The 144,179-nt window shown below is 51.7% G+C and overlaps 2 protein-coding genes across 4 annotated transcripts; one reads left to right on the top strand and one right to left on the bottom strand.

The window, feature by feature from the left end:
* Positions 1-28,857: 28,857 nt before the first annotated feature.
* On the top strand, positions 28,858-61,738 carry noc2l (NOC2-like nucleolar associated transcriptional repressor). Of its 2 annotated transcripts, none has more exons than XM_088937903.1 (19): positions 28,858-28,906; positions 30,282-30,392; positions 31,216-31,399; positions 32,007-32,123; positions 33,176-33,290; positions 33,963-34,053; positions 35,801-35,879; positions 36,007-36,117; positions 36,775-36,888; positions 37,475-37,663; positions 38,992-39,131; positions 39,704-39,815; positions 43,439-43,552; positions 44,334-44,435; positions 48,924-49,067; positions 53,823-53,936; positions 54,696-54,831; positions 60,607-60,771; positions 61,318-61,738. In XM_088937903.1, the coding sequence occupies exons 1-19, from the start codon at positions 28,887-28,889 to the stop codon at positions 61,458-61,460; spliced, it is 2,301 nt and encodes a 766-aa protein (XP_088794029.1). In that variant the 5' UTR covers positions 28,858-28,886; the 3' UTR covers positions 61,461-61,738. The 2 variants fall into 2 exon arrangements, with proteins under 2 accessions (XP_088794029.1, XP_088794028.1); XM_088937902.1 differs by having other exon boundaries at positions 30,282-30,425.
* Positions 61,739-62,677: 939 nt separating this feature from the next.
* samd11 (sterile alpha motif domain containing 11) lies at positions 62,678-143,331 on the bottom strand. 2 transcript variants are annotated; one of them, XM_088937900.1, is made up of 13 exons: positions 142,352-143,331; positions 140,336-140,427; positions 120,740-120,915; positions 101,346-101,470; positions 91,650-91,742; positions 86,108-86,269; positions 77,011-77,155; positions 71,426-71,541; positions 69,880-69,958; positions 68,187-68,905; positions 66,002-66,126; positions 65,070-65,180; positions 62,678-64,282 (listed from the first exon to the last, which is right to left on the bottom strand). In XM_088937900.1, exons 1-13 carry the CDS (start codon positions 143,118-143,120, stop codon positions 64,043-64,045), a joined length of 2,952 nt encoding a protein of 983 aa, XP_088794026.1. In that variant the 5' UTR covers positions 143,121-143,331; the 3' UTR covers positions 62,678-64,042. The 2 variants fall into 2 exon arrangements, with proteins under 2 accessions (XP_088794026.1, XP_088794027.1); XM_088937901.1 differs by having other exon boundaries at positions 140,387-140,427; positions 142,352-143,186.
* Positions 143,332-144,179: the final 848 nt, after the last annotated feature.

Here is a 144,179-nt window from a genome sequence, read left to right as displayed (position 1 = left end):
ACCACACACCCCACAGCCCCCACACACCGCCCAACGCCCCCACACCCCCAAGAACCCCCACACACCGCCCAACGCCCACACACCCCCGAGAACCCCCACACACCGCCCAAACGCCCACACACCCCCCAAAACCCCCACACGCCTCCCAACGACCACACACCCCACAGCCCCCACACACCGCCCAACGCCCACACACCCCCAAGAACCCCCACACACCGCCCAACGCCCACACACCCCCCAGAACCCCCACACACCGCCCAACGCCCACAGCACCCAGAACCCCCACACACCGCCCAACGCCCACAAACCCCACAGCCCCCAAAACCCCCACACACCGCCCAACGCATACAAACCCCACAGCCCCCAAAACCCCCACACACCGCCCAACGCCCACACACCCCCCAGAACCCCCATACACCGCCCAACGCCCACAACCCACAGCCCCCAAAACCCCCACACACCACCCAATGCCCACACACCCCCGAGAACCCCCACACACCGCCCAACGCCCACAAACCCCACAAACCCCAAAACCTCCACACACCGCCCAACGCCCACAAAACCCCAGAACCCCCACACACCGCCCAACGCCCACACACCCCCGAGAACCCCCACACATCGCCCAACACCCACACACCCCCGAGAACCCATACACACCGCCCAACGCCCACAAACCCCCAGAACCCCCACACACCGCCCAACGCCCACACGCCCCCCAAAACCCCCACACACCGCCCAACGCCCACAAACCCCACAGCCCCCAAAACCCTGACACACCGCCCAATGCCCACAAACCCCCAGAACCCCCACACACTGCCCAACGCCCACACCCCCCAGAGCCCCCACACACCGCCCAACGCCCACACACCCACCACACACCCCCACAGCCCCATCCGCACACACCCCATTCTGGTAAGACCCGGCCCGGACTTGACTGCTGAGGAACTGGAGCCCAGTAGGCCCCGGCGCTGCTCAGAATCTGGTAAAGGAATTTCTTCACGATCGATCAGGAAGAGAGAATCCAACCACATCATTGCAGCACTGAGGCAAAGACAGAGGTGCCAGCCCCCTGCACAGCGCCAGACCACAGTCCGAACCCGCTGGGCCAGACCACAGTCCGAACCCGCCGGGGCAGACCACAGCCCAGACCCGCCGGGCAGACCACAGTCCGAACCCGCTGGGCCAGACCGGAGCCCAAACCCGCCGGGCCAGACCACAGCCCACACCCGCCGGGCCGGACCGCAGTCCGAACCCGCCGGGCCAGACCACAGTCCGAACCCACCGGGGCAGACCACAGCCCACACCCGCCGGGCCAGACCGAGCCAAGACCCGCCGGGTCAGACCACAGCCCACACCCGCCGGGCCAGACCACAGCCCAAACCCGCCGGGACAGACCACAGTCCGAACCAGCCGTGAAAAACCACAGCCTGAAGCCGTCCCACCAGGCCAGACCACAGACAGTACCCGCCGGGCCGGGCCAGACCAGAGCCCCATCCGCACACCCCAACTCCCACACACACAACACCACACACCGCCCAACGCCGACACACCCCCCAGAACCCCCACACACCCCCCAGAAACCCCACACACCGCCCAACGCCCACACACCCCCCAGAACCCCCACACACCGCCCAACGCCCACACACCCCCCAGAACCCCCACGTACCGCCCAACGCCGACACACCCCCCAGAACCCCCGCACACCGTCCAAACGCCCACACACCCCCCAGAAACCCCACACATCGCCCAACGCCCACACACCCCCCGAACCCCCACAAACCGCCCAACGCTCACAGCCCCCAGAACCCCCACACACCGCCCAACGCCCACAGCCCCCAGAACCCCCACACACCGCCCAACGCCCACACACCCCCCAGAACCCCCATGTACCGACCAATGCCCAAACACCCCCCAGAACCCCCACGTACCGCCCAACGCCCAAACACCCCCCAGAACCCCCACGTACCGCCCAACGCCCACAAACCCCCCAGAACCCCCACACACCGCCCAATGCCCACACACCCCCCAGAACCCCCACACACCCCACAGCCCCCAAACACCGCCCAATGGCCACACACCCCACAGCCCCTAGAACCCCCACACACTACCCAACGCCCACAGCAGCCAGAACTCCCGCACACCCCACAGCCCCCACAAACCCATCACACACCCCCAAAGTCCACAAACCCCCACAAACCCATCCGTACACACCCTCACTGCCACACAGCCAACGCACCTCCCACGCCCAGCCACCACTGCGTCACACAGTTGCCGGCACACCTCGCCGTGCCCGGCCACCACTGTGTCACACCCCGCAGCTGCCAGCGCACCTCACTGTGCCCGGCCACAACTGCGTCACACCTCGCCAGGCCCGGCCACCACTGCGTCACACCCTGCAGCTGCCGGCGCACCACACTGCGCCCGGCCACCACTGCGTCACACCCTGCAGCTGCCAGTGCACCACACTGCACCCGGCCACCACTGCGTCACACCCTGCAGCTGCCAGCGCACCACACTGCACCCGGCCACCACTGCGTTACACCCTGCAGCTGCCAGCGCACCACACTGCACCCGGCCACCACTGCGTCACACCCTGCAGCTGCCGGCGCACCTCACCGTGCCCGGCCACAACTGCGTCACACCTCGCCAGGCCCAGCCACCACTCCGTCACACCCTGCAGCTGCCGGCGCACCTCACTGCGCCCGGCCACCACTGCGTCACACCCTGCAGCTGCCAGCGCACCTCACCGTGCCCGGCCACAACTGCGTCACACCCTGCAGCTGCCAGCGCACCTCACTGTGCCCGGCCACAACTGCGTCACACCTCGCCAGGCCCAGCCACCACTGCGTCACACCCTGCAGCTGCCGGCGCACCTCACTGCGCCCGGCCACCACTGCGTCACACCCTGCAGCTGCCGGCGCACCTCACCGCGCCCGGCCACAACTGCGTCACACCCTGCAGCTGCCAGCGCACCTCACTGTGCCTGGCCACAACTGCGTCACACCTCGCCAGGCCCGGCCACAACTGCGTCACACCCTGCAGCTGCCGGCGCACCTCACTGCGCCCGGCCACCACTGCGTCACACCCTGCAGCTGCCGGCGCACCTCACCGTGCCCGGCCACAACTGCGTCACACCTCACCAGGCCCGGCCACAACTGCGTCAGAGAGCCCCCCAGAACCCTGACACACCGCCAAAGCCCACACACCCCCCAGAACCCCCATACGCCGCCCAACGCCCACACACACCCCAGAACCCCCACACACCGCCAAATATCCACAAACCCCCCAGAACCCCCACACACCGCCCAACGCCCACACACCCCCAAGAACCCCCACACACCGCCCAACGCCCACAACCCCCAAAACCCCCACACAACGCCCAACACCCACACACCCCCAGAACCCCCAAACACCCCCCAGAACCCCCACACACCGCCCAACGCCGACACCCCACAGCCCCCACACACCACACACCGCCCAACACCCACAAACTCCACAGCCCCCAAAACCCCCACACACCCCCCAACGCCCACACACCCCCCAGAACCCCCACACACCGCCCAATGCCCACAAACTCCACAGCCCCCAAAACCCCCACACACCCCCCAGAACCCCCACACACCGCCCAACGCCCACACCCCACAGCCCCCAAAACCCCCACACACCGCCCAAAGCCCACACACCCCCCAGAACCCCCACACACCGCCCAACGCCCACACACCCCCCTGAACCCCCACACACCGCCCAACGCCCAGAAACCCCACAGCCCCCAAAACCCCCACACACCGCCCAACGCATACAAACCCCATAGCCCGCAAAACCGCCACACACTGCCCAACGCCCACAAACCCCACAGCCACCAAAACCCCCACACACCGCCCAACGCCCACAGCCCCCAGAACCCCCACACACCGCCCAACGCCCACACACCCCCCAGAACCCCCACATACCGCCCACACACCCCCCAGAACCCCCACGTACCGCCCAACGCCCACACACCCCCCAGAACCCCCACACACCGCCCAAACGCCCACACACCCCCCAAAACCCCCACACGCCTCCCAACAACCACACACCCCACAGCCCCCACACACCGCCCAACGCCCACACACCCCCCAGAACTCCCACACACCGCCCAACGCCCACACACCCCCGAGAACCCCCACACACCGCCCAACGCCCACAAACCCCACAGCCCCCAAAACACCCACACACCACCCAACGCATACAAACCCCACAACCCCCAAAACCCCCACACACCGCCCAACGCCCACACACCCCCCAGAACCCCCACACACCGCCCAACGCCCACACACCCCCCTGAACCCCCACACACCGCCCAACACCCACACACCCCCGAGAACCCCCACACACCGCCCAACGCCCACAAACCCCACAGCCCCCAAAACCCCCACACACCGCCCAACGCATACAACCCCACAGCCCCCAAAACCCCCACACACCGCCCAACGCCCACACACCCCCGAGAACCCCCACACACCGCCCAACGACCACAAACCCCACAGCCCCCAAAACCCCCACACACCGCCCAACGCCCACACACCCCCGAGAACCCCCACACACCGCCCAACGCCCACAAACCCCACAGCCCCCAAAACCCCCACACACCGCCCAACGCCCACACACCCCCGAGAACCCCCACACACCGCCCAACCTCCACAAACCCCACAGCCCCCAGAACCCCCACACACCCCCCAAAACCCCCACACACCGCCCAACGCCCACACCCCACAGCCCCCAAAACCCCCACACACCACCCAACGCCCACACACCCCCCAGAACACCCACACACCGCCCAACGCCCACACACCCCCGAGAACCCCCACACACTGCCCAACGCCCAAAAACCCCACAGCCCCCAAAACCCCCACACACCACCCAACGCCCACACCCCACAGCCCCAAAAACCCCCACACACCGCCCAACGCCCACACACCCCCCAGAACCCCTACACACCGCCCAACGCCCACACACCCCCAAGAACACCCACACACCCCCAAGAACACCCACACACCGCCCAACGCCCACACACCCGCCAGAACCCTCACACACCGCCCAGCGCCCACACACCCCCGAGAACCCCCACACACCGCCCAACGCCCACAAACCCCACAGCCCCCAAAACCGCTCAACGCCCACACTCCCCCCAGAACCCTCACACACCGCCCAGCGCCCACACACCCCCGAGAACCCCCACACACCGCCCAACGCCCACAAACCCCACAGCCCCCAAAACCCCCACACACTGCCCAACGCCCACACACCCCCCAGAACCCCCACACACCGCCCAATGCCCACACACCCCCGAGAACCCCCATACACCGCCCAACGCCCACAAACCCCACAGCCCCCAGAACCCCCACACACCGCCCAAAGCCCACACACCCCTGAGAAACCCCACACACCGCCCAACGCCCACCCCCCCCCTGAACCCCCACACACCGCCCAACGCCCACAGCACCCAGAACCCCCACACACCGCCCAACGCCCACAAACCCCACAGCATCCAGAACCCCCACACACCGCCCAACGCCCACCCCACCCCTGAACCCCCACACACCGCCCAACGCCCACAGCACCCAGAACCCCCACACACCGCCCAACGCCCACACACCCCCCAGAACCCCAACACACCGCCCAACGCCCACCCCCCCTGAACCCCCACACACCGCCCAACGCCCACACACCCCCGAGAACCCCCACACACCGCCCAACGCCCACAAACCCCACAGCCCCCAAAACACCCACACACCACCCAACGCATACAAACCCCACAGCCCCCAAAACCCCCACACACCGCCCAACGCCCACACACCCCCGAGAACCCCCACACACCGCCCAACGACCACAAACCCCACAGCCCCCAAAACCCCCACACACCCCCCAAAACCCCCACACCCCCGAGAACCCCACACACCGCCCAACGCCCACAAACCCCACAGCCCCCAAAACCCCCACACACCCCCCAAAACCCCCACACACCGCCCAACGCCCACACCCCACTGCCCCCAAAACCCCCACACACCGCCCAACGCCCACACACCCCCAAGAACCCCCACACACCGCCCAACGCCCACACACCCCCCAGAACCCCCACACACCGCCCAGCGCCCACACACCCCCGAGAACCCCCGCACACCGCCCAACGCCCACAAACCCCACAGCATCCAGAACCCCCACACACCGCCCAACGCCCACCCCACCCCTGAACCCCCACACACCGCCCAACGCCCACAGCACCCAGAACCCCCACACACCGCCCAACGCCCACACACCCCCCAGAACCCCAACACACCGCCCAACGCCCACCCCCCCTGAACCCCCACACACCGCCCAACGCCCACACACCCCCGAGAACCCCCACACACCGCCCAACGCCCACAAACCCCACAGCCCCCAAAACACCCACACACCACCCAACGCATACAAACCCCACAGCCCCCAAAACCCCCACACACCGCCCAACGCCCACACACCCCCGAGAACCCCCACACACCGCCCAACGACCACAAACCCCACAGCCCCCAAAACCCCCACACACCCCCCAAAACCCCCACACCCCCGAGAACCCCACACACCGCCCAACGCCCACAAACCCCACAGCCCCCAAAACCCCCACACACCCCCGAAAACCCCCACACACCGCCCAACGCCCACACCCCACTGCCCCCAAAACCCCCACACACCGCCCAACGCCCACACACCCCCAAGAACCCCCACACACCGCCCAACGCCCACACACCCCCCAGAACCCCCACACACCGCCCAGCGCCCACACACCCCCGAGAACCCCCGCACACCGCCCAACGCCCACAAACCCCACAGCCCCAAAAACCCCCACACACCACCCAACGCCCACAAACCCCACAGCCCCCAAAACCCCCACACACCACCCAACGCCCACACATCCTCAAGAACCCCCACACACCGCCCAACGCCCACAAACCCCACAGCCCCCAAAACCCCCGCACACCCCCCAAAACCCCAACAGCCCCCAGAACCCCCACACACCGCCCAACGCCCACACACCCCCCAGAACACCCACACACCGCCCAACGCCCACACACCCCCCAGAACCCCTACACACCGCCCAACGCCCACAAACCCCACAGCCCCCAAAACCCCCACACACCACCCAACGCCCACACACCCCCGAGAACCCCCACACACCGCCCAACGCCCACACACCCCCAAGAACCCCCACACACCACCCAGCGCCCACACACTCCCGAGAACCCCCACACACCGCCCAACGCCCACAAACCCCACAGCCCCCAAAACCCCCACACACCGCCCAACGCCCACACACCCCCGAGAACCCCCACACACCGCCCAACGCCCACAGACCCGCCAGAACCCCCACACACCGCCCAACGCCCATAAACCCCACAGCCACCAAAACCCCCACACACCACCCAACGCCCACACACCCCCAAGAACACCCACACACCCCCAAGAACACCCACACACCGCCCAACGCCCACACACCCGCCAGAACCCTCACACACCGCCCAGCGCCCACACACCCCCGAGAACCCCCACACAAAGCCCAACGCCCACAAACCCCACAGCCCCCAAAACCCCCACACACCGCCCAACGCCCACAAACCCCACAGCCCCCAAAACCGCTCAACGCCCACACTCCCCCCAGAACCCTCACACACCGCCCAGCGCCCACACACCCCCGAGAACCCCCACACACCGCCCAACGCCCACAAACCCCACAGCCCCCAAAACCCCCACACACCGCCCAACGCCCACACACCCCCCAGAACCCCCACACACCGCCCAACGCCCACACACCCCCGAGAACCCCCATACACCGCCCAACGCCCACAAACCCCACAGCCCCCAGAACCCCCACACACCGCCCAAAGCCCACAAACCCCTGAGAAACCCCACACACCGCCCAACGCCCACCCCCCCCCTGAACCCCCACACACCGCCCAACGCCCACAGCACCCAGAACCCCCACACACCGCCCAACGCCCACAAACCCCACAGCATCCAGAACCCCCACACACCGCCCAACGCCCACCCCACCCCTGAACCCCCACACACCGCCCAACGCCCACAGCACCCAGAACCCCCACACACCGCCCAACGCCCACACACCCCCCAGAACCCCAACACACCGCCCAACGCCCACCCCCCTGAACCCCCACACACCGCCCAACGCCCACACACCCCCGAGAACCCCCACACACCGCCCAACGCCCACAAACCCCACAGCCCCCAAAACACCCACACACCACCCAACGCATACAAACCCCACAGCCCCCAAAACCCCCACACACCGCCCAACGCCCACACACCCCCGAGAACCCCCACACACCGCCCAACGACCACAAACCCCACAGCCCCCAAAACCCCCACACACCCCCCAAAACCCCCACACCCCCGAGAACCCCACACACCGCCCAACGCCCACAAACCCCACAGCCCCCAAAACCCCCACACACCCCCCAAAACCCCCACACACCGCCCAACGCCCACACCCCACTGCCCCCAAAACCCCCACACACCGCCCAACGCCCACACACCCCCAAGAACCCCCACACACCGCCCAACGCCCACACACCCCCCAGAACCCCCACACACCGCCCAGCGCCCACACACCCCCGAGAACCCCCGCACACCGCCCAACGCCCACAAACCCCACAGCCCCAAAAACCCCCACACACCACCCAACGCCCACAAACCCCACAGCCCCCAAAACCCCCACACACCACCCAATGCCCACACATCCTCAAGAACCCCCACACACCGCCCAACGCCCACAAACCCCACAGCCCCCAAAACCCCCGCACACCCCCCAAAACCCCAACAGCCCCCAGAACCCCCACACACCGCCCAACGCCCACACACCCCCCAGAACACCCACACACCGCCCAACGCCCACACACCCCCCAGAACCCCTACACACCGCCCAACGCCCACAAACCCCACAGCCCCCAAAACCCCCACACACCACCCAACGCCCACACACCCCCGAGAACCCCCACACACCGCCCAACGCCCACACACCCCCAAGAACCCCCACACACCGCCCAGCGCCCACACACTCCCGAGAACCCCCACACACCGCCCAACGCCCACAAACCCCACAGCCCCCAAAACCCCCACACACCGCCCAACGCCCACACACCCCCGAGAACCCCCACACACCGCCCAACGCCCACAGACCCGCCAGAACCCCCACACACCGCCCAACGCCCATAAACCCCACAGCCACCAAAACCCCCACACACCACCCAACGCCCACACACCCCCAAGAACCCCCACACACCGCCCAACGCCCACAAACCCCACAGCCCCCAAAACCCCCACACACCGCCCAACGCCCACAAACCCCACAGCTCCCAAAACCGCCCAACGCCCATACACCCCCCAGAACCCCCACACACCGCCCAGCGCCCACACACCCCCGAGAACCCCCACACACCGCCCAACGCCCACAAACCCCACAGCCCCCAAAACCCCCACACACCGCCCAACGCCCACACAACCCCGAGAACCCCCACACACCGCCCAACGCCCACAAACCCCACAGCCCCCAAAACCCCCACACACCGCCCAACGCCCACAGCCCCCAGAACCCCCACATACCGCCCAACGCCCACACACCCCCCAAAACCCCCACACACCGCCCAACGCCCACACAACCCCGAGAACCCCCACACACCGCCCAACGCCCACAAACCCCACAGCCCCCAAAACCCCCACACACCGCCCAACGCCCACAGCCCCCAGAACCCCCACATACCGCCGAACCCCACACACCCCCCAGAACCCCCACAAACCGCCCAATGCCCACACACCCCCGAGAACCCCCATACACCACCCAGCGCCCACACACCCCCGAGAACCCCCACACACCGCCCAACGCCCACAAACCCCACAGCCCCCAAAACCCCCACACACCGCCCAACGCCCACAAACCCCACAGCCCCCAAAACCGCCCAACGCCCACACACCCCCCAGAACCCCCACACACCACCCAACGCCCACACACCCCCGAGAACCCCCATACACCGCCCAACGCCCACAAACCCCACAGCCTCCAGAACCCCCACACACCGCCCAACGCCCACAAACCCCACAGCCCCCAAAACCCCCACACACCGCCCAACGCCCACAAACCCCACAGCCCCCAAAACCGCCCAACGCCAACACACCCCCCAGAACCCCCACACACCGCCCAGCGCCCACACACCCCCGAGAACCCCCACACACCGCCCAACGCCCACAAATCCCACAGCCCCCAAAACCCCCACACACCGCCCAACGCCCACACACCCCCGAGAACCCCCACACACCGCCCAACGCCCACAAACCCCACAGCCCCCAAAACCCCCACACACCGCCCAACGCCCACAGCCCCCAGAACCCCCACATACCGCCCAACGCCCACACACCCCCAAGAACCCCCACAAACCGCCCAATGCCCACACACCCCCGAGATCCCCCACACACCGCCCAACGTCCACACACCCCCAAGAACCCCCACACACCGCCCAACGCCCACACACCCCCCAGAACCCCCACACACCGCCCAATGCCCACAGCACCCAGAACCCCCACACACCGCCCAACGCCCACACACCCCCCAGAACCCCAACACACCGCCCAACTCCCACAAACCCCACAGCCCCCAAAACCCACACACACCGCCCAACGCCCACAAACCCCACAGCCCCCAAAACCGCCCAACGCCCACACACCCCCCAGAACCCCCACACACCGCCCAGCGCCAACACACCCCCGAAAACCCCCACACACCTCCCAGCGCCCACACACCCCCGAGAACCCCCACACACCGCCCAACGCCCACAAACCCCACAGCCCCCAAAACCCCCACACACCGCCCAACGCCCACACACCCCCTAGAACCCCCACACACCGCCCAACGCCCACACACCCCCGAGAAACCCCACACACCGCCCAAACGCCCACACACCCCCCAAAACCCCCACACGCCTCCCAACGACCACACACCCCACAGCCCCCACACACCGCCCAACGCCCCCACACCCCCAAGAACCCCCACACACCGCCCAACGCCCACACACCCCCGAGAACCCCCACACACCGCCCAAACGCCCACACACCCCCCAAAACCCCCACACGCCTCCCAACGACCACACACCCCACAGCCCCCACACACCGCCCAACGCCCACACACCCCCAAGAACCCCCACACACCGCCCAACGCCCACACACCCCCCAGAACCCCCACACACCGCCCAACGCCCACAGCACCCAGAACCCCCACACACCGCCCAACGCCCACAAACCCCACAGCCCCCAAAACCCCCACACACCGCCCAACGCATACAAACCCCACAGCCCCCAAAACCCCCACACACCGCCCAACGCCCACACACCCCCCAGAACCCCCATACACCGCCCAACGCCCACAACCCACAGCCCCCAAAACCCCCACACACCACCCAATGCCCACACACCCCCGAGAACCCCCACACACCGCCCAACGCCCACAAACCCCACAGCCCCCAAAACCCCCACACACCGCTCAACGCCCACAAACCCCACAGCCCCCAAAACCCCCACACACCGCCCAACGCATACAACCCCACAGCCCCCAAAACCCCCACACACCGCCCAACGCCCACAAACCCCACAGCCCCCAAAACCCCCACACACCCCCCAAAACCCCCACACACCGCCCAACGCCCACACCCCACAGCCCCCAAAACCCCCACACACCGCCCAACGCCCACACACCCCCCAGAACCCCCACACACCGCCCAATGCCTACACACCCCCAAGAACCCCCACACACCGCCCAACGCCCACACACCCCCGAGAACCCCCACACACCGCCCAACGCCCACAAACCCCACAGCCCCCAAAACCCCCACACACCCCCCAAAACCCCCACACACACCCCTGAACCCCCACACACTGCCCAACGTCCACACGCCCCCCAAAACCCCCACACACCGCCCAACGCCCACACGCCCCCCAAAACCCCCACACACCGCCCAACGCCCACAAACCCCACAGACCCCAAAACCTCCACACACCGCCCAACGCCCACAAACCCCCAGAACCCCCACACACCCCCCAATGCCCACAAACCCCCAGAACCCCCACACACCGCCCAACGCCCACACACCCCCGAGATCCCCCACACACCCCCCAACGCCCACAAACCCCCAGAACCCCCACATACCGCCCAACGCCCACACACCCCCGAGATCCCCAACACACCGCCCAACGCCCACACACCCCCCAGAACCCCCACACACCGCCCAACGCCCACACACCCCCGAGAACCCCCACACACCGCCCAACGCCCACAAACCCCACAGCCCCCAAAACCACCCAAAACCCCCACACACCGCCCAACGCCCACAAACCCCCAGAACCCCCACACACCGCCCAACACCCACACACCCCCCAGAACCCCCACACACCCCCCAACGCCCACACACCCCCGAGAACCCCCATACACCGCCCAACGCCCACAAACCCCACAGCCCCCAGAACCCCCACACACCGCCCAACGCCCACACACCCCCGAGAACCCCCACACACCGCCCAACGCCCACAAACCCCACAGCCCCCAAAATCCCCACACACCGCCCAACGCCCACAAACCCCACAGCCCCCAAAACCGCCCAACGCCCACACACCCCCCAGAACCCCCACACACCGCCCAGCGCCCACACACCCCCGAGAACCCCCACACACCGCCCAACGCCCACAAACCCCACAGCCCACAAAACCCCCACACACCGCCCAACGCCCACACACTCCCGAGAACCCCCACACACCGCCCAACGCCCACAAACCCCACAGCCCCCAAAACCCCCACACACCGCCCAACGCCCACAGCCCCCAGAACCCCCACATACCGCCCAACGCCCACACACCCCCCAGAACCCCCACACACCACCCAACGCCCACAGCCCCCAGAACCCCCACATACCGCCCAACGCCCACACACCCCCCAGAACCCCCACAAACCGCCCAATGCCCACACACCCCCGAGATCCCCCACACACCCCCGAGATCCCCCACACACGCCCAACGTCCACACACCCCCAAGAACCCCCACACACCGCCAAACGCCCACACACCCCCAAGAACCCCCACATACCGCCCAACGCCCACACACCGCCCAATGCCCACAGCACCCAGAACCCCCACACACCGCCCAATGCCCACACACCCCCCAGAACCCCAACACACCGCCCAACTCCCACAAACCCCACAGCCCCCAAAACCCACACACACCACCCAACGCCCACAAACCCCACAGCCCCCAAAACCGCCCAACGCCCACACACCCCCCAGAACCCCCACACACCTCCCAGCGCCCACACACCCCCGAGAACCCCCACACACCGCCCAACGCCCACAAACCGCACAGCCCTCAAAACCCCCACACACCGCCCAACGCCCACACACCCCCCAGAACCCCCACACACCGCCCAACGCCCACACACACCGCCCAAACGCCCACACACCCCCCAAAACCCCCACACGCCTCCCAACGACCACACACCCCACAGCCCCCACACACCGCCCAACGCCCACACACCCCCAAGAACCCCCACACACCGCCCAACGCCCACACACCCCCGAGAACCCCCACACACCGCCCAAACGCCCACACACCCCCCAAAACCCCCACACGCCTCCCAACGACCACACACCCCACAGCCCCCACACACCGCCCAACGCCCACACACCCCCATGAACCCCCACACACCGCCCAACGCCCACACACCCCCCAGAACCCCCACACACCGCCCAATGCCCACAGCACCCAGAACCCCCACACACCGCCCAACGCCCACAGCACCCAGAACCCCCACACACCGCCCAACGCCCACAAACCCCACAGCCCCCAAAACCCCCACACACCGCCCAACGCATACAAACCCCACAGCCCCCAAAACCCCCACACACCGCCCAACGCCCACACACCCCCCAGAACCCCCATACAACGCCCAACGCCCACAACCCACAGCCCCCAAAACCCCCACACACCGCCCAATGCCCACACACCCCCGAGAACCCCCACACACCGCTCAACGCCCACAAACCCCACAGCCCCCAAAACCCCCACACACCGCCCAACGCATACAACCCCACAGCCCCCAAAACCCCCACACACCGCCCAACGCCCACACCCCACAGTCCCCAAAACCCCCACACACCGCCCAACGCCCACAAACCCCACAGCCCCCAAAACCCCCACACACCCCCCAAAACCCCCACACACACCCCTGAACCCCCACACACCGCCCAACGCCCACACGCCCCCCAAAACCCCCACACACCGCCCAACGCCCACAAACCCCACAGACCCCAAAACCTCCACACACCGCCCAACGCCCACAAACCCCCAGAACCCCCACACACCGCCCAACGCCCACACACCCCCCAGAACCCCCACACACCGCCCAATGCCCACACACCCCCAAGAACCCCCACACACCGCCCAACGCCCACAAACCCCACAGTCCCCAAAACCCCCACACACCGCCCAACGCCCACAAACCCCACAGCCCCCAAAACCCCCACACACCCCCCAAAACCCCCACACACACCCCTGAACCCCCACACACCGCCCAACGCCCACACGCCCCCCAAAACCCCCACACACCGCCCAACGCCCACAGCCCCCAGAACCCCCACACAACGCCCAATGCCCACAAACCCCCAGAACCCCCACACACCGCCCAACGCCCACACGCCCCCCAAAACCCCCACACACCGCCCAACGCCCACAAACCCCACAGCTCCCAAAACCCCCACACACCGCCCAACGCCCACAGCCCCCAGAACCCCCACACAATGCCCAACGCCCACAGCCCCCAGAACCCCCACACACCGCCCAAACGCCCACACACCCCCGAGAACCCCCACACAACGCCCAACACCCACAAACCCCACAGCCCCCAAAACCCTGACACACCGCCCAATGCCCACAAACCCCCAGAACCCCCACACACCGCCCAACGCCCACATACCCCCTAGAACCCCCACACACTGCCCAACGCCCACAGCCCCCAGAGCCCCCACACACCGCCCAACGCCCACACACCCACCACACACCCCCACAGCCCCATCCGCACACACCCCATTCTGGTAAGACCCGGCCCGGACTTGACTGCTGAGGAACTGGAGCCCAGTAGGCCCCGGCGCTGCTCAGAATCTGGTAAAGGAATTTCTTCACGATCGATCAGGAAGAGAGAATCCAACCACATCATTGCAGCACTGAGGCAAAGACAGAGGTGCCAGCCCCCTGCACAGCGCCAGACCACAGTCCGAACCCGCTGGGCCAGACCACAGTCCGAACCCGCCGGGGCAGACCACAGCCCAGACCCGCCGGGCAGACCACAGTCCGAACCCGCTGGGCCAGACCGGAGCCCAAACCCGCCGGGCCAGACCGAGCCAAGACCCGCCGGGTCAGACCACAGTCCGAACCCGCTGGGCCAGACCGGAGCCCAGACCCGCCGGGTCAGACCACAGCCCACACCCGCCGGGCCAGACCACAGTCCGAACCCGCTGGGCCAGACCGGAGCCCAGACCCACCGGGGCAGACCACAGCCCACACCCGCCGGGTCAGACCACAGTCCGAACCCGCTGGGCCAGACCACAGTCCGAACCAGCCGTGAAAAACCACAGCCTGAAACCGTCCCACCAGGCCAGACCACAGACAGTACCCGCCGGGCCGGGCCAGACCAGAGCCCCATCCGCACACTCCAACTCCCACACACACAACACCACACACCGCCCAACGCCGACACACCCCCCAGAACCCCCACACACCCCCCAGAACCCCCACACACCGCCCAACGCCCACACACTCCCCAGAACCCCCACACACCGCCCAACGCCCACACACCCCCCAGAACCCCCACGTACCGCCCAACGCCGACACACCCCCCAGAACCCCCGCACACCGTCCAAACGCCCACACACCCCCCAGAACCCCCACACACCCCCCAGAAACCCCACACACCGCCCAACGCCCACACACCCCCCAGAACCCCCACACACCGCCCAACGCCCACACACCCCCCAGAACCCCCACGTACCGCCCAACGCCGACACACCCCCCAGAACCCCCGCACACCGTCCAAACGCCCACACACCCCCCAGAAACCCCACACATCGCCCAACGCCCACACACCCCCCGAACCCCCACACACCGCCCAACGCTCACAGCCCCCAGAACCCCCACACACCGCCCAACGCCCACAGCCCCCAGAACCCGCACACACCGCCCAACGCCCACAGCCCCCAGAACCCCCACATACCGCCCAACGCCCACAAACCCCCCAGAACCCCCACACACCGCCCAACGCCCACAAACCCCCCAGAACCCCCACACACCGCCCAACGCCCACAAACCCCCCAGAACCCCCACGTAGCGCCCAATGCCCACACACCCCCCAGAACCCCCACACACCCCACAGCCCCCACACACCGCCCAATGCCCACACACCCCACAGCCCCTAGAACCCCCACACACTACCCAACGCCCACAGCAGCCAGAACTCCCGCACACCCCACAGCCCCCACAAACCCATCACACACCCCCAAAGCCCACAAACCCATCCGTACACACCCTCACTGCCACACAGCCAACGCACCTCCCACGCCCAGCCACCACTGCGTCACACAGTTGCCGGCACACCTCGCCGTGCCCGGCCACCACTGTGTCACACCCCGCAGCTGCCAGCGCACCTCACTGTGCCCGGCCACAACTGCGTCACACCTCGCCAGGCCCGGCCACAACTGCGTCACACCCTGCAGCTGCCGGCGCACCACACTGCACCCGGCCACCACTGCGTCACACCCTGCAGCTGCCAGTGCACCACACTGCACCCGGCCACCACTGCGTCACACCCTGCAGCTGCCAGCGCACCACACTGTGCCCGGCCACAACTGCGTCACACCCTGCAGCTGCCGGCGCACCTCACCGTGCCCGGCCACAACTGCGTCACACCTCGCCAGGCCCGGCCACAACTGCGTCACACCCTGCAGCTGCCGGCGCACCTCATCACGCCCGGCCACCACTGCGTCACACCCTGCAGCTGCCAGCGCACCTCACTGTGCCCGGCCACCACTGTGTCACACCCCGCAGCTGCCAGCGCACCTCACCGTGCCCGGCCACAACTGCGTCACACCCTGCAGCTGCCGGCGCACCTCACTGCGCCCGGCCACCACTGCGTCACACCCTGCAGCTGCCGGCGCACCTCACCGTGCCCGGCCACAACTGCGTCACACCCTGCAGCTGCCAGCGCACCACACTGTGCCCGGCCACAACTGCGTCACACCTCGCCAGGCCCGGCCACAACTGCGTCACACCCTGCAGCTGCCGGCGCACCTCACTGCGCCCGGCCACCACTGCGTCACACCCTGCAGCTGCCGGCGCACCTCACCGTGCCCGGCCACAACTGCGTCACACCTCGCCAGGCCCGGCCACAACTGCGTCACACCCCACAGCCCCCAGAACCCCTACACACTGCCCAACGCTAACACATTCCATAGAACCCCCACACACCGCAAAAGCCCACACACCCCAGAACCCCCACACAAGTCCCAACACCCCCACAGCCCCCAGAACCACCACACACCGCCCAACGCCCACAGCCCCCAGAACCCCCACACAACGCCCAACGCCCACAGCCCCCAGAACCCCACACACCGCCCCAATGCCCACACAAACCACAGCCCCGAGAACCCTCACACACCGCCCAACGCCCACAGCCCCCAGAACCCCCACACACCGCCAAATGCCCACACATACCACAGCCCCCAGAACCCCCACACACCGCCCAACGCCCACACACACCTCAGAACCCCCACACACTGCCCAACGCCACACGCCACACAGCCCCCTGAACCCCCACATACCGCCCATCGCCCACACACTCCCCAGAACTCCCACACACCGCCCAACGCCCACAGAACCCAGGAGCCCCATACACCGCCCAACGCCCACTCACCCCCCAGAACCCCCACACACTGCCCAACGCCCACAGCACCCAGGAGCCCCACACACCGCCCAACACCCACACACCCACCACACACCCCCACAGCCCCATCCGCACACACCCCATTCTGGTAAGACCCGGCCCGGACTTGACTGCTGTGGAACTGGAGCCCAGTAGGCCCCGGCGCTGCTCAGAATCTGGTAAAGGAATTTCTTCACGATCGATCAGGAAGAGAGAATCCAACCACATCATTGCAGCACTGAGGCAAAGACCGCAGTCCGAACCCGCCGGGCCAAACCGGAGCCTGAACCCGCCGGGCCGGACTGCAGTCCGAACCCGCCGGGCCAGACCGCAGTCTGTACCCACCGGGCCGGTCCGCAGTCCGAATCCGCCGGGCCAGACCGGAGCCTGAACCCGCCGGGCCGGACCGCAGTCCGAACCCGCCGGGCCAGACCGGAGCCTGAATCCGCCGGGCCGGACCGCAGTCCGAACCCGCCGGACCGGACCGCAGTCCGAATCCGCCGGGCCAGACCGGAGCCTGAACCCGCCGGGCCGGACCGCAGTCCGAACCCGCCGGGCCGGTCCGCAGTCCGAATTCGCCGGGCCAGACCGGAGCCTGAACCCGCCGGACCAGACCGCAGTCTGAACCCGCCGGGCCGGTCCGCAGTCCGAATTCGCCGGGCCAGACCGGAGCCCGAACCCGCCGGGCCGGACCGCAGTCCGAACCCGCCGGGCCGGTCCGCAGTCCGAATTCGCCGGGCCAGACCGGAGCCTGAACCCGCCGGGCCGGACCGCAGTCCGAACCCGCCGGGCCGGACCACAGTCCGAACCCGCCGGGCCGGTCCGCAGTCCGAATCCGCCGGGCCAGACCGGAGCCTGAACCCGCCGGGCCGGACCGAAGTCCAAACCCGCCGGGCCAGACCGGAGCCTGAACCCGCCGGGCCGGACCGCAGTCCGAACCCGCCGGACCAGACCGTAGTCCGAACCCGCCGGGCCAGACCGCAGTCTGAACCCGCCGGGCCGGTCCGCAATCCGAATCCGCCGGGCCAGACCGGAGCCTGAACCCGCCGGGCCGGACCGCAGTCCGAACCCGCCGGGCCGGGCCGGAGCCCGAACCCGCCGGGCCGGACCGCAGTCCGAACCCGCCGGACCGGACCGCAGTCCGAACCCGCCGGGCCGGACCGCAGTCTGAACCCGCCGGGCCGGTCCGCAATCCGAATCCGCCGGGCCAGACCGGAGCCTGAACCCACTGGGCCGGACCGCAGTCCGAACCCGCCGGGCCAGACCGGAGCCTGTACCCGCCGGGCCGGACCGCAGTCCGAACCCGCCGGACCGGACCGCAGTCCGAACCCGCCGGGCCAGACCGCAGTCTGAACCCGCCGGGCCGGTCCGCAATCCGAATCCGCCGGGCCAGACCGGAGCCTGAACCCGCTGGGCCGGACCGCAGTCCGAACCCGCCGGGCCAGACCGGAGCCTGAACCCGCCGGGCCGGACCGCAGTCCGAACCCACCGAACCGGACCACAGTCCGAACCCGCCGGGCAGACCGCAGTCTGAACCCGCCGGGCCGGACCGCAGTCCGAACCCACCGAACCGGACCGCAGTCCGAACCCGCCGGGCCAGACCGCAGTCTGAACCCGCCTGGCCGGACCGCAGTCCGAACCCACCGAACCGGACCGCAGTCCGAACCCGCCGGGCAGACCGCAGTCTGAACCCGCCGGGCCGGACCGCAGTCCGAACCCACCGAACCGGACCGCAGTCCGAACCCGCCGGGCCAGACCGCAGTCCGAACCCGCCTGGCCGGACCGCAGTCCGAACCCGCCGAACCGGACCGCAGTCCGAACCCGCCGGGCCAGACCGCAGTCTGAACCCGCCGGGCCGGTCCGCAGTCCGAATCCGCCGGGCCGGACCGGAGCCGAACCCGCCGGACCGGACCGCAGTCCGAACCCGCCGGGCCGGACCGGAGCCAAGACCCACTAGGCCAGACCACAACCAGAGTCCTCCGGGCCAGACCAGAGTTAAGACTCGCCGATCCAGACCAGAGCCTGAACCCGCCGGGCCCCACAGTCCCATCCGCACACACCCCCACAGCCCCATCCGCACACACCCCCACAGCACCATCCGGACACACCCCCACAGCCACATCCGGATACCCCCCCACAGTCCCAACCGCACACACCCCCACAGCCCCACAGCCCCATCTGCACACCCCCCCACCCCAGGGCTCCTGCCGGCGGTGTTGGAGACGATGTCCACACAGGTCTGGGCCACGTTGAGCCAGAACAGGCCGAGGGTGCAGCGGGCACTGTCACTGTGGGTCTTGAAGGTCTCCCACATTCCTGACTGGTCCTCCTCCTTATCCTGCTGCTGCTTCGTGGGGGGGGGAGGGGGGCAAGAGTTATCGAGGCGTCACTGACTGAGGAGCCCCAGAGCACCGGAACCTGGGACGCACAATCCCAGGATCCAGCAGGATCCGGACCAATCGAGTTTAAAGGATGCTGATCACGTTTCTATCACTCCTAGCTTTCTAATTCGGCTTTTCTGTATCCCTCAGAAATTAAACTCAAACGTAAAATATATTGCTTTTGTTTACTGCCTCGTTAAACAACAATCGAGCACGTGCTGCTCCAGTGCATTGTGGGATACTTGCCTTCTCTCCCGCCGGCTGTGCTCCGCCGTCCTGGGTCTCCGCTCCCTCCTCCTCCTTCTTCGTGTCACTGTAGCAACGAGATTCGGGGGGGGGGGGTGTGAATGAGCGCTATGTACAAAGGGGGCGCCCCCTACAGGGCGGGCGGTTTCCTACAGGGAGGTGGTTTCCACGGCAACAGACAAGAGGCTTCACAGGAGGGAAAGCAGGGCAGCCAAACAGAACAGATACCCCCCCACCCTCTCGCCGTCCCGGGTCAGAGGTGCTGGCGAGTCCCACATGCAAGAAGGGACGTGAGGATCCGAACTGGGGTCCTGCCTGCGCGGGTCTTACTCACGGGTAAGCAGGTGGGTCACAGATCAGAACATCAGGAACCTCCATCTGGGGCCTCAGTGGCTTCAGCTCGTTGATCTTGATCCGGGTCATGTTGCCCTGTAGCCTGTACAGTTCCAGCAGCAGCTTCACCTGGGAGACACAGCAGGGGTCAACCGCAGCAACCTCCGTCCACAACACTGACCTGGTCACCTGCCTCGCCGGTCAGTTCCTCCTCAGTGACCTCTGCCCACTCGACACTGACCAGGTCACCCGCCCAGTGACCTCTGCCCCCCCGGCACTGACACTGACCAGCTCAGCCCCGGCACTGGCTGGGGTGACCTGCTCCTCACCTTGTTGTTCTCGTTGAGCAGTTGCAGGGAGAGTCTGGAACCGCTGAGCTGCTGGGTGTCCAGTAGGGCTCTGTAGAGGGACTGGCCAGGCTGGACAGCCCACTGGTACCTGGGACAGAGGGACAGCGTGAGCACAGGCGCACGTACATGCACATACACACACCAGAGAGCCTCACTGGGTGGTCGCAGAGACGACACTGGGGCTCTTTCTGCTGACCAGCTCAGACTGGTGTGAAGATCTCAGCAGAGGCAGGAGAATGGATGAGTTCACACTCACTTGCAGAAGGAGCTCTGCTTGCAGGTCTTGAAGTTAGTGCGATGCACAGCCTGTACCAGCTGGAGCCAGAGGGCTGAGAGAGTCAGTCCTGCCAGACAGAAACGCAGTATCCTGCAATAAAGGGAGAGAGACAGGGGACTGACCACACGGTCCCAGAGCCACATAGAGAGAGAGACAGGGGACTGACCACATGGTCCCAGAGCCACATAGAGAGAGAGACAGGGGACTGACCACACGGTCCCAGAGCCACAAAGAGAGAGAGACAGGGGACTGACCACACGGTCCCAGAGCCACACAGAGAGAGAGAGACAGGGGACTGACCACACAGTCCCAGAGCCACACAGAGAGAGAGAGACAGGGGACTGACCACACAGTCCCAGAGCCACACAGAGAGAGAGAGACAGGGGACTGACCACACAGTCCCAGAGCCACACAAAGAGAGAGAGACAGGGGACTGACCACACAGTCCCAGAGCCACACAGAGAGAGAGAGAGACAGGGGACTGACCCCACAGTCCCAGAGGCAACACTGATTGGACCCATCGGTCATGCTAATAAAGCACCTTGAACTGACGGGCGAATGCAGAAACACAGAGAGGAGATTGCTCCATATTTTAATCTATGTAAGATGACCAGGGGAAGGGTCATCCAGGACAGGTATCTACTCGATGTAGACCTGACCAAGATGGCCGCTAAGAGAAACCAGCTGACCCGCAGATGGAAAGGGCTCAGTCCGAAAAACAACAAGACACAGGTGTGTCTCATCAGGAAACAAAATATATATGCCCTGGAAACAGTGAACCAGTGCAGAAGCCAGTAGGTGAATTTGGTTGGTGTTGGTACAGATTTAAGGATAATGGATTTTTGGAAGAAATAAAGGACTACGGTTTACGGTTTGTGATTTGGATACGGCGCGGATTTGTGGAACCTTACGGACTTTGGAACTCGGACTGAATAAGGATTGAGAGAACGGATTGCGGACTGGCTTGGAAGACGGAGGAACTGGAGAAATGGAGAAAAACTCCACGAAAATTAAAGAAGAGAGTGTAGTGTGAGTACTTTTGTCTCTATTATATAAACCTTTCCCCCGGAGGCACCACATCTGGGATTAAAGCACAGCGCAGCTGGAGGCTCGGCCCTGCGTGTCCCCGGGAGACGGGTGCTGTGCTGTGCGTTTATTTTCAGCAGCCATATCACCCTGCAATTCACAGCTGGCAGCCCACTGAAGCTCAGCAGGTGTGAGCCTGGTCAGTACCAGGATGGGAGACCTCCTGGGAAAAACTAAGGTTGCTGCTGGAAATGGTGTTAGTGGGGCCAGCAGGGGGCGCTCACCCTGTGGTCCATGTGGGTCCTAATCCCCCACTAGTGATGGGGACACTATACTGTAAACAGGCACCGTTCTTCGGCTGAGATGTAAAACTGAGGTCCTGACTCGGTCCTGACACCACAGCTGATGTGTGGTGAGCGTTCTGGTGCACTGTGGCTGATGTCGCATCATCAAGTTCAAGTTTGTCATTATACTCATATACAGGTACAGTGGTGTGAAAAAGTGTTTTCCCCCTTCCTGATTTCTTATTTTTTTGCGTGTTTGTCACACTGAAATGTTTCAGATCATCAAACAAATTGAAATATTAGACAAAGAGAACACAAGTAAACACAAAATGCAGTTTTTAAATGAAGTTTTTTATTATTAAGGGAAAAAAAAATCCAAACCTACATGGCCCTGTGTGAAAAAGTGATTGCCCCCTAAACCTAATAACTGGTTGGGCCACCCTTAGCAGCAACAACTGCAATCAAGCGTTTGCGATAACTGGCAATGAGTCTTTTACAGCGCTGTGGAGGAATTTTGGCCCACTCATCTTTGCAGAATTGTTGTAATTCAGCCACATTGGAGGGTTTTCGAGCCTTAACCACTTTTTTAAGGTCATGCCACAACATCTCAATCGGATTCAGGTCAGGACTTTGACTAGGCCACTCCAAAGTCTTCATTTTGTTTTTCTTAAGCCATTCAGAGGTGGACTTGCTGGTGTGTTTTGGATCATTGTCCTGCTGTAGAACCCAAGTGCGCTTCAGCTTGAGGTCACGAACAGATGGCCGGACATTCTCCTTCAGGATTTTTTGGTAGACAGCAGAATTCATGGTTCCATTTACCACAGCAAGTCTTCCAGGTCCTGAAGCAGCAAAACAGCCCCAGACCATCACACTACCACCACCATATTTTGCTGTTGGTATGATGTTCCTTTTCTGAAATGCTGTGTTACTTTTACGCCAGATGTAATGGGACACACACCTTCCAAAAAGTTCAACTTTTGTCTCGTCAGTCCACAGAGTATTTTCCCAAAAGTCTTGGGGATCATCAAGATGTTTTCTGGCAAAACTGAGACGAGCCTTTTTGTTCTTTTTGCTCAGCAGTGGTTTTCGTCTTGGAACTCTGCCATGCAGGCCATTTTTGCCCAGTCTCTTTCTTATGGTGGAGTCATGAACACTGACCTTAACTGAGGCAAATGAAGCCTGCAGTTCTTTGGATGTTGTTGTGGGTTTTTTTGTGACCTCTTGGATGAGTCGTCGCTGCGCTCTTGGGGTAATTTTGGTCGGCCGGCCACTCCTGGGAAGGTTCACCACTGTTCCATGTTTTCGCCATTTGTGGATAATGGCTCTCACTGTGGTTCGCTGGAGTCCCAAAGCTTTAGAAATGGCTTTATAACCTTTTCCAGACTGATAAATCTCAATTACTGTTTCTCATTTGTTCGGATCGCAGCATGATGTCTAGCTTTTGAGGATCTTTTGGTCTACTTCACTTTGTCAGGCAGGTCCTATTTAAGTGATTTCTTGATTGAGAACAGGAGTGGCAGTAATCAGGCCTGGGTGTGGCTAGAGAAATTGAACTCAGCTTTCCAAAGATGTGATAAACCACAGTTGATTTATGTTTTAACAGGGGGGGCAATCACTTTTTCACACAGGGCCATGTAGGTTTGGATTTTTTTTCCCCTTAATAATAAAAACCTTCATTTAAAAACTGCATTTTGTGTTTACTTGTGTTCTCTTTGTCTAATATTTCAATTTGTTTGATGATCTGAAACATTTCAGTGTGACAAACATGCAAAAAAATAAGAAATCAGGAAGGGGGCAAACACTTTTTCACACCACTGTATATGGTAAAACAAAATGCTATTTAGCTAGCTCTCTGACAATAAGTAGTACAAAAAAAACAATTCAATTGTATAACATAAGAAAGACAGGGACAACAGGCAGTGTGCAAAACAACAAAGGTAACAGGTTATGTGCAAGAACATGCATTAACAGAATGAAATTATGGGGAGTGAGCTTTTGACATGTATGGTAGAGGTAGATTTTCAATGTGTGTTTAAGTTTTTGGTAAGAAAGAAGGTACTGTGAGGTTCAGATCATAGGTGAGAGGTGAGGTGAGAGTGAGAGAGGCTGGGAGTTTAATAGTTCGATAGTGCGGGGGTAAAAACTGTCTCTGAGTCTGGTAGTCCGGGCCCGAATGGTCCGGTATCATCCAGGTGGGGCTGCACATTGGGGGTGGTGGAGGGGAGTCCCTATTACCTGTAAAGTGCTTTAAGTGGAGTGTCCAGAAAAGCGCTATAGAAGTGTAAGCAATTATTATTTTCAGAGCCGGGAAGCCCGCCGAGACCCCGGGCTGCGTGATGCAACCAGGCCCAACCCGACCTCCCCCTCGCCGGCTGGCGTCGCATAACACTGGCCGGGCCAGCGAAACTAAACCCCTGATCTGCGGCCTAACCGCCTCCTCCATCCCCCCAGACCCGGCGCCCGGGAGCCCCTCCACCCGGCACCGCCGGCTGGGGAACCCGCAGACCTTGGAGGACAGAGAGCAGCACCGCCAGCTTCCCTGCACACTCCGTGGTCGGGCAGACCCCCAGCCGCCGCAGCCTCGTCTAATCCAGCACAGGAGGCAGGTAAACGAGCCGCCGGCGCCGCTACACCGTACCTCATAGAGTAAGTCGCCATCTTGATTCAAACCTGATCTTCGCTCTCCCGATTCCTTTTCTGTATTCCGGCTTCTCGCGAGGTTACGTCAGCCTCCCCTGATTGGCCGGCTCGCAGCCTCGGCTCATGAATATGCATGAGCAAGGCTGAGGGAGGGGGGCGCACATGGTGGGACGCGATAGGTGGTTACGCGTACAGGTGTTTGTGTTCAAGACGGATCTCTGTCTTTACTGTTGCAAGAGCGAAGCTGCCTCAGGGCGCAGGGTGGCAGTGTAGGACGTGCCGAGGAAGTGGCGTAATTCTCGCTTGTTTTTTGGTTTCACTGCGTTAAAACTTCACTATGTAGGTTGTTGATTTGTAGATTCCAAGTGCGCAGCAGTCCGATCCAGGCCAGGTGTTCCCTGCGGCAGGGGACTGTGGTCCAGTGTACTGACCCCCCTGGACACCTCAGGGCAGTGTGACCCCCAGCACTGACCCCGCTGGACACCATCTGTTAACACCTGAAGAAGGCTCCACGGTCGAAACGTAGGTTTATTCCATGCTGGGGAAAAAAGAAAGAAAACAATTACTTGTTCCTTTGCAGCCTACGCATGCTGACGCAGCTACCCACCTGAACTACCATTTGTTTGTCTGTCTTACCACAATAAGCCCCAAAACTGAGATAATCCAGCGTTGTTTGAGCACCAATGCTGACATGTGACACATCAATTTTACATTTTTTTTTGGTTACATTCTTACTTATTATGTATTAAACTGCTGAGTGCTTCACATTTGTTCATTAAAGTGAACCCAGTTTTTAATGCCATGGCTTTAACATCACAATTTTCTGAGCAACACAGAAACCCTACAGATTCAGTATCTCTGTCATTCTGTGTCATACCTACACAAAGTCAAGCCGCTCAGTGCAAGCATCGCACTCCACCTTTGTTTTTTTTTGGCTGTTGGGTGATTTAGATGCATAACGGTTTCTGCCTTTTCAAAACATTGCCAGTCATCCACTCTGTGTCTAAGAACTGTTTTTTTATTGTATGGTTACTCCGTGTCACAGCTATGGTTTTGGTCGCAATACTATGATCTTCAGTGTCAGCATTACTTTGGATGGGATCACGGTTGTTGTTGACACTTTTCCCTGCCCATCACTGCATGGTCCCAGTCTGGGAACAGCAAGTGGTCTTATAAACCCCAGCAACTTTAGCAGAGACACTTATCTGAGAAAACCATGGTGATGTACTAAATTAGCTGAGGATCTGTAGAGTAGATCTGAAATATTTTTGAAGAGGCACAAATTTTTGTTTGGCTGGGAGGGGAGTGAGACTGCTCCCTGCCCATCGCTGCACAGTCCCAGTCTGGGAATAGGAGGTGCTCTATAAACCCCAGCAGTTTTGACAGAGACACCTAGCTGCCAAAAACAAGGTGATTTACTATTAGCTGAGGGTCTGTGCAATAGATTCCATCCACCTGTGGAGAGGCACAAATTTTCCCCATCCAATTCTGCACTGCAGTTTTCTAGAGGTGATCCACCCAGACCAACAATATAAATAAAGACTTAAAACGGAATGAAGAAGGGTGATTTGCTATTGGCTGACTGTCTTAACATTGTATGTCTCACCACTTTTGATGGTGCAAAAAATGTTTTTGTCCCTGGTTATAGTTAAAAAAATCTGATGGAATTTAAATATAATAAAGGATTTGATTTAATTACAAGTTTCAGATACAGCTCCTTCAAAAGCATGTGTCTTAAAACCTTTTTCACTGAACAGAAAAAAAACATTTCTATGAAAAAAATATAGCAATGACAATTTTTCCAGGAGTATAAATGGAAGAAAGGTGCTGTAAAATTAATAAAAACTTTGAATAAGCTTAGATTTGTCAAACGTGGAGATTAATGGAGGCGATTTAAAATTTAAAAAAGGACCCTCTAAAATTTTGGCTGAATGTTCAAGGAATAAGTTAACCACGAAGAAATAACAAAGCAGGTGTTTCAGTTGCTTGTCACTTCGCTTAATGTTACTATAGTCCTCATACGCTACTGTGGTAGTTGAAAGTCTTTTATTGTGATTGAAATTCGGCTATTTACATACACTTCCGGATCATTCGTGTTGCTTAGTGCAGCTAGCTTCATGCTGCTCACCAAAACGCAGCGAGAACCTGAGAGAGACGGGAAAAGTAGAGAAGAAATGTTTGGTTTCTACTTTCCGCTCAGATGGTATTTAGCCATTTTGAGTCTTGAACAGCTAACTACATTGTATGCCTTGCAAAATCAAAACAAGAGACAAGTCATACAATGTAAAAGCGTAAGCTAACATTTCAGGCTTCCAGAAAAAAAATGTAAGAAGTATATCTACGACTAACATGTCTTGAACTATTCAGACTACGATTGCAGTCAGTCTCAGTTGTGCTGTGTTTTACAATACTAGCTGCTCTGAAAGTGCAGAAATGAACAGACCTTCTGCTAAGGTTAGTGGTAAAAATGTATTAATCTCTTTTTAATCCCATAGGACATCTCCATTCAGGGCTGTTATAATAATGAACTTTATTTTATGCAGCGTCTTTAAAAGTGTCCTCTTAAAACGCTTTACAAGAAAGGTAAAAACAATACAAGTAGCAGCACTAGTACTAGTAGATGTATTGGTATTAATAATGTTTTGTTTTGGATGTGGTTTGTATTTGACATTTGATTTCCCTGTACTTAACCACTCCAATAACATGTAAGAACATAAAAACCCAAATAAAAGGAGATAAGTAGGTAATTAATCCAGTTTTCTCATCCAGCACTTTTCCCCGAAAGAAGTCAGTATACCAGCTCCAATAGCACGGTTCTCAAAGACCCTTTGTGTAAATGGGTGACTCCCACTCTCATTTCATAATGGTTCTTGTTGTCACAGTCAATAGTTTTTTTTATAATGGCAGTGGTTATAAAATACAAGTCTAATGGGCGGAGCAGTGGCACTGTGGCTCAGGATCTGCGCCTGTGGCTGGAGGGTTGCCGGTTCGTATCCCGCAGCTGGCAGAGGAATCCTACTCCGTTGGGCCCCTGAGCAAGGCCCTTAACCCCAGCTGCTCCAGGGCACTGTACGATGGCTGACCCTGTGCTCTGAGCCCAAACCTCTCTCCCTGTCTGTGTCTCATGGAAAGCAAGCTGGGGTCTGCGAAAAGTTGAATTCCTAATGCCAGAAATTGTATATGGCCAATAAAGTGATCTTATCCATCTAGTAATGTTTTTGCACCCTCCCGCTTTGCTCCCGGACGTGCGATTGTTAAACATGAAACTAACACGTCGGCTGCATTGTGGGAAGGGGCAGGAGTCACGTTGTGTGTCTAGCATGGCGGCGGCCGGTAGAAGGTATGGTTTTACACGTTAGACGAGAGAAGCACGAAAACAAATGTCATGCGTTTAAGAAATTGCTCATGTGTCGTTTTGCTCTGTCGGTGTGGAGAAGATGGCCCCGTTAATCCGGGTTTAGCAGATATTGGGGATATTTTACTGTCGAGGTAGCGAGCCCGTGTCCATCGTGAAACCACGCGTGTCTTTCCCTCGGTTGTGGTTAGATGTGTAAATATAAAAAGCGTTGCGCTCTTCTGCCATACTAAAACAACAAAAAAAGTCTTCTCTCTTTTTCAAGTTAAGTTAAAACGAGTTTGATATTTTGTAAGCCTCTATTTCAAGAATGAAAGTAATTGTGCTGGGCTGTCGGAGAATCCTCATCTTTAAAGCCTGTTGTCGATGGTGGTACACGTTTGTCCTCTGCAGTTGTTAACTTCTCAAAGGTTTAGTCGTTCAAAACATCATTATGTCGCTAGTTTCTAGGCGTCCTTTTCTATGTGAACACGAGTTTTCAAGAGTGCTGCGTTAGTTTTCAAACGCAGCGAAATTGCTTAACATACTAGTGAAGATATCCAATATTCTCTTCTTGAGCCAGATTAAGTAGTTAAATGACAATTATAGTTTAGTAACAGTTTCTTGAAAGAGGAACGAAAACCTCGTTATTAAAAACAGAGATAAAAGATGAAAGAACACCCGAAGTTATTGAGATGCAGTCCATCGAAAGGTAATCTAAACATCTCCCAAGCATGGCGCGCAATACTCTCCTATTGACCTCTCATACATGGTCATCATTTCGGTACCAAGGAGTGTCTCTTATGGATCTTATATTGCCTGACACCAACCAGTCGAAAATAGACCACGTGCAGAGAAGCCTTTTCCCAATTAAATAATATAGTAATGAGTTAATCTATTATGCTATTAAGGTCGACTAGGGAGCCCACTAAGACTTGTCGTAAATATAATAAATCTAAATAATAAATAACCCAGGAAAGCCTCAAAGAGGCTACAAAGTTTGTTTCCGCAGTACACCGAAGTTGAACATACTGTATTTCTCTGTTCTCATGTTTTCTCTCAGCTAGTTGAACAGTTAGCTAAACAGTTCTCTCCTACAAGACACATGCGCTAGATGTTTGGATGTTTTCTCTGTGTTTGAATGGTCTTTCTCTGGGTGCTCTGGTTTTCTCCCATCTCCCCAAGACGAGCTGTCTAGTTTTACCAGGTGTTCAGGGTGTAGTATCACCGTAGACCCCGTTTAAAAAAATTGTCATATTTGTCGTAACCACCGTTTTTAAAGTGATGGGTAACGAGCACAAAATAGGCGGCACCCGTTGCTGTGGTGGCGCTCTAAGCTGGAAATGGCTGAGCCTGCAGTGTAGTTGGAACTGTGTTCCAGGAAACTGGAGGACCTGAGCGTGGACGAGTTCCTGGAGTCGGGATTCGACTTGGAGGACGATGAGGACTCCGAGGAGGAGACGGCCGCCGGGCAGGAGGGGCCGAGCAAGAGGTCTGCAGATCCCACAGCTGCCTCACAGGAGAGGTGGGCTTAGAGTTCGGTCACACCTCCTAGTACATGTCCTGTGCGTGTGCATCTTGGTGGCAGAGGCTATAATAAGTATAATAATGCAGGAGCTCCCAGGACAGGCCCTGGAGACCCACACTCCTGCTGGGTTTCATTGCGGCTGAGCTTGGATGCAACCATTTTTTCTACTACTCCCGAGATCTCATGTTAACCCATGAGAATCTGTAGTTAATTGGCACCTCCTACATAATTTCGGAAATGAAAAACGAGTGTTTGAATTAAGCCCTTTGTTTGGTCTTTTAGGGGTTCGGTTATTTTGAGTGCTCAGGTGGAACAAAAACCCGTGTTGTGGGTACACGGGACCAGTTTGGTGGGACCCCTGTAATAATGCATCTTAATTTTAAAGAAGCTTACACATTTGTAACTTGCAGCCCTTTTAAGTTCTCTTAAAGCTGTCAAGTCCCAGTAGAATTGCTGTGAAACAGTGAATGTTCAGACTAAGAAAGCCTAGCAGTAAGTGCAGAGCTTGTGGGTGCTAGGGGCGATTTCACCTGTGGATCTCATCTAGGAGCTCAGCGGAGGTGCTTCAACACCGTAGCTAGTTAGCTTGTTCCTTATTCCCGGTGCCTCCAGCTTCTGGCGAGAATTTCGCGGTTTCTTGACTGCTTACAGACCAGCAGCGCAATAGGGGTCCAAGCGCAGAGGAGGAAACGGGGAAGAGCACTTGTGCCCCGAGGTGGCTAGGCAGCGGATGGGGTTCTCTTCCTACCGTGCCGTGACGGCTCCGCGTCTTTCCTTGTGCCCCCAGGAGAGTCGGGAAGAAAGGCAAAGCCTCGGAGCATAAGGAGCAGCTGAGCCGGCTGAAGAGCAAGGATCCCGAGTTCTACAAGTTCCTGGAGGACAATGACCGGAAGCTGCTCAACTTCGACGGCTCGGACAGCTCGGAGGACGAGGAGGACGGCAAATACCACAAGCTGCCCGCCCACCTTGAGGTGCCGCCCCAGTGAGGGGAGGGGTGGGGGGGGACGGGCCCTGACCTCATTGCAGCGGCTCAAAGGGCCCGAGCGAGTGAAAACCAACAATCGCACAGAGAAGTAAATCGAAGAGGAGTCTTGACTGTAGAAACCTCTCATCTGGAGCACAAATATCTGCTCTTCAAAAACCCGCCCACCCCTGTGAAGCCCTTGATATACCAAACACAACTAATTTCAGCCATGTGGGAACGTGTCTGCTGATTCTTCTCCTAATTACCCAGTTAATTAACTAATGGTTAATCCCCTCTTTGGCTATTTACACACATTAGTTAACGTTAGAGGCCTACACAGGCTGGCTGTGATATCAGTGTGCTCCTTACCCAGCCTGCCCCAGGCTGTTACAGTTCTGAGAACTCACGGCTCCTGAAAGGAGCAGAATACTTTTTTCACTGGTCTCTGAGCCCGTCTTGTCTAGCAGCCAGAAGTGTACAGCCGAGCCACGACATTGTGGTTCTTTGTTCCCGATAATTTGTTGCAGGTTGCTGTTGTGCTGTGACTCTTTATCTCTGCCTGAAGGCATGAGGATTGCTGACACTTTGAAGACTTTAAACTTTTCCACCGACAGGAGGCCAGCTCCGATGAAGGTGATGAGGACGTAAAGCCAGCTGGAAAATCCAAAAAATCAGCTGATGTGATCAAAGTGACTGAGAAGATGGTGGAGGAGTGGAAGGCAGGCATTAAGGTATTAAATCATCTTTTTGTTCTTGCGGTTCAGTTATTTGTTCTTTTAATGCTGTTTGCTTCCCGGAGTGTTCATGCCCGCACCATCTGGATCGTCCAGGCTACCGGGACGGTGGAGGTCACACGTACACACGTGTTCTTTGCATGTTAACAACCATTGTCTTCATTGCTTTGTCCTTGTACAGCGGGAGTTTTTATATTGCAGATGATTGCTCTGTTTGGTAAAAGGAATTCGCCCTTTGCAAAATTCACAGTGGTATTCCATGTAGTATGCAAAGGAACAAGTAAACAATGTTTTGGCTGTTTCAGCCTTCTTTGGGTGTCTTTTCTTCTCTTCTCAGCAGGAGTAAACCTTTATTTGTCCCTTTGCAGCCTACGCATGCTGACGCAGCTGCCTTCCATGTAGTATGTCTGGCTTTGACTGGTTGTTTCACTTTGCTTTCTTACACATTGCTTTGCTTCTCACCATGTTACACCACGGTAAGATTTATGGAGGCTGGTGTGTGGGGACTGGGCTCTGACCTGCTCAAACCTTGCAGTGCGAACCAGCTGTGTGTGTACCGTCTGTGAGTGCCATAGCCCACTGGTGACACAGCTGCAGGGTTCTCCACCGTACTCCAGGCTCCAGGGCCCCCCGGCACTCCCAAGCCAAGTCCTTTAACGGGGAAGGCGTTTCGAATCCCGCTGCCATGATTCCTCTGTCGGCTGTGCTCCCGCTATGAATTGTTAAAGGAAGGGGGGGGGGGGGTGAATTCAGCTCGGGTGGCGTCGGGAAATCAAAATGGGAACGCTGAAGAGGTTCACTTGAGCTTGGACGTGCTCCAGATTGGATCAGTACAAAGAAACTTTAGTTGTAAGAAAGGAAGCTTGCAAAAAGCCGTGTGGTGCTCATAGGGATTGCTTAACCGGTGTGCTAGGCTAGTGCTAGTGCTCCATTCAAGAGCCCTGGCTGGCTGGTGCTTTGTGCCCCTCTGGGGGTCATGGGGAGTGGATTGGGCTCCCGTGTGGCTATTTGCACGCTCACCACCTGCGCCCCCTTGTGCCCCTACACAGAAGGAGCTCTCGCCGCGCCTGTTCCGGGAGGTCACGCAGGCCTTCAAAGCTGCCGTGGCGACGACCCAGGGAGTGGGGGGGGACCCCGGACGGTACAAGGTGGAGGACGGTTCAGGTAAGCCTACACCGTGCGGCCCACGGGGGGGGGGGGGGGCGCCCACATGGCGGGGCGTAGTGCCGAATATGAAGATGCCTCGCAAGGAAGGTCTCGCATCCTAGGTGTGATTTCCTAAAGCCTGCGTGGCTGAAGGAGTGTGTTTCTGCTGTGCTAGCGGGTTGTTTGCTTTTGGCGAGGGTGTGACTAAGAGTTTCAGTCCCACTGCACAAACCCTGAGCGTACTGCGGTGATTACAGTTGGAGAGTTACAGTATCTCTTGAGTGCCTTTATCCAAGGTAACTTCAGCGTGCACGGGCATATCCTTGGCGGCTACTTACATCAGCAACAGCAAATTGGATAGTTTAAGGGCAGTAGCCTAATGCAAATGGAAGTAAAGTGTGTGACACACACACTATCTAAATGTAACATGGAAGAACTTCACAGCGAAGTGCGATGCAGTTGTTTCTCAGTACTGGTTTCTTTTCTGAACACCCATAGTCACCTCGCACATTTTGCCTTGATTTATATTTAGTTTTACTACCCAAATCTTTATAATTCTAGTGCGGACACACCCTTAGTTACCATAAAGTGTGTGGTCTTATAGATCGATTTAATCTGTGGAAAATGGGTGGAGTTGTTCTTCACCAGTTTAACTTTAATGATGCTGACTTAAGTCTTCCTTCATTCCAGTATTCAACGCCCTTGTGTCATTCTGCATCAAGGACCTCTTCCTGCCTCTCCAGAAGATGCTCCTGCTGAAGCCAAATAAAGATAAGATGAAGTAAGAACTCCGAATAATGCCCCTTCTTCCTGTATACCAAGGCTACTCGGCATACAGCCCTTTTGGTCGATCCATTGCCAGAACTATTACACATCCAGCTCCTTTGGCTGCTAGTAGCTACTTGATCCACAAATCCCATCCGGTTTTCATCATATCCGGTTTCATCCGGGGTGTCCTCTTCGTTAGCATAGCTGTGTAGCTTGTTCCCGACTCCCACCACCCTGTGTGTGAACAGTGTTCCTCCTTGTCTCAACACGAACATACGAACGTACTTGAGTGCGGTCAGCACCTCAGTTGTTATACCGATCCTGCCAATTATCAAGTGAAGAAATAAGGATGTTTTTTTTTCCTCAAATAACCTCCAGTGGCATGGACTGGAAAGCTCATGTGTTGAGTATGCCGCTGCATACTCTTAATTTACATACATTGAATCTATAATTGACCCCAGTGTTAGCCAGCTTGAGTGAACGGCTCCCTGCTGGCTACATGCTGTAATGGTGGTAGGATTTGTGAGTGGAAATCTAAAACATTGTTTCTTAAACTGGGATATTCACCTGTTTTACACTGCGTCAGGGTAAACTGTGAAGTAAGACAGGGGTTCTCACTGCTGGTCCTGGGAACCCAGAAAGCTGCTGGCTTTTATTCCATTTGAGCACTTGTATAATTGAACCTGTTAATAGGTAAAATTTGAACTCTTTGTTTTCAGTTCCTAAACATGTAGGAGGTTTGAGTAGGAAAAAAGAAAATGTGCAAAAGTTCTAATCAAGTAACCTGTTGGTTCAGTTAAAGGCTCATTTCAATATGAAGAGCGCAGCTGCAGTGAAAACCAGTAGGTGGTGTTGACCCCAGAACCAAGACTGGGAACCCCTGAAGAAGACCCCTGCAATGCTGCTCACTACCTACTGACTCCCTGCTGTCCACTTGGGAGTCTGAGGTTGAAATCAAATAATTTGCAGAGGCCTGTTCTGCCAATGGAAACACCTCAGTTGGAAATACTGGCTGCTCTGGATATGGGGTTGCAGGAATGTGGGGAAACGCAGACCTTTTCCAGGGCTTTTGAAGAAGCAGGCACAGATCCACCCACCTCGTCAACTTAATTAGCATTTTATTAATTCGATTTAAAGGGATCAGTGAAGAAACGAGGACGGCTGCAAAAGTAGGTTACTGGTCTAAACAAACAAAGTTATGAATTACGGAGACTGTCCCAAATTTCTAAAATATTTGTTATCCGCCTGCTTGAATTGGGTGTTGAGAATCTCCCTGTTCACATAAGCATAGAGCAGTAGTGGCTCAAGAGGGGGATTGTTTCTTTGACTGTGAGGAGTTCACTCTTCTCCCTCGGAGAGCTTTTCCGGCCATGGACACCAGGGCTTTAGGCGTGTCATTGCATCTGAATTTAAATCTTCACTGAAGAAGAAAAGGACTTAGATTTTCCTCTCCCCATTTACTGATCTATTTGTTTAACAGATGTATGGCAGAAAGAGACGAAAGGCTGAAAGGTCTCGTGAGAGTGGCATTCCGAATAAGGAGTCCGTAGGGACATATTGCTTATTCGGAATACGGTTTTCCAGACAGTCGCTGGAGGTGTTCAGAAAGACCCTCTTTCTATATCGTGGGGTGCCTGATGAGAACACGTGGATTGCCACATGGGGCTGGAATCCTGCGTGCAAGAAGGACTGTCGCCAAGCCGTGATGCAAGATGAGGAGGCCGCAGGCCCTGATGTGACTATGTCGCTTCCTTCTGCAGGCTGGTGCTCCCCTCCTCCAGCCCCAGGTGGCAGAAGGCCCAAACGGACGTCAAGATGTACCTGGCAGGGCTCGTTCAGGTCCGTACCGGTCTGCTTAGCCTTCCTCTCTGGCGGCTGTTGTACTGTGTCAAAGTGGGTGACCCACACAGCGCAGGAACGAGAGGCCGGGGAGAAACACACCTGGATTTTTCATTTCTTTTCGCAGCTCCTGTCCTGTTTAACAGAAGCCTCCGTCATCAGCGCCGTTCTCAAGCACGCCAACCAGATGGTCCCGTACTACCTGTGCCTTCCCAAGCAGTGCAGGCACTTCCTGAAGGTGAGAGGGGGGAAAACGTGCTGATCCTGACAGCTCCCGTCCTGTTTGTGTTGTCACACTGAGCGCTAAATGAGAAGAGAGAGAAATGTGTTTTTTTGCAAAGCATATCATAGGACCAACTGATTTTTAGAAAGGAAATAATACGTTAATCCTGCACTCAAATCCCACAGCAATAGGCTGTATGACATTTCCAGAAATAATTTAAGTATTTATCTGACATTTTACTATTAAAGTGTTCAGCTGTATTGCGTCAGCCTTTTATTATTTTTCGGTTTCACTGTGCTTCTAGTATTTAAATGTATGTTTTCCAGCCTTACAGAGTTGTGCCTAGGCCCTTATGTTTCTTGATTACGAAGGGCTTTATCAGTGAGTAAAGATGGCTAGGTTAACTTTTAACCTTGCAGTTTATTAAATGAGTCAGTGGTATAAAAAAGGTATACTTACAGGTTTTCATCATTTTTTAATACAGTTGAAAACATTCAAAAGGGGGGGTAAATTTACTCACACTGGGTTTTATCCATTAGTAAACCTTTGTAAATCGGAGCCTCTGGGCGAACCGCAGAGCACAGTCTCTGCGGCACACTGAGACCCCTTCCCAGCCGCCCTTTAGTTTAGAGCCCTGCTTTGGGTCTTCATGCTGTGCTCATTCGCCTGCAGCAACTGATCAAGCAGTGGAGCACTGGCGAGGAGACGGTCCGGGTCCTGGCTTTCCTGGCCCTCAACAAGATCTGCAGACACAAGCAGGATGCCTATCTCTCCTCTGTGCTGAAGGTACGGTAATGGGGCGCTTCATCTGTCTCTCGCCGGTCACAGGGCTCCATTTCGTGGGCGCTGTGCCTCCTTCTTAAAGAGATCGTACAGGCGTGTGCTAAGCAGGGAGCATTTGCAGGCCTCGTTACAGACATGTGCTCTGGAGTCCACATGAAGAAATGGCTCCTTAGCTACCATCTCAAGTTAAACATTATTAAACGTTTTTTGGGGCTCAGTATTTTCTTACCTTGTTGTTTCTATTTATTGGTGTCTTGTTTGTGATGATGTAGTGTTGATGGTCCCACTCCTGTGGCATTGACTGATGTGAGAAATAAAAATTCATTAGAATTTCAAATTTGTAGGTCCAAGTGCTGATCTTACATGCTGCTGTGGTTTACAACGCAATCCAATAACAATGCAACAGGAGTTCACAGAAACAGACTTAAACTCGCAAATGTTTATTTGATAAAACATAAGAGTGTAAAAGCAAACATCTTTGTCTTGCAGATAAATCTTAATCATAAGATGATTAATTTCTCTTTTGATCGTATAGGGCTTGTGCTGATGAGTACAGTATGGAATTATTTTTACTGCTTCAATCTTCCAGCACATGTACATAGCCTACGTGAAGAACTGCAAGTTTACTTCTCCCAACGTGCTTCCAGTCATCAACTTCATGCAGAGGACGCTGACAGAAATGTACGCCCTGGACACTCAGGAGTCCTATCAGCAGGGCTTCATCTACATCAGGCAGCTGGCCATTCACCTGCGCAACGCCATGACCATGAAGAAGAAGGTACAGAGCCATCAGAGCAGCGTTTCCAGGGGCAGGAGGCACTGAGCCTCTTTCTCCGTGGGGCAGGAGGCACTGAGCCTCTTTCTCCGTGGGGCAGGAGGCACTGAGCCTCTTTCTCCATGGGGCAGGAGGCACTGAGCCTCTTTCGTTGTGTGATGCAGCTCTTTGTCTAATTTGTGAATGTAATGCTTGCTGTTTTTGACTTTTTTTCTACCCTCAGTCTTTAGTTGCACATGCTCTTAAGTGCGTTATTTCCAACAACTACAGCACACAGAACGTTATGCAGTCTCTCCTTAACTTACTAATTAGGAAGTACTCCCTTATTTCTGTCTAAGCAGCTGCATGTAGGTGATGAATTGATGGGAATGACAGTGTAGTGGTCAAGTCCCACAGTGTATTTGATTCTGCTCACATCCGGTTGGTTAGATTTCAGCTGGCACACATGAGGGCAGTCCTGAAACTCTCTAATTAGCACAGACTTCGCAACGATTAAAATTTCATTCAGGTCTTTTAAGAGCAGAAAGCAAATTTCCATAAAGATGTGAATAACCAGCAGACACAGACCAGCAGACTTCAGGACCAGGATTGAGAACCACTGATCCCGAGTTCAGAAGAAGTGTTGGTAGTACTGAACTTGTGAAACACTTGGGTGTGTGGCGCCAGCTGTTTTTAGTTCTGCACAGCCTGTGCCTGTTGCTGTTTATCAGTCTGGAGTAACTCCAAAACATGTTGGCATTGTGGGCTCTCCAAAGGTATCAACACTGGGAACGTTTCTGCCAGCCACCAGCACACATTTGCACGTAATGTACCATGTGTGGCAGGTTTTAATTATGTCCGGAAAAGAATTACACGTTTTTTCCCCCCTAGCTTCTGTAGGGTTAGGGTTGTTGTGCAACGTTTTACAGCAAAAACCTGTAAGTCTGTAAACAGTTTATATCTACTTCGGTAACTGTCTGCAGGTTTAAAAAAATCACAAGGCTCAGTAGGTGGGTCATATTGTTTGGATGACTGCAGTGTCTGTAGACTGCTCTCTTGAATATGTTATTGTAAGGAAATTGCTTAAATTCATAGGTGTGCGATTCCAGCCCCTGTGATCCAACACCCTGCATTTGTTCTCTGAAGTGTCTGTAAGCCGTCACAGCCTGGAAACCTTTGAAGAGTGTCGAATTGGTCCAGTTAGGCTCATGATGAGGTCATTGAGATAACAGCGCTGTAACTTGAGCGGTGTGTTTTTTTTCCTTGTGTTTTGTTTGGATCACAAGGTAGACGCGGAAGGACTGAATGCGGTTTCCTTTTCTCTTTTTGTTCTTTATTTGCACGCGCTACAGGAGACGTACCAGTCGGTGTACAACTGGCAGTACGTGCACTGCTTGTATCTCTGGTGCCGAGTGCTGGGCACGCTGCACCCCAGCGATGTTCTGGAGCCACTCATTTACCCACTGTGCCAGGTGATCGTGGGCTGTGTGAAGTGAGTCTCTCTCCGTCTCTCGTGTGCCATGTCTTCACAGTACAGTGCGGTCCACCTGCCCCCTTTTAGTTTTCTTCCACTGACCGCAATGTATAGTTTTACACTGGGGCCAAAGCTTGCGGATGCAGAGTCCAGTTTCACTCTTGTCTTTAACAATCATGGAGGGTTATCAAGAGACGCGTAGGTGATCGGCCTGGAAAAAAGTTTCGGGTTTTTTAAAAAAATACGCATACACACAAAACATGCTTGTTTTCATTACATTTCCAAGAGTGAGGGTATTGCAATTTTGGGCAAAAGCAAAGGCACATTAGAATTGAGGTTATACTCTAGAAGGTTGTTATGCCCATGTGCTTATATGTGTGTGACAGTAGAGTACATAGCGTAGTGCATCTAATAAGGTGCGATTATCCTCAGTGAACAAGCTGTTACATGATTGGGACAGCAGAGGGCAGTGTTGACCATTTCTTGGATTCAGCCGCCTTGGCCTTCTGTTCAGATAGGGTTTTTTATATTAAAGGCCTGATATATACTGTCTAATATTTCCTTCGTTCGCCTTCTGTGTTTCTCTCCAGGCTGGTTCCCACAATCCGGTACTACCCTCTCCGCATGCACTGTGTGCGGGCCCTGACCCTGCTGTCTGAGAGCACCAAGACCTTCGTCCCCGTCGTTCCCTTCTTGCTAGAGGTGACGTGTTGGAGCTTTTCATTGTTTGTAGGGACTGGACTCAGTCAGGCAGTTAAACTCCCCACTGCTTTGTAGCTGGCAGGGTAGCTCTCACCACTCTGTGCTCCAGAGTTGTTGCGTTATGCAGGATTAAGTTTGCGCAGACAGGCGCATGAATGTAAAGGAGTATTGTCTGCTTCACCAGTGCGATCTGCTGCAAAAAGCAGCAGCTTCTTAACTTAAGCTTCTTAATTCATTTTGTTTTTAGTTATATCTAACTCCAGCCTTCCTGAGCCCCACACACCTCCATCGCTTTCCCTCGCACATTCATGTATTCTTGTTATGTTCGGATGCAGGAGGAATCCCATGTGCAGTATTTTTTACCTCGCCTTACCTTACTTCACCTTTCCAACCCAATCCCTATATTATGTTTTGTTTTAATTCTTGTCAGTTACCATGTCCTACAACACTCTGGAACTTTAGTCTCGATTTTGTCATAAACAGTGTTCTCTTGGAGCACCGAGGTCTTTCTGGAAAGTGGAAAGAGAGCCGAGAGAGGAGTTGATCGCGGGTCAGGTTGTTGTCGGACCCCTCCATCATGCACAGCAGAGCTCATGCTGCGGCTGCTGTTTTGCAGGCTTGCAGTGTCGGGTTTGAAGGTGTAAACGTGACACCTCTCGCCCGCTTATCAGGAGATAAATCAGATTAGTCTGGCTTCTCTGAGCTCCACGGTCTGATGGGCTAGCCGAGGGGGAGCTGTAGTTAGGATGTCCGGACATTATGGTTTGTTCTTAATTGGATGTTAGAAGTACAAATCGTTTCCTGAGCAAACCTGCGAACGTACGTACGGGACAGTCAGGGTCTGGGGGAGCGGGTGTGTGTCCTCAGCCCTGTGTGTGGGGCCGTCTGTGACCACAGGCTTGTTGAGTCAACTGAAAAAGAAGCGAGAAAAAAGTCTGGAAAAAAAACATACTCGTGCTTTAAGACAACGTTCAATTTTTTTTTAAGGCCCCTATTACACGCACAACGCCTTTTTATCAGGTGAAGTGGAGGGGCACAAGCTGTCAACATTTTCCATGGCTTTCAGAGAGCACTTGCACCTCTGCCTGTCGCCTTGCTGGTATCAGATCTGCGGCCGCAGCTGCCGTGAGAACAGTACAGCCGAGACGGCAGCAGCCGAGACCACCGGAAAGCAGCAGAAACTGGGGGGGCGGGGGGGGGGGGTGAGAGCTGTTTCGCGGGAGTGGTCAGTGCCTGGGCAGAGCGCGCAGCGCAGCCCTGACCAGGCTCTGCTACGAGAGAGAGAGGGCTGCGGTCTCGGCCCCTGCTGCGAACGTTCTGCGAAGACCACATCCTCTCAGCCTGCGGGACCCGGCGCCCACGTTTCGCTATCCCCCCCCCCCCCACACACACACACACCCCTGCAGACCCTCACGCCGTGTCAGTCTGATCACTGGATTTCCTGTCTTGTTTTTTTTTTCTCTAAAAAAAAGGCAGAAGTGTAGTGGTTTTAAAATTAGACTAGCAGAAACGGCACTAGTGCTGGCGTGTGTGTGTGCGCGTTTGTGCTTGTCCCCCTTCCCCCCCCCCCGGCCGCTGCCGCCTCTGCTTGCTGGGGTTTGCGATAGTTAAGTTTCCTTCTGCTTTAATAGCCCGTGAGCGTATCAGACAGAGTCCAGACGTTACCACTATACACACCCAGCTTCCTCCTGCCTCCCGCAGCCCGACACCACATCCGCGTTCTGCACAGGCAGCACGGCCCCAGGGTGCCACGTTCACCAGCGCGCACGCCCCCCCCTCTCACACCTGGGCCCTCTCTCGCTCGGGCTCCTCTCCCGGCAGAGGCGACTCTCATCCTTGGCCAGGACTGGGATGCCCTGGGGCAGCCTGTCCCGTTCCACCCCCAAGCAGCCAGCGGTGTCCCGGCTCGTCCTCTTCCAGTCCCCGCCACCAGGTGGTGCTGTTCCCAGTGGTTCGGTGGTTTGTCATTCACTCCAGAGGTCAGCTAGACCAGGGGTCCCCCACACCTGCTGGTTTTCATTCCAGTGGAGCTTGCAGTTAACATCACTGATCTCTTGATTTAAGTGATAATAGCCTTAATCAGAGCAGTTCCTAAACAGGTTGTAGGGTTGCCTTCTGACTGACTGCATTTCAGAAGTAAGAGAACATATTCTTTTTTTGAGCAGGGAAAAGGTTAACAAAGGATGCAAAGGTTAACTCTTGGCTGACTCTCTGGCTCAGCTAAGGATTCGTTTAAGTGCTTGATTGTAACGAAACCCAGCAAGTTTGGAGGTCCCCAAGTCCAGGGTTGGGAACCCCTGAATTAATGATTTGACAGCCTTGTGACGTCAGCAAGGGTTCGATTGATATCCTGCACAGGGTGAGAGTGTCCAAGTCTAATTCAGGAAATGTGTGATGTGAGTAGGTCTGAAGTCTACCGCCCATGCAAGGCTACCTGAACTTTTAATCTTTACGTTTGTCATATATTTTTAAAATGGGGTAAATAAAAAATAAGCACCTGGAGCTAAACGACATTTATTTCATTAACAAACAACTAGTCAAAGCAGAAAGGACCATGGGTACACTTTAAGAAAGCACCAGTTTGATATGTTCAATTAGAGCTGAACTCGTTAACAGCATAGGGCAGGGCAGCTCAAATGTTCAAATGTTTGTAACTGTGGCATCTGCTTATTGTGATTCCGAGAAGAAAACATTGTTGCAGCTTGAAATTTGTACATCACCTCACAGGGGCCTTTGATTTAAATGCTGTTGTCGCCCGTGTCGTCGTATTGCTTCACTTTTCCACCTGCCCTTTTTAGTTTTCTTCCTCTGACCTTAACGTATTGATCTGAGCTCTGTTGACAGTGAAGGCATGTATCTGAGTGGCTGGGCTTGCTTATCAGTTACAGCCTGGCCGAACAAAGTCATCAGCCGAGACATTAATTTCCATTAGATAGTTGAAACAGATAGTTGCATCACCCACCCCTCCCCAAACTAAAACACTTCAAAATTAGTTTCTCAACAGACTGCACTCAGAAAAGGGCCACTTTCATAAACCGTTTTCCACCGTCCTCACTTCACAGCATTTTCGTTTGCTTTTTCGAAACGACAAGCTCCTGATCTTGCAACATCAAAAACATTTCGACCTGCCTGTAGGGACTTACCGTCCTGCGAGGGTGAACGGACAACTCCTGGAGTACATTTCTTCTTGGGGGGGAAAAAAAAAGACAGGTTTAAACGCAGCCTGTTGGTAATAAAAACTCAGGAACGGGCATTCAGGTTTGCTCATTGTAGGCTGACTACACAGATGTAGTCCAGTGCGGCATTGTTGCATAGAGATTTGTGACTTATGCCAAGATCCATCTATCTCTATAAATTACGCCATGTTTCTGGGTCAGTGGAGTATTACGTTGTCCCAGCAGGCTTTTGAAGAAAATAAAATCTTAATTTAAAATGTCTCCAATTCACCTGCTGTTGTTCCCCCCCCCCTTCTTTGACCTCCCAGGCCTTTCAGGTTAACGAAAAACAAACCTCCTTGATTTTCTTTTCTGTCCTGCACGCGCAACAGGCTCATGCGCCTCTTTCGTTTCAAGTGTGTCTTTTGTATTTTTTTTTTTGTTTGTTTCCGGGCTTGTTCCCGTCAGGTTTTCCAGCAAGTTGATTTTAACAAGAAGCCGGGCCGCGTGAGCGTGAAGCCCATTAACTTCGCTGTGATCCTCAAGCTGTCCAACACCAACATGCAGGAGAAGGCCTTCAGGGTAAGCGGAGCACACCTTCCTCCCCCCCGTGACCCCCGGGCACCGCTAATAGGATTAAGGAGATTAGAGCACGGGCGCGAGGAGCATTACCATACCTGCCTCTCCCGAGGGGATTGCTGGAGGCGCCTTGGATTAGCATCTTTCCCTTCTCGTACGAGAAGCCTTATGTATAAATATACATATGGAGGCCTTTTTCGTTGATGAGCGCCTTGTCTAGAAAAGAAATAAACGTCGTCTTTTGTGTTTGCCTGCCTCCAACAGATGCTCTATTGCTCAGGCTTTGCGTGCAGTGGAATGTGCTGTACTGCATGTGTGTTTTACTGGTAGGAGCCTGACTTTATCCAGTCTGTTTTTACTGGGGTCCCTTACTGGGGCCTGGTATTGTCCGATCTGTTTTTTAGGGTCCTTTACTGGGGTCGGTGAGCATGGCTGCATGAAGAACAGACATAAAAGGGGAATGTGAGGCAAATTAATATAAAACACCCGCCCGAAACTTGGCCTTGCATTGCTGTCCTCTGAGTCTGTGATAGCTGGCTGTGTTTGTTTTAAACGTCCAAGTATTATCTGGCAAGAGAGTACAGGGACAGCTTGGGTTTGATTTGATGGACTGCAGTGCTGCGCTGCGCTGGCCAGAGTTGCAACGAAACCCCGAGCTCGTTTCAGAGCGGGGTTCTGCGTTTAATTATTCGCCACGGTTGGATCAGGGATCACAGCTGCACAGTTTCCTTCTGCTGGGCTGCCTCTCCCTGGGCTGTTTCCGAAATGTGTGTCTGTGTTGCAGGACGGCCTCATCGAGCAGCTGTACGATCTGCTGCTGGAATACTTCCACACGCAGGCCTGCTCCATCGGCTTCCCCGAGCTGGCCCTGACCACTGTTGTTCAGGTACGTCCCCACTCGGAGCCTCTCCTCACCTGCTCTGCCTTGCAGCACTTAAGAGCATGTCCAACACACAGACTCTTGGCTGTCAGTGAAAAAAAATGACACAGCAACACTCGGAGGTTCCTTACAGTGAGGAATAGCTGTAGAAATGTATTTTGCTTTTAATGTGTCCTGAGCGTCTCTGAAAATTCCACATTTTTGTGGATCATGCCTCTGTTTTATGGGCGGTGCTGTGGTCAGCATTGCTGCCTCGCAGCGCTGGGGCCCCGGGTTCAATTCCAGATCCCAGGGGTGCTGTCTGCGTGGAGTTTGCATGTTCTCCCTGTGTTGTGTGGGTTTCCTCCAGGTGTTCCAGTTGGTTATTTGATTTTGGCCCTGGCCTCTGTTGGGCTCTTTTGTTTCTGCACTGTACTGAGTAGACAGAGTCGTGCCTGCTGGTCACAACTCCTGTGCCCTTGTTCTTCCCAAAAAAGCAGGGATCAGGCTCCTCTTGTCTCAAGGAAAAAAAAAAACATCCCCTCAAAAGATTATAACATTTAGCTTCCTGGAAGATTGGCGTTATGATTTGCAGCTTCGTTTTTTTCGTCTGTGAACAAAAAGATGAACACCGCAAACCTGGCCTTTTGATAAATGTTTCAAGAATGTGGCTGGTGGAGCTGCATTATGATTGATTTTTGATTTTGTCGCGACCTGGGGAAAAAAAACGAATTAAAAGTCAGCTTTCCCTTCCCGGTGCTTCATCTTGCCGCCTGCGCGGTGGGGAAAAGGCCGGTTCTGCAGCGCCCGCCTTGCAGGGCCTTCTTGCCGTGGGAGTGAATGTTGGGGAGAAGGACAGGACAGCGCTGCAGTGATGGGGGTGTGGGGCCTCACCACTCTGAGCAGGCAGGTACAGCATGCAGACATGGCTGCAGTCTGCAGGTCCTGGGCTCCTCCGAGACCGGAGCCAGAGTGAGCGGGGCGCAGGACTGGCGCAGGAGTGACGAAGTTCGAGCAGAGCATAGCTAAAAAAAAAAAGTAAAAAACATAAATGCGTTACGAGGGTATTTATATTATATTGCGCCAAATAAAATGGAGATTTGATCCAAACGGACGTCCACAGTTTTATTAGCACTAGAGATGTTATCACTGCAGGTGGGTGAAAATTGGTGGCCTGCTCACTGGCTCTCTTGCCTGTTGTCTCAGCGGTTGAAAACGCGCTGCTGCAGCTTCTAGACATTAGAGGCTGTGTGATACAGTGCTGAAGGCTGCAAAGGAGCAGGTGGAGGTTTATTTCTTGCTGAGTGCAAAAGAAAAAAAAGACATAACGTTTCGGCTGTGGAGTCTTCTTCCATTCCATTTAGCAGGGAATAGACCTTTACCTGTTGCTGTGCAGCCCGTGCATACTGACGCAGCTGCCCGCCTGAACTTCATAGTGGTGAAGAGTCTGGGCTTGTAGTGGGGAGGTTGTGGGGTCCCCCCCCCAGGGGATAACAGCCCTAAGCAAGGTCCTTCACCTGCATTGCAGGCCCTTGCCTGCTGGCCGTCCCAGTACACGCAGACAGACCCCCTGCAGCAGCGCTGTGTGCCGGACCTTCAGAGCGGGCCTGCTGGGGCCTGCTGGGGCCAGCTCCAGCCCCTTCCAAGAGCCTGGCTGCCTGAATTTCCTCAGGAGGCTCGCCGCATCCTTACAAAACTGTGAGCCAGAACAATATGGAGACGTGTGCTTGTATTAGGTAAGATCTGAGGTTTACGATAAAAGCATACAGCTGAGAATTCAGTTGTACCACCACTGTAATGCAGGGAGTCTCTCAGTTTTATTTTTGTACCTTTTGGTTGTGCAACCCTGGATGTCCAGTATTTTCACACAACATTTTTTTACCCTTTCATATGAGCAGCCATTCAGCTTAAGCTTTAATCTTTTTGTCTTGTTTTTACCTACTTACACCTTGGCGTGATATTTCGATTTTGGTAACTGTTGAAGAAGCTGCTTGTGGTTTTTCCCAGCAAGGTTGTGACCTATCGTAAAACCCTGATGCTGACTGTGGGCTAATCGCGCTGCATGCTGGTATGAATGTCCAGGTGACAGCATGGTTTTCACAGGAAGAGAGATGGTGGGTGTAATACTGACAGCACTCAGATCATTGCAAGAATGCTCGTATTTAATCCTTTCAACAATGTGTGTGAGGCATTAGGAATAATGATGAACAGTTCTGTTAAGCCAAATCCTGTTTACGTTATTGGTACTGTACTGGTTGGCGATGCCTCCAGACAGCGTGAATAAACAACAGCTGAGGAAAGTCTCGATGTGACGAACCGCCTCGTGTCTGTTGTTAGGATTATGTGCACTAGTGGGGTTGGGGCAGCAGCTCCTGTCTGGTTTTTGTGGGGTCCTGTTACAACTGTAGAGGAGATGTGGGTGTGTGTGGCTGTGGGGAGGGGGTGCTGCAGCCCTCCTAGGCGTGACCCCTGACCCCCCCCCCCCACCTGAGAGGAGGAGCCGAGGGGGCTCCTGCAGGAGGAGGGGGGGGGGTGGTTCGGAGGGGCGCGTTGTGCTGGGATAGAAAGAGGAACGCGCCATGTTTGTCCTGGGGCAGGGAGCTGTGCTGACGTCTGTCCTGAACCCTTGACTTCTCCTTGGAGCTCCGTCTCCTTGGTTTTCTGTAGCTGGGTTAACCCGGGATGCGCTTGCTGTGTGTGTTACGCCTCCCTTCTGCCCTGTGGCTTGGCTTGGGTTGGCACACGAGGGACGGTGCTGCTGAGGCCTTATCCCAGTGACAGGACCTGCCTAGTGCCTTGAGATTCGCCCCAGACTGCAGCTGTTGGAATAACCTCTTGGGAGGCAGCCTCGGTATCGTAGGAGGGTTTAAATCGAGCTTTTCTGTGGTCCCCAAAAAGCATTGGCTCCATTTAGCATAATTGCCTTTTCCACTGTAAAAGTTACGCAATCTGGAAAAAAAAGAAGAGACCATTAATGGTGATGTTGCATTAACCTGACAGGGGAATCATTCCACTGCAGAAAAATAATCTGTCTGCGATGCTGCTTGTGCGTGAAAGCCCCCTGTGTTCCTTTCCCTTGTCCGTAATCGTCTCGGCCCATTTAAGATAGGATTATTGTGGGGGTTTGTTGGGCCTCTTACAATGGACTATAAGGTCAGTCAGCTTTGTTTCAAAAATGGGTGTGGTTGGACTTAATTGACTTTCCAAACAGTAGGCGTTTAATTGAGGATACATGTTATGTCCATACGTTGAATATAGAAGATGATGCAAGGCGGTAATTTTATACGATTCATCTAATGTCGGGCCTTATTCCCATAAAGTTGTTTTTTCTCATCTGCTAATCAGAGAGGCACATGTTCAGTTTATGCTTGCCTGAGTGGCGCAGTCTTAAAAGAACATGTGCTGAATTTCTTTAAGGATTCAGCATGGAAAATGCGCCAGCAGTTTTCCATAATTCTGCAAGTAGGTGCCCATTCACCGACGCTGTTATTGTATTTGTAGTGTATGGCCTAATGCTAGAATGCTTGCCATGTTTCCAGCGAGCGTGCAGCAGGAAATGGATAATGGTTACGGGCAGAGATAATGTTCGGAACATTACCACCATCGAATGCAATTAGAGCCTGCTCCCTCAACTGAAAAGCTGCACTTTAATTACATAATGAAAACTTGGAGCAAATGAGATGTTTAAATCCTTGCTCTCTCTCTGTTTGGGTCCCATCTGGTTGTTTGGAGCCAGAGAGTAATGAACCTTTAGAGATTAAATCATCGGAGGGGACTGCCCTGGCCGTGTGTTAATCACGGGCCGCAGGCCGCACAGCTGCACGCGTTCTGAGCCAGCTCCCCGAGTGAGGGGTTCCCTGTACTGGGGTGTTCGGATGGCAGGCGCTGCAGGAAGGGCCGGCGATGCTCAGTGCAGCGGGAAGAGATTGCACCACTTTTGTGGGTGTCGGGAAGTAAGTGCTTAGTCCAGGCAGGTACGAAAAGGCCATTAGTCGAGGGTGCTCTTGAAAACACACCCTGTGGTAAACAGCAAAGAGCAGTGTGCAGCAAATTGTGCCACAAAATGCAGTTTTAACCCTTATTTGCTACTCATCCTTCTCACTTCTTTGTTTTTTTTTGGTGTAAATTCCAGTGCTGGTGTCCCGTTTCTTGTTTTGTAGATGGTTTAAGCTACATCTACGATATGAAATAAAGTATTTACTTTTTTAAATTTGCGTTCGTTCCTCGGCCTGTTCACGGCCACACTCTCCCGTAGTTCATAAGCGCTGCTACCCAGGGCCAGCTCTCAGGCTGTGCACGGCCTTGGTGATTTCAGTGATTTTGCATCTGGTGAAGCCTTCGTCGCGGTGTGCGCGCAGCACGTGTCGGAATGCGGCCAGCAAGAGTACTGGGAGCCCTTCTGGGATGCCTGGAAGGTTTAAGGAAGATAAAGTGAAAGCTTTTGAATAAGCTGTGATACTTATTCTCCTTCCTGACCCAGCTCACCCCCTCTCTCTCCCCTTTTCTCTTCTGCAGCTGAAAGCTTTCCTGAAGGAATGCAAAGTGGCCAATTACTGCAAGCAGATCCGGCAGCTGCTCGAGAAGATCCAGGAAAATTCTGCCCACATCACGAGCCGGAGACAGAGAGCCACGTTTGGTGTGGCTGACCGGGCGGCTGTGGTGAGTCTGTGGTCCTGTTCTCCTCCAGGGAAGACCGTCTGTCTCCAGCGCGATAACGTGCTCAGAGGGTGGCACAGGAGAGCTCGGATTCCCAGCAGACCGGGGGCAATGGGCGGGTGGCGGTGGGGAAGGAATGATCGCGCCCCATCTGGGAATGATCTTTGCCTTCCCAGTCGCTCGCTCCGGAGTCTTCTGGAACGGAGCTGAATGTGCCACATTGTTTGAAATCAGGAAGTGGTGTGCCACGCTGTTTCCCTTCCCCGAAGACATCCTTGTAAACTAGATGTACTCAGTCTCTGCTGGTTTCCTCCTGGTGAGGAGCTGTCCTGAATTAAAACAGAGATGGAGATGCTCTAAATCCTTCTCCGGCCCCCCCCCCCCCCCGATTTCAGCCTGCTCCGCACATGGCTTGTGTTGAAGCGTTCCGCGTTTCAAGGGAGTCCCTGGTTGCCCGCCACAAAGAACGTGTTGCATAATTTATGGGGATACAGGGATGTCTGGGAGTTTTATAAATGAAGGGAGTTTGCAACAGTTCAATGCTCCCCCCCCCCCCCCCAACCGGAGAACTCCAGTGAATTGTCTTTGCGTCTGTTGTGAAGGAAGGAAGGCAGTTGAGTGTGAAAAAGAAATCTCCCCAAATCTCGTGTGGACGCCAGTCGGCTTATGGTGTGGGGAGCGGGGCAGTTAGGGCTTGGGGTTCCCCTGCGCGAACGGTGCTCGATTAGGCCCCGTTTGAGAACGGAAAGACGAAGGCGGATCTTGAAATGGCACGAATTCCAGACCGCAGTTTAGTGAAATGAAAGCCTGGTTGTTCACGGCCGGGGTTCCGTGGAGCCTAGGATTATCGCCGGCTGGGCCAGATGCCCTGACTGCAGCTGTCAGGTGGTTTTCTCCAACACCCCCACACCTCCCCCCCCCAACCTTGCACCCATCAGTCCGGCCCCCCCTCCCTCCTCCCCCTTTCCAGAAAGTGCTGGCAGGGGATCAGCTGATATTGCTGCGGTTCCCAGACGCTGTAATCAAACGCTGACCACCTGCTTCAGACACCAGTTCCTTGCACTTCATCCCCCTCGGAAACCGTTTCGGACCAGCAGCCTCCTGCTGGGGGAGGCATTTCGAGGTCAGCGTGCCGTGCCGCCTTTGAACCTTGTAATTTGTGGGGGAAAATAAACGGCGGCGGCGTTGTCGGTGTGGTTATTTTTCGATTTCCTTGACTGATTGTCAAGCTTGTTCCACACCCCCACCGCTCTTTGTGTAAGGCTCTTTGTGTGAACGCATCCAGGACCACAACAGTCTCAACACCCAGCGTGTTAGATCTTGAAGTAAGAAACACTTCATGTTCACAGAAAGATAAAGTTGTTCACGCATACAGACACGTATTGCACGTCGCAGGCAGCTCGCGGGCCTGTGAACTCGGAGCACGCGGCTGGGGTAAGACTTGAGTTGCGACAGACATCTTGGCCCCGCTCCTGCGCTCCATCTCAAATTCCCCGTCCCCGAGCCAAATCGCAGGGCTCACGACCAGTTTTTCTCCCTCTCCTCCTCCGTTTCCCGACAAACTCCTCCACCTCACGCTCTCCACATGTCAGAAACAATTACCCTGTCTCCGGGTTTTAATCTGAGACGTTACTTAGATGTTTGTGTTAACCTCCCCACACAAACCCAGCTGCTCAGCAAAACCCGCAGGTTCTGCCGCCCAGCCCTGCATTAATCTTTGCATTTAATCTGGTTGCACAAGAACGGGCAAAACACCCCAGAAAATCGCTGTGGAGGCGTGGTGTGATAACGCCAAGGTTCTGGGTCACAACTCTTCGCTGATATCCTTGTAAATTCACGCACTACGGGCAGACAGGTGCGGTCGCTGTCATTCGAGAAACAGCAGCTGCCCCCGGCCAGTTCCGGTGTTTAAAAACTACTGCATGAAAAATGGGGGGGGGCTCACGACCCTGTGAGAAACGCCGAACTCTTGAACCCGCGTCAAGCCCACTATAAAAAGCCATTGAGAGTAGCCATCGACCGGACCTGGATACAGGCTGCGTACCTCCCAGTTCCTGTCCTTTCTTAATGCAACGAACAAGCGTGAAACTTATTAAAATGACACAAAGATACACGTGTCCCCCTGGGGGGAGAAGGTTTGTCTTTTTGGTAGCACGAGTTCCAGGGAGGAAGGCGAAAAGGGGGTGCCCTATATCAGTGCGTGAACACTGTGAAAGGGAAGAAGACCGACCTGGAGAGACAAGGATATTTGTAAACCTAGCAATAAGATCCGAGGGGGCTGGTGCCGCACTGTCTACGAACAAGGCATGGCACACCTTTCCAGATCTAGATTACATGCAGAAAGCTCCTGCAGCTCCCGTCTTAAAATATTTATTACAATGCTCCTGTCCTAATAGGATCTATTAGGGTCCTAATAGGAGGCTTTAAAAGTCTTCGGGCATTTAGCAATCACAAAAAACGCAGCTACGGACGTTTCCGAGTGTAACTCTGTCCGGACAGGAGCCTGGTGGCTGAGTATCCTCATGGAGCCGGCTGATGACACATCCTCGCTCCACCAGTGCCAGTGTCGGAGCGCAGACGTGTCACAGGGCTCCCGTTCCCCGCAGCTGCAATCCTAGACTTCCTTTATTAAATTTTCATGCATTTCGGCACTACCGCTATCACGGGCGTTCTGCTTGTCATATGCATTTAAAAATAGTTTGTTTTAAAGGCACAGCAATGTCCAGTGTGAGGGTTAAAAAAGCCTGCCCCCTGCTCCCCATTCAAAGCACAGTGCCAGTCTCGCGACCAGATATGTCGGAATATAAATCAAATCTTCCCTGCTTTTTGTAGTGGCAGCTGAAATAATGACCTTTCAAAGCAAAGTGTCAAGGAAGCTAACCGAAGACAGCACAAAAACTAAATATTCCTCCCACATTTCCTCTTTTCAGTCTCGAACGGATATGGTAACAGACTACACATTGTTTTTGTCTTTAGAAGTATTTGAATTCTGCACTGGCATCAGCAACTGCAATGCCTACTGTACAGTTGCCATAGATCTGCAGCCTAGTTTCGTCATAGCCCCAGTTTTTAACGATACCCTGGCGTTTTTCTAGAAATGGCTGGATCATTTAACTCCTCACTGCCAGAAGGGTTGGGTGGGCTAAATGCCCTCCTCTCCTTTTGAACAGGGTAATTGTTTACTTTGAGGAAGATGGCGATGTTCTAATTTAGCCTGCTTAGCGGTAAAGATAAACCGACCCTCCCTCACACCACCCCAACACCTTTGCCATTTCGACGGCAAAAGTGTCAGGACTTGAGAGCGGCAGCCCATCTCGGTGCCAAGCAGAAAGCATCGGGAAGAACGGCAGTGTGTTTGTGTTGAAGCTGGCTGGCTTCTGTTCCTCGCCCTGCGGTGCTGTCTAAGGTGTCTTTCTCAGTAAAACAACCCCCCCCCCCGTTTTCGTTACCCTTATAACCGCACAGCAAATTGTTATAAATAAGTTTAGATAACCGGCGACTGAAGCGGCAATCTATTACCGTCTATTGGATTTGGAGGTCAGATAATCTTATTTGACCCGATCAATACCATCAACGAGGACCTGCAGGGATACTTGGCAATGATCCTCTTTTTTTTTCTCCCTCTCCCTCTCCCTCTCCCTCTCCCTCTCTTCCACAGCATCCCCCCCCCCCTCTTTCTCTCCCCCCTGGTGTTGTTTTTCGGTTTCTCTTAGTGTCGCAGCTGGTTCTAAAGAAACCCGGATTTCCTCGCTCCTCGCTGTTGTTTTTTGGACAGCAGTTGGCAAAAAGAAAATGAGACTTCAGTCATAAGGCAAAGCCTGTAGGAATGAAACGTCATCGATTAAGTTAGATATTCAAGACTGTACACCAACGCGTAAATGAGCTGATCGGTAGGTAGAAAAGGCCAGATTAAAAAAGATTAGGGCTCAGAGGTCAGTGGCATCTTCCGTTGCTGCCCTTGAGTGCACATCTTCCTCTTGCATGATTATATGCAGGAGGATGCATAGCAGCATAGACATGAAAGGGAATATGAGGCAGACTTAAGTGGAAGCAGGAGACCCAGTGGTGTTATTCCGACTGCATCATCGTTCTTCTCCTTAGCACAGATCGGGAAACCATGACGACGTTTAACGAAATTCAGAAAACTGCGAGTCTCTCTAGACAAGGAATCCCAGAGAGCCTGAGCTGTCTGCTCGTCCTCCAAAGACCTGGCCCACCATCTGAGGCTGGAGTTACTTCAGGACTGCTTTAGTGGTCCACAGCTTTGGAAATGCAGCATTTGCAAAACACCATTAAAACTTGACCATGTGCTGTACTCTTTCTGGGCTTGACGGGACTGCTGTTCACAGCGAATTCTGGTGATGAGCAAACGGATTCCAGATACACGTATGGAAAATAACAAGACTCACATCATTTAATGTCCCTAATTGCCTTTTATTCTCTTCATTTGTACTCTGCCTTTATTCTTTTCTTCAATACTTGAAAGTGCTTCTATACAAGTATGATATTTCAGACAAAAACATGCCATTTTTAATCACATTCTTGCATGTTCATCCCCAAATGATTTGGGCTGTCTTGCAAGAGGGCAGACAGATCTAAAAAGGCCCCGGTCTGGATACTGTATTATTTCCTGCTAAAATTCTTTTGTTGAAGGCGCATATTTTTGATCACCAGCCTGAGCATGTTCTTCAATTTTTGATAGGGTTAATATATTTTTAATGACCTGGCTTTAATATTTCCTTCTGTTCGTGGTTGCAGGAGGCATGGGAGAAGCAGATTGTGGAGGAAGGCACCCCCTTGACCAAGTACTACAGTCACTGGAAGAAACTCAGAGAGAAGGAAATTCAATTGGAGATCTCTGGGAAAGAGAGGGTAATTATCATACACAGGGCCTTACTGTATTTCTGGGCTTAAAGGAGAAACTCCTGGAAAAGTGGAAAGTATCTGCTGCAGCAAGCTTTTCTTTCTCTTTGTAATTGTGGTTGCCTGGCCCGGTTTTATGGTTTTATTTTGCCATTGTTTTTATATGTAGTTCTGCTCCAGCTGCAAAATAATGAACTGGTCCTTCCCTAGCTGCAGAGGGACGAGCCAGTCCGCCAGCTGCAGAGGGACGAGCCAGTCCTCCAGCTGCAGAGGGACGAACCGGTTCCCAGCGCATCTTTTAATAGGATGAGAAGAAGTGTGCTTTAAGATGCATATTTTCTTCCAGTAGTTCAAGAAGTAAAAAATTATTACAGAATTACAGCATCCCTGTTGGATTGATTGCAACCGTTTGGAAGGATGTGGCATGTCCCGTTTTCTATAGCCATACTAGATGTTACTAACCTTGTCCATGTTGGTCCTCTTTTCATCTGAACTTAGTAGCACAGAAAGCCAGAGCAACTTTTGATGGAATCACAATCATTTGAGAATTGAGTCTTAAAAATAGACTATTTATGTTGTGTGATTGTTTTATCTGCAGTCACATACAATGAACCAAGATCCGGGACTTAATTTGACGTGTTTACCCTTTGCATATCCTGGGGTTGTTTATTTTACATTTTAGGAAATGAGTAATTAATACCATTTTTCCCAAATGGAAGATCAGTTTGTGTGGGGAAATAAACATTTTTTCTCTCCCTCTCTGTACAGATGGAAGACTTGAACTTGCCCGAGATCAAACGCAAGAAGCTGCACGAAAGAAAAGAGGAAGACAAGAAAGAGTTTAAGGATCTCTTTGAGTCAGACAGCGCTTCTGACGATGAAAGCGTTGGATTCAAAGTCAAAGGTACAAAAATAAAAGAAGTAGAAAACTTTCCTCCTGAAAGTAAGTTTTTAGAAATGTTCTTAGCCGTTTTCAAAGGACTTTACCTGATTATTTATGCCAGACGGGCCTGAAGACACTTTCTTAACCCACCCTCTGTCCAAAATATTAGCCCCACCACCACCAAGGTCACCGAATAACACAGCAGCCCTGGCACCCTTGCCTTCCCCTTGTGGATGAGGGGTAGTGGTGTTTCATTGCGTTGAGCCCTGCAGGGTCCTCTCGGCCTGGAGCCTGTTTCCTCAGTCCTAGCACCTGTTCACTGACACCGGGAGCGATCACTTTCCCTCAGGGGTTCCTAACCATCGTGCATTTTAAAGTTAGGTAAAACATTTCTCTGAGTGCTTTTAGAACTGAGAACAGAAGGCACCTTTTTACACTGAGCGTTGTGAGGCTCAGGAACAAGCTCCTCGACAGAAGCCTGGCATTGTCCCCGCAGCGGCAGTCGGACATTGACACACCAGCTAGAGATAACCAGTGCCGGGGCCTAACAGCAGGAGGGGCCCAGGTGGGGTTCTCAGATTGTGCCTGCTTGTTGTTTTGGGTTTCTGCTGACCCGTCGCTGTCTTGGTGCACCACCACATTATCTGCCCTGTGTTCTGTTCACGGCACGGTGAGGGTCCGAGCTGATGTTCTCCGTTTCCCAGCTCTTGTCCAAACCAAGCCTTTTGCACCACCCATCCCTCCCTGTGGCACTTAGTCTTGTTTGGGGGTGACTGACTTGACTTCAAAGCAACAGCCAGGTGAGCGTGCTTGGCAATGGGCTGCAGCCCCCCGGTTCAGCCACTAGGGGGCTGTCCTCTATTGTTCAGTGTGGAGGCAGAACTTTTCTCAAAGTCTGAATTTGTACTGTGGAGTTCCAGGCACAGCGTAACAGGTTTATACTTAAATGAAATAGGTCTGGGCAGAAATGTAATCAGAATTATATTAGGACCAGCACATTTCAGCCAGAATGAAATTTTCAGTGGGCTTGCATGCATCTGAGACAAGCCGTGCCATTGGGGTTTCTTGTTGGTTGTTTTTTTCAGTCAGGTGGAAGCGGGTCTGGTCGAACGCAACACAGTTGTAGGCTGTTGAGGTTTAGCCGGGCACTGGGTAGCGCAGGGCAGTCAGGCAATCTCCCTTCGTCTGCTTTGTTCTCATGGTGAAGTTAGCAGAGTGCTGGTCACTGAGCTCTGTGTGTCCCATCTTCGTAAAGCTGGTTTGAATGATGCCAGGACTGAGCAGTAAATAGAAAGCTTTTAAGTTTAAAAGAAGAAAGAAGTCTGGCCGCTAGACTCCAGGCTCTGCTGTAACTCGGCTTACGGTGTATGAGGCTTCTGCCCTGCGCTGTGTGTGACGGAGAGAAATGGAGCTGTGGGCGCTGTGTGAGTGAGTGAGTATGCCTTTGTGTGCAGCTGCCAGTTCAGTGGGGCTCTCCAGCCTCTAACCTGTGTTTCGGGATGCCTGTGCCTGTGTAGGTCATGCACGGGGCACAGGCTGTGGCCAACAGCCCCCTCCCAAAAAAACAAGCCCTGCTCCGCTTCTTGCATCTGGTATTCATTCTGTCCCCTCTGACGCTCGGGCAACTGCCTGCGAGAGCCTCTTCTCGCCAGCCCCTCGCTTTCACAGGAAGCTCTTTTCTTTTCTGCAGGCTTGGATCCCGGTGGGGGTTCATAATTCAAAACAGTTGGCTCGGAAAGATCCCCGCGCCCCGCGCCCTGCTCCCGCGGCACACAGAGTAATGGGCCTGCTTCCCCACTCTCTGTGATCCATAACACTCCACGTCTTGGCAACCCACAGAGCCCCAGTTGGTGGTGGGCTGATCAAATAGTTGTCATAGATACAGCAGGGAGAGGAGGTGAAAGTGAGACGGAGAGCAGAGGGAAAGTGAAGGAAGGGAGAGAGGAGGAGCTGTTTCTTCCAACCTCCTGTTTACCAATTAATCCGGCCATCCTGTTTTTTTTGTTTTTATTGCTCTTGTTGTGTTTTTTTTATGTGCGCGTTTCTTTTCTTTTTAAAAAAAAAACGTTTCCTCTCCCGTGCGGGTTCTGGGGGCAGACGTTACTTATCAACCGCTGCCCAGACCCCCGTCTGAACGAGAGCAGGCAAACCGCTGCTTGGAAATGCTTCAGCAGCGCTCTGAAAACAATTAAAGGCTTTCAAGTAGCCAGCTCCTGGTGAGAGCTTTGCGGAACTGGCGTTCTGGGCTCCGCTGTCTGTGAGGGCGGCAGCTAATAATTAAGGGCTCTGCGGTGGTGTGAGGTTAGGGGAGGGGGGGGCGGGGGGGTCGGTGTTGTCTGGCAGGGAGCGGAGCTGAGGCTCTTGCTGGCTGTCTGGACCTGGGAGGTGGGGGCCTGTTTGTGAGTGTGCGGTGAAAGAGCCAGCAGCCTCTTCGATCAGGCCGCCTCGCTTGCAAGAGAACCCCCGCCACCACGTGACACCCCAAATTAATTATGACCGGTTCTGAAAAATGCAAGGAAAAGGGAGATGTTTTTCTTTCCCCCTTTGCTAAAGGTATGAAACACGAAACACGGCGCACACAACTGATGGCAGAGCTAAATAAAAAAAATAAATCGCCTTTTTTCCTGCTTGGTGTGTAATATTGCTCCATGACGCAGGTCGGTCCATCTGTATACAATCTGAACCAGCTCTTAGTGTTTCTTTGAGTTGAGCTTATTTGTGTTTGAATGCTGGGACACGTCATTCGCACCTTGCAGCCTCTCAGTTGTCCTGTGGTTGGGCCGCTGTCGAAACATGGGTCTCCTGAGCAAGAGTTTGTATCGAATTCGAATCGAAGAGCAAAACATCGGAAGACATTCCTTCCACTGCCATACCTGCGTGACATCTGGGGCGAAACAGTCGTGCTTGAAGAAGTAAAGGTGGAAATGACAGAAGCACAGTGTTTTTCTAAGAAAAATGGCCTCTGCTGTTGCTGCAAAGCTCAAATTGAACCACTTAGAAATGGCTTGTAGCTCTGGCATTAATAGTGTCCAGCTGATGTTTTAAAGATAAAACTTGAAAGTGTTTTTTTTGTTTTGTTTCCTTCCTTGAGGCTGTAGCTCTTGAGCTCTTGAAGAGCGTAATTTTAAGAAATCCTTACCCTGGCCTCTAATTATTTCTGTTTTGAAAGTCCGTTCTTAGAGGTTTATCTGCGGATCTCTTGAGTCAAGAGGTTCACATCGTTCTTGTTATTTTAAAGGCATTGTGCAGATTTTCAAAGCCGATCAGAGGACAGTAGTTTAGTCTGTATGGATTGTCTTTTTATTGCTTTATTGGTACTCCCGTAAGATTAGCTGAAAAGGGACAAATTAGGTTTTATTCAGGGTGGTGAATGGGTTTGTGTATTAAAGGTGCCATTTTGTATTTTTATAATTCAGTTTCTGGGCTATATATGGTCAAAGTAAATTTCATTTTCACCCTATAAATCATTTGAGGATGGTAATTGTGAACCTGTGTTTAATCAGGAAATTGATATTTCTGCCATCACTTGATCGAGACCTCTAGAATATTTACATTTACTGTTATTTTGTTGGCAATGTTCTGTTTCTGCTTTGGAACGTGTCGCCTTTATTATTGTACAGTGCGAAGATTGCCTTGTCCTGTTTGCAAACTGCAAACTCTGATGTTGTCTGAATTAGTGAGTGAAAGATATTTTGCTTGGTAGAGATGGGGTTGGCTTTAGCGCTATACAGGTAAGCTTTTCAGCTGAAGCATCTCACATTGGAGAAAATTCCAAGTTTTTAATTTTGAACATTTCTGAGATTTAAGTGATTTTTTTTGTCTCTGCACTCTCAAATTATTAATCGATCTGTGTTCCTCTGGGATGTATTCTCTCTTTTCACACCAGTTATTACTGCTTCTTGTATGACTGGTTCTGTGGGAACTATTGGTCCAAGGTGAGAGTCTCTTCAGTCCTGCAGTTCTATAGATGAGGCGCTGCTGCACAGCCAGTCCAGGATTGCCCAGCTGAGGGGGCACTGGCCAGCTGTGCCTCACAGCTCTGGCCCCTGTGGGCTATACAGAACTGTTTTCCTTCAGCAGTCAGGTGATCAGACAGAGCTTGAGAGCTGAGGAGTAGGTGCTCGGTATCCTTCAGAATGGCGAATTTTAAAGCTCAGTTGTATTTGAGTTTTGGTGGTGATGCCCGTTTTTTAAATTCTTTTCTTCCAAAGGCATGTTAATTGAATGAAGTTCTGCTGTAGTGCCCATACTGATTGTAAGTGTATTATAGACTCTGGTGAAGTCCTGGTCCGATGATAATTCCTTGCAGGGATAAGAACATACAGTACAGGATTCTTCCACCATTTTCTTACACAGCTGAAGAGCAGCACAGGAATTAAATGCTGTTCTTGCCCTCTTCCCGAAAGTCTGTGCAGAGCTGTCTCTGCTCTGGCCAGCGGAGATGTGCACCTTCAACAACACCTCTCAGAGCTGGTTAAACTTTCCTCTTTAACCTGTCAGGAACCTGTCAGTACCAGGAGCCGGCACTCCCGCCTGAGGGGCCGCCCGGCCCGCGCGGAGCCGGAGATAACGAAGGCCTGTCGGCCCTCCCACAGCAGGAGAGAGAGAGAGCAGGCGGGGGCAGAGTTTCGGCATGCCTTTGAACAGCCTCTCTCTTCCTCCTCTGCACGAGTGGTTCTGCTCTCCTCTCCAGCTCCTGGCCAGGCTAGAGAGCCATGGCTGTGGCGCGGGCTGTCTGAGAAAACGGCTTTGTGAGATCAAAAGAGAAGTGAGAAGTGTTGGTTAGGGCTCTTTTTTATTGTTGCTGTTTTGTTCCTTTTATTTCTTGTTTTTTTTTATTGCTTCCCTGTGTGTGTTTGGAGAAGAATCCAAAATTATAAACTTCTGAAGCGTCGTCCCTTTCCCCAGCTAGAAGCAAATTTAATAAATGTGAGGGAAAAGAAACGCTCTTTAACTCGCTGTTGTGTAGCAGCACTGAAGATCAAAGATGTTTGGGCTGAGTCTCCACTGTCAGAGCAGGGCCAGGGCTGTTTCTCTGTAGTTTTCCTATGTGCTCCTCATCTCAGTGTTCAGCAATTAGTTGCTTCATTTCTTGGCATCTCCTCATGCCCGTGTGTTTAGCACTGATCGTTCTTGCTTAAAGTCCCCTTAACCTATAACCTTGACAGGCTGCGAATCTCTGTCGAACATATCAAGGTGCATTACTGCTCGCCAGAAGAGAGCAATAAACAACTAAACAACCGCAGTGGCATCAGAAACACAAGACTCGGAGAGCCGAGTTGTGGCTGGAGCGTAGAGATTGATTTGAGATCGGGGATGAGCAAGCCAGATTGCTCAGGAGCACAGGATGCTCTGGCAGTCCACCTCTGGTTTTAGTTACTTAATTGAGCTAATTGATTAGATCAAGATGTCAAACTAGATGTTTCAAGTCTTAACCAGGTGATAACTGCAGAGTTCCTGCACACACTGCGGGTCTGTGCCCATCCTTGCTCTTGATAGGTTAACAGGTTCTACAAGGCAATGATCCCAGTAGCTGAGTGGACAGGTATCGTAAAATATCTGCATTATAGTTCTCTCAGTGTTTTTTTTTTGCATCCCATTCTTCTTTAGGCTCTGTTGTGTTCTGGTGAGCAGCCAGTCAGAAATGTGTCTCCCATTTTCCGAGCTGCGTGTTCCAAGCTCTGCAATCTATTCTTCATGTTCCAAAGGGAGCATAAAAACCAGCAAATGTAGTGGAGGGCTCACTACCGACCTGGCTTAATCGCCTCTGCTGTCTGCTTGTTTGATTCATGGCAGCCAAGCAGCAGAAGACCGCAGGAGCGAGGGAGGCCTCCGACGACGACGACGACTTCTTGGCCGACCTGTCAGACATGAGCAGCGAGGGTGAGGAAGGTGGAGAGGGAGAGTATGAAGTGGAGGGAGACAGTGATGAAGAAGACGCTTTTGGGGAAGACGATGCAGGTAAGAATGGCCTTAATCCTGTCAGGTTATGGAGCAAAAACTGAAGAAAAGCCTGATTTCAGTACATCATCCCCCATACTTCCTTTTTGTTCAACCTTTCGGCGATTCAGGGTGAAATTTTCTTTTAGTTTATCCATCATGAGTAAACACGTGGTATTCACTGGCAGAAGGATCTTCTGATTTTAATGTTTTTTTTTTCTCTGAACTCCTACAGTTCTCCTTAGAATTGGATTTGCCTCTGTGTCAGAAGGTGCTGTGTGAACAGCAGTATTCAGAAGATTGCTTGCAGCCTTTTGCGAGTTCTTGTTTAATGATTAAAAACCATTCTCTGCTCATTCTGAGAACAGTTTTGTCAGGTATGGCTTCAAAAGCTTCAGGTTCAGCAGCATCTGCGCAGCTTTTCTTTTTTCTGTGCTCTCGTTTGGCGTCTCCACAAGTTTTCACCTCCCCCATCACACAACAGCACTTCAGTTTTCATCCCTGAAGGCCTCCCGATGTTTAGGCCCTGCCTGCGTTTGTTGTTAAACGCGTTCCTGTCTCCTGCAGATGAGGAAGAGGAGAAGAAACGGCCATCCAAGGGGAAGGCAAAGGCCAGGCCCCCGAAGAAGCTGAGCCAGCGCGACCTGGAGGAGCTGGGTCACGGCGACGAAGACATGGTGGAGGACCTGGTGCTGTCAGATGAGGATTAACTGAGATTTCCTTGTCTCAATCTCCGTGAACTGTAGAGCACCTCTGCACAGCAGGTTTGCTGGGGGAGGGGGGGGGGGAGTTCCTGTGCTACATTCACACCTCCAGCTCTGTAACCAAAACCGCGGGCTTACAGACCTGCGTGCGGTTTTGTATTGTTTCAGGCAACTGCCTCCTGTATTATATTTCCTGATTGCCATTGTTTTTTTTTCTTGCCTATGGTAACTTAAACTTGTATCTTTGCAAATGAACATTTCTTTCATAAAAACACATGAAGAAAGAGGGCAGTTAACGGCTGTGGTTCTGTGTTCGCTAGATGACACTGCTCTCGCTGGCAGCTCCAGGCGTTTAAGTGGTGTCCGCAAAAGCTGAAGTGGTCTAGTCCTGTGAGCCTGGCGCTGCATGATACTTGAAGGGGCTGTGGCGTTTGATATGGCACCTGGTGTCATGAGGGTTCTGAAAGGTGTCAGTTTCATTCTGTCAAAATGTATGGATGTTGTGTAATGAAGCAGGGAGAGCACAGCGATGTGCTGGCTGGTATCAGGCTGGCTGGGAGTGTTGGGTGTTTGTACGACCGCTCGGGGATAGCGGGTGCAGATCTTGACAGGAGCTGTGTGGTTTGCAGTAGCACTCCCTGCTGTGAACGCAACGCTAACACTGCTGCGGCACCATTGCATCGGTGTGATGATAAACTCCTGCGGACTGCGGAAGGAAAGGGCTGCATTTTGAGACGCGTGTTTTTAGCTGCTTGGCATTGGAATTTTGTCCACATAATGTCCCACTATGCCGGTGGTTACCAAACATGTGATCAGCTCCCTTCTTAGGCGGTGTGTGTTCTGCTGTATCTGGGTGAAGAGCTGCTGTCAGAAACCTGCCCTTGTGACGTCAGTCTGAGCTGGACACCAGGGAGCAGCTGCAGTGCAGGTCAGTGTGCAAGACAAGGCCAGGCTACTGTTCTGCACTGAAAGACCGTGTGCTGTGCTCACAAGCCCTGGTCACCCTCTCCCTGGCACTCTTTCTGCTTGGCCTTGGTGAAGCAGGAGTTCAAAATAAAAGTAAAAATGTGACTGTTGTACAGAGAGGCACTAAAAATGCAACACATTCTACTGCACACAGTAGTAGTTTGTTGCATTTTTAATGCTTTGCAGTACTATTGAACACTGGTTTTGGTGACAGGATTTATTTTATGGGCTGTAAAGAAGCAAGTAGGCAAAACATAGGTGGCAAATTTACAGACTGTTTAATTAACATTGTTTACGTTTAAAAAAAATTCCAAAACGAACAACTTAAAAAAAAATTGCATAAAGAGCTTGGTGTATTACCTCTTCCCCGTGACAAGACAAAACGAGGAAGAGCACCATTATTATATTAAAGATTGATCCTCACCATCCACTCTGGGGATGAATACATAATGTATGTCAACCTACAACAAAAAATTTCATAAATATTTTTTGTTTTACTATTTGCTATGAAGCAGCATTTGAGGTGGGGCTTTAATATTACATTATCAAACATAAAATGTAGGAATAAAAAAAAAGTACCACCAAGAGTTAGCAAGTCAGATTTTGTTTTTAAAAAAATCAAAAGAAATACGTGCAACTACACATAACAAAAAAAGTACCACTTATGTAATGTTCAGTTTTTTTTGTTTGTCTGTGTTTTGCACATTACTGTACAAGTAGGTAGGGTGTCTCACCCCACAGTAGTTAACGTTGGCGTGTAAAGACATCTGTCGGGTTAGAGATCCAAAGCTGTGATCCATAGTCTCACTGATCACCTCTGTGATGAGGCACTTCTCGTGTCCCGTCCGCAGGCGAGGGGAAGCAGATCCCAGGGCTGGTGGCTGTCGGGTCAGAGAGGGGGTCACCCCTCCCCCTGTAGAGTCACAGTATTGGCTGGTGCCCTCGTGTTCCCGGACAGCTGACTGCCCTTTTGTTTCTTAAACTGTCCTTTCAGCCAACAACAAGGGCCTGGAGTTCCCAGCCAGCAGCAACCCTGGCCGTACCAATCCACTGTAAACATGGATCATGTCCTTTTTGTAATCTTTGGTATTGATCCTTTGGAATGCATAGTTGCCAAAATTGTGGAACTCCGTTTTTTTTTTTCTTTTGCGGGTGAGCATTGTACTTGATGAAGGGACGAACTGCATTACGAAGCAAAACTTGTTTTGTGTTTTATGTGCCCAAAAATGTTCGGCACAGGCAAGTGCACGGGCCATCCCAGGAAAAGACACGTTTCCTTCAGCTTCTGTCTGCCTGACAGAAGAATTTTTTTGTCATTTTTTTTGGCAGGCTGTTAAAGACCAGCTGTCTGCTCTCTCTCTCTCGCCCGCGCGCGTCCTCCCCACTTCCTGTCTCTGTACTTATCCCAGCACAACCCCTGACTACAGCAGTGTTTGGGTTCTGCAGCCTTTGAGAATTTCTGAAGGTGACAACTTCTTTTCTGTCCAAACAAAAAGGTAACGCGCCCCTGGTCAGGGCTCTGCACAGGCCATTCAGGGTCGGCTCGCTCGGAGGGATGCAGCTGCGCCTCCTGTTGCTCCAGCCCTCCCCCTCCCTCCTCCCTCTCCCCCCCCCCCTTTGTTTTAAGACGGCGGTTTTGTGATGTCGCCGATTCCCGCGGAGGAAGAGTTTCCGTTCTCCTGCTTGGGCGAGATGCGGCTGGCGGGCAGGACGCCGTAGGGGGAGGCGACGCTGCCCGTGGAGGGTGGGCGGATCTCGGAGGCGGGGGGCTCCCGGTCGGGGGGGCGCAGAGCAGGTGGCTGCAGAGGGAAGGGCAGGGGGAAGCTGGTCATGTACAGCACCCTGCCGATGCGCTTGGCGACCTGCGGAGACAACCAGCGGCACACAGTCAGGAGAGCCAACAGGCGGAGCGGCACAGTGCCACTCTCACGTGAAAGGAGAAGGCTGGGTGTCATGTTCAAAAGTGTCCCTTTTGTCTTTATTCCCTTAACCCAGCTGCTCCCTTGTCTTGTTCCTTAATTAAAATAGGCACTCAAGCTAGCAAGCATAGTCTGTCCACTTCAGCAGGAAAACTAAGAGAAACTCAGCTGCCTCATTACAGAAGTTAGTTTTTTTTTCCGGTCCTGCTGAAAAAATTTACATTTTTTTCAGTTCACACTGGATTGTTACAGAAGGCTTTCCTGATGGCTGTTAAGTAAAGCACAGAGCCTTGCCATTGCTACAGCGGGCCCCTATATAATCACAGACATGGTACAGCAGAGTCCCTGATGTCCCGCCACCCCAGTGTTTCTGTAGCTGTTCACCAGTTTAGAAAGAGTTAGTACATTATGATTGTGTTTAGTTCAGCGGGTGATTAAACTGGGTAAATTTAATTCAGAAATGATTTTGAAAAAAAAATCTTAGTTCCTCTGCGGCACACAAATGATTCTTGGTTTGCTTAACAGATCATTAACCTTACAAGGATAGGGGTTCCCCTTTGCCAGAACCAGGCGATGTAGCTGTGCACCTAACTATTTAACTATGACATTCCGGCAGCGACCCCCAGACGTTTTAGAGGAGTTGGCGTGAGCTCAGGTCTGCAGTGCTGTCCAGACCAGAGAGTGCGTGCGAGTCCAGCTCTGGTGGGTCTCGCGGGTCGGCGAGCGGTACCTGGGAGCGGATCTTCAGTGCAGGGCCCAGCTTCAGGCCCATGTTGTTCAACAGGTGCTCTTCTGTCAGGAGGGGCAGGGTCTCACCATCGATGGCCTGCTCCCTGAAGACCTGTATGGGCAAAGGCAGGCTTGCGTCACTCCGCTGGCTGGAGCACAGGCTACTTGTTCACTTTCTGCCCCTCATTACAAGAAGCCACCGGAACACGAGGGGAAGCAAAGGTGTGAAGGGCCATTTCACCATTGTCAACCACACCATTACTATGTCACTCAGCAATAGCTGTTTTATGTCCATTCCGCTATTGCATTTGTCTATAGACCCTGATGGTTTACTCATTAAAATTCACAGATGCACATTCATTTACATTCATTGATATGGGGGGGGGGGTGACAGGGACAGGGATCTAAATCCTGCCTCCCTGCCTTAGTTCCTCCCCAGGATTACTCTGTACTGTTGTCAAAATATGTTCTTCAGTTGTGCTGTCAGCTGCCTTATTTATGACTCTCCCACTGAACTTGACTGAACAGCTGTTCTTAATTCCCTGCCATCTTGTGTTAAGTCCTGTCACGCATCCCTCCCACAAAATGCAAGCAACAACGAAATAAAATATAAGCTTTAACACTTAAAGCTGCACCTTAAAACCGCGTTGCACTCTGGTTAAAGTTGATCATATTTTGATGTTGCTTGCTTGTCTATTCCTGCTGGTTCTCACATCCCTTCTAAAGGCCACTGGTCTTAAGAGTAAAACAACCGACCCAGAAAGATTAGTAGGATCACTTCTGTAGTTACGCATTTAGCCTACAAAAGAAAAGTAGGGCGTACCAGATACTGCACTGCACTGGCATGCACTGGGACTGTGTCTTGGACAGCTACTGATAGGGTGTGGGATTCTGAGGGGTTTTCCAGAGTTCATCTGTTCCCTGCCTCCTCACCTGTGTGTACTCACTGCAGCCAGACAGGCTGCTGACGAAACTGCAGACGTCATCCACCGTCCACTTGCTGATATCTTCCACAGCTCCAGCCTCCTCCCCATCCAGAAACAGACCTCCCATGGCGCCTGGGGAATGTCAGAGGAAGCATAAATCACTGGGAGCCCACATGGACAGCAGGCCCACGAGCAGAATGTTCTTCCTCTGAACCACACATCTACATTAATGATCCCCTCTATGAGAGAGTTCAGCAGGGGTCAGTTCCTGGGCCTTTTCCTGCGGGAGGTCTCTATGCAGGAAAGTCCCTGCTAATGTGTTTCATATGGCAACTGTGCCACAGCTGCAGGAGACAGTGGAGAGAAGCCAGACCGATGTCTGCCCCTTTAAAAAAAACGAGGTTAACCTGTCCTACTGTAAGTGCTTAAATCTTGTAGATATTTTATATTCTGTTTCTGTGCTAATGTTCCACATGCAGACTTAGTTTTGGTCAACTCAGGCCAGTAGTGGCAGGAGTTAGCATCGGAAAGTTAAATGCACATTTATGATCACAAAGTATATTAGACATGTACAGTACCAACCTTAAACCAACAAGGCCCACTATGATTACAGTTACCACAAGGGTAGGGAATAATCTTAAAACTTTGGAGTTGCAAAATCTTTTTTTCTTTGTAGCCACTTCACTATATTTGAAAATGTTTTTTAAATGTGAATCATCGAAATGATTTTTCCAGTTTCCTTTGGTTGGAAGTCTTACAGCATACTCGAGCAGATTCCTCCTAAGCATGCTCATAAGTGACAGCCTCACAAGAGTAGATGTGTCTGTCATTTTAAACAGAAATCAAGGAGTGCTTCTTCCTCATACCTCTATAAGACGAGACAGAGTCAGTGCAGCTGAGACCCTTGACCCTGGGGGTACAGAGCTCAGAAGTGCACAGAAAGATTAACTCTCACCTCTTAAACAAATCTAAATGTCAGACTCAGAGTTGATCTGTCTTTCAGCCTCAAAGTTAGTTACTTCCTTACTGTCATGAGGCGCCAACAATTCCCTCTTAAGAACTCCATCCAGACTGCTGGATAGGAAACAGTTCTCTCTTGCTCTTTCCAATAGTGTCTTTTTTCAAGCAGTTAAAAAAGGGGGGATCTGCCTTTTTTCTGCTCCAAATGGGCAGCGTGTCTCAGTAATGCAAGTCCAGCCGAGTGGAAAGTGAGCGAGCTGGACGATGAGTAAGGAATGGGGGAGCCTGATCGTGTTTTTTCATTTTTATTTCAAAAGGAAAACACACACTGTCTTCTCTGCCACTGACTCATCCCGTCTGAAGTTAGAAAAACCTCTTTAAAGCATCTCCAATGTGTCAGACTGGACTGAAACGTGGAAAAAGTTAAGCTCTCCCACACTAAAAATGAACACAAATGTTTTGACAGACTGTCATCTGTTGAGAGCATTGGAAGAGGGGACTATTTCTGGCACAGCGTCTTCTGCCAAACCTTTTGTCCATTCGTTCAGCAACACGAGGAGTGTTTATGGTCATGTGTTAGGACAGACCACTTCCCACTTTCTGCTGCACGCTAACTCTGCAAATGAAAATCTGCACTTCTGCTTGTGAAGTTCAATCTATACTGTTCCACTGAGGCTACATCCTTGCAGACAGAACCACTGGTGCACTAAGCAGACACTGCTGCTTTGTGATTTAGAATGAGGTAGCTGTGAAACTGCAGACAGAACTGGTGGCACCCCCTGTCTGAACTGGGACAACTCACATGGTACCTTTGCTTTGGTACCTTAGATGTCAGAAGGGATTATTTCCCCAAATCAATCACTGATGAAGTACAGTTCAATAAACTAGTAAGCTAAATTGTGAATAGCACTGTTTCAAGCGGTGGTGCCAACACTTTTGCCTGTGGGTAAATCTGTATGGAAAATACAGATTCATGTATGCAAAAGGCTCTCCCAAAACCCAGCTCTTCAAAGGCAGTTCTGACTTTTTACTTTTTACCAGTCAAGCACTCGTGGAACTTCAAGAGGCACCCTCTCTGTCACTCGTACCCGTTTTAATTTTTTGCAGGTATGTTCTTGCAAAGCATCCTGACTCTTTCAGGCCACATTTACGAGGATGAAAAGGGCTGCCCTCCCAGAGCCTGGTTTTGGTGCCCCTTTCCCCCCCATGTCTAAGGACGGGTCCAGGCGTACCTGCGTGGAAGTAGGGCCCGGCGGTGTAGGGGAACCCGAAAGGCAGAGGCTGGGGCGGCAGAGGGGGGGCGGCCCCCGGCGGGAGGTATTTGGCTTCGCTCTTGTTGATTCCCGGGGCGAAGGGGTGGTGGCTGGGAGACTCGGGCCCCACGGACCCGCAGGGGGCGCTCTGCCTGCCGGAGACGTCGCTCGGCTCCTTCCCGCTGTCGCAGGGCTTGGCCGCGTCCTTGCCCGGGCCGAGGTCGGAGGTCAGAGGGGTGCCGTCCGGCTTGGGCAGCCCCTCGGCCCGGTCCTCGGCGACCTCGGCGTCGCTCTCCGAGTCCTTCATCTCCTCGTCCTGTCCGTCCGCCGAGCCGTCCCGCGCCCGGCCGTCCCCTAGCGGGTCCTTTGCCTCTGGGGGGCCCTGCGGGTCGCTCCTGTGGTGCCCCCCTTTCCGGGAGCTCTTCCGCGCCCCGGCTTCCTTGGGCGGCGTGCTCCCTGGCGGGCCCTGGTGGCCGAGGGAGAGCAGCGGCGTGCTGCTGTGCCGCAGAACCAGCATGGCGTTGCGGCGGGTGAGCTCCTCGCGCAGCGGGTGCCCCTCGGGGATGTCGTGCAGGCTGCGCAGGGCTGGGTGGTCCGGGGGCAGGCCGGGGTGCAGGGCCAGGGGGTCGGCCATCAGCCTCTGCCGGTGCAGGTTCTCCAGCTCCTTCTGGCGCAGCAGCTCGGCGGACATCTCCAGCCTGCCGGCGACACGGGCACAACGGCGGCGGTGAGAGGCGGCACAGCACCACGCCAGCGGGCACACGCTCTTGCTGACCGTTCGCACGGGGCAGGGCGAGCCCCCCTGGGGGGGTACCCTGCACACCCCCTCCCCAGAATAAACACAACTTACTTCATCTGGGGGACAGCGCAACAGTCACAGTGCGGCTGCTGGCTCGATTACACTAGGGCTCGGTTTAGCACTTCACCCTGGTTCAGTACTGTGAACCTCGGACAGGTGCAGCCGGACGAGAAGAGAGGAGAGCATATGGGGGTTAGGAGCAGCACGATAATCGCCCCCAAAGAAAAATTAACGCGGCCTTTGCCGTGCAGAGGAGGCATTTCTGGAGTGAGTGGCGTCTGAAGGGCTCTGTGCTGCACTGGATCTATACGAGAATTCCCAGAAGCGGTGCCGGGCTCGACCTCTGTGAACCCATCAGAAAGTGTGGAAAAGCCAGATCAGGTGGCGAAGGCAGATAAGAGAGCGAAGGGCTCAGATGTAATTCCCAGACTCTGCTGTAATGTGCCTGGACATGCAGGTCTATCTGATAGCTGCGGGTAGATCAGACAGCAAATTAGGCGTTGATAAAAGGTTACGTATTAATTGTGCAAGTCCTCTGTGAGAGACATCCTGAGAAAATCTCTCTCGGACTGCTTTGTGATTTGCCTCTCTCTCTCTCTCTGTGCTTATAATGAGCAGCCTGCCTGACACCAGCCAGAGGCTGTGCGGATCGGCCAGTGGAGCAGTCAGGGAGAAAAGCCCATACGAACCATTACAAAATGCTTAACATGAGTCAGCTTAGTTTTAGGCTTAGTGTCCCCTGAAATTTTAAATTCAATACCATGTGCATGCCGCAGTTGTTAAGTTCTCCTTATCTGGGAATCCATGGCTATAAATGTTGATGCACCACTATAAAATGTGAGCTTTTTTTTGTGCTGTGAAGTCTCCCCCTACCTCGCAAGGTTCTGTTTCCTCAGCATCTCCTGCTGTCGGGCGAACATCTCTGCCTGTGCTGGCTGCAGAAACCCATAGCCTGTGGATAACAAGATCTGGCATTATTATCTGTCTGCTGCCATTACACAAGGCACTGGGTATAGAGACCTGTCTGGTTGCTGCAAGGCTGTATATAGCACCTCGCAGGACAGCACAGCTCATTCCCAACACACCTTTCAACACCGGAGCTGAGCACTGGCTCACAGGCTTCTGTTCACCCTGGCTCTGTACCAACACGTTCGTGCCTCAGTGTAGAGCCCTAAAGTACTAGTGCCTGTATCCTCATATTTGGCATGATGTTCAAAGAGAACACAGATAAATGTAAGAGTGGCATGTTGACGGCGCAGGAGGTTAAAAGTGAGAATTGACTGCACCTCTTGAGAGCCTTTTCCACCTCTGATCAAAGTGATGGAAAAATCAAACCTCTTTCTGCGAAATACAGCTTCCCGTCCTTCAGATAAAGTAAAAAAAAGTTTCCATTCTGAAACTGTGGGCCTGTCTAAAGACCCCTGCACTCCCCCCGCTCCCCATAATACCACAAATTTCTACACCCCCGACTTTCCTCACTGTAAGTTTCCTGAAAACTACATGGGCAGCAGTTTCTGAAGAACTTGAGAAAGCTGTGGCGCTCCCGGCGATACTTTCGCAATCCGATGTGCGAGGCTGCCGTGGGGGTCGACCACTCAAGTTCTCGGCCGAAAGGCGTTTTTTTTCACAGGCATTTCCAGTGAAGATTCACACACGAGTAATGAGAGGCGTGCGTGCAACTGGTGGTAACGTCGCACACAGGTTTTTGTTCGGAGGAGGAAAGTCTCTCTGCAAGTTCCAGGAGCTCAGTGTCTGCGCCTTAAACCACACCGCACCACAGACCTCGGCCTGATATCTGTTCAGTGGCAGAGCAAACAGTGGGTGAAAGAGGGAAGATCATCTTAACCACTCCATCTGTTATGTGAACAGATCAGTTTTCTGTTGCTCTTGCGTCGTTTTCTTTGTGGACAACATACTGTGTTTTATTTTAATCGCTAAAAAATTTAGATTGGCTGCATCTGTGCTAGAGGTCCCAAGGTCACCTTCTAAGATGTGGTTTTCAGGAAGATCGAGTGCGTTTGTTTTATCTCCAAAAAGACATTCGTGTTTTAATGCATCAGATGTTTAAAACTGTCCTCCAGGATACAGATGTTTCGAAAATGACTGAATCAGATTCAATCATTTGGGGATATTGGGAAGCAAAGGTCTTTTAATTACACTGATGGACCATTTAATATCATTTAGCCCTTTCTTGTATCGTCACCTCATATAATGGCGCCTGTGCGCTTGCATTTGCTCATGATTCTGTTTCCTGAGGATCTCAAGTCTACAGTCCAAAGAGCCACACATTTTGAAATCACCCTTAGGTCAGTGTTATTAATTTATACATTCTACACTCACCATTTGTGCTCCATGACAATCTCAAATAAACCCTTAATTTTTTTACCCCTTTCAAAGTAATAGGAAAAGAGCTCATTACCTGGAGCCTGGCACAGTGCTGAGGGCACGCCCAAGAAAGGGGGCCGCAGGTGGGGTCCCAGTGCTATGTGGGGGGCATTTTGGGGTGACAGCAGGGGGGGTGGGTGAGAGAGATCCCTGTGGAAGAGAGAGACACAGACCACCGTTAATTTCACACATGACATGCAGTATAAAACGGTGAGCTAGTACATGAAGTTCTCCTACAAAGCTGGGAACACAGACAAATTCATATTTATATATTTCTATATATATATACACACACACAAGTGTCCTTACACACAAGTCCAAGTCTTAGATGCTGCATACATGCATATCAAACCAATTGATCTGCTCCTTTTACCGAGATGAAGGTTTCTTCTCCACCATCAGAAGCATCAGAGTAAACCTACAATTTAGTTTTTTTTCATATTCTCCAGCATATCTGCAAATACTACACAGCAATTTCTGTGAGCACGTGACTAGCGTTTTCACAAAGAGAGAAGAGGCAGGGGATTCAGCACGAAGACCGATTTCCAGCGATCAGTCTGCTAGCAGAAGCAAACAAGTACAAATACCCTCTTTCTCAAACTGGGCTAACGAAGGCGGAAACATGCGAACATCGGCACCTCACTGGAAACTTACTAAGTCATCCCTCTCGGACGCTGTGCGGTCGGAGAGCCTGCAATAATATGCAGTACGCGTACATGACACCTATATACAAGTACACACATACGCAGGCTACCTGCGACTGCCTTCTCTAGCCACTCTGTACCCCCAGACCTTTTTAAGACTTCCCTCCTTCTGAGGATCAGCATTCAGGCAGCTATTCTGCACAGGCCTTCCCATCAGTCTTGTCATGTTCTGACCGCTGGCTGTTTGTACTGAGGATTGTTTTGAGACCTCTATCCCCCCCCCCCCCACCTATAATGAGTGCTGAATGCACAATAGGAGCTTGTCATAGTCAGACAGCTGGAAGAATGCTGCTGCCGGGGCTCCGACTGCAAGCTGAAGGGCTTCCTAATTAACACGCTTCTCTCTCTCTCTTCCTCCTCCTCGCTCGCTCTCGCCTGCCCGTTAAGCCTCTGAAAAGGTGGGGTCCTTCCAGCCCTTGAGCAGAGCAGTAATTAAAGTTTTTCTTTTCCTCGGTCCTAAAAGACTGTCTCCTTCTCTGCCCTCCTACACAAATCTGCATTGTGAGGGCACTTGGACAAGAGTGAAGCGAGACTGAATGAATGAAAAAACCCCGGAAATATGTGAATTTATCCTCTGGGGTGGGGGGTGGGGGGGTCATGGTCATTTATAATTGCGTTTGCACCACCTCCCCCTTCTGAAAGCAGTGGCCAGTGGACAAATACTTGCTGAGAGGTGCTAGAAGTGTTGTGGGGAGCTGCGTGTGAATATCCTGTTTCCCTGGACCTATCCTATTCCTTCTCTCCGCGTTCACCGTTTTCCACACCTCGGCACGCAGCGCAACTTCACGGAGACCCTGGGGATCGCTGCCGAGCCCTGCGCTGTTAGTTTCCGCGCAGAACAGCCGAAGAGAGCCGAAGAAAATCGCTTAAGGCTACCGGGGGGGATAAAGGAACTAAATTCTGAAAACCGTATAGGTAGCACGAAGAAAACACAAGCATGATCAAGGAACAAATAATTATCGGGACTCAAAGCTGTTCCCAAATATTAATTTCCCCCCCCCTCCTGCTTCAATCACTTGCTTCTGGGCTAATTGCGTTCCACATGCGGCTGAAGAGGCAGAGGAGAGAGAGGAGGGAAGAAAATCATTGATCGATCCACTGCTGTTGAAATGTTAATGCTAATCGTATAACCGCCCCGCCAGCGCCTTGCACTTCAGTGGCAGCTCCAATTAATCTCGGGGAGCGCAGCTCGTGACCTTCGGCTGGGAGCCGGGGCAGCAGCCAAGCGATGCTTATGTAATTACACTGTGAAGTGTGTAATCACCTGGCCTACTCCCTCAGGCCTCTCAATTAGCCGGGGCCGCGGTCACCAGGGCTGCCAAGCGCCGCACAGCCCCGGACAGCCTGCAGATGAATAACGGTCAATTAAAGCTGCATGACGGAGGCTAGGAGGCGTCCGTTCGATCGTAATTAGCTGTAATCATGGGGAGACGTGCCCGGCAGACGTGCTGTTAGTTTTATAGGAAGCAATTTAGGAATGAGGCAGGAATTAACCATTTGTTTCGCTTCTCGGTGGACTCTGCAGCAGGCAGAAATGAAGCGGAGATTGTGATTTCTGCAGCAGGGTCTATCCCCCCCCCAACTCTTAACTGTTCTTTTCTATTGCAGGCCTATCAGAGCTGTACAGGCTTGCACGCAGATTAGAAATTAAGCAGGCAGTTAAGATATTCATTTCCATACATGCTATACAGTATATCCATAAAACTACACTCAATGCTTCAGAACCTATAGAGATTACAAAGCGAGCAGAAATGCCATTTTTTAGTGTATTAATATGATCCTCAATACCCCCAAGTGGTAGAGTATCGCGTTGAAACAGCCAGGCCCTGGGCGTTAGTCTTAAACAAGTACTTTTGAAAAACAATACAGAGAGACAGAAGGAACGGCAGGTTTCAAACAAAGGTCAGCTCTTTTTCTGTTTTTGATAACAACCAAAAACGCACCTTCAGCGTCAATGTTTCCTTTATCACTTTGTAAAGAGCCGTTCTAACGGCTTGTGTGCTCTTTGTTAACCTTTGAAAACAAACCCGCTCTGCAATGCCTTTGGTATGAACTAACGCCCTCAGTTTTGCAATTCTCTTTATTGAGGGAATACAAAAATACATATTCGCTTGGCTGTTAGTATGACAGAGTAACTCCCTTTCCGTGGTGTTTGTGAGAAAGAACTGGCGGGACTGCGTCTATTAATGTGACTGCGGGATTAAGGCGATGGCTCTACAGGAGCACATTTGCAAAGGAAGCTTATAAAAATGTATGAGTCTCTCTTCCCCAGACCACTTGTCTATTCTAGCTTCTCGCTCGCATGCCAAGCACATTAGGATCTGCCTTGCAGATTGTTCAATGTGATATGCCATTTAGGCCGAGACAAATGGCTTGCAAGGCTTTAGAATTATTGATCCTCATAATGATTTGTTTTTAACAATAAGCGCTAATGGCCTTCAGATAATCAATTATGAAAAATCGATGTAAGGTTGCGCTCTGGCTTGAAAAATGGATGGGGAGCCTCTTCTTTTAACCCTTTTAGCCAGACGTTCAGACAGCGGTGTAATGAGGAACCAAGGCTGCTGTCCTCTCGCAATGTCAGAGAGCAAACGGATGGCGTCTAACTCGGCCACATGGGAGCATTCCGAAAACTCGAAACCTTCTGCAGCTTCCGAGACCATGCTCTAGAGCTCTGCACGGGCCGACGCCAGTAACAGGCTTTTAGAAACTGAACCCCAGGATTTTGAACAGACCTGCATCTGTAACAGGCATGTTAACACTATGCTCTAGATTTCTGCTCAGACGAGTGTCTGTAATGGGTTTTTACTTCATCGTGTACTTGTCAAACTCTTTTTCCAATTCGACTACACTGTCATGGGGATACTGAGAAAGAGGAAAAGGGAGAATAAAAACTTGCAGCTTAGAACATTAAGTTATAAATGGAGTTAATGATGAACACTCCAGTGTTGGAGGGTTTCAAATATCACCACTGATTCCAGAGAGGGGCGGAAGGAGTTTTTTTTCTTAATAACAGGTAAAGACGTTAAGAGCTCAGGAAAGGGTTAAAAAAGGATAAAGAGAGAGACAAGAAAAGAAACCATCCTCCTTCCTCCCCCCACCTCCACCGTATGTAGCCCTGGCTAATACACCACAGTCCTGTGTGGCTAATTATTCTGTACAGCAAACCTGCAGCGGTTCACAGACCAGCCTGATCCCTGCTGAGCTCCCGACAGGAAGCACAAATGGAAATTTAACACCGCCACCCTGGGCGGCCCGGCTTCCTCTCTCCTCACCCATTATTGATACTCGGGCTCGCCGCACTACATAAATAATCGACAGCCAATTACCCACTGCTCCCTGCCGCATGCATTTCGTTTAAAAGCGGCTGAGGGGGCTGGAGGGGCTTGTCCGCTCTGCCCCGAGCTCTGGCGGAGCTCTCCTCCATCACTTGGTCCCGATAAGATGAAACTGAACAGGAATCCAACGTTGTGAAAGCAAATTGGCAAAGCCTATTAACTAGATTGTCGTCTCTCATTTAATTTTATTCCCCACAGTGCATAATCTAAACTTTATTTGTCTTCCAATTCTGTGCTTTTTCCTCTCCTCTTTAAATATAAATATCTAAAGTGTTCACAGTATAAGCAGGCAAAAAAGGTATTTTTTCTATTTCTACATCTTCACAAGCGCATGCGGAACCAATTTTAAATTGACCACTTTTGAGTCACACGCCCCTCCAACAGCTACAGAATTCACTCTTCAAGCTAAACTGACCCTAAAGAGACAATTATGTTCTGCATTAGGAAGAAATACAGCAAATGTTTTTTGTTGCCTGGTTATTGAGCCATTCAAATTAAAATAACTGCATACATGCCCAGATTGTGGTGCCAATCAGAATTATTTATCCTGTCCAGGAAAAGAGAATCTCTGTTCCTACAGGACTTAGCAGCACTGAGTCAGCTAGGAGGCAGTACAAATACTTAGTCAAGGGTGCACTTAATACAGAATGGGTTTGTCAGGATATGATGTCAACAGTGAAAAACAACATTAAATACTGTGTCAGTAAGTGGAATAGAGTATACCAATATGAAAAACATCAACTTATTTAACAATTTTTTTGTTTTAATGTCTATTACAACTGTTTTTGCACCCCATCTCCAATGCCAAGCTAAGCTGCTTTAAGAAACAGGATCTGGGAGCTGAACGCTTATCCTCTCACAGATGTTTGTGAATCTCAACTGCTGCTTTCCACATGTAAAGGCCTGCTCTACATGTTGTTTTCCTCCAAACGTCCTGTACTGCAAAACAGGAACATGCAGGGTCTGGAGAGGGTTTGGCTATGACAACGTGCCAGGCCAAGTCTCATGGTCAGTGCTTCAAAACATCTGGTTATATATTAGTTCCAGTCCCCACGACCACTGCCTGCTTTGCAGAAAAGCAACTGAAATCCGATGAGTGATACTGTATTATTTTCACCACCAAAAGCAAAAATCCCAACCCTAAAAAACAGTTCTTACTTTGTTGGGTTTTCCGAAAAACACTCTGTCCTAACTCCAAGCCTGCTCTGCAGATTAGTCATTTTACGGGAGGGGACGAAGTTACAGCCGCCAAATCAAACCAAGCCTTTGCTCTGGATATTTGCTCAAGAAAATAATTTGGTCAGATGTGCTTGTGGAAATCTGGGCTACACCGCCCTGAAAAGGAAGAGGAACCGAGGGCACTGAATACAATCTGAACCTTGACACCGAGCGCAGTCTTGGACACTGTCTTAGCTTTCACGTAGGAGAGACCCCTTCTTCCACCCCTGGAGCGACACACAGCTGCCCCGCTGCACACAGGGCAAGGGCAGGGGCAGGGGCAGGGGCAGGGGCAGGGGGGAGTGCCGCACCAGGGGGACGGCAGGAAGAAGGGAGAGAGAGAGGGAGGGACGGCGTACCTCTCGGAGAAGTGTGCGTCGCGGTGCTGCGGCAGGCCCTGTTTCCTGCGCTGGCTGGACGAGCTGCCGGCTGAGGGCAGGTGAGCCTCCATGGCGCCGGGGTTCCTCACCACCGCCACCGCTTCCTGGCGCGCGCGCAGGAGGTCTGCCGGGCAAACGCAAGAGGGCACGGGAGGTCAGCGCGGTCCGGTCCAGAGCACGGCGCGGGCCGGGCCCACTCTGGCCCTCTCGCCCAGCACATTCACCACAATCATTTCCATCACGTTTTACCATGCATGCCTGTACTGAACCCGTCACTTACACCAGCATGGAATCTGTTCACCCTGAAGTCCCCTTTCCCCCAGCACAGCGCCTCTGACTGAGGAGGGGGCAGTTACATCTCGGTTTTGTATCGGAAGGACCACTTATCATGACAAGCAGCAGAAACAGGTAAGTGGCTGGTATAATCCACTGTACGAACTGGTGTGAGACACGCACTAGGTCTCTGCCCAGGCTGTTCCAGGCGGTGAAGTGTCACAGCTGCAATCTGGCGTCTGTGTGACCCCTCTCGTGGAAACGTCTAAGACTCGTTGACGCCACGCGGCCTCGGTTAGGCACAAAAGACGCAGCACGGATCAGTAAACGGATCAGAGCCCTTGCGCTCTGTGCAGCACAGACAGTGGCTCCTGCTTGTCTAGAGCAAGACCAAGGCCTAGTCTCCTGGTGCAGACTACAGGTCACAAACCTTTCGGTAATACACTCAACAGGGGGGATATTTTAGGGTTTACACAAAGGACATTTAAGAAGTTTATCTCCTGGGTTCATGCTGGCTCTTTTGTGTAGACTGATGAATCTGTCTTCCAACGTATAACTCCATACTGATATGGTGCTGCAACCCCAAAGCCTCTGCTGAAAAATAAAAATGTAATTTTGGCACCAGCTTATGCATTTCCTAGAGTTATTCATATACAGCTACTGAGTGGAGATGCATACGAGTCTGAGTGCCCTGTGAAGGATAAAGCTTATTTCATAAATGCAAAAGCTGTTGGAACACTCAACACTCACAGCTGTTAGAAAGTGTTAAGAACACTCAACACTCCAACACTGAACATCCAAAACATTAAAGGCTGCTATACAACAAATGGTCTTTATGTCCATGTGTACGTTATTAAGACAGCTAAGTCAGGCAAAACAAAACTTCTCATTCTTACAGCTAAGCAACACATATAAAACCTATAGTTCTCTGTAAAGAAGATTCAAAACAAGACAGCGTGCACTTTCTGCTAAATACATTAATAAAGCATTAATAACCACCTTAACAATGATTTAACTTGCTCTGCATTACCCATACAAGGCATTTTGTACAATTCCAGTTCAGTCAAGCATCACAAAGAATAAATGCAGTGCATTTGGTCTGAAGGGAAGCCAGTGAGGTTAAAGAGGGTTTAATAAGAACTCTTACGTTTCAATTACGCTTACAAGATTAAAAAAAAACATTTTGTTTTTTATAAGATCTATATTTGAATCGACTTACTTGTCTCCTGCTGAAGATGAGCCTGACTAAGAACAAGTGTTAGATAATTAACAATTTAGCCCTGCAAAGAGAGGAAGTCGTGCAACTAATGAAAGGGTGTTAAATAGAAAATCCTTCCTGCTCCCTGCTTTTTTTTTTTGCTTTTTAATTTGACAAATCCCCCCGGCACATCGGTGCCTCCCCAGCAAGCACATAAAGATGAGTGATCTGGCTGCGGAGAGGCAGAGATATTAATGCAGAGAGCCTCAGGTATTGATCTGTTTATCTGAGTAACCGAAGGGGCTGGCCAGCGTGCAGCCAGCCTCCAGCACGGCGCGGGGAGCCTCAGAGCCCCGGAGCCCCAGCCATTTCAAATGGGAGTTCAGTCCGTGGCTTATTAATTTTATATCACACGTCTGCGCAATTGTATTCTACAGTGGCTCTGCGTATGTTCTATTTTTTATATGTTTGGATTGTTTTTTTTTATTTTTGTTAAAAAAAAAGCGTGTTGCATCCGCAGCCTAGCGGGGTTTTAAATCTGTCAGCCAGCGTGAGCTTTGTAACTGTTGACAACGGTGCGGCCGGGTCTTCTTCCTCGGCCTCCCCTCTTCCATCTCTTTCTTGCTTTGCTGCTGAACGGGTCCCGCAGGCGGCCTCTCTTTTGTAAATGTCGTTTTGATGCCGAACGCTCTCCTTCCAATTGTGTTAAAATAACGGGATGAAATGGAATCAGGCGAAGGGAAAGAAACGCTTCCTTCCCGCCTCTGTCCTGGTCTGCAGCTGCGGCGACTTCCATCAATTCGAAGCGCTGGGGCGCTGTGGGACTGGGGCCCTGGCTGCTGGCCCCCCCCTCGCTCGTGTGCCCTCCCTGCTGGCGACGCCCCGCACGCCTTCCGCACACGCTGCTGCCACAGCGCCGGAGACCAGGTGCCCCCCGCGGGCACACAGCTGGGGCAGTGGCGCACCGGCTCAGCCCGCGGCCGCGGAGGGGAAAGGACCGCTGCCCCCCCCCGTGTGCCCTCCCCACACGCCTCGCACACGCTGCTGCCACAGCGCCGGACACACACTGCGGGCGCGTTAGAAACCACTCAGCACGTCGGCAGGAAAATGACAGAATCTTGTGACGAAAACAAAAAACGTTTGTGACACAACGGCCTCCTTGCAACTACGAAGAATTTACGTTTTTTTATACGTTCATATTTTGCATAGGAACTGCACACAATGTTACAGTGTCTAGGGCTCAATGAGAAAGAAAATACATCCACCAGTGTGTTTCCATCTTCACTCTCCTCCAGTATCTTCCATTAACTTTGAATGGGGATCTTTCTGAGGTGCACAACATCCCCAAAGCTGATTAACCAATACTGTTCCCCTGGCAATTTCAGGAACACCCAGCTCTGAAGAAGACACGCTTAACAAATGCACCACTGCACCTCGGGCGGAACGAGCGCAGAATCGTTATTTGACAGGAATAAGTTTCAGGTACAATCTGGGACCCACGAAAGTCCAACAGTACAGAAGACACATCCTTCCAAAATGTTTGCATAACACGACAGTCCCACAACAAATGCAAATCAGCAGCAGGACCACCACGCTGACAGGAATGATTAATGTTCATGCACCGGAAACGATGTGAACGGGAAGATTGCTTCTGAAAGGCCCAGATGTAATTCCTCTTTTCCTGATAAAACTGCTCTCTTCTGGATTCCACCCCCCGACCCCCTGACCAAATCATGTCTTCATCCCCGTTACTGTTAAGCGGGAGTTTAGGGAGAGTTTTGATTCCTTTTTCTCTCCAGACACGTGGAGTCATTCTTTTAGGTTCCCTGGGTGGAGGGTAACAGGTTGTAGCTGATGGTCCAGACACTGAACTCAAAATTCCCCTCCCCTAACACTCACACCATTGCCTCCAGTACCTGACTATAAAGAGACCTTTTTCTATCCCTGTGCCTCTCGCCGGGGCCTCAGTGTACCTGCACGAGGCGTGCAAGGATTCTGCAGAAAAGCCGCAGGACTTACAGCCTCGCCTTCTTCGCTGTGGTTTTCAGAGAGATTTCTGCTTCTGGCTCCAGCGTTCCAATATCCTCGGCTTATCCCTCTTTTGTCATACCTTTTCTTTAACCGTTTTAAACAGCATTACTCAGGAATTTATCCCGTTAAGCTCTGGTTTTCCTGAACAAGAAAAACCCACTGTGCAGACAGTGCGCAATGAAAAGAGGCCTGATCCAGGCTCAACCGCAGTGTACTTCTGTTTGCGCCGTTACCGACATCAACGTCAGCGCACAGCCCGTCCACAGACGCACGTCTTAAAGACAATCGCTCAACCATGTATACATCTCCACGAAGATTTTTTTTAAAGCTAGGGGCCGTGCTGAAAGCGCTATGAAAAAGCACAAAGACCCCTTCATCACAGTGTCGCACTGTAAACTCTCGTCACAGAACTTAAGTCACCTAAAGAATCGAGCGTTTGATCAAGGTTTACACAGTTACCATCTCGTTAAAACATCATTAACAGTGTAGAGACTTGTTTGGAGAAGAGGAGTCAGTGAGGACTACATAGTAACACATAAGAACATTAGGGTTAAAAACAAGAGAAACCATTCTGCCCACCCAGGTCGTCTGATTGCTAGTACTATAGCTAATTGATCCCAGAAACCCACCCGAGTGTTTCTTAAAAGCAGCAATAGAGGCAGTTCCAAGGACAAGACCGGGCAGCTTGTTCCAGACTCCCACAAGCCTTGCTGTAAAGACAAGCCTCTTGCTCTTCAGTTTTAAAAGCACTTCATTTTCACTTGTGTCCTCCGGTCCATGTTTCACTAATTCTGAAGCATTTCACTGGGTTCACCTTGGCCAGTGCCTTTAAGGATCGTGAATACTTGAAGCAGGTTCTCTGCTGAAGACCAAAACGTTTCACTTCCTTCAGCCTGTCAAGTGTAGGACATTTCTTTCATCCCTCAAAAGTATCTGGTGACTCTGCTGCGGACTGATTGCAGTGCAGCAATATCTTTTTTGTAACACGTTGCCCCGAACTGTACACAACTAGCCTTATTTGGGTGGTGTACAGTTTTAACACTTGATTGAACTTCTGCACTTCCGGTCGGGGTGATGGGCTGCAGGCCGGCAGGACGCGGGCTCATGTCCCAGGTTGCCTTTGTGCTTTAGCGCTCCAGTAAATTAGCAGAGCTCCTGCCTTTTAAATGGGACAGCAATTCCCAGGTTGCCACTGTAAATGAGAAATTTGCTCTCATTGACTTATCTGATGCAGTCGAAGACTGTTTGTTGTTGCTACTTTTAGACGCAGAGAGCAGGGGGCAGAGGGCGCCGAGGCCTACAGCCGCGAGCGATTTCTGCAGGTGTTCTCCCTGCGGCGAGCCGACCGCGGAGCCAGAGAGAGTCTCCCCTCCCCCGCGCCGCGCCGCTGTTCCTGCAACCCCGCGCGCCTGCCTTCACCGCAGGCTCCGCTTTTCATGCCTCAGCCTCTCTGCCGGCAGAGCCGACTCTGACAGGATTGTGTTACAGTAAGCCTCCGAGATTCCCCCACCTTCACGCAGGACGCCCCCTCTCCTCTGCCTTTCAGCGCGGGCGCGGGGCCCCCTGCCTTCTCAGAAGCACAGAAGACAGAGAGAGAGAGGCAGGGAGAGCGAGGGAAGCGAGCACAGAGAGCCACACAACACCTCTTTTTCCCTGTGCGGGCCTTTTATTTCAGGGCCTGAACTTCAAAAGCATGAAAGGGCTCTCTGTAGGGATTCGAGAGTGGGGAGTGAAAAGCTGCCTTTTTCCATCTCCGCTGCTCTCCGGGAGGAGCAGAGCGGGGGGTCTGCACTGCGGCACAAAGCCGGGGAGCCTTGCTGAGCTTCCTGGGGTCCACGGTACTACCCACTGCTTGCTTCCCCTCTGCTTCTCCCTCCTCCCACCTTTACCTGTTCAGCTGCTGTGCCCACAGCGAGGGGCGATCAGGAACACTATCAGCGCTCGAGAGTTTCCACGAACAGTTTCGGGTTTTCTGTCAATTGCAAAAGTGAAAAGCCCATTCCATTTTTAGCAATTGCATCAGCAGTCTGAGCAAACTATCGATTGTTATTTTTTTTCTTTTGCTCGTGGGCCAGGGTGTCCGGAAACACCCCGAGAACACCAACAAACCAACTGATGGTTTTGTTGCTCTTGTCACTTCTTTCGGTGCAGAAGGAGAGCAGACTGAAAACGTGCCTTTTCAATACCGAGAAATCTGCAGAATGACAGTGACTAAAAGTGAAAGTGCTGACCGGTTCAGAAACCATTACGGACGCGTCTGTCTGTCTGTCTTGGACTTCGGCTTGGTCAAAAAGTGGGAAGGAAACAGAAAACAAAACACGGGGCTCAAAACACAAGAATTCCCGCTGGCAGGAGACTGTCACGATCGTTACTCCTCCTCTTAAGGGCGCTCCAGCCCTTCCTCATTCTGTCCCATTCCCCACACCTGTTCCTTATTCCAGCCCCTCTTTAGTTCCACCTTAAAGCCAGACGCAGGCGAGTGCTCGGGGCTTCTCGTTGATATCCGCATCGTGAGAGCCCGGGGTCCTGCCACGTCTGGCTCCGTTATGGTTTTAGTTTCCTGTTCCTGATTCCCTGCCCTGCCGGTCCCGACCCGGTTCTGGTTTTAACTTCGGATGGTTCCCCTGGTCTTGGACTAAACCTCCCGTCTTGGATTCCCCCTCTGGATTTTCCCTTGGATTGTTCGCCCTGGATTCACTCCCCCCGGACACCTGCACTCCTCGGACACGCCCCCTGTCTCCTGACCCTTCTCCTGCATGACTATTTTCCCAATTGTATCCTCACATTCCGGATCGTGTCGTCCGCATAGGGCCCGGAAAGAACTGTTCGTGACAGAGACAGCCAGTACCAGTCCCGGATATGCCGAGGCTGGTGGTTACGGTTAAGGGTGGGGGCCTCCTTGGCGCTACCCAGTTGGCACCACCATACCAACGGACAGAACGCATCCAAGAAACACAGACTGCCACGCACGCACGCACACACGCACTCAATCTCCACTGCGCGGAGGACCACCAAAAATTAAAGTGCAGAGAAAACGAATCTGTAGTGGGCAGGTGTTTATAGCTAGCGTAACAGGGGGGCCCCCGCGCCTCATGCTGCCCCAACATCTGCTGCAGAGCTGTGCTGCTGCTGCGCCCCTGAAATGCACAGCCTGAGCACATCTGTTTCCAGTGTTATCAGTGTACAGGTGTAGGGTGTCCCAGGACACGTTCAGGGACTGAAATGGGAGGAAAGAAAGGGCTCTGAAACTTCAGCGTTTGATTTAAACATAAATAACTCAAAAGATATCAGTTTATCACCGCCGATACAAGCTCATACAAGTTAAATTCTGTCCCTTTCAACAAATGAGCAATAAGCACATCCTTCATACTCTGTGTCATTTATTATTTGTCCGTGTGAGCGATACCACAACTGCCAACAGTAAGAGCAGAGGAAGGGTAAAAAAACCAAAACATTTAACTTGCTAAATTGTAATTGTTCTAAAGAAATACTGTTTCCAGAAAGTTATCAATCCAAGTTTTGGAAGTTTGGATCCTATGAGAGTTTGAGATGATACAGCGCAGGATATCACCAGTGATGCTTTGCTTTCTGCTAGTGTTACAGAACACTACCAAAGGTTTTTCCTGGAACAACATGCGTGACGCTTTTCTATTCTTCAAGGAACAAAGCGGCGCCCCCTGTAGGGCCTTGTGTGTAGATACATTTAATTCTGTTGAGTGTGTATGAGATTTTGCACCTTCTCCAAAACTGGACAGCACAATTATTTATCCTAAAATGAGGGGATTTAAAAAAACTCTTTATTTTGTCGCTGTGCATTCTGTGCAAGGACCAAGCAGCAGCAAGAAAAACCTGAAGGGTTAAGTCTCTCTCTCTGAAATGGTTCTTTCCACAGAAAAACAGCCTGCAGCCAGCCCTCCCGAAGTCTGGCCACACACACACCTGTGGCAACAGCAGGGAGCAGATGCACAGGTGTGTGCCGGAGAGCTCGGGGGTGGGGGAGGACCAGACGGCGCAGAGAGGCGCAGACAGGAGGCAAAGACACGAGACGAGCAGGAGGAGCTCTGGCCACAGCGAATAAGACGCGAGGTTACAGGAAGGAAGGCAGAAATGAGGGAGAGACCCAGGGCAATGCCAAAGAGAGGGACAAAGGGATGTGAGGCCAGGCCAGGAGTGAAGGACAGAAATGGAAGGAGTGACAGAGGCAAACTGATCCCAGCCAGCAGGGAGCACGGTTAATCAACGGGGAGAGGACGAATGAAAGAGAAAGATAACAGAATGAGCTAGAACAACGGGATGGACCATGAAAAGCTTGCTGGGGATCTTCATCCTCTGTGACGCGACCGCGGGGGGTTTTCTTGGAGTGGAAGGGCTGGTTAAACACAGCTGAGAGAGTCGAGGAAGCCCAGGCCACAACGCCGCGAGTCGGCTCAGGGCAATTACACCGCGTTTACGATCTTCACCTTAGGATCCGGCAATTAAAAATTATTATTGATCAAATAAAAAACTAAAGTTCCGTCCGCTCCCACACCTCCTCAGAGTGCGCGGATGCGAGACCTGATTAAATTGATGCTGCTGCAAGGGGCTATAAAAGTAATGCAAATTAATACTACGTGTTTTTAGGGGGAGGGGGTTAATGAAAGCCCTGCATATGAAATTAATTTTAAAATCAAGCACAATCCGTGCGACAATGCACACGCACATACCTGTTTTTTTCTTTAAAAGGGAACAGTATTGGAAAAATATATATTTTTCGCCTAACGTCTAATGATGATAGTGATATTTATTTTTATGAGTGTTTTAAATTGAGCCCCCCTCGAACTCACAATTTAATTATATGAAAAAGAGGGAGAAGGGAGCAAGGCCTGCTCGCGGTTGCCATGGCGTCAGTAATTTAGAAGGCTGGCTCGCGGCCAATTAGGGAAGCAGCATCGATCCCTCGCCAGCCTCGGCCCCAGATGGGTCTGTTATTTACAGCCCTGCTCCCTGACAGTGGGAAATCATGCTGATTGACATTTTGACATTGGGCTGGAAGCGTCCAGAAATAGCAGCCAGCAAGAAACATTTTAGAGCCGGTTTTGCTGGGCGACTTCCTTCCAGGGCTAACGGGCAGAGCTGCAGCTGCCTTCCCGTCACCCCTGCCCCTGGAAGTCCCGCTGCGGGGGGACGGGACTGACGGAATTGTCCCGGCCGCCGGCAGCGCTCTCCGGAGCGGGACTGTTGAACCCCTGGCTCGGACCCACCCCGCCCGCCCCCTCCTGCCCCGTGCCCTCCGCCCTGAAGAGTAAAGAGAAACCACACACATCCCAGGTCTACCATTTGGCGGAGAGTCGCTTCCCGGTTTTTCCAATGTGGGAACGGCACGGAGTGCCTCCTCGCTCCGCGGCTCGCGGAAGAGGAGTCAGGTTGGGAATTTACGGCCGGCGCAGGGCCTGCTTGCTGAGCTCTTTTCTCAGGCTTTAAATTCGCAGTGATCAAGCACTTTCACTACCGGCGCTTCTCCGGGCGGAAGCGCTCCCCCTGGCTCGGGCCCTCGGCCCTCGGCCGTGGGAAGGGGGGGTGGCGGGGGGCTCTCACCTCCGTGACTGGGGACGCCCATGCTGTTGGCCAGCTGGTAGAGGCGCTGCTGCTGCTCCTCGAAGGACCCGTGTTCGTTCAGCGCTGACATCATCCGCCTGTAGTGCTCCTCAGGGGTCATCGGCCCCACCAGCGGCTCCAGTGCTGGGGTCTGGGAGTTCTCTGGGGGGGGGCGGGAGGGAGAGGGCAGAACATCAGGCCTCATGTTGTCAACCGCTAGGGCTCCAGCCTCCACTAAACACCATCCTCACATCTGTCAGAACCTCTTCACCGTGCTCGCTCTGCTGTGTGACGATAAATTCATCTATCAAAGCATAAAAACCATCAAACAGGCACGCTCCTTTTCCTTCTTTAGATGTCTTTTTTTTTCCTGCTTGTGCATAATATATGTCAAAATCGATTGCCCTTCCTGGGATAATGCAACATGCACTAAGAAATATTATACCCTCTGGATGACTATATACGTGTGCACATATATTTATTATTAATATGCAATGCATTATATTGTGTCCCCTTTCTCTGATGCAAATCTGCGCTTCTGCACAGCAGAAGGTGGTGGCAGTAACACTAGCTGGGGTTTTTAGCGACAGGTTTATTTTTACCGTCCTCGCTGAAACCTGAGCTCTGGCCCCAGGCAGGTGGGGGGGCGCAGCCAGCGCCAGTGTCTCTGTTTACTCCTAAGCGCTGTCTAATTGCCGGGACCCGGGGGGCTGGGGGGGGGGGATTCAGGTGCGTGCACAGCGGGGGCGCCGGGCTGGCCGTGAGAGAAGGCTGGATTCCGCTGCCAGAGTTAGAGTTATGAGCCGGTTCTCTCTTGCTTTTTTTTTTTACTTCGCTCAGCCGGCGATAATTCCAGCTCACCGCAGCTTTTCTGTCTGCTGTTGTCATTACCGAAATGTAATGCCAGCTCCTGATCCGACAAAATCTCTCTGTCAACCAGGTGTGAAAGGAGACGCTGCTCGTGTCGCCCTAGCCCAGACAGCAGCATCTGCCTGTCTCCCCTTACTCAGGGACCGTTTGTCTTCCTGCGCCCTGAGTCCTTGGTGGGTGGAGGCAGCAGGGATAGAGCATTACATCAGCACGGTTTATAATCACCGCCTAATCTCCCTTTGGGTCTGGGAGTAGGGAGTGTTATTAAACCACGCTTCGGACAGAAACTGGAAACAAAAGACCCTTCCCAGGATTTTCTTCAAGTCATACTCATTCCGATGATAAACTTTTTGGGGGGGGGGTTCATGTACATACGTGACACACGCGCCTCACTGGAAGTCATGTATTTCAACTTGCCTATCCACCGCACACGTTGTACAGCTTTTTATGATTTATTACCAAACGCACCGTACAGAATCACAAATTTAAAGCGCCACACGGAAGCTACACAATTCAGGCCAGTGTTATTGTTTGTTTTGTTGCCGTTTATCTGTATTCTAAAAATTCAAAAGGAAATGAGCTCTAGCATGTGAGCAGCCCTCACTCACCCTCTGAGACTCAGGGGCCTTTTCATTTGAAGAAATACTTTCAGGACCCTTCATACGCGCCAACAGCACACAGATACCAACAGCAGCTACAGCTGCACAACTGTTAGCACAGCCTGCTCCGTGCTGCTCCTGGCTCTCGACTGGGGCACGCCAACTGGCTGAGCGCAGAGCCCCGAGAAAACACAGATGTTCACGGGAGGAGCAAGGGACTCTCTCGATGCCTCACTACCAGAGCCAGACACTGAAGCCCCTCTGTCGTTCACAGGCCAACGAACAAAATAACGGCACAATGAGCGTCTTTTAAAAAAGACGCAGTCACCTTGCCTTTAGTTTTCTCTCCCATTCACAGCCTCATCCATCAACAGACATCTGATTGACTACAAGCCCCCTATTTCACTCTCAGACAACCCCACCCCCACCCCACCACCACCCCCTCGACAAACATGCGGACCTCCACTCCCACTCTTGCAATCAATGCCTTGGAAATTTGTATCATCTATTATTTATGGGACTAAATAGTGTGCATCATCATTCATTTATAAGCATCGCCGGTAAAGCCATTCCAGGCTCTGCCTTTAATATCTGTCCTGAAAGCCGTCTTCCGGAGAGGCCAACAGGCAGAGCAGGTGTGAAGAGAAGGGCTGCCGTTTGTCTTCCTCCGTCGGCACGCGGCGGGTCCCCAAGTCTCTGGCCTAATCAGCGGCCACGCCTCCAACACAAGGCGTGTAATACATCACGCATCGACACGGGGGCTCGGCAGGGGACGCCTGCTCCGTTTGCGGGTTCGGTCAAATTTGACTGGAACTACAGGTTTTCAGACACTAAGCACCCGGTCAGACAAGACAGTCAAATCTCAAGAAGGCTTAGCATCTTTAAAAGTAGACGGTTAAGTGATAATGCTGTCACCAGAAACGAAGAAGTGAGGCTATTATTTACACTTCAGCGGCAGCTTATACACGTCTCCTACAAATGGGGATTTCAGAATATGACCCCCTCTGAACACGTTCTGAACCCTCAGACCCCGCCCACCAGTGGGGGTACACCAGCTAAAAACTTGAGAATAGAGAGATGTCCTTCATTTTTCTGTTACCGAGTTCTGAACAGGCTGCCTCTTGTTTCAAGGGACTTGCTGAGGTTTAGAAACTGGCACAATGGCTATGAACATCAGTGTTACACCACCGAGAGACAATCGGACCTGAAGCCGAACTCCTGGGAAAAATTACGCTCACGGTCGTGCTCCCATCCGGATGGGATCTGCTGCACAAGGGCTGCTTTTTACTAGGATGTGACTGACTACACAATATGTGCCAACAGAGTATCCAGAAAAACCCCCAACACGGACAAGGTAGCGGAACTGAATCTCTCTAATCATGAACACAGGAAATTACAAGGGAACTGAATGCAAGCATTAAGAATCTAAAACACAGAGGAGCACGTCAAGACCAATAATGAAGCTCAGCCCCACATGTAGAAAATAAGAGGGCATGAGCATATTTAGGACCGAAAGCAGGAAACGGTCATACAGGCTGAAGCAAGAATGGTTGGAATCTTTCAAGATAAGGCCAGAGAAGAACCTCCAGTCAGTAAGCACCTCCTCCCTCATATCATTCTCTACAAAAAGTTAAAGATGCTGAGAGCACGTTAGGTCTAAGTCTGCAGGTTAACGTCTCCTGGACTAATCCAAGGCAATAACTGGTTCATTCCTGCAAAGGGAGAGTGAGAATGGAGTCTGAACCAGGGCGCCCTGAAGCACTCCGGGACAGGGCTTTGCCGAGTGAACATCACACCTGGTGAGGCAGAGGCGGCCACCTGCTGCAGGAGCGTACAGCTACTCCAATAGGCAACAAAAGCCTTAAGCATTGTGAAGGACCCAGAGAAGCTCAGCAGCTCTTCACTTTGGAATCACACATTGTGGTGCCCATGCCTGGGGTCATTTTCCTCCTTATGTACTTAACAACCTGAATTCCTCCAGCAAGACAATGATCCAAGACAAACTGCGGATACAGGTAAAAGGTGTTTAGAGCCCAAGGTGCAAGCTGCGAGTCCTTCCACGAATCCAGCTGACAGCACAGGGAATAACTGAGAGCCGGGGAAAAATGTAAGCAATGAGACGTCGACGAGTGGAATGCTTTACAAGACACGAGGAAGCAAAAAAAAACAAGCCAGTAGCAGCACTCCAGTTGTATATATATTAAAAAAACGATACAAAGGCAAAAAAGTAAAGGAATACAAAACCGCTCAGCAATACAGTGTTTTGTAAATGTGTTCAGTCGGTTGCATTTGTGCAGTAAACTGACTGTTACATCAAGCATAAGAAAAAACAATACTGTGACAAGGAGGGAATAGGTTAATAAATGTTTCTACTTCATTAAAATGACCACAGGCTTTGCCCAAGATCGGATGCAGTTAAAACACACGCGTAGAAGACATAACTGACTGTAACAGAGCCACAGAGAGGGGCTTCACCCCCGCACTGTGAGAAAGTCTGAAAGTTGTAGCTGCAGCAGTAAGTTAAGTTCTGTGATGACTCAAGACCAATGTATTACAGCACCACACAAGCTGCTTTCACAGAGTGAGTCAGAAATAAAGCTTCCCTTTTTTTAAAAATAAAGAAGATTTTAAAGATAAGGTGTCGGAGAAAGCCCCTCCAGCATCGGTTTTGAATTTCAGAATGAGCGACCCTTCTTTCTCGGCCAAGCGCAGAGAAGGGCGAGGCCGGGTTCGAGTGCAGGTGAACAGAGCGGAGACCTGCTGTGGCAGGCAGCCTGGGAGTTGGACGAGGAGACAGAGGAAGGGCCGCCCGTCGCTGGAGGACATGTCCTCCCATGCTGGCGCGAAGGAGGCTGTGCCTGTGATTTCACATCCTCGAAGCTGACTGAACCACCAGCCCCACTCCGAACCGCAGCGCTGCACTACACTGGAACCCTAACGACTTCAGCACCACAGCACGGCCTTCCAGAGTGAGCTCCAAAAACCAGCGCCGTTTTTACCAGAGTCTCCATTTTCTAAGAGCTAAGTGTTGAGCTGCAAGATCAGACAAATATACGCCTGCAGAACTACGTATACGCGTTTAAAGAGAAAATAAAATAAAAGACGGTGTGCAAAGGGTTAAATGCAAAAGCTTTACGCTGACCAGCTAGTGGAACAAAGCGGCGCAGTTCGGTGCTTAACTGGGTCACGCGGAGGTTTCAGTCACCCCAAATTACCCAAGCAAACATTTCAAACAAAGTGCAGGTTAACACAGATGCTCCGTGTCTGCTACACCTCAGCAGCCAGCGCTGCACGGTCTTACAAAAGGAAACTTAAAACAAACAGTACTTTACACAGGAATAAGGAAATATTAAAACCATTTTTCTTTTCTCTCTTTTTTTTTTACTTTCTATCTCTTCGGGCTGGAAGTGCTTCCAGAAGTGCAAATGTCGCACAGTGAGAAATATCTTGCTTTCGTGCCTCTGTTTTCCCCCGAGTCCCGGTTCCAACTGCGTCGAGCGCAAGAAGAAACTGAACATGAAAGACATGAAAGAGCCTGTCTTCGTTTCCGCTGTAATGACTTCCTCCCGGAGGGCAGCCCCGCCCTGGTGTCGGAGTGTGGGGGGGGGGGGGTGTGTGTGCGTGCGCGTGTGTGTGAGTGCAGGGGGGCGTGCTCGTGCACACAGCTGCGCTTGGGGTGTGTGTGTGCATGAGTGAGCGTGCTCGGGGGCTGGGGGGGTGCCTGTGCTCACACGCGCTCACACACACATTTGTGTGTGTGTGTGTACATGCCAGTGTGGCTCCTGTGCCAGGCCCCGATTCACCACAAGGCACATTCCTCACCTCCTGTCACGCTGTCAGTGCCACACTAGAGAGAAGAGCCCGGGTCCCATTCCTCACAGCACTACATCACCTTCCTTTCTCCTCTAATTGATGTTTTAATTAAAACCTGCTCTTGAGCAACTAAAGATTTCTCCTTTCTCTTGCTCTCATAATTTTCCAATTAGATTCTTAGCACTTTCCCTTTACTGCTAACCTGTGCTCTGGAAAAATATCGCAGCAATAATAAGAATAAAAGCAATCTTAAATCTTACCTTTGGGCGACACACTTCGGGATTTCTTGGTTTCTGAAGGACACTCGCTGTTGCTGTTGGGTGAATACGCTCTCTTCTTTCCTAGGATGTCATCTGCAAAGAGGGAATTAGCATGAGTCACTATTAAGTTTCTGCTCACTACTGCCTCATTCAAATTCACAGATGAATTTAGTTTCTGCAAAATTAAACACACACACACACGAGAGCCCAACAAAATAAACATATACCTTTGAAAAATCATCCAGTGTGTGGAGATTAAAATCTGCTGTCAGGTTTGATCAAAAGCTCTGGGAGGGCTGTGTGACAAATCTAGGTGTTACTGAGGCGTTTGAAAAGGGTTTTCTGTATTTCTGTGCTCTCAGACAGCATGAGACAAACCCTGCTTCTTCAGTGGGGCCAAAGAGTTGCTAAAAAAAGGGGGGAAAAAGTGAAAAATCACCTCATCTGGACTCTTGTGCAGTCAAAATCTGAAATTCCCAGCCTACAGCTTCATCTTTCTCACTGCAACACCTGTTATTTCAGTTTTTTTTTACAGGTTTCCTTGCTTTTGCTTGTGGTTCTCGTTCAAATGCTAAGCCCCCTTGTGAATCTCCTTATCAAGTCCCTCCCTCCCTCCCTCTCTCTCTCTCTTTCTCTCTCTCTCTCAGCCCTGAAGGTCCTCTTTAATTCTCCTCCCATCGGGGTATATGGAAATGCACATGCCTTGCATTAACACTGCACTCCTCACCAACACCAAACATCTAGTGTACAATTACAGCATCCCCCCGAACAGATTTAAAATCAATATCCTCCTAATAACGTGGGGGAAAACTGAAAGCATGATGCTGCATATGAGCAGGAAGGAAGGGGCCGTTTGTCATTGTATTTTCTAGCCAAGTCTCGTTAAAGACACAGGCTCCTGCTCTCTGTTTGGTTGTGCAGCACAGGGAACCAGACCTGTTGTGCACAACTGATTCAAGTCAAGGACAAACGTGAAGCTGCACAAAACAGAATCACTTTTCTGTCCATTTTAGAAGATTTTTTTTTAATCCTGATTTCTACATTTAATACTAATTAATTGGTCTTTTGTTCGGGACTCATCCCAGCTGGAATGATATGTTCTTAATCGTTTTCACATTGTCATTTTACTCCCTTGATATTTGGCAATTCTGGGAGGCGAAGGGCCACATCTCTTCTTTTTAGCTAGGAAAACAAAACTAAATACCTTTTATAACCTAGAGTGAGCACATCCATTCTCTCCCCTCACACTTACTGAGGTGGCAGGAGAAGGCGAGACACAGATGACTCTTGACAGCACAGCACAAGCAAGGGCCTGTGCAATACCCAGCTCCAAGCACCCTGCACTTCTCAAGCAGGCTGTGGCAAAGCTCTGGCTGTCTGAATGACACCCCTGCCAGCCGCCAACTTCTCCTAACAGCTGGGCAACACAACACGAGGGACAGACTGAACCACTCAAATGTTATCGTCTTTCTTCTCTGCCAGCAGAAAAAAAACAACATCTTCCCCATGAAGAGATGTGGGTCTTTCAGCCTATTCAGGAGTCCATGCAAGAGAGGGCCTCACTAACGATCCTGTTTGATGTATTCTCCAGAGGGGAGGCTATTGTGACTACTCTGAGGAGAGCGGGGCCAGGGTCAAAGCCTTTTCGAATGGGCCCAGGCTGGCTCTTACCTACCCCGAAGGCAGAAAAGACTGTCCGCATAGCACACCCTACTCTGCCGCTGCCATGATCAGGCCGGTAGAGAAATTTGGCTGCCCATGAAAGGGCAGGTTCCTCCCTGGGGGGGACACGGGCTCTCCGGAAAGCTGGGCGGGGAGCTGCAGGGGCGCGGAGGGGGTGTGTGACCCCCGGGGGCAGGACAGCACGGCGGCCCCCCGAGCAGGTGGTACAGACGCCCCCTCCTGAATGGATTCACAGCCCCCGGCCGGGCCAGCGGAGGTGTGATTGCAAATCCCAGCCTGGGAGAGGAGGGGGGGGGGGGGGGGCGCACGGAAAGACGGAAAGAATTCCAAGCGATCGAACCACAGAACTCGCAGGCGCAGACAAACAAACCACGAAAACAGAATCCGAGCCCTCAGGAGGGTGCTGAATTTGTATCTCTGTGCGCACAGCCATCAATTCCAGCCCTCCTTTCAGCGCCACAGTCTTATAAGTCTGCTGTTTGCTGGCAGCGCAACACAGTGCGTCTGTGCAGTTCAGACAGCTCTGGTTACACACTGTCACTGTGGAAGCCATGCCTGTCTGTCTATCCAGCTGGCAGGCCTGCACTGCACACCCCCCTGCATTCATCGGTGCCTATCCAGAGGCCTCATTCCCAAACAACTCTGGCCCACACTACTACACTTCTCTGAGCTGGGTCCACCTAGAGAGCCAGGTTCTCTGGGGTCCAGTGTCCAGTGGTTTTGGGCTGGGGCGGCGTGCGGACGAATCAAGGCCAAAGGCTGAAGCCTGGGTGACAGCGTGTCGGCTGGCACCTAACACGGAGGTGCTGTTCCTTTCCCACGCTGCCCACGTCACAGCACATTAGCTAATGTGCAACCGCAGGAGCGCTGTTATACGCTCGAGTCTGATGCAATCACACGGCCCAGATAAGACTCAACAAAGAGGAACAAGCCTGAGTGATGGGGAGCGACCCAACCTGCTCCATCTGGATACAGCAGTTGCCCTTAAAATTTAAAACAAAAAAAAACTCTGTAATCGTTAATGGAGAAGAATGAGAAACGGAAGAAATGCTGCTCCGCCTGCAGTTATTCCCTTTTGTAATTTTGTCTTTGGGAAACAAAGCATTTGGCAGCAGGACAAGAGAAGCACGGGCTGGAAGCTGGAAGGGAAGTCATTATTCTGCGTGCTCGGCTCAAGCCGTGCTCTGAATCATGAAGACAGCTTCACCGAGCTTCAAAATGAAAGTTCCTATCTGTAACTTAGTGCCTTGACACCAAGCTGCTCGTAAATGAACCACTCTGGATTCCAGGAAAGGCTGGGGCGGTGGCGGTGGCGGTGGGGTAAAAAACAGATTCGTTTTCATTTTTGTCTGGTGGCCCAGAAGCTTCCTGCGCACAGCCAGGCCTGCAACACGCTTTCTCAAGTCCGCGACCAATCACCGGCCACGGTGTTGGTCTCTGGGGTCCACGAGACTTCCTGCCCCCCGTCTCCCGTGACCTCGCGCGGGCGTGATCCCAACGCCATCGCACCCCCGCGCGGCCCTGCTCTGCGGGGCCGACCGCGCTGCCCACACGCAGACGCCGACCCCCTCCGCGCCGCTGCACAGTTCCGCCGGCGCAGGAAAGCACCGCTTCTGCAGCTCCCCTGCGCTGTCAGGCCACGACTCAGAACACATGCCCAGAATGCTGGGTCGATGTCAAGGAAGGGGAAGAGCAGTCCCGGGAAGCCACTGATTCATGCCATCGGAATCCCTCTCGGAGAGCCATATCTGTCTGCACATGTCTGCTGTCCTTCACACGGGTGTCTGGAGCTGAGCGGTTGGCATTTAAAGCTGTCTGCCTGGGCATTAAAGACCGTGGCAGCCTGCAGTATAACACTTCACAGTGGTGCTGAGACTACAAGTGCACCTGGAACTCCACCACTCTTACAGCTACAGATCCAGTCTTTCAGCAACACTTAATCCGCCATATTCTAATATTCGTTACATTTCAACAAACTTCAATGTTCTTTTGTTTGCTGGATAATATAATATAAAAACGGATGACAACAGAGAATAATAAATAGAAACAGTGAGTAACGTCAGCAAAAAATCTCCTTCAATATGTTCAGTGCGTGATTTTGAGGCAGGATGCTCTCCTAAATAGGGGAGGAAGCCGATGAAAACAACAGAATCCTGCAAAGCGCTCCATACTCCCAGAAAAGAAGAACATGCATTTTTGTGAATTTCATTAATCTTACCTCTTCTTTGAGGTTAAAAAGGAGAGATGAAGCAAAATAAAATGGAATTTAAAAAAACAACCTTGCAGAACCCGACGAGCACCACAGGGCTTCCTGGCAGAGCCACACTGCGACTCCTCACTCTGACAGCACAGCTACAGCGTGGAGAGGCTCTGCTCATCCCACACACGTGCACTCCGGACAGCCGCTCCAGCCCACAAAACAACCACATTTAATGACGCAGGAAAGGAAAACAGAACCGACAGGAGGAGATCTTGGCAGAGCACAGAGGAATCCAGAGATTCCCTTGTTGAGTCCGTGCCCAATTGTCAGAGATCTTGACAACAAAAGCTTTTAATACCTATTAAACGTTGCTTCTTAAAGTGCACGTGCTCTCGTTTAACCCTGTGCTGGGAAGCCATGTTGCCGTTTCACCTCAGGCCATTACTTGACACATGGATCCTAACGCCACCACGGCCTGCTGTCTATGACTCCAGAACTCCTGTTCCTAAAAGTAGCGCCTTTCATCATAGTTAGTTCCTATTTTTCTGCCGGGGAAACGGTGTTTCACCCACCCTGATGATGTGGCATTTCAAGAATGTTAGAAGACGTTTTATATCTCTGTGTGTGTGTGTGTGTAAGAAAACTTTATGTGAGAAGACACTTGGATTCTATAGAAAATGTTCCTGGTTGTAATACAGTACTGAAATATACACATTTACTTCTCCACACGGGCCAGAAGGTTTAAGAATCAAAAAGCAATTTTTTTCCCCCACTCAAATACTGTGGAAGGGAAACCGGAGCCCTGCCAGCGCCTGACCCTCGGAGCCCTTCGAAGACGGCTCTCCTCCGCACACCGCCACTTCCCGGTGGTGAAGGGTAAGATGGGGAGGAGGGGCGGAGGAAAAAAAAAAGGCAGCAGCACTTCTTCTTCCTCTCCAGCTGGTGACAGCTTTGACAGCCAGGCTCCTTAATTCCCTTTTCTTATTCCCTTAATCTGTCATCTTTATCAGGCTAGGGAAGTGCCAGGCGGCGCACAGGAGCCCCGGCCCCGATCAATCTCCACATTACAGCTGACAGAATGGTGCTAATAACTTATTGATCCAGTATTCGCAGGGCCCTGCTGGGGCTGAAAGGCTCCCATTGATTGGCTGCAGGGAAGGAGAGAGGCGCTTCCGCTGGCTGGAGGGCTCAGCTCTGCCTGGAATCGCGCCTCTCCCGGAGCGAGCAGGGGAGGGACAGGGGTGGGAAGGAGACAGGGGCAGGACAGGCACACGGGTGGGAGGGACACAAGGCCAGGACAGGTTCAGGGGCGGGACAGACACAGGGGTGGGACGGAGACAGGGGCGGGTCAGACACAGGGGTGGGACGGAGACAGGGGCAGGACAGGTACATGGGTGGGAGGGACACAAGGCCAGGACAGGTTCAGGGGCAGGATAGACACAGGGGTGGGAGGGACACAAGGGCAGGACAGACACAGGACCGGGACGGAGACAGGGGTGGGACAGACACAGAACCGGGACGGAGACAGGGGTGGGACAGGTACACAGGGACAGGGAAGGGTACAGGAGTGGGACAGGGCCGCTGCAGCTCCAGGACTGGAGGTGAAACAGGACAGATAGTGAAATGCACACGCTTTGCTACGCAGTGCTGAGGGGGACTGCAGCCAGAAGGCAGCGGATCGTCCGGTACCGTTTCTTAATACAGATGGTACATCCATAAGTGCCTGCATGTATAGAGTGTGTGTAAACACGCAGCGTGTGCCATCGGGAGTATTTCTCTTTGCTTCCAGATGCAAAATCTGCAAAAGTGGCGGAAAAAGATGAAAAGGAAAACAGTCTGGATCCCAGCTAAGAGAGCGCCCTGGCGAAGCGGAGCAGCCGGAACGCCGCAGAGGAAGAGCAGGACTGACAGCCTCTGCCGCGCCGTTTCCGTTTCATTCCAGGTGGGAGTCCCAGGCTCATCTTCTTTAACACGTGGAAGGCTGCACTTCCAACCATAAGAAAAAACTACAAACTGCGCAATGAGGAAAATATGAACACACATTTGCACTACGGACGCAGCTGCAGAATGACTCATAAACCTCCCAGACCTTACCATTACGTCTCGATGCATTCCTTGAACCATACACGTGTTGCTTACCGGGGTTAATATGCAAACATGTTAATACGGGGTTAATAACTACCACCTCTACAGCCCCCTCAAATCTTACAGCACCACTGCCTTTTAAAGCAATGTGCAAACATGCAGCAACGATGTTCTTGTACATTCCTCGCCTCTCAGGCAATGCAAGCACACTGTTTCAGGTAACTGCAGGGCTGAGAGCTGCTGAAGAGCGGCTTCAAGGAGAAAGAAAGCGAAGCTGGAAGATTAAATTGCTATGGCCATTAGGAAGACAGTCGCCTGCCGCAGGCGAAACCCAAGGAAAACACAAGACAGGAAGTGAGAGGGGAGCAGGTAGCTCTGCTCTGAAAAATAACAGAACGAGCTCCCTCCCCCCCAGCTCCAAAATCACCATCTAGCCCTGAAAAACAACACCTTGCTTGCCTGTGAAAGTCTCCGCACCGACTGCAAAGCTGCAGCTCAGCCGGCTCTCCAGACAGACTAGCTGTCAGCTCCCAGCCAATCCAATCCCAAAGGCTGGAGCTAAGGGAGTTTTAGTCACTTACGGCTGACGCCTGGGTCATCGCTAATGTCTTTTCCCTCAAATTTAATTAACGTGTGTCTCCATCAGCCCTCTGCTTCTGCTTCCTGTTCCTCTCTCTGTGCAGACTGCACTGTCTCTGCTGGCCACATTAATGCCGTCTGCACCAAAAAAAAAAAGAGCTCGCCTGTTTTATTTAGCTGTTTATTTTCCTATTTCTCACAACAGACTAGTGCCATTTGTTTGCTTCTACCGTCTGAAAAGTGAGATCTAATGTATTAATCTTTGGGAATGAGAAGACAAAGCAATGTTTTTAATGCAGTTTAATAAAGGTCTCTTCTTACATACAAGAAAACACTTCTCTTCCTTTAATGCCCAAACTGACAGTAATGTATTTTACCCATCTTTGCACTGAACACTCGAAATTTGCACTTCAGAAATGTAATACCAGAGAGGGCCCTTGACTTTTTAATCAGTTCAAGGGTAACAGGAGTGGAGCTGCACTAAATGAGCGTATTTTTACAGATTATATAAGTGCAAAACAGTATAGATAGAAAGGCACAGATACACAGATAAGGGAGGAGAGAAACCATAGCACAGACAGAAAGACAGACATACTGGTATGTCACAAAATGATGTGAGCACAGGCAAACAACTGCATCAGGCTCGTAAGATGGATGAAAAAGGCACTTGTTTTGAGTCCCCTCTCAAAGCAGAAAAGTACTGAGCAGAGAGGACTGGCAATTCATGCTCTCGGAATCGCCTCAGGACACAGAGCTCTGCGCTCCGACCACTGCTGCACAAGGCTGCTCTGGCTGTCAGGTGTTTTGTATGTTTGCACAAGTTAAGCCAAGTTCTAATACCAAAGAAATAATAATAATGACAAAAAAAGACCATAAGCCACTCCCGTTTAGTTTTGGTAATTATTCTGTAATATTGAGGACTTGATTCAAGCACTGAATATACATTAAATGTTTTTTATAACGTTTCTCACAAATGGCCAGTCGTAAGTCAGCAACTGGGTCAGGATATCTACTTCGTAATTTCTGCTTTCCCTCATCCGCGTTTTAGTTTTATTTTGGGTGATTCCAACATGGGCTTTACGGAAAAAGTTTCCTCTGGTTTCAGAGCTGTGGCTGTCTCATCCTCCCTCTCCCCCTCCCTCCTCCCTCCTCTCTCCTCTCCTTCACACTTCTCTGGCAGACAGAATTAGACAAACTGGGTGATAAGATTGGACTTGCTTACAGACATGGGGCGAGCTGCTTAAATAGGCTCTAAATCTGTGTTTAATGCGCAAACCGTCAGATTTGTAGCCCTACCCTCGGCGGGAAGGCCGGCGCGCTCATCCCTTTGTGTGTCTTTCTCAATTAAGATTAAAAAGTGTTTTCCGCAATCCCCCCGTTCTCAGTTTACAGCTCGTCCTGTCCTCGCTGCGCGGAGTGGCGGCAGGACAGCAGTCCGGAATCCTGCCCTTTGGCATCGCAGAGTGAACCGGAGTGCCTCGCCTAATCAACCTTTAATTCACCGTCCCAAACCCAAACCTTGTGTTCATCTTGTAGTGGGCCAACAGGACACCGGTTTTAATTGCTCAGTTAAAACAGGAGCCCTTCACCCCCGCTGGCAGAGACCTCAGATTATCTCAGGAGAACCGGCTGCTGCGTCCCTGCACTGCGCTACGGCACGACAGCGCCGAGATCTCAAAGGGGGCTCTCAAAAAAAAAACTCCGGACACAAAAAATTCTTATTCTTGCAATTCTCTAACATACGCAAGTTTGGGGAAAAAAAAGTGTTACAAGTATATGACTCCAATAGCCAACTGCATCCCACACAGAAACATGCTTCAAGACACATCTCAATTTCTCAGGCTGCAATCACTGGCTCCAAGACAGATCGATATAGCAATTAGATTTTATAAACACAAGGCCTTCTACTTACTTTCCACATTCCACCAGCAGACAGTGGACCAACACCATGATCGTGGAGACGCGAGCCATATACAATATGAGCAATATCCTTCATTTTTCAATAAAGGGATTATAATATCTGTGGGGAAGGGCACAGTCAATTCCTATAGGATAGCATACAGCCTGGAAAGTGATTCTCCAAAGCCAAACTACAAACAGGCCTTCCCTGTCTGAAAACTCCTTTAATTTCTTCTTGACTATTTTTTTTTTATTTTTTCTAAAAATCGCCAATAAAACAAACACTTTCCTTTTATGTATTAAAACGGGTCTTCTTTAAGAAGCTTTTTGTTTTTGCTCCAAAGCCTTAAAGCATCTTCCAGATTCTGGAGAGCCGCTGTAACACATTTTGAACGGGCCGATCTAGAAAGACACAACTCGGGCAGAGAAAAGACAGGCGCTGTGTCTGCCTTCACTCCCGGCTCTTGGTGCACAATCAGGTGGAATTTATCCGTAGTTAAAAAAGTCAAACTAACTCTGCAGTCAAGTCATTTCGGAAATCTCTGTCAAGGATTTTTAATTGTTCCTGCGCCTGTTTCAAGGGTGCTGGACTTTCCTGCAAAGTTAAAAAAAGTTTTAGCTTTTCCAAAAAGGCAAATGAGTAGGCCAGAGTAATATATGTTAATTAACTCACTGGATTACAATGCACCTCCGTCCCTATGTTTAGATTATATTGGTTTACATGGAAATAAGGCTGTTTATTTGGAGTGGGCATTTTAAGAACTCCTAAACTGAAAATGGGTGTTCTGGGAGGTGTCAAGGGTCCAAGAGCCCAACGCGCAGCAGACAACAGCTACCAATACCTGAATAAAACACCCGGCTTGCCAATTTTGCACAGGACTGCGTATTTTAAAAATATTTGTATTGTCTGATTTTCCCATGTTAAACAAAACAATGCAGAGCGGGGGTTAAGAGCCAGCCCCTCCTGCTGCAGAGTTGACGCAGCGAGGCTGAGCTCCAAATTCTCCGTGCCGCTCGAGAAAAGTCCGCCCTTATGCTGGGTCGAAGCTGGCGCGGTGATTACAAACCGCCCACAGAATCGAAAAATTAAAAAGAGAGAGAGAGAGATGGCTTCCAACTAACCTGCAGTGAAACGCTGGCAGGAACAGGAGCGAAAGCCAAGGAGGTGAGGAGCAGGGCAAGATAACGAAGGAGATGGAGGAGGAGGAGGAGGAAGACCGGCGCGCTTGTGTAAACCCCTGGAGTCCTACCTGCTGGTCCTGAGCCAATGTCAATGCCGTTCCTCTTGATCTCGCCACTGGGCTGACTCTCTGGCATAACGAGCTGTCTGGTGTGGTGAAGATTGGAGATGATTGTTGAAAGATCACTGTCGCGGCTGCAAAGGAGAAGAGACAGTCGAAGAGTCAAGCAGCGCTAATCTCTGGCCACAGGATCAATACGGGCCCCTCCGCCGGCTCGGGATGGGGCCATCACGCTGTCGAAACGCTTCACGCCGAAACTCTGACGATCCCCTCACGGCTGCCCAGCGAAGGCAGGGTGGACCGGCGTCAGGCTGCGCTGCGCAGAAAACCGCTTGGAAAACACAATATGGTAAACCCATGTCATTCTTTCCTCATATTTAACATCATGAAATAAAACAAAACTTACAAAATAAAATTCACCTTTGATACAGTGATCCAAACATTAAAAACAATTTCTTTTTGTTCTATTTTGCAGATGAGCTTCGGTTAAAAACAAATCAACGATTGAGATAAATAACTTCCACCTCTGACTGCAACTAAATAAATTTAAAGGAAACTGAAAGCCTTTCCAGTGTATCTATATCTATAAAGAGATTACGAAACGAAATCCAGAGCTGGGACACCGACTCCTACAGCCGCGGAGCGACCTGCTCATGCCTGCCCAGCAGTGAGCACATGACCCTGAACTCAGATGACCCGTTCGTGCGTGTGGCCTGCACCCTGGCTGAGTGCACGCGCGCACACACACCCACGCTGGTCTCGGCAGCACCTCGACGACACGGCACGCTGGAATTACTCACGAGCATTTTTTTCAACACTTCCAGGCTCCGTGTCTATAAACCCGACTAAACTGCTGTCTCGCTCTCTCTTTAAGCAGACAGGTCTGTGACAGGGAGCCTCCAGATGACCTGGGAGCATTCAGCTATATCTGTCTACAGTTTCTCCTTGATGGTCAGCTGCAGCAACACCCCTGACACCAGACATGAGGAACCCTTTCTCTCTCTGTACTCATCCACTGTCTGTTTAACTCCTTACTTACTGTTTAAAGAGGAGCCTTTTACTAAGAAAGCACCTCACAGAGTGTAATAAGCCCACGCCCCGTTTAAGAAGCATAACGTAAGCACAAATTTTAATCCCTCAGAGGAACCTCTTAAGGCCACAAAAAAATCTACAGACTCCTGCATCAAGCAATTTTGTGTCTTATCCTGTCTTATCTTCCACCTTAAGATGTGTTAATCAACACATTCAGAGAGTGTAAGAAGTTTATGAGCTTAAAATGAAGTGATTATCGGTTCTCTTTAATCACCCTCCAATCAATAACTGGATGCCATGTTCACAGGACAAGCCCAGATCAGTGTAATCTTAAAGAGATATCAGCACATAAAATAAAAGAAATCCTGCCAACATACCCAAACCAGGAGCTGAAACGACAAGCGCCTTAGTCCTGATAATAACTGTGTTGCATGCTGTCTGCTTAGAAGTCATTTGTACTAAAATTGCACCAACGAGCAAAAAAAAGAACCAACATGTTTTTGAGAAAAGCATATCAGAAAACAATCTTAATACACCAGTTATAACTATCCTAATGCTTTCACACATGCCATATGAGCTCTATTGTTAATGGAATTCATGTTTCGATGTACAATAACCAAACCTTAAAAGTGTGTTTGCTCTTCTTGATCTACTAACTGCACATTGTTTTCTAGGTATATTTAACTTCTGCTTTAAATAGGTGTAAGCGAGGGTTGTCTCTCCTGCTTTTTTCCTATCTAGTGCACTTGTGTTAAAGCGCGCTGGCTGTGTCTGGGAGCAGCTACAGTAGCGCCCGCTGGTTAGTCATGGGGCAGTGATCCGGCCGCTGTCATGTGCTCAATCGATTATGCATTCAAGCCCACGGCACTGCTCTGCCCGGCACTCAGCGGGGCCTGGTGAGAGCCCTCACAGCGGCATCAAGGGCACACGTCTGTGCCACACAAGCACTGAGAGCCGAGCATTACCGGCCTGACACCTGCGTGGAGCACCCTTCAGATGTTTCTCGATGTTTTAGGATCAGCAAAGTGCTGGACGAGGGCTCTTGTACGCACGCAGGTGTTCCCAGAGTGTAGCGCAGGGCCGAATCGAGATGCAGAGTGCTTGTGCGCGCACGCGTGTGTGTGTGTGTGTGTGTGTTCAAGGGGGGTGGCGGGGGTGTCCGACACCACTCTTGAGTTTAGCCACCGACCGCGGGTGGGGGACAGGGAAAATGAAATGAAGGCAGGAAAGGGTGAAAGCTGATAATTCGTGTTGTCCTTCTTTTCGATTAAAACTCCTGCCATTGAGTTTCTGTGCTCTGCTCCCCTTCCCCCCATATTACAATTATTTTGATCTGCAGACGTGTAGGAACCCGCACAGAGGCAGCTGAAATCCCCAGGCAGCAAGCTGCGTTACAGCACTGGATCCGCGCGAGGCAGCAGGGACTTCCTGCTCTCCGGGGGCAGCCGTGAGGTGTGAGGGAGCCAGCAGGGATAGCCAGCAGGCTGAGACCGGGACAAGAGCTGCAAATGCGTTTCTGAAGTAACAAAATCCCCTCTCTCTCTCTCCTCCTGGTCTGCTGCAACAGCTTCCAAGAACTGCTATGAGCTCTCTGCTGAGACACGAGGGGTTATGGAGTACAGTATAACCCCTGAGCGTTTTTCCACACTAAATGTGGAATTCTGTAAAGAAGAAGGAAGGTTTTCTTTAAACATTCTGCAGAATTCAATGACAAAAGCTTCCTAAATGTTGCAGTGCAACGTCCTCTCCCTGGTAGTATATGACCACATAATTTCATTCTTGGCTCAGACTCTCTTCCCCAGTTCTGCCTGGATAACAGATAACTTTACGACATGAACATCTCCAACCTTTTCTATCACAGAAAAAAAACGAATTTCGAAAATCGCATTTATATTAAATTAGTAAATCAATCAACTGACATGTTTTTATATGAATAAATTATAACCTACAGCTACCTCAGATGTGCCCTTCAGATCCCAGAATCCCAGAGGAGCACCAGTATGGCCCCCAGATCTGCAACAAGGATTTAGAGATTAGAGTAGGAATCTCCCCCATCCAGAGCTCTGATGTACTTCAATGCTGCCCTGTCTTTGAACTGTCAAGAAGTATCAAGATGTGTGTCATGCAGGTATTTTATCAAAATCTGATTAGAGTTCTGATCTCCTTAAACAGTATAATGTTTCAAAATACTGGATTAGCATCAGTGTAATATTAGAAGCATATCCCATAGGATGCTGAGCAAACACAGCAAGGAATAAGATGTATACATTGAAGAAAATGTTGCAGGACAGCTACATCGCTGGAGTTCTGATAACGGACTTTACAAATCAGCTATAATGTGTCTCTGCAGTTTACTGCAACCAAAATTCTAGTCTGCAAGAGCACAGATTACAATCCTGGTGTTGGTAATGTCTAGCTAGCCTGCTTAAACTGCAATAACAGACACAAGACTTTATTTCTTCTGACCAAGCTGGGTTTGCAGTCCCTTGCCGCCTGCCTCCTGTGATTTACAGCTCTCCCAGAGAGCTTTCACGCTTGGTGCCTTTGCCAAACACCAAGGGCTTGCGCGCCACACGATTGGCCAAGACAAGCCTTCCAAATGACTTCAGCTAAAAAGACGCCCTTCGTATCAGTGAATTACGTCCTTGGCCCCCTAAGCTTGGGGTGGCTGGGACGTCCTTATCCTGACTTTGCTTTCAACAACAATCCCTCATGTTCAGAGGCAGCAATGGCCTCCTACCAGCTGGGGGGGCTAGAGTGGGCTTGAAAAACAATGTGGGATTTCTCTCATGAGGGGGACTCCTTGCAGGATTTGTGCCTTTTGGGGAAAGTACCCCTTTATTACCTTTTCTCTCTGGGCAGGGCTGTGTCAAGTTTTTATCTTCTTTCTAGGCTACACAATCCACACAATGATGCAATAAAGCCCTCAAGCATAATGGCAGAATCCTGCCCTGCTCTTATTTCAAACTGACACAACATTAGACACGAAACAAAGGCATTAGGATGCAAATGTCAATAATAAAAAGCAGCCACTCCAGAGGAACAGATTTTCAGAAAAAAAAGACAAAACGCACTCTACATATTCCAGTCAACAACGTAAGTGAGTGTAAAGTGTGTCGTTTGCCTGTCTCTGACGGTGTTTGTATCTGGAAATCCCCCTGAGTGCATTCGAGAGCCTCAGTGTGGGATCCAAACAGAGGAAAACTCATCGGACTGCAGCGGCACCGCACATCTGATCCATATCATGTTTTACTGCAGGCTGTTGCTCTAGGTTTACTAGTGGAAAAGAAAAGCCACATTTTTAATATCATTTTAGACCCACACAAGCCTGAAATGTCCAGCACCTGGATTTGGTTTACGGGACACCCTGAAGCAGGAAAAAACTTAAATAAAACTAAATGCTTTACAATGGGAGACTTAATTGTTTTCCAGCACTAATACAGTACATACGTTAACTGTGTTCTTGTGGTTAACCCAGCAGGCTCCTGCAGAATCAACAGCGAAACAGGAACCGCTGGACCCAATGGGGAGGAGCACTTTTCAGACTCTCTTACGCTCCTACGCTGAACAGTGAAAAGTCTACACTTTCACCAGGACACTGAAACACTGAACACTAGCGGAGTGGATTGGGCGCAGGGAACGCAAGACAAGCAAGCAAGCCAACAAAAAATCAAGTAATAGGTTTATTCCCTGCTGAAAAAAAGAAGAAAGAAAACACAACGTTTCGGCCGTGGGGCCTTCTTCAGGTGTCAGGCCGAAGGCTCCACGGCCGAAACGTTGTGTTTTCTTTCTTCTTTTTTTCAGCAGGGAATAAACCTGTTACTTGTTCCTCTGTAGCCTACACATGCTGACGCAGCTCCCCACCTGAACTACTACAACACACAAAAAATGTTCTGTCCCTTTAAAACTTTTTTTTGGGGGGGCGTAAAAAAGTGCAACAGATTTATTATTGGTCCAGTTAAACCCCTAAAAGCGGCTCCCAGGATCGTCTATTGACAGTTCCCTTAATTAGTTTCCCATGCTGCCGCTCTGCTAATGACCGCAGAGTTAATGTCCTGAATACCTCAAATGAACGCTGCCTGATCTACAGGGGGAAAGGGACCGGCAGAACAGACAGACGCACGTGGAGGGACTCCACCTCGCGGGGCAATTAAGGCTGAAAGCTGCGCGCGGGCCCCCAGTCGCCCAGGTAACCGTGCCCAGATTAATCCCGACGGAGATGTGGTGGCGGGGGCCGGTGGGTGGGGGTTGCTTATGATGTCACCCTTGAACAGTAAGTAGCGTGCCTGGCCCGTGCCCCCTCCTCAGCCCCGCCCCGAGCCAAGAACGCAGGGGACTTCCCACAGCCACAGGGCCACAAATACGAAAGGTGTCACTGGCGACTGCTAAGCCCGGCACTCAGCAAGTGGAAAGATAGATTCCTCGGCCCCCAGAGAGGTTGGGAAGTAGATCCTTACTCCAACAAAAGGGCAAGGGACGAGATCACACAATGCACATCCACTGTTTACCATAAATGTGCAAAAAATCATACAGTGTTAACAAAGTACTGATTGACATTAAAATAGGCATCTCCCTTATGTCTGACCCCTGACAAGACCCACAGCGCAGAAAACATCTGATTAAAATGACAAAAACAAATGTTCCTCGATCTGCAATCTTAGGTAATATTTCAGAACAATCCGCCAGGTTAAATTAAAAGATCGTTTTTTTTCCAAGTCGCCACAGCGCAAATGACAACTGGAACCGCAACCCCGAATATTAAAAAAGAGGCGTGAACAATAAAGGCATATTAAAGATGGCCTTCACCCAAGCCTGTACGACGGAGAGGGTGGGACAGCCACCTGCTCTCCTGCCAGTGCTTTCCCTCTTCCTGAACTCAACAGGACATTAGCCCAGGGGAGAGGGGCCTTCGGAGGACATACAGTAAGCTGTGTCGGGACAGCCCGTTTGACGAGGCTAACACTTTCGCTCGCCTGTCCCAATTCGTCCGGGAACAAGGCCTCCTGGTCGGGCAGCCAAGGTCAGGATCTGCGTCAGAGGAGGTAAGACCCGGAGCCCTGACTCAGCTCGAACTGGAGGATCTGCATGAAGCCGTTCCCCCACCCGCCCCCCCACCACACACACACGTGTGCTCGCCAATCCCCCTCCCCCCTGACAGCTCAGTCTGATAAGGCGCTGGAGAAAATCTTCATAATCGCGTGCTAAACTTGTCAATACCCTTCATCCCCATCGGCCAAACCCAATATAATGACCTAAATATTAACCCAGCCAAAGCCCACCCAGGCAGCCCTATGTGTGTGTGAAGTGTTAGTCTGGGTTAATGTAAAGCGACTGCTGATGACTTTTGTTCGGTCTGGTTGCTTGCTGTTGGGGTTTCTCCATGGCAACTCTGGCAGATTTTATTGTACTAAATTATGCACCACACGCTTCTTTAAAGCACATAATAGAGGACGCAAGAGAGCCCACCCTACACCAAAACACATAATGGCTCACAATGACAGCGAACGGTGATTAGCTCGGTTCTGATAATGCAGCCTGACAACTCAAATAAAACCCCACCCATGTGCCACTGTCCTGGAGCCTATAAGGAGACACTTTAAATAAAATAAACATTGAAACCAAACACTTAATCAGCTCAAGCAGTACCTGCGTGCACCCATGCACACAGTTGCAGACATCCACACTGACATCTGAACTGGATTACTGTATCTTCAACCACGCTGGTGGTTGCTGGCCCTGGCTGTGCCCTCGACCAATCCCTGTGAAAGTCCCTCACTAGTAGCCCTGCTGCCTGGGCCACATGAATGCAGTTTCCATGCCTGGCCAGGGATGGGCTGCAGTCCAAGACTGCTAATCTCTTAGTTGTCCGAGTCCACAGCTGCTCTGTAAAATCTGAATACCTGCACTTCAGTACTAATAATTTGCTGAAGTTCTGACTTTAATTTGGTGTTCCTTGTGAACCTGGGCATGTCATTAGTTATATACAGTCTTTCCTGTTCTCTCTTTTAATGTACAGTGACAGCATCTACCATCCAACGTTTCTTTACTGTAGATACCAAAACCTATTTGAGCATTTCTATTATTTTGACTTACTGGTGCAATTTCCCTGGGGTACTAAGCAAAGCTCAGGGCTGTCACATGTCAAATTGGTCCAGCGAGCTCACTAACACAACCTGGCCCCCCTGCCCCTTCCTGCAAGCGCACTGTGGCAGCCAGTCCTGCCCTGCTGTAGCTTATAGACAGTTTCCATCTTGGCACAGAAGGCCAGGCCCGCTGCGACATACAGCACTGCCTCAGAGGAGAACACAAAGTGCACAAAAACATCATCAATATTGACGCCGACGCATCCAAGGGCTGTGCTTCCCATGTGCCGGAAGCTGATTGTTAAAGTGCAACAAAATGTTAACGAATTCAGCACCTCTTTTCTGCACACCGAGGGAGAGATGCGCATTGCAGAGCGGCGCAGACACCCCACACCTTCCCTCCTCGGGGTATCAGAGCTCAAGGCACAGGGGCGGCAGCGGTGCGACTTGACAGAGCCCCACGCTCAGCTGCACTCGCTTGGCCTGACTCCTGCCCTGCCGGTAACAGGACACCCTGTCCTGGGACAAAAGCGCTGTTCCCTTGGCGCTGAGGAAACTGCAGCTCCTCTCCGCACAAGATGTGTGCGTCGCCAAGTCCCACACGCTGCATCAATTATTTGAAGCTGTCTCGTTTTGTTTGCTTTGCTTTTTTTTTTGCAGGGGAATGAGGGGAGGTGGGGGTGGGGAAGTGTGTGTGTGGGGGGGGGGGGAGTGCTTGCTGAGGCTGAACACCTGTTCAGCAGCTGTGAGCAGTCTGAGCTACGGCACGAACACGAAGCCGCCGCATAGTTAAGAGACAGATGCCCGGGGCAGAAGACCCCCACCCACACCCAACCACCCCCCTCCCATCACTGCCATCCCTACCTCCCGTTTGTGCTGGGGTACCCCAACAACCCCACCCTCCTGGCCACACAGCTAATGCTCAGCCAAGTGAGCCCGAGTCATAAGAATGCCCTGCAATAGCTTTGCATACCTAGAAATAACCCATTAAACCTGAATAAATGTGTTTTGCTTCTGCTCCCTCGTGACTAATCTTCCTTCCAAGCAGGGCAATGTGTGTGACTCGGGGCGACAAGCTTGTCGAGCGCCAGTCAGGACCAGCGGCTGCCGCTGTGGCGTCGGTGCGAGGCTTCGCCAAGTCTGTCTGCGGTGTATCTGCAAGGGCGGCTACGTGAGCGTCCGACAAGAGCAGGAAAACAGCGCGGCGACACGGAGGTCAGCGCGAGGCCGGCAGAGGAGAGCACAACCCTGCGTCTGACACGATTATGAAGTACAAGCCAGCGGAACAAGCTGGCTTACAGACAAGAGCTCCAGCTGACAAGCCAAAACCGTGCACTGAGGTCACAGCAGAGAGCCGGCAGCCTGGGACAGACGACGCGGAGCTGCCAGGCACATCCATGTGGCTCCATAGGTTCACACAACGTTTTCCCTTCCATTTTACCTCACTCATATCACTCTTTTACCTTGATTTGCCACGGCCAAGCTTGATTTTCCCATATCTCCCGTGTGCTTTGCCTGGCTTGTACCAGGATTTCAGTGTTACTACACATCTATCCTGCTTTTACCACGGTTTACCAGAGTAGACTTTTGTAAGGGCACGCAGGCAGCTCCCAGTCTCAACTTCAAAATCACATTAGCTCTGAAGTCAAAGGGCTATGCGCTGTACTCAGAAGTGCTCTGTACAAGGTGATCCATAATGAGATTTACATGCTGAAGCCGACAGCACGATGAAGACATGACCCGTATTACCTTTCTAGGGTCCATGTTTGAAAGAGATTAGCATCCTCTGCTAATTGCATTTGAAGCCATGCAATAATAAATCTCTTTACTTTGAAGGTGGGGAGTGTGTGTGTGTGGAGGGGGTACATAATGCAATTATAAACTGGAAGCTTTAATTAACTGTACTCCCACTTCCACTTTTATTACAACAGGGAGAGTAATGAGATGTGCATATTTGGCTGTGCATCTGTATGAACCTAAATTATGTAGTGAACCCATAGCCTTTGAAACCATTTTTTAAGAACTAGCTCCCCGCAGTGCATCCCATATCTCCAGCTCAGAACTTTACATCAGCCCTGCAAGAAGGACGAACAGTGACCTCACCCCCAGGTGTTTCAGATGTGTTGCACAAACCAAAACATTTTTATATGAACCTCAATGGCATCAATGTTAAAAAAAGGGCGTGAGAGTGGTATTCTTACGCCCCCCAATACGGTATTTTCTTTCTTTCTTTGGTCTTGTCCTTTGACTGAAACGGCAATTACAGGGTTCCCACAGAACCTGCAGAACCCAGGTCCAACCCACAGAACCCCTCGGGAGCAGCACCGGCCACAGAAGACCTGCACCTGCAAAAGGTGACCCAGAATCCACTGTATGCCTCACATCGCCTTCAAAAAATCAGCGTATCGGCTAAAAGCAAACTGTGTTATCTAGATCCGATAAGAGTGAACAGATACTATTGTCTCCAGGCCAAGACTGTAACAGACAGCCACCGAGGCCAGGGCAGGGTCCAGGAAGAAGCAGCCCTTTAAGGTGCGAGCCAGTTGGCTTCAACAGCGCTTGGCTTTCCGTATGTATTACACACGGGGCCTCTTTTTTTTTTTTTAAACAGCATCAAGTTTATTTTAAGACCACCACCGTCTGGATTTTACCAATCTGAAACAAACCGAAAACTGCCCGTCTGTATCCGGCGGTCCAGAGGTTATCGAGCGGTCCTCCAGCACCTCTCGCCCTGATGATGGCCGTGCCGTGCGCTCCAAAGACGCCAATGAGCCGCAGATGAAAAATAAAACAGCGTTTTACATTCGGCTCTTTGTTGCAGGAACTGCTCCAGGCAGGTATATAACCTGTATAGTGTTTCCTGCCTTGAAAGCTCTGCCTCTAAGGAGGCTGCGAGGCTGTGAAAACTGCATACTCTACAATTCCACAAGGCCTGAGCAACAAAAAGAAAAACAAGGGATCCAGACTTGGACAAAGTACAGTAAAACATGTACCGCTGTTGATTTCTGCTGGCAGCACCGGGGTGGAACGGAGACCGATCACTGCAGAGCCCCGCACCTTGTTCTCCAGAAACGTGGTGCTGAGTCGAGGCTGAATTTGCCCCCTACCGCCTCTCACATAAAGCAGCAATATTTCAGATCATCCGCACAGTCACAATTACTGCAAATGTTGTGCTGCTGGGAGCGGCTTCTGTCATTTTTAAAAGCAAAGGCGAAAGAAAAACAAAGCTAGAGGCCGGCTGAAGGAGGGCGAGCTAAACAGGTAAAAAACACACACAGGAATATTCCAGAATTGCCCCCTCCCCCCCCCCACCAAAAAACCCCAAGAAACTCTGTATTCATATGCAGCTCACCACACAAACACAGCTGCAGAGTGTTTTTCAGGTTTTGCACGCTCAGACAGAACAGTGAAAAAACGCACAGGGCACGCTTTGAAGCACTGTTTTTCACCCACCTAACTTGCTGGTGTGAGGTTGTGAATTTGCTCATTTCTGAAGGTGAGGGAGGGGATGCCCGCCTAAGAAAAGCACATTTCTCAGCAGAAACAGACAGGGGAATCCTTCCCATGAAGACGGGGTGGTGTGGGCGGACAGGTCTCGAAACTGGGTCTTTTCCATTCGATGAGAAGCTGGGATTTCCCCCAGCCATCCCTCTGGCTTAGCAAAAGCAAGCACCCGGCCCTCGCCAAGCAAATTCTGGAATGTCACAAAACACCGCACCAAGGCCCTGGCTATAAAGACGGCCAGGTGGAGAAAAACAGCACACGACACACAAGCAAAACACTATTTAAATCCATACAGGACTTGCGTGCGTCACCTCTACCCCTCCCACTCCTTGGTCCTGATGGTGCTGACCTGATCTGTTCGTTCCTGAACACTCCTTGGTCCTGTGTACTGTGCTGAGGAATCTGTTTGTTCCTGAACACTCCTTGGTCCTATGGACTGTGGTGAGGATCTATTTGTTCCTGAACACTCCTTGGTCCTGTGTACGGTGCTGCTTTGTGCTTTGAGGTTCAACATGTTTTCTTTAGATTTACCAAGCTACAGTACCTTCACCGACTCCCATTAGGATGATATTTTCGGAAAATAAGGTAGAAAAATTAACTAGAAATCTGCTCTCGATCTTTTGCAATAACACAAATCTTTAAAGATGCAGGCTTTCCTAAATTTCCAATCAGGAAAGTGCTTTCTAAGGTTTATGCCACAACGTGCTCAAACCCCGACAACAGGGTTTTATAGATTTCAGAGATGTAAACAAAAGATCCCAATAACACCAAGAAAATTACCCCGTAATAAATACAGATGATTGAGGAGGGGGGTACAAGTAGTGGGAGTTTAATTACCTGTAGCCGTTATCCGTTTTTCTGGCCTTTCGTTTTTTAAAGGGATTTACCAACCTCTCGAATCCTAAATCCCTTTTTTATTAGGAACTGATGGCAATTATAAAAGTGTGCATTTGAATATTGCAGACGGGTTTGTCAGTTCCTGAGAGCTGTATCTCAAACTAACACCAAATGGCATGCTCACCCAAATCCAAACTGGAGGAAAGGTTAACACACACAACTGGCCGCTGTAAACTTCTGAGAGAAGGGAATTTAACATATATATTAAAATTTTGCTGCTTGTTCTATTCTTCTTCAAATCTGTCCCACTATTAAGCCCAGACAGTTAAAAACCAGAAAGACCCAGTGCTACAGCTGAAGCGCCCTGTCCTTTACACCCCTTTCACCTTCTGCTGTTTTAACAGATTTTAACTTGACTGACTTTGCCACAGACTGGCTCTGCGCTTCCTGCACTGTGGAAATTGTTACAAGTTTCCAATTCACCTAACACAAAAATAGGAGGAAAAACAATGTTAGTATTAACAAAAAAAAATCGCTTTTTTACTTCCGCGCAAAAGGGTGTCAGAACTGAAGACTTATTCCGACACGCTTGACCTACATGCTGCCCACACCACCTCCCATGCACGACAGTGCAAATGGAGAGCCCAGACAGTCTGCGCACAGTTGTACCCATCGCTCAGCTCAGACAGACCCATTCAAAGCGCGCACAAGCCGGAATCATACATACCCGGGTGAAGTGTGGCCTGCACTGAGGAGCCACTACAGAGGAGATGCAGGCTTGCTTCTGCCAGAGCCTCCTGGCAGGGGTGCACAGTACAGCTCGGGGGACCCTGCTCTGAGCATCACTTGATGCTAGCTATAAAGTGAGAAGCAGCGCCATTGCACCCCACAGAGTGAGCTAGTGCTCTTAACACCCTATAGGCGATTTGCATGCAAAACGCAGACAGGTTAAACCCTTCTTCATACACGCAGCTGAATTTATAGCAAGGATTTAAGAGCTATCTGAGCAGCAGTCCACCAGGCCGAGAAGGGGGGGGGGGGGACACAAAGTCTAAGCCTGGACACAAAACCTGATGCACTCCCCGGCCTCAGTCTGTCGCCCCCCACCCCCTCCCCACCGCCGTCCCCACTTGTCCAGTGAGGATCTCCCCCTCCTGCGCTCCCCCTCTCACGGCACCTTTCTCAAATACCCCGCGGACTGGAAAATGAAGCAAAAAACGCACTTCACTGCGAAACTGAAACGAATTTTCCCCTAAAAAAATTGGGCAAAAGGAACTCAAAAACCCAAATGCAGAAAAAGTTAGTTCTTTTTGTCCCTTGTATTTGTACAAATTCCTGGGACACTTAACGGCGACGGATGTGATGCCCCTGGGTCAGCAGGTAGAAGTTATATAAAGCCCTGATAGTTCCTTAGCTATGACACATAAGGCTGCCGTCAGCACATTTTAATCAATGCTCGATTATCTACGCATTCTATTGGAACAGCAACCAGGTAGGATTTTATTTTGTTTTGCATTACAAAAATACATAAGATTACTGCACGGATGCCGCAGAACTCTCAAAACCAAAACCGTGGAGTTCGTTTTAAAAAAATCATGAAATGATGGCGGCAATTGTAACACCCCTAGTGAGAGCTTAAACAAGTGTCTCTGTCACTTTCTCTTCCTGTTTACCGCCAACTTCAAAACCAGCCCCGCTAACTCTTCCATACGGCCCATGGTTATATAGCAGGGGCGAATTCTGTCTCTCGTCACTCTTCTGGGGTGCCTTCAGACTGATCACTGGCAAGGCTGGTTACCTTGAACACCGATCTGTCTGAAACACATCTCAAAGCGCGCTGGACTTCACAGCTCCATGCAGAGGACAACACAAAGAGCGCCAGATGCCTGCTCTCCCCGGGCTGCCACCGAGTCCGGTTTGCTCCGTATTGGGACGGTTGAAAAGAAATATTTATGTCATTAAAGCACGGAAGCAGGAGGAAAATGCGACACTGCACGAGGAAAACTAAAATCGCACAGGCGGCAATGAATAAAACCGTGCACACCTGCTTATAACAGCAACACTAGACAATGCACCTGCAATGCATACTGATGAGGCAAAAGTAAAAAAAAAAATAGAAAAAACAACGTATCACTTATACTGTTTTTTGTTACAATCCGACAACTAAATTCAATTTGTTAAGACCTCTCTACAACTCACTTGCAGGTCGAAATTCAATAGAAATCAAATTTCAAAGATTGTACATCCTATTATCTCTTCCAGTCAGACCCTTCTTTGCACAAAGTAGGGGCAAGAAAGGACTGTGTAAGACAGTGAAGACCTGGCACCAATATTCCCACCGCCTATTAGAGGGCAAAGCGCTCCATCTTCGTTTTAAGTGTTCAGTAAATTTATTAACAGCCTTTGCACCCAGGCAACAAAGGTGTTAAAGAAAATCTTTCTAACAAGTTTAGTGGTGCTTTCAATGCATTATGCTTGCCTTACTGTCATCATTTGATCTCCTTGATATTAAAATTGCTTTTCTGAATGAGGCAGAGGGGTTTCAGTGTTATTCTTTGTGTGTGTGCTAAAGGCTTTCTGGTTTCACTAGTGCCGATACTATAAGTTAGAGTTGACCTTTATGCATCTGTCAGAATGTGCCAGGACAAGGATTTTTTTTTTGGTTTTCACCGAACTCCAGTCGGGATTTTGATCGGTTATCTTGTAAAGAAAACTTTTATTATTTCGTTGAATTAGCACAAACTGGTACAACAATACACACCTCTGCATGGAAGTTTCTCAAGTCAAGTGCACTAAGCAAAATTATTAGCCGCTCTATAAAAAAGGGAACTGGTTGGTACACTGAGCGAGGAGAGAATAACTGAACGGGATCTTTTGTTGTCATCAAGCGCTGAGTTTTTAAGATGTACTCCTATATTCTTGACCACTCAAATTTACACGCAGGAAAGTAGAGAGAAAAGGAAATCCAATTACTGTAGGTATGAAAACATATCAACTATTAATTTGTTGTTGTTTTTTTCTTGTAGCTTTGTTTTGATTGAGAACAGGGTGAAAGTTAGGTGGGAAAAATGTTTAAATTTGTAATACTTAAACGCAAAACTATAACGTGAAAGTGAAATGGCTAAGTTTTAAATCATTAGCAGACTGGAAGCCAACTGACCTTGTACTAACCCTTATGGGACAGAATACCGTTTGAGTAATTAATTACTAAATTAATTAATATCTGAACAGTTTTACATCATGTTGAATAAAAGATTTACTACATGCAAGATAAACAACACATGTTTAAAAATGTAACAGATGTATAAACATTATTTTCTTTACTTAGAAAGGCAGTAAAATAGTTTTGTATCTTTAGATTCAAGTTAAACAACTTAATGCATTTAGTTCCCAGGAAAAAAATGCTCCAAATTCACGCAACTGCTGATAAAATTCCAAAAACACATGTCTGAGTGAGAGAAACAACTTTTATTCCTCTCTTCTATACTTACAGTGCGTCGTTAGATTACTTTGCGTCTTGAAACATCCAAAGCTTAGGTTCAGAAAATCAAGCGCAAAACTTGCTCTCATGCAAAAGGATTTGAAAAGCACTCTTGTCCAGACACCCAGGTCTACAACGAAGTTTTTAAAAATCGCTGGAACAGCCAAGATCACCTCAGTTTTAACTACACAACAGCTTACTGATTTATGCATTTTCCATTTGGCAAACTTGACACTGTATACAGGGGACACTAAAGGTGAACTCAGTAACAGCTTAAAAGCAGATACATTCTACCAGCTCGATCTATAAAACTCCTTTCGAACATGTTACACTCAGATTGAAATGTCTGCGTTTAAGGTTGACGGCTTCCTTAAGTTTTAAAACAGGAAAGACGACACGCTGACAGGCGGGCTTCCTTTCATTAGTTGACAAAGCTGATTGCTATCCAGGACAAGCACTGCTATGTTAAGCAAAACCCCAGAGTGTTTTAAAATCCCTTTAAAGTATTACATTTATTCTGGTGCAGATTCACCACTGTTATGTAGTTGTGAGTCAACCTGAAATACCTGCAATTAAATATTTTACTATACATGTGCAAATAAATGAAGGATAAAAACAACAGCCCGTATCAAAGACAACTCAGATGTGCTGTACAGAGACAACTTCACTCCATATACAGAATTTTTAACTTGAAAGACAGAAGAAATATCCTGTTTATTCGCTAATTGTACTTTTGGAAAGAGAACTCTTAAATATCAAATTAGAAGAAAGATAACAAGAGCCGCCAGGACACTTTTCCTTGCTGGAAATCTGACACTTAAATGGGACAAAGGCTGGGCAGACAATGAATAAAAACAACAACCTTGAGCTCTGGACAGCATTTAGTTAAGTCTTTCTTCCCCATGCTCTTCAGCGGCTGATGAGTAACACAGTCTTCCATTTTAACAACGTGTAGGAAAAGATCTGCTCAATTAGCTGACTTCCCACTCGCACTGAAACGTCTGCAAGGCGCTGGATTCGAAAACAGACAGCCTGTTGTGATGGTGTTTGTCATCTTAATCTTGTGTTACTGCTAACGAGTAAGTAGCTATTTCCTTTTCCGACCGACGCAGAATCCTCATTAAATCAAGTGAGGCTTCCTGTGGTCCTGGCTTGCATCCAGCATGCATACATACATCAACTCTACGACACAGACCGTACCCAACGCTACACAACATTCCTCCCGAACCCCAGCTCTTCTAAACCGAGGGGGAGGGGGGGTTGACTGTGGCACAGATGTCCTGAACGCACCCTGACTTTCTTTAAGGCCATTTCTGCAAAAGTACGGAAAAAAAACCCCCAACTGCAACACACAAATGTTGGCTAGCACTCCTTTAAACCTTTCCCGAGAAATCGAGAAATTAAACCCGAGTCTGGTTTTGGAAGAGAAGGTCACACACTTTCAGATGCCTTAATCTCGTCTATCCGCTACAGCTATCCAATGTCCAACATACGCCGTTAATTTTCCTGGGTGTGCACCTGGTGAGCAATGCAATGCCTGGGCTCATCCCGTCACCAGGACGCCCACCTGCACAGGAAGGGCAGAACACCGACAGCGCTGACAGGCTGTCCGACCCCCCAGCGCGGGACTGCTCCCGCAGGAAGCAGGGAAAAAACCTTCGGCTTGCCTGCAGCCCGTCTAACAAGACAGAAAGGAATACAAATGAAAAAATAAAGGCCAGCGCTAAGCCCGTTTTTCTCTTTTTCATTAAATGTGGAAGAGCCACAGCCCAGCCCAGCCACCTGCAACCTTGTTTTTTTTCCCCCAGTGGATGAATTTATCCCGGGGGGATTGGCCTGGCTGTTATCCATGAAGCGCACACCACCACAAAACCACACTGTGTATGTTGCGGACCGCTTGAGAGAAGGAAGAGGAAACGAGGGGGAGACAGCGACATGAAGTAAGTGCAGAGAACAGGGAGAGAGAGGTGATCCCCTCCATGGCCTTGTGTGTATTCCCTCCAGTGTCTGGAATATTTGTCAATTAGTGATCAAACCGGTCTTTTCCACAGGACTCTCACTGGCTCCGGCGTATTCAGCGTACGCAGGACGCCAAGTTGAGGGCTTCGAATCACGCAGATAAATCTAATTAAACGCTCATTACCATATCCTAGAAGTCGTTTTCAGGAGTCTGCACAAACTGGCGGGTAAGCACACCCCCCCCCGCAGGAGAGGAGAGTGGCTCTCTGAAATGGGGGGGTTCGCTTTCGTGCGAAGTGGCTTCCTGGCTGGTTAGCAGGCTGTGTTGGCTTTTCTCCCCATCACTGCCCACTGTGCGCGCTCTCAAAGGCGGGCTACGGCCATCTTTCATGCCGTCACACCCAGATCTTCTGCAGCCATCAGGCTTGATTTACAGGGCCTTATTTGACATTACATTTCTGGCTGTGGCTGCATGTTTTTTGTTTCACTATAACTATTCCTCTGATTACCAGTCCTGAAAATCGAGGAAGGGTTTCTGGTCTTAAATGTCAATCAAAAAGTCAACAACGCCCACATCGTATATTGTGGTGGAGCTATCAACAGTGAACCAGCCTGCAAAGGCCTAGAGGAGCCACATGGCGATTTGTCAGAAGCTTCTAAAGAATCAGGGAATCCCAAACTGAAATCAATGGGGAACACCCCTTAGGTAAAGGAGAAAAAAAGAGAAGGAGATTCCTTGTGGAATTAAATGATCAGCCTGTCATATAACATGAAGGCATACTGTTTCTTTCCATTTTTAAACAAACAAACTCTACCAGGGTTACTGGAAGGGTAACTGAAATGTTTTCCTTCTCCAGCGATTAGGCGGAGCGCTGTCCGTGTCAGGAACAGACAGGGTTATGTTTAAATACTCAGAAGAGATGTAGGCGAAACCCACACACTAAAAGATCCCTCTTAAAGAGAACAAAACCACGAGTGCCCGAAATGAATCGGCGGAATTCTGAATTTCGTTTTTTTACACCTTTGTTTTGACTGAGTCAGACTCCTACTTCCAAGTAGTTAACGGCAATTATAGGAATCGAATACATTAATTTAAATTAATTTGCTTTAAAATAATAAGCAATAACTGTAGCAATTATTTCACATTTCAGTCATGTGTTTTTACTTGAAGCACAGAGAGACTATCCTCTGTCGTCTCTGAAGCCTGCGGCTCTCTGTCATCTTTACGAGAAATGCATCAGCTTGACTGGCTGTGAGTAATTCAAAGACACACTGAGCCTACAGTTCTGCGAAAGAAGAGCACACCATCACTGGTGGCCCTCTGGTAAATTACAGGTTGGTGGCTTTCTCAGAAGCTCTGGTATGTCTGGACTGCCAGTAGCAATTCAGCTACTCCGAAGAGCTGCTTTGCGCCCCCTGTACCTAAACGTCCCTCTTTGTGTCCCACTTCCTGCACAGTTCAGAACGAGCTCGGCCTTGGCTTTGGCACTCTTCTTTAGATTGCTATGTGCTGTGTTCAAACAACTGGTCCTGCAAAGAAACTGCCAGGAAGAGTACAGGGGAACCAAAAAGGTGTTACACCCTTCCTGTCAGAACAGAACTGAATATATTCTTTTCCACTTACTTCCCTTCTTTCTGCCTGGGGAACACTATGCCATGCTCGGCATATCAAAGCGAACAGCGAACTGCATATATAGGAAACAGGAAATGCACCTACATATGTGCTAAGAATAGAAACAAGCAGCAGGCCAAAACTGCCTCTCCTTAAAAGCTGAGAGGTAGAGAGAGCCATGCAACACAATGTGCTCCTTGTGCTGAAACAGCTGTGCTTGCCTTCCTGCTCCAGTCTGCATAGTGGAAATCACCAGCTAGTGCTTTTAAAATATTTGTGCATTTTGTGTTTTAAAAGTGTTAAAATGGCCTTCTTTTTTTTTTTTAACCCCGGCCTTTAAAAAACAACACAGATACAGCAGTTTAAACCAGCAGCATGTGACTTTCTGTTGGGTATTCTTTTGACAGCTGGCGGCGTCCAGCCGCGCCACCGAACTCTGAAGAAGCAACCGGAGGTGAACGCGAGTTTAAGAGGAAGCGGATCAAAGGGGCTCCTCGCTCACAGCGGTGCCATCTCCCCTCCACTCTGTCAAGCGCGTTTTGTTATTCACGCATCGCGACTCCTATTGCAACGTGCTAGCACTGTAGCATCTCTGCGCCAGAGACTCCAGAAATACCCTGGACCTCTTTTTTAACGAGGCAGTGAAAGTCTGACAAGCAAAACCTCATTTAGACTTCAGAGCTGTGTTTTTCCTCCCCCGTTCATTTGACACCACCTGAGACGGAAAAAGAGCAGCGTGGCTTTGAAACGGCGATAAAAAAAGACAAGACGCAAACTGAGCAAAGGGCCTCGTCCCTGACTTGGTCGTGGGATTGGGGGCAGACTGCCGTCGGGCCCTCCGGACGCGCGGTTTTTCGGAACAGCGAAGCTGAGCCTGGAAGGGCCGAGAGCTCACCTCTTTTTCATTATACTGACGTGGAGGTCGTCTTCCTGCTTTATGTCAGCGCGCTCACCATGGGCTTGCTCGCACTCCTCGCTGTCGTCGCTGCTGAACAGGGAGGCGAGCTCCTTCTTGGGGATGCGCGTAGGGGGGAGGGGGATGGTCCGTTTCTCCGCCAGGCGCCCGCGGTTCTGCACAGACAGAGACCAGAGCACAGAACAAGGGCGCAGAGTTTTAGCGGTGTAATTCTAGAGCTGGGCTGTCTGTATAGGCATTCAAACAGGCACTTGATTCACAGAGAGGCACGGTGGTGCAGCTGTTGGCATGGCTGCCTCGCAGTGCTGTGGTCCTGGGTTCAATTGTGTGCCTGGGGTACCATCTGTGTGGAGTCTGCATGTTCTCCCTGGGTTTCCTCCGGCAGTCCAAAGACATGCTGGCAGGTTAACTGGCTCTTGGGAAAACTGGTGTGAGTGTGTGTGTGTCTGTGTGTGTTCTGCAATGGACTGGTGTTGCGCATGTTGCTTGCTGGGATAGACTCTGGCTCCCCCACAACCCTCAACTGGTTGAACTCAAGAATGGATGGATGGGAGATTTCAGGTATCGTGATTTAAACATTTTGGTACTATGGGGCAGGTGCCATTCTAGATGGCAACTTAAGCAGTAATTCACACATGAAGAAGACACCGTCCACCATTTACTTATAATTCCTTAAAAATCATTCAATAGGTATTATAAAAACAACTTTAAAATCAAAAGGTTAAAGTGTGATCTTAGGCGGAAAAAAATGCCTACATGGAAGTACCTGTGCTGCAGTAGTTTAACAGCACGTATTTGTCAAACAGAAACACTGCAGAGATTATAAAAATGCAGAATCTCAACTCTTTAACCCCACAAAAAAATAAAATTACAATTATTAAGCAAGCCTCAGAAGGAATTCAAACACGGACCTTTGTACTCAAGCAGAATTAACCATGCAGAAAAAAAGTGGAAGAAAAAAACATTTATAGCAATATAATAAAATCATTTTATGGTCCTTATTGTACTTTTGAGACAGTTACTTACCAAGCATGACCAACAAGGGACACATTAGACCTGAAATGATTTATAGTCATTCACTGCTGTTCAGGGAGAGCTACAAGAACTATCGCTTGGCTGCAGAGGCAGGAAAAACTGACAGTATATTATAAAAGTAATAAGAATAAATTAATTATCAAAACCACCCATGAACAACACACCCTCAATACAGGTCCACTCCCAGAGACTTTGTGCCTTCAAACTGCAAAAAACTATTAAGTCCATTCCATAAATCTGTGATCAAATGAGAAGTTAGAATGCATTTAACTGAAAACACAGAAAACCTAATAACAGATGAATCCTCCATGAAGTACGCTGTACTGGACAAAGGTCTTTGGAAACACCAGATCATGCTGACATCAAACACCTCCACTAATCAAGTTCAGTTATAAACACTCTTAACTGCAAGACAATGAAACTTCAGTGCCTGCTATTCCTAACTTAAAGGTCAGTCCATACTTCAGCTCCTCTCAGGAGTGGGAGGCTTCAGTTTTAAGAAAATTAAAATAAGTATGAAAATCAGCCAGACGGGTTTCTTATTTTAATGTACTCTTTTTGTGGTCAACACGAGATCGGTCCATGATCAGGAAGTTGCTTATCATGGCACACAGGACACAAGGAGGGACTGAGTGCTCATGACTATGTTTACACAAGGCAGCGAGAAAGAGAAAATCTTGGATTGTCCCCTTAAACCAAGCCAATATTCTTTGGAAGCCAGGAAAGAAACTGGAGCAGCTGGTGAAAACCTTCGGGAGCTCCACACACATGCCTGAGGCTGGACTCAAAGCCTGGGTAGCAGGACCTAGGTAGTTACAGCACTAACTGCCTCGCTACCTTGACAGCTATCAGCAAACCACACATAAAAACCCAGCAAGATCTGCAGATCTACAGTCTTGAATCCACGTTATTTTTTCACATTTGCATGTTTATTTTCAACGGAGTGGTGACACTGACTTCTGTCTTCGTCAAAGAACAAACCAGAGGGAAACAAGGCAAGTTATGGAGCTTTGGACACCTGCTGAGGGGGGGGTCTGCTGCCTGGACAAGTACCTCTCCCGCCTGGGCACAATTCGTTTGCTGTCCCGCATTAACCAGAGCTCTCATTTTCACTGTTTTTTCCCGCAGGATCGCTTTTGCTCTTGCTGGACGATCGTCTGCGACAGAAAGAAACACTTCCGTCCGCCAGATGTGCTCCTGCAGGTGATTAACGACACAGCTGCCAGCACAGCGATGTCTGCAGGCGTCAGTGCTACAGCGGGAGACTGAGAGAGGAAAGGGGGAGAATCCAGCCTACCAAGGACAAGACTGTGAGATTCCTGAGGGATGACCGAGCCGCCTGGGGCGTAACGCAGACAGACAAGGGGCTGTTCAGCACAGCCACACAAAACCAGGCGCACATGCCGAGCCTGTTCAAGGAGAGAGAAAGAGCCACACAATCCTGGTATTCTTCTGCACAGTTCCAGCACGCCTATTCCACAGCTTCCTGTCTCCGGCAAGAAGCAAGAACGAGAAAAAAGGAGACGTGTGCCCCTGAGGCTGGGAGAGGCTGGGGTGTCCCTCTCTGTGACCCGAGCAGGTCAACGCAGGCCGGCTCGGCTCTCACCGACAGGGAAAGCACAGAGGAGGAACGGGATGCTCGCTCTGCCGTGTGCAGGCCCGGCTCGGAGGCTCCCTGCTCCTCATTCTTTCCACCTCTTCCTTCTTAAACTGAGCCCCCTTCGAGGGCCTCCCCGGAGCGACAGCATGACAAGGCTGGCCGGACCGGCCAACCAGGAGACAAACAAGCACAGAGCCCCCAGGTGCTCCCTTGCAGCATTAACACAAAAAAACACAAAGCGAAGGAAAGGGGAAAAATCCCGGAGGATGATTAGATTAAGGCGCATATTTATCAGCAGATTTTAAAAGTTGCACTTTTTTTTTCTTTTAAATAAAATGCATATCCAGGAATGTACAGCACAGTAGCCTAGTTAAAGTTTTATGAAACGGGGAAAAAGCTGTGGCTCAGGACCTCGGGGGCTGTTCTACTTCTGGATCTCGTGCTTCTGCAGCGCCTCCACAGCTGCGTATTCAGCAGACCCACCACTGCATAAAACTGGGCAAATACATATATATACTGTAGCTTCCATATGGGATGCAAATGCTATGCTGCCCCTGCAGACAGACTCATTTCTTCTGCAGTGGAGTTATCATCACCGCAAGGCCCGGCTTTCGGTGACTGCTGCTGGGAGGTGCGCCTTCCACAGCCAGGCGGAGAGAGAGGGATGTAACAGCACAGACCGCTAACAGCTTGCTGCTTGAAACAGGCACTGGGCCTTGGGGCCTTACAGGAAGACCTCCCCAGCTCCCAGGGGCATCGGGGTTTAAGATCAGGGTTGGTCTGAGTCCAGACTGGGCCCAGTCGCCAGCCTCAGCTCTGGCTGCTGTCACCCATGTTAGCCAAACACCCTTTTTTTTCACAGCTGCCCCAGTTACAGAGAGCTTAGCTCTAAAAGCCACACTAGAAAGCTCCACTGCAACATCGGTTTCAGTACCGAGAGCAAAACTATGAATGTATTTAAACACGCAACGGTATAAATTAGTCCTTAATTTGAGGTTTTAGTTGCAACAGCACATTCATTTCACCCCTGTGGTGGCAGGGGGTGTCTCTCAAGACACCCTCTTCTTTTTAACCGACGGCTCACTACTTAACTTTTCCCCTCCACTCACCCCTGTGCTTTCCTTAACTGCTCAACCCTAAAAACCGCTGCCGCTGTCCACGGCACCAGTCAGCTCAGGAGGAGGGACCACAGATCACAGGCGCGCACTGGCCCTGGCCCAGCACAGCCAAGCTTTCCATCCAAGCAGGCAGCAGGGCAGCTGGAGCGCCCGCCGGAGGACAGACCGCCCTCCCCGGGGCGCGCCGGCCCGCACACCGTTCTCGCTGCGGGGAGCAGTGACTGCGGAAGAGCGCTGCAGCCATGTCTGCTTCTTCTACTCAACCACCGAGGGCCAAGCGGAAAAATCTGCAAACCCTCTATTTTTCCCAGCCCCCCCCAAAAAAAAAACCCTGAACTGGCACAAAACGGTACTGTCAGCGATACTCCCAGCGAGAAAGAAAAGGATGAAAAATGTTAGCGATTACTGGTGGCGAGCAGTACAAACTACAAGGGCAGAGTCCTCGAGAGTAGCTGTTCTCGCACAGCGTGCCCAGTAGCACAAGGAGCCCTGCTGCAGGCCTTCCCACCCACTGTCCAGTGAGCTCGGCTCCCACGCGCCAACTCCTCCCGCTGGTGAGCCTCGCGCCAACCGCGCCTGCGAGTGACACAGCCCTGACATAGAACTGGCAACCCCCAGGCCGGGAGCCTTTGACTTTTCTTTTCCAATTTCCTCTCGTTTCTTCGCTGCTCGCGCTCCACTCTTCGTGTGCTGCTTCCTCGCGAAGCATTTCACAATGATAAATATGGAACGGGCCACTCGGGACACCAGGACAAATTCGTTTGCTGCTGCTGTGGGTTCTGGTTTACATATTTTGTTCTTAAAAATTAATACCTCTTTCACTTTTAAACACGGTGCCTGTGCTACATGGGACTTCTTTTTGATTAACGGCTCAGATTACCCTACGCACTTTTCAATCAACATACAGCTCCCTGCTTCTCTCTGGTCTCTGTAAGCCCAGACCATGATTCTCTTTTAACCGGTGTCATCGGCGTTACGCTCGAACGGCGAGAAAACGCATCGCCTGGCAGGGCTTCAAGACCAAAAAAGAGATCACACCGTGCTTAGCACCCCGACGAAGGCAGAAAGAGAGGGCATCTAATCTGACGATAATTAAATCAAATTCATCAGGGGCCGGATGGAGGCGGATTAAAAGGCTCCGACTCCGCGGCGAATGCTGGATCTGGGGAGGGATGGGAGTGTGTGTGCTTGTGAAGGCGGAGGGGGGTGCTGCTCCTGGAGGGGGCTCAAGGACTCATTCTGCCGTCTTCCGGAAGATGGATTCGGCTCTCTGAGCCGGCAGAGGGGACGGAGCCCCACCGGCGGCCCTAACCCCCCCTCCCAGCGCTGGCGTTTCCTGCCTCTCCCGGCTCCCGGCTCCCGGCTCTGCCAGGATCCCGAGGCCTCCCTCGGGTGACGGCAGTGGAAAACTGCGCGGCCTCGGAGGAGACGCCACTAACCGAGACTGCCGGCTCTGCCTCTCCGTGTGTCCGTGCAGCATGAGAGCGGGAGACACGCAGGAGGCAGAGAATCTTCCACAGCGGACCGCGCAGCCGGCTAGCCAGCTCCCAGCTCCCAGCTCCCAGCTCCCAGCCTTGAGACTTGTTGACAGATCTTGTGGTGGGGAGACTACCCACACAGCCGCAACCCCCCCCCCCCCCACGCACGCACACCCCTTCCTTACTCTCACTGACGCATTACTGGGGGAGGCAGCTCGGCTATTTCCGGCAACACTTCCACCAGAGAGAAGGCACTCCAAAACAGAAGATTAAAAACAGAAGTGGCAGCCCACACCTGCCCGTTTCACTCACTCACACACACACACACACGCACCTCGGCGACGTGATTCAACATGTGGTCAAACCCTCCTCTGGCCATGGAAAAACGGAAAAAAAAAACAGACGCGCTTCAACTTTCCTACAGAACGGCACAGCTGTGAAGAAGTCCGCCCACCTTTTCAGCCTGGGTTGTTTTTATAAGGGAGCTCACTCACCCCCCCCCCCCAGGCGCGCGTACACACACACACACGCACGCACGCACGCACGCACGCACGCACGCACGCACGCACGCACGCCGCACACACACGCTGCTTACAAACTGCGGTCCTGTTAAAACTCCGCACACCGAACGACGGAGCGCGCACCGCCTCCCGAGGTGGAAGGCACTCGGCGCGCTAAGTAGGCCGCTGCGCGGGTTTTACAAGACGACGGGAGCGTGTGTTTTATTAGAACACTTTCCTGCCGGGTCGTCCAGCAGCAGCTTCGCGTTACAGAAGCTGTGCTGAACCCATTATGCACTCTCAGCCCTTCTAACACCGCTGCACAGGGCACCGGCACCCTCACCAAGAACAGCCACAGCAAGAACGGAGGTGGGGGGCCGGGGGGGTGCTGAGTCAAGAGAACGAGCTGACCGGCATCTTCGTGTCGGGTTACAGCGCTGCTCTCCGGGGACGAAACGCGAGGAAAGACAGATCTCGCTGACCGCCGGGACGGCCCGTTTCTGAACCTCGAGCAGAGCATTCACAACAACCAGCCCGCCGCCGCCCCTCCTTCAGGACAGAACGGAACAGGGCCCGACACTGCAGCGAAGGAAGACGACAACGCAAGAAAACGCCACCTGGGCTGTGCGTCTCTCAACACAAACGGGGGAGGGCAACTAGTCAGAGCGTTACAGGTCAGCCGCCCCAGAGCCGGGCCTGCCAGCCGTCTGTGTCCGTGTGGAGGGACGGCGGCACTCCAGGTGCTCTTATCAACCACCAGCGCCTCGGCCGCCCTGTCTCGGGGCCCGCCGAGCTCTGCGCCCCCTGCGGGGCGGGGTGGGGGCTGCACGAAGACAGCGAGGGGGGGGATGTCTGTCTGAGCTGGGAAGGGTACGGGAGGATGCCTTTCGACAGACGACCTGCGAACTGCACAGCGACTTCCCCCCCGATCCGAGTCAAAACACCAATCGAAGCACTCGCTGGTCATGGCGGGACTTCGGCGTTTCGCACAGAGGCAGGAGAGTCTAGCTCCAGCACCTCGCCCCCATGGACAGAGATTACAGGCCGCCCCCCCCAAAAACAACAAGGGAGCCAACAGTCGGACAAGGGGGCTACAGTAATATTACTTGCCTGTACTTCTTTCTTTCTGTTTGGATTTGTATTTTTATCCCTCCAGTACAGAACAGAGGGATGCAGGATGTGTTTGCCCGGGAACACTGCACATGCATTGCCTATTCATTCATTTTTTTTCTTTAGAAGGGTCTGGACTCCACTGGCTCTGTTCTTCACCCGCCTGCTCCTGCTGTATTCAGCACCCTACCTCCTCCCACCGTGCACACCTTGTGTAGCTGCATATCTTATCATATAGTTGTTAGTTGTTGTCCTTCTTTAAAGGCGCTATATAACATGAGCGCTCCGGCGCTCGGCGGCTGACTGGCGCGCAGGCGCAGCGAGCGGCAGCAGCCCGTGACATCCCTGCAGCTGCCGAGCCCGAGCCCGAGCCCTCGCACGCGCTCTCCCCGGGGGGCGAATGCCTAATGAGTCACGCGCCTGTCTGCCGTAACCTCTCCGTGTGTGAGCGCGTGGGCGGGACGGCGGGCAGACTTGGCGCGAGGGGAGGAGGGGGGGTGCCACGCTGAGCTGCTCCGCTCTGCTCTGCTCTGATCGGCGCGGCGCAATTAAAAGAATAGAAACGAGGGCGCCACTCAGGGCACGGCTGCGTGACCTGTGTGTGTGTGTGGGTTTTATCCGCAACAGCAAATAGGCCCCCGGTTCTCGGTTCCCTCTTTAAAATTGCTTTCGTTGTTTGTTTCTTTGTTTTTTTTGACGCAGACTAGGGCCCGACGCTTGAATTACGCAGAACCATATTCAAAACAACCTACATCGCCCGTTTCCCCACATGCCCACGTCCACAATAAAGCCATAAACATTTATCTGCTCTCTGCTGGGGGGGGGGGGGGGCAACATATTTCACGTGAGCGGCGCTATTACAACCCGGGCCTGCGTGCACGGAAGAGTAATTAAGGTATTTTATTATATTAAAGGGCGATATTTCACACGCCTTTCTTTAACCGCCTTCTAACGGCGCGCTAATGACCACACTAAAGCGCGCTGTAATGTGTAAAAGGGGCAGAAACTGGGGACCGCTTGTGGGGAAGGCAGCTCGTCCTCCTGCAGGTTTATGGCCCGGGAGCTGCTCAGGCAGGACAGCGCGGCGCTGTCGGGAGTGTCAACGCACTGATCCGGCTGATATACCGGCCAAGGTAAACTGGAATCTGAATGGGTGACGAAGGCAAAGCACAGGGAAAAAACGGTCATTAGGCCGCTGCAAGGGAACTTTATCCCAGTAATTGAACCCCGCGGGAGAGCTGGCGCGACACCCCCCGCCGGGCTGATACAGCTCCAGCGCGCTGGGGGGGGTCAGAGGCCGGGGGGCGGGTGACCCACAGGAGGGCCTTTCTCCGGAGAGCGACGAGACAGCAGGAGCGTGAGACAGGCACAGTAAAAAAGGAAGCAGGCGACAGGAAAAGGCTGCGCCGTGCGCCTTTCTGGTGTTTGCAAATGTCTTTTTTTTTGTATACTATTCATGCAAAAAACAAACGTCTAAAAGTCAGCGGCCTGATACTGGAAAAGCAACGTTAAGCGTTTACTGCCCACGGCGGCGTTCACAGCCCGATCAGAAGCCGGAGCGCGTTTCTCCTCTGTCACGACTCGGAGGAAACGGCGACCAGACCCACGGTGTCCGCACGTGTGCGTGTGGTCGCAGCCTGAGCGCCCTCTGTCATCGGCCAGCCCGCAGTCAGGCGCTGCCGGGGGAGGCGCCGGCCTGGACGCCGCGCAGAGCCCGATTCGCATCGGGGAGGCGGCAAGCGGGGTCTGGTCTGGGTGGGTTTTTTTTTTCCGAGGGTGAGCAAGGGGTGGAGGAAGAAGAGAAATCTGGCTGTCAAAGAAGAAGGCGCGGGGTGTACGCGTTGAGTGGAAAACGTGACAGGGTGCAGTGGGGCGCTCTGGTCGTCAGTGGCCCAAAAACGCAAGAGACGCCAGACCGCCGACACCCCCCCCCCCAGCCCCGTCCGCTCGCCTCAAACTCCCCTCGGGCGAGTTCGCAAGAAGCGCAGGCCTCTGCGTCGACCCCAAAGCCATGACGTGCCTCCACACCACGTAGGTGTGAACTACGGTCCTCTTCTGAGTATCTCGCCCCTTTGCCTATTAAGTACTTCAGTGCACTAACTGCTACCCGCACGGAGCAAACGTGTCACCTCTGTAGAGTCTCCCGCTGCAGCGCGGTTGTACACTCAGCTGCACTGCTGCCACAACACCCAGCACCTCAGTGCCTGTACGGGCCCTGCTTGTCACCAGTTAGACCAACGAAGGGGCTGACTGGACAGAGATGCTGCGCGGCATCCCGCCCGTCCGCTGCGCGATCTAGATTCTGGTGTAGTTAGCAAACCAGCTATGTTTGCAGGTGATACCAAAATAGGAGGATTAGCAAACACGGTAGAAGTAGCAAAATTTAAGGCAAACAACCTACACTCAATCAGTACTTCATCCAAAGAACTTGAAGACCTTATTTAGAATACTGTGCTCAGTTTGGGACACCAAGACAGAAGATACTACTGCTCTGGAATCAGAGCGGCCGGATACATTCCTGGGATTAAAGGAATGTCCTACTCTGACAAGCTCAAGGAAAAGCATTTCTTTAGTCTCAAACTGAGAAGGGCTTGATTAAAGTGCACCGACGACACTGGAAGACAGATGGATCTCTTCCGGATCTGTGAAACAGATGACCCAAGTAGAAACTACAAGGAAGGGCATTTAGAATTAAGAACGGGGTGTTTCTGAAGCTCATACCCTGGCTTCTTTCGAGAGACCGCTGGCCTAGCCCTTGGATCAGATAGTTACAATTAGTTACTAGCTGACAAGTGGGCTACAGGTATCGAATGGTCTCCTCTTGTTTCCAAACTTTATGTTATGTTTTTACATGGATTATATCATTTGATTACTTTCTACGGTGCAGCAAAAGTTCCTCTTTAGGGTGGTACCCTATCCATTAAGTTTACCCTGGTAAGGCAGAGTGTAGGGCAGATGTATATAGTCATACACTGCTCTGCCTTCTCGGTTTGTCATGGGCAGCAGCGGTGTGTGTCAAGGGGCCTGCTCACACTGTCCTGCCTATCAACATGGGTTTTATTTTACAGAGCCCCACCAGAAACAACTTCTGTGAACTGCTTCCCAAAGAGCTTACACAATTATTATTATTACTGTTGTTACTGTGAGGAAACCCTTGACCCGAACTGCGCTGGGTTGTGACCATCCAGCTGCATTTTAATTATTGACTGACTGTCATTAGAGTGGTGTATTCTGTCCGTTTCCTATATGTGTCAAGTTTCCTGTAAGCGAGTGCGGTTGGTGCACGCTTCCCCCACAACGAGAGGTACTGGGACGCATTGATCTCCATCACAGTGCACCAGCTGAGGGGGCCTGACATGTTCTGATTGAATAAAGGCATGGCGTCAATCCGCTGTGAATTTTCTGGGTGATCTAATTTAGCCTAATTTCATTTAATTCACAGACGCAGCAGACTGCAGGGAGAGATAAGCGAGAGGATGCTGTCGCTGCGGGCCCACGGCTGTCCCGAGGAGAGATTCCGCGGTTGCCATAGCAGCGCAGCATCAGCACCTTGGGGCTGATGGGACCTGGGGTGGCTGGGGGGGGGGGGGAGTCCAATGCACAGGGTACTCAGGCCCGGGAGCTCGGAGCAGCAGGAGTCACGGTGCCCCCCCCACAGCATTTCACAGAAAGCACATGGGGCTCCAGAGCCAACTCTGACAGGCGTCTCCGGCTGCCCTGGGCTGGGGCTGGCAGCGTGCATGCTGTGAGGCATGCTTTGCAAAGGCTGCGACTTATTAAAATGTGTCTTAAAATGCTAATGGGAAACGTGCTCGCCGCAAGCCTACAGGCGGCGAGTGTGCCCGTCAAGGACAGCGTGTCGGCTCACCAGTGGCGGAGGGTGGGAACACTGTGCCCCTTTCGCACACTGGGCACTGCTCCTCACAAAAGCAAGCGTTCAAGGAGTGTGGACACGGAGGAAGTTGTTACGATGCTGCCACGGCAGGGGTTATCTTTAAAATGGAAGACTCTATCCCAAAGAGCCGTTTAACTCATCATCTTCTTAAACACAAAAACCTCAAAGAAGAAAACAGAGCATCAATAAGCAAGATGCTCGATACTGAGGGATTCAGCTTGGTGTGGCACACATCCAGCAGGAGCCCTGCTTCCAGAAAATTAATTACAGCTAAAATGATAGGACATATAAAATTTATGGTTATAAGAAACAATGAAACTAGACAAAGGACATATCTTGCACTCTTACTACAGTTAATAAAATTTAACAAGCCAAGGCTACAGCTCAAATGATATAAAAGGCTCTACAAATCCATTTGTCCTTTTTTTATACAATTTTACACAGATGCTGTGTGTCTCAAGCACATTAATGCACAGCACTAATCCCAATCCATCCCTTTCCAATCCTTTCCAACTGCAGGACCTTGCTAGAAAAGAATTAACAGCTTAATTATTTCATTTGATAATTACTTGTTTCAAATGGTCCAATTAAGAGACAGGCTGCAGCAAAGTCCAGCAATAAGAGGGTGGATAATTGATTGATACAGGGATTTAAAAATCTGCCGTGACAGCCGAACTGCACACAACAACAGCACAGTAATTCCCGTACTCTACCTCAGCGACAACACGATTCTTTTTAAAACGCGTCGACTTGAGAGCTGCTTGGAAGTTTGTAACCAACCAAGCCGCCAGGTTCTTTTCCACCCAAAACCCAAGATGAACGAGGGAAGCCCTCTCACCTGCTGTCCCTTTCAACGACACCAGATAGCAGGGGTATTTACAACCCGGAGGAGAACATGATTTCCTCTCTCCCTCAGCCGGTTCCGCTGAAATAACATGGTGAAGGACGCGCATTTCTCCTGGGTTTCAGGGGAGAAACTGTACTGGTCAGGCAGAGAATTTTCTGGAAGAGGCAGTAGGCTTTCATTAGGGCTCCAGAAGCAGTAACAGGGGATGAACTAATCTTTAGAAAGTGCTGCAAGGGGAACGCAGGGGCAAACTGTTTCAAAACGAAAAAAAAAATCTTTAGAATGTAATGCTGAAATGCAAAAGCTATAAAAAGCTACCTGATCACTTCTGAGCAGAATCTCTAAGTGTTCTCCGTGTGCATCTCTGTAAACTGCCATCTTTTCTGCTTTCAGTGACGCATAGAGAGGATGGAACAGTTCCAGAGGAACTCTGCTCTCGGAGGAAGCTGTGTAAGACTTAATAACAGTGTGCTTTTTAAAATAAATTTCAGCGCCTCCCACTTATCTGTCTCTGTCTCTTAAACTGGAAAGCGTGATTGATTTATTCACAATTAACAACCGCATGCACTGAATGCTCCAGATGTGCAGCACAGGTGAGAGCCCGACAGCTGCTGATGGGGCTCTCTTTGTCATTTCCTGACCAGAGATGGGCAGAGCAACAGGCATTCATTACGCAGAAGTAAAATGGTTAAGTTCCGACTATTTTTTTCATGCAGGTTTTAAGTAGTCTCTAACCAAACATATACTAAATGTGAAAACGCTCCAGAGCAGCCTTTTAGAGCCAGAAGTGCCTGTTCTATTCCGAACCTGCATTTTAAAACGTTCATGAAAGGACCCAGCCAGGAGGACAGAACTCCACTTCAGCAATCAAAACCATGGAAAAGGACAGGAGCAAACACTGCCATCACCCACCTCCAGCCTGGCCTCTTGTACATCTAGCAATACTGAGCAAGGACAACGCCAGCCCAGCTGGCTTGCAATTGTACAACTCATAGTGACCTCAGGACAGCAGGCAAGTGACCCGCATTCTGTCTTTTCCCCTCAGCAGTTTAGTAAAGAAGATGCATTTTTGAATTCATAGATTTCCTCTGATTGTTAACCATCACCTTTCATGGGGAAAATAAAAACAACCAATTATTAGAGTAATTACTGCCACACTGCAGGAAGCTGATACTCGCAACACGCAAGAGAGGCGAGATGGGCCTGGAATAACGGACGGATGGATGTTTTCACTGGCCGCTGTGACTTTTCAGAAAAAGAGAAGCACGTCTGTTACAGTACGCTGAAGCTAATGGCACCTGAGCTTGTTTTCAAGCACTCTGGGAGGCTTCTGTACCCAACGAGGAGCTGTGGCTTCTACACAGGCTCTTTTGAAATGGTATAAAACGGGCCTTCAGAGCCTCAGTATCTCTCTGTGTGTCTCAGTGTACATAACAAGAGAAGCCAGCCAGCGGGTCGTCTTGCCCAAGGGCTAATTACCCTATTTGAATTATTTTAAAATGATTTGACTATGCGCAACGAGAATGCCACTCCTGAGTGTTTCAGGAGTCATTAGGCAGCTAATATTCGGTATGAGCTTTGCACTCACCACTTCCCCCACCCTGACTGAGCGTCTTATTTACACTTCGGTAATGCTCTGCCTCACAAATTTTGTAAACGGCTTCACCACATTTCTGTTTCCTAAAATGGGCTTTTATTGCATAATAAATTCATCATTGCTTTCACATGAATCCCACGTTCTGAGCCCGATTCCCTTGTAACAAGTGATTCAGCTTTTAGGCTCAGCCTACCAAAGGCACCAGACACTGTTTAAAAATATATTCAACTAGTAAGGTACACCTATAGTCTTTTTAACTTGTATTATCCTGATTTAATAAAGCATGGAGATGGCTGGATAATGATCAGTATTTTTTATACATTGTACCACTGTCATTCAGAATTTATTTACATTATCACAAGTCTATATATTATGCAGGCAGGTTATGTTGTGTGGAGGTGAAGTTTTAGAATTTGCTGAGGCTTTGCCAGAGGCAGCATGTGACACAAGAATGACACAATTACTGTGCATCTCGTGCTGCAGTACAGGCAGGGCCTCCCCCATAGTGACAGCTCATTTACTTATTTATGATTGTAATCATCGCCTGAACACCGGTGGCTCGCTGCTCCGGTGTTCAGCAAACATCAGAGCTGCGAGACGGACGCAGTTCATGAAATTCATCACATTCTCCTCCAGAAACTGCCGACACAACTCCAAATCCACAGCTAAGTCGGAGATGGGAAGCCATGCAGGTCCTGAGGGGGCAAAGCAGTCCCATACCATGGTACTCCCACCACCATGCTTGACAGCTGGAATGAGGTCTGTCTGTTAGTGGGCAGTATTAGGTTTTCACCACACAACATAATTCTCATTGCTGCCAACTAGTTACACTTTTGGATTGTCTGTCTAAAGAACATGTTTCCAGTAGTCTTGTGGGTCTTCCAGTTGCTTTGGAACCTCAGACAGGCAGCACTGGTCTTTTCTGAGACGACTGATTTCTTCCTGGCTATCCTGCCCTGAAACCCATCCCTCTCGGGTATGAAAACCCCTTAAGCCACCCAGGAAGGGACCATTTAGAGCCGCTGAAAAGCCTCTGGAAGAACGCAGAGCTCTCGGAGACAAAAAGCTCTGTAAGGTGTTGTGAAGTTCAGCACCAATCAACATGCTTCTTGTAAAGAGTTCAGTCAACCCCCTGCCTCACAATCCTTATGTCTGCATTCATACTGCATCCAAGTCTAAGTCTAAGAAAAATGCAGATTGCAAGATTAAACGCTCAAGAACCTTGGCTGCAATTCACTGGCTTCTGTCGCCACATTATGCGTTGCTATACATAGGGATAAAGTCAGAAAGACAACAAATAACACACTACAATGAAAAGAGACTGAGCCCGCAGCCCTGCATGCACAGGCACATGAAAGGCTACATACCGTATTTACACACATGTGTATGCTGTGAGTGAGTCAGTCACTGTGTGTGTGTTACAGCTGTGTCAGTCACTGTGTGTGTGTTACAGCTGTCCATCACTGTGTGTGTGTTACAGCTGTGTCAGTCACTGTGTGTGTGTTACAGCTGTGTCAGTCACTGTGTGTGTGTTACAGCTGTCAGTCACTGTGTGTGTGTGTTACAGCTGTCAGTCACTGTCTGTTACAGCTGTCCGTCACTGTGTGTGTGTTACAGCTGTGTCAGTCACTGTGTGTGTGTGTGTTACAGCTGTCAGTCACTGTGTGTGTGTTACAGCTGTCAGTCACTGTGTGTGTTACAGCTGTGTCAGTCACTGCGTGCTGCTGTAGCCCAGGGGGAGGAGAAGACACGGAGCTGAGCCAGGCTAGACATGTGTGGTAGCCTCTCCTCCTCCTCGCCGCCTCTCAGGAAACCAGCAGTGGGTTGAGAGAGAACTCACAGGGGCGCCGTCTGCAACTGCACCTCCAGAGACAGCGAGGGAGAGGGGGGAGGCCCGGGGGGTCAAGGAAGAGGGAGAGGGGGAAGGAGGCAGAGATACAGAGAGAAAGGGATGAAGGGAGACAGCGCAAGAGAAGAAAATGTAGAGAATGGGAGAAGCAAAAAAGAAAAAGGAGAGATTGTGCAACTGAAAGCGAGGGAGGAGGCAAATCGAGTGACAGGAAAAAAAGCAGAGGAACAGTCACAAAACTTCATCCGACTCCATGAACCCGTGAAGGAAAAGGCAGAAAATGCAGAAAGCAGAACACATCCTCCTCGCTTAAGCCTACACGGAACGGCAGTGAATACCAGACCACCAGCAGCCACCTCCAAGAACAATTCCGCAAAACAAACAAACAAACCCGTTACGACCACAGGCAAACGGTCAGAAGTTAAACTGCCCATAGCAAATGAAACACCAGAGTGCTGTTAATTACTGAGGTCAATATGAAAGCGATAGCTGCCGGTCACACAACAATCCAACCAAGCACAAGGCAGGAGCTGCTCCAGCACTTGCTGCACCGGATTCTGGCCACTGATTCTCGCGGCTCGACAGCAGAGCAGAAATCATCTCAGGAGCGCCCACCCTGGACTGTCCAAATAAAACAGCCAGAAAACAAGACCCGTTCACATTTCCACTTCAAACAGCGTCTTTTAAATCGTAGTCCCATGTGCAGCGCCGACGTTTCATGCGGTGTCATCAGGCTGAACGCCACACACCAGCCATCATCTCCATTTCACGTTTCTACACTGCGCAGCGCCGCCGTCAAGCTGGGCTGCTGACCTGTGCACCAGTGCCGTGCAGGTGTGGGGCTGAGAGGCTCGCTCCAGCCCGAGCAGGCTGCAGGTTGGCAAGACCCTCGGCGATGTGTTTCAGCTCTGCTCGCCCTGGCTGTTCTGGCCTTCCTCTCCTCGTGTGCGCGTTTCGGAGGATCGAGGCGGCGGCGGCGGGGTGTAGTTTGAGGAGGGACTACAGCAATGCTCACTTAAAACTCCGGTGGAAAATTGCGCTAGGGCTGAGAAAGAATTCATTTTCTCTTCAGTGAGGCGCAGGAAGGCCAAGCTCCTCCAACGGAGCACACAGAGGTCCAGTGTCTACACGCCATTCTGTCGACTTGAGAAGGCAGGCCAAGCAGACAAAGCTCTGGGAGTTGTGACGTCTTCATCACCCTGTCCCGCATGGCAGGCCTCACCTCACAGTGGTGAGAGGGACAAAACCGTTTCATTGTTTGGCTATGCAAACGGCTCTTCTTTGCATAGCCTCACTTTGCTCCAGAAAACATTCCAATGCTCGTCAAAATATCCATATAAAGAAAATGTACACTACGCACCCTTTTATCATCCAGAAAGTTACAAAGGTTCGAGAATACAAACAAGACCTTTAGGCTGTACCCACGAAGCAACTCTGGTTCAGATGTATTTATTATGTATTTATAAACCCACCCATAATTACCTGTGTGTCCGGGGCATAAGGGCAATAATCTCATTTAATTATGAAACACAAGGAACGTATAGCGAGGAGCAGTCATTAAATAATCATAAAATTTATGTTGCAATTAAACATCACTGTGCACTGGCGGTATAACTGCAAAGGGTCATCAAATACTATACTCATGGCGAGACAGAAACGGAGAAGAACTCATCATGTGCAAAGTAAGCACGAACTCAGATGTCCTCAAATTAAGACGTACAACTAACCATGAAAGCAGAACATCGATAAAAGATGTCAAGCTAAAAACAATTCCAGCATGTCAAATATTTAAAACCATTTCCAAACTGATCCAGGATATCCTTTTTTTTTGTTTTGTTGGTCTCTGCCTTTGCTATAACCCACTCATGGGAACAAAACGGTTGAATCTGTCAATGCTGTTTTAATCTGCCTCACTTTAGCATGAAATTATAACCGAACGTTAAGGCTTTTTACGGTTCTGCTACTGTGAGAAAACTAAAGCCCTGTGAATTTGCTGTGTAGGAAGTTTGTTTCATTTTTTCCACGTGAGCCCATTGTTTGTTTGTTTTTTACCACTGCCTCTATGTCAAAGCTGTTAAAAAGCCCATCTTAAGAACCAAATCACCCCAGGCCTTCACAGGCCCAAGCCCGCAGCTCTAACTGCTGCACGTGAACAGTGCTCCGGAGTGACATGCACCTCAGCGGTCACTTCCCCGTCCAGTCCCTTGTTTGAACCGTCAGAGGTCACTCCCCCTGTCCAGTCCCTTGTTTCCACCATCAGCGGTCACTCCCCCTGTCCAGTCCCTTGTTTCCACCGTCAGCGGTCACTCCCCCTGTCCAGTCCCTTGTTTCCACCATCAGCGGTCACTCCCCCTGTCCAGTCGCCTCTTTCCACCGTCAGTGGTCACTTCCCAGCGGTCCCCTTCACTGTGGGCTGCGGAACGGGCCCATCAGGGGGAATCGCGCTCATCGGCTTGGTTGGTCCCCACCTGTGAAGCGAACCCCCTGGGCTGAGCTGGGCGCCAGCGGTCACTGCGGGGGGGCCGGCCTTAACGGAACTGAGGCACGGCCCCGGCCGGGGGGGGGGGGTGCACTGTGAGGACGACAGCGCATGGCAGCCACTGCAGAGAAGCCCCGCGAGTCTGCCATTCAGACTCTACATTTCACTCCTTGAAGGGCACAGCACGCGTTCTGGGATGCTGCCGATGGGGGTGGTTGTGATAGAAATGTTTCTGTTGCTCTGTTTTAATTTAAGGTCCAGACTAGAGCTGTGGTCAATCAAAGCGAAATAGTATGGGTGTTGATTAATTAGCTGCTGCCCAAACAGCGCGACTCCCCAGCTACTGTAGGTTTCGGATCTTACCAAATCTGACAAAACTGTAGCCTCTGTGGTGTCATGTCCACCAAGACAGAATGCATGTTTTCTTTTTATTTCTTTCATGAGTGATTTCTGAAGAAAGACAGCAGGCATTATGAACCACAAATAGAAACCTTAAACCTTGAAATGTTTTTTTCTTAACGAGCATGAGTTGCAGACGATTCATTATATGGACAGGAAAACTGACTTTTAAAGAAACAACAAGACACAACAAACAGGGCAGCCCATCACCTCTGTTAGTAGCTAATGGCCCAGCCCGTTCATCACGGACACAGAAGGTCCTGCCATATCTCTGAATTACACTTTTTTCCAACTTTATCTGGTGAATAAACACACCTTTCACTCAACTTTAAAAACAGGGAACGAAAATACTGGACAGTGTCAAATAAACATTAAGATGCCATATGATGATTCTTATTGTAAAAAACTGCACATGGGCACATGTGCTATAAGGAAACAGAACTTGCGAAACTGCTATCCCGAACTTCCCTGTTACAGACCACTCTCGACAGACATCTCGCCCTGATTTCACAGCACAGCCCCGAGAACGCGGAAGCCACAGGGATACGCACAGAAATACGCCCAAGACAAGCCCCACTGCTCCCCTCAGCCCTCCAAATGCATAGTGCCTCCATGCTGAAAGCCCAAAGCCCAGATGAGATCTGCCTTTATGTTTTCAGGGCTTTAAGTTCATCTGCAAATTAGGTGTGTGCTAATGTAGCAGGGGCAGCAGTCTGGCTCAAACGCCGAACAGTCGGAGATGCAAATTCATTAACGCAATGACCACTGTGATTGCCAATACTTATTAATAACAGCATCAGAAGAATCAATAGCAAAACGCCCCAGCGGCAGCAGGTGAAACCGCACTTGCTGTGACAGCAGGAACAGTAGATCTAGCAACAGCAAAGGAGACACTTCAAGCCGAAAGCTTTTGCTTGATTTCAGAACTCTGACACAGCCAGCTCCTTCGCTGGTGTGATGATCATCAGTTAAATAGCTACCGAGCCGGTTGTGTTAAAACATCAGGAATGGAGAGGATCAGAAAGGGCCACCAAGCTGCGCAGCTCTCTTCTATGAACTGCAAGTTGCTTTACCTTAGATGTACAGGTCAAATGAAAATCTCAATTAAACGGGTTTCTTTTTTTTTTATGATCGGCTGAATCTGATCGCTCCTGACAGCTCAGACTAGCTGGTACAAACGCGCAGCACTGCAGGACCGGAGCACAGGACTGCACCTGGGAGACACTCATCAAGCCCCGACACCTAGGCCACTGCTGCCGTCGGCCAGTGCCTTTCCCGCAGGAGGACGAGCTCCGCTGCTCCAAAACCACATTCCAGCGCTCCAGACGTGTTTCCTCTACCCAGATCCCGGTCTGCTCCCCGACAGGAGGCAATGACATCAGCACAAGTCTGCTCTTCCAGACTGAGCCACACAACCCTGGCTGAACATCCTCTCAGTCTCACAGTGCTCTGCTTGCACAGCAGAGACTACACGCTACGAGCAGGACATTGTGTGTGTGTTCTCTTTCTGGAAAGATGCACAATGCAAAATACAAAACGCAAAGCTATTTGGTCAGGAAAGTGATGTTCTTTCTTCTCTGCTACTTGGGCCTGATTTGAAAGTATAAATCCATAAAGCACCACAAGGCACAAAGAGGGATTTAAACACTGTCTTAACAATAATCTTACCACTGGAGACGAAATTCGACACCCAGGGCAATCACAGATTGGAGGATGTACCTGTAAGATTCCTTTGGACATAAGAGTCTTCAGACTTTTCCCTGCGAAGAGAAGAAGAGAAGAGGACCTCAGTGCAGGCACACTCGCACTCCTAACGACCACAACAACAAAAAACCTGAAATCCGAACAGCTGACATCGGGGTTACGCTTTAATGAGGTACATTACTGCCTAATTTAGAATGAGATTAGAATCGGAAACGGAAATCAACCAGGTCTGCAGCTAAACAGAGAACTGCACATCTCGTCTACACGTTCTCCTGCGACCCGCCGGCAGCCGATCTCTTTAACTGCCACGCAAATGCCACCAGCGGGCCTGCTCGGCGCGGACGGCAGGAAAGGGGAAGACGCAGTTAGCACGCAGCAGAGACATTTGGGTTTCGCTTTTCGGGGTCTGCAGGTTGCGCGTCTAAAAACGAAAACGGAGAAAAACCAAAATCACCCCAAATTCGCTCGGGCGTGAAAGCCGCCGACTGGCCGTGAGCCTACTCGCCGCCCCTGGGTGATGGCCGGGACCCCCGGGGGTCGCTCGCTGCGCACCCGCTTCTCATCTCCACACGTCTTCGAGAAGCGAACCAGGAAGAGGCAGGCGAAGTCGGGGCGCAGCGACCAGCGCCTTTCCGGCTCGGTAACCGTTTACCACCCCCCGGCCGGCACGCAGCGCAGGCACCGCTCGAGAAACCAGACCCTGCCTGACACTTTCACCCCCCCCCCCCCCCCCTTAAAATAAAAGAAACTTAGTGCAAGTCACGCAGCTGTCTGACCCCCTCGCTTGACTTCCTGGAGTAAACCACAACTCCTGCACAATTTCTAAAATTCCCATTTTTAAAAATAAACTTCGTACGTGCAAACGGGGAATCGGTTTCAACGCCACAACCCCCCCAACACACACACACACACCCAAGAAAGTCACACAACCTTTCCGCTCTCAGAAATGCACTTTTTTGTTTGTCTTAAAACCAAAAACAAACAAAACGAAGGAAAAAAAAAAGACGTTTGCGAACAAAAATAAAAACCACGCACGCACACACATACACGAACACGAACACGAACACGAACCACGCACGTCTGCGCAGCTCCGCTCGGCGGGGGCTTGTCCGTCTCTGCCCGCGGTCTGCTCGCCTGCGGGGGGCCGGTCACGCTGTCGCCTCCCGCCCCGGCGCGGCCGCGGGCGTCACGCTCGCCGGAACGGCCGCTCGCACTCGCTCCGAGCCCAGCACGGAGACTCACGCGTGGAAACCGTGCCCCTTCCCAGCAGGCGGCCGCGGCTCCGGACCGTGTCCCCCCGTGCCGCCGCGCGTTTGAACAAGAATGAACTAACACAATGACCACCCGCAGCCGTCCTCCTTTATCACACCTCGTACTTCTCCATTTTAATTTTTTTGTTTTTTATTTCCACGGACCCCCTCGCTGTCCCAAAGTCAGCCCAAGTTTCCGAAGCACCGCGGTACCCACGCTCACGCGTTTGGAAAACCTCAAGGGGTTGGCGGAGGACCCTCTGAATTTCGGGGGGCGCGGAGCGAGCAGGGCAGGCTGTCCCTACCTGCGCCTCGCTCCCGTGGGGAGACCCCCGAAGCCCCCGTGCGCCCCCTCTCCGGGCTCCGCACGCGCCGCGCTCCCACAGGAAAGGTGCAGCCGTCTGGAGCGCTCTCTCCCGCGGCTCCCCGCCTTTCCCCGCCCGACTGGCTGGGCTGTAACCCTTTAGCTCCTCGCCGCGGCGGCGGCGGCGGCGGCGGGGGGACCAGCGACGGACAGCGCGCCCGGAGCGGATCCGCCGAGGAGAGCCCAGGAGTTGGCCGGACCCGTCGCCCGAGTGGGAGACGCGCGGCGGCTGATGCGCGCCCCCCCCCTCCCTCCCTCCCCTCCACACCACCACCTCAAACTCCACGAGCACCGCCGCCACCTCCTCCCCTCCCCGCTCCGCGCTCCTCGCAGCCCCCCGAGCCCGAGCGAGCCGCCTGCCTGTACCTTTGTGCCTGATACTGCGCTTCCAGTCCTTGGCCGTCTCCCGGCCGCTGACGAACTGGAACTCGTTGGGGGTCAGCCACTCGCCGCGGTACTTGATGGAAGGGCCCTTGCTGCCCTGGCACAGCTTGCTGATGTACAGCAGCGCCTTGTTCTCCCCGCACTCCACCTCGATGCAGGGCTCCCCGTTGTCGAAGAACGGCTGGAAGTCCGGGATGGAGGAGAACCTCTCCAGCACCAGGTCCTCGGGGTGCCCGTGGAAGGGGGGGTTCTGCAGCGCCGCCTCGTGCATCAAGTAAGCCCGGTGGTGGGCGAATATCTGGTCGTAAGGCGGCGGGTGGGGGGTCACCACGGGCATCGCGGCGCCGTTTAAAGGGGCCAGGTACTCGGGCTGGTTGAAGGCGGCCAGTGCCATCTCCTCCCCCTCCAGCCTCTCCTTCTTGATAGCGGGCATGCTAGCGAGAGCGGCGAGAGCGGCGCGCCGGCGACAAGCGACCAGGAGCTCCCCCGGCTGCGCTCCAACTTGCTGCTGGTGCGCCCTGCGGAGTTCGTCCGTCCCCGGCTCCCAGACGCGCCACTTTCGAGCTCGGCGCCGGCCTCCCGTGTCAGTGTCGGCGGCACCCTGTGACAGCAGAGCGTCTAAGTTCAGGAACAGCGCGCCATGCCGGAGTCCCCGGCGCTCTCCAGGTTCGCCTCCTCGCAGGGGGCTCACAGCTGCGCCGCGCTCCTGCCCACAACTAATCTGACTCTCGCAACACCTAATACCTGACATCGCGGCGATATCTCTGCAGCCGTAGACATTATGTTGGTCAAAATGCTTATTGATCCCGCATCGACCTAGCTCTGGGACTGGAGAGGATTTTTCGAACTGATACCCCGTTCTGTGGGGTTTTTTTCTTCTTTCTCTCTTTTTTTTTGTTGTTGTAAATGAGCGGACTCGGCCACTAGTTCTAATTCCGAGCTGTCAGTTGTCCGGTTCACCGGGCTCACTCAACTCCGGCTACTTCCACACGCGAGCCAACTTTTAATTATAAGGGCTGCTACCGGGGTAGAGCGCTTCACGGCGCCCGCCTTGTGCACCGTTTCGTACTGTCACAGAAAGCAATGAAAAAGCTTCACCAATAATTCTTACAAAAGTTATCTTTCTCCTTCCCGGAGGTGTATCACAAAATCCCCCCCCCCTCCTTCTCCCCCCCTCCCTTTTCACGTTCCTTATTTAATCTCGAGAAGATATCTGGTACTGGTGGGATGTTTGCTCGTTTTGTTTTTTTAACCCTGTATATCTCTCTAAAGTCACGCTTTAGTTCAGAGACCCAGACCAAACACGCTCCGCTCTCCGCCGCTCTCTAACTTGGCCCATTTAACCAGCGCAGGCTTGGCGGGCGCGGGAGCGGCGCAAGGGGTACCGCGACGGCCGAGCGCGCAGGGCTCCCGGACTGAGCACCCCGCTAGCGGCGTCGGGTTACCCCACCTTCTCGACACGGGGGGGGGACAAAACAGGACGAGCCGGCAGGAGACGCGTCTCGTCCCGGCTGAAGGGTTTTCAAAACTGCGAGTTTTGTTTCTTCCCCCGTTTCGACTTTATTCACCGAGATCGGAAGCGAGAAACTTAAAGGGAACGGTTCTTTATTATTATTATTATTATTATTATTATTATTAGGGCATGAACCAACCAACTTTAGTCTAAAGAAATAATAACAAAGAAAACAATCGACTTCAGTGCGTACCTGTGCATTTTCAGCACATGCAGGGGAGTCTAGAGACTCGACTCGTTTGGAGTCCCGCAGGGGAGGGTCTCCGTTTCCCGCCCCCACCGGCAGGAAGCTGCTTA

Source organism: Atractosteus spatula, chromosome 20 (genome assembly GCF_055471065.1).
Source record: "Atractosteus spatula isolate fAtrSpa1 chromosome 20, fAtrSpa1.hap1, whole genome shotgun sequence".
NCBI classification, from domain to species: Eukaryota; Metazoa; Chordata; class Actinopteri; order Semionotiformes; family Lepisosteidae; genus Atractosteus; species Atractosteus spatula.
Note: the sequence above shows the minus strand (reverse complement) of the source record. Positions and strands in the feature narration are given on the sequence as shown.

Coding starts and splice junctions, on each gene's coding strand:
- samd11 (XM_088937900.1), bottom strand. CDS start 143,120: ATGTCAGGTATTAGGTGTTGCGAGAGTCAGATTAGTTGTGGGCAGGAG. Junction 91,743..101,345: donor CATTGGCTCAGGACCAGCAG/GTAGGACTCCAG, acceptor CCCTCTTTGCAG/ATGACATCCTAGGAAAGAAG. Junction 65,181..66,001: donor GCTGCAGTGAGTACACACAG/GTGAGGAGGCAG, acceptor TTGCCCATACAG/GTCTTCAGGGAGCAGGCCAT.
- noc2l (XM_088937902.1), top strand. CDS start 28,887: ATGGCGGCGGCCGGTAGAAG. Junction 31,400..32,006: donor AGCTGCCCGCCCACCTTGAG/GTGCCGCCCCAG, acceptor TTCCACCGACAG/GAGGCCAGCTCCGATGAAGG. Junction 53,937..54,695: donor AGATCTCTGGGAAAGAGAGG/GTAATTATCATA, acceptor CTCTCTGTACAG/ATGGAAGACTTGAACTTGCC.